General features: G+C 43.3%; 3 protein-coding genes and 1 pseudogene across 5 annotated transcripts; all 4 read left to right on the forward strand.

Moving 5' to 3' along the window:
• Positions 1–11,621: 11,621 nt before the first annotated feature.
• On the forward strand, positions 11,622–32,861 carry ZNF805 (zinc finger protein 805). 3 transcript variants are annotated; one of them, XM_012751403.3, is made up of 4 exons: positions 11,622–11,726; positions 14,960–15,086; positions 24,265–24,360; positions 28,163–32,861. In XM_012751403.3, exons 2-4 carry the CDS (start codon positions 15,053–15,055, stop codon positions 29,791–29,793), a joined length of 1,761 nt encoding a protein of 586 aa, XP_012606857.2. In that variant the 5' UTR covers positions 11,622–11,726; positions 14,960–15,052; the 3' UTR covers positions 29,794–32,861. The 3 variants fall into 3 exon arrangements, with proteins under 3 accessions (XP_012606857.2, XP_012606855.2, XP_012606856.2); XM_012751401.3 differs by having other exon boundaries at positions 11,622–11,933; positions 28,163–32,858; XM_012751402.3 differs by lacking the exon at positions 24,265–24,360 and having other exon boundaries at positions 11,622–11,933; positions 28,163–32,860.
• A 13,073-nt stretch (positions 32,862–45,934) lies between these two features.
• Positions 45,935–77,654, forward strand: ZNF460 (zinc finger protein 460). The gene is made up of 4 exons (XM_012751399.3): positions 45,935–46,370; positions 48,709–48,835; positions 52,954–53,049; positions 61,541–77,654. Exons 1-4 carry the CDS (start codon positions 46,341–46,343, stop codon positions 63,073–63,075), a joined length of 1,788 nt encoding a protein of 595 aa, XP_012606853.1. The 5' UTR covers positions 45,935–46,340; the 3' UTR covers positions 63,076–77,654.
• An 8,058-nt stretch (positions 77,655–85,712) lies between these two features.
• On the forward strand, positions 85,713–100,436 carry LOC109729911 (uncharacterized; annotated as a pseudogene).
• A 2,070-nt stretch (positions 100,437–102,506) lies between these two features.
• ZNF304 (zinc finger protein 304) lies at positions 102,507–111,496 on the forward strand. Its single transcript, XM_012751406.3, has 3 exons — positions 102,507–102,940; positions 105,197–105,323; positions 107,211–111,496. The coding sequence occupies exons 1-3, from the start codon at positions 102,905–102,907 to the stop codon at positions 109,022–109,024; spliced, it is 1,977 nt and encodes a 658-aa protein (XP_012606860.2). The 5' UTR covers positions 102,507–102,904; the 3' UTR covers positions 109,025–111,496.
• Positions 111,497–117,836: the final 6,340 nt, after the last annotated feature.

A 117,836-nucleotide genomic window follows, 5' to 3' on the forward strand; every position in this document is an offset into this window, starting at 1 on the left:
CTCTAGCCTGGGCAACAAAGTAAGACTCTGTCTCAAAAATAATTAAATAAATAAATAAATAAATTTCAATTGTTATAGTTGAGATTCGCAGAGCCATGGGACAGAGAGACAGAGTCACCAAGGCTGTAATTATCAAAAGGAGTTTTATTGTCTAGCTCGAGCTAGGGTCAGAGCCCCCAGGGTGCCAGCGCAGTGGCCTCTTCTTCGGACAGGGACCCCCCCTTTGTGTGCTAGTCCCCTTTTATAACTCAGTTGTTTACACACTGGTCATGCATCCGCTCCCTCAGTGATTCTTACTTCATCCTGCCCCTGATAGGCTCCAAGCTGTTCCGGGTCCTAGCTGAGAGACTCCGGTTTCCGCATTCTTTGTCTTTCTCCTCTGCATCCCATAATGTACTCATAATGCCTTGTGGCTAACAAGCAAGCAGTAAGCAGAAGCTGGAAGGTGTCCATTGTCCTTATAGCCCAGGATCTTACATTCCCCCCTTTCTCTTGGTTCTTACGAGCACTCTTGCTCGTATCCACGATCTTGTATCTCTTCTATTCCTAAGCTGTTTTCTTTAAGACTCACCCTTTGGTATTGCTGCTGCAGTGCCATTAACTGCACAGTATTTATTCGTTCCTTTATGAAAGTGACTAACCTGTTCAGAATACATGGCCCAAAGGTGAGGATGAGCATGAGCACTATTATAGGTCCCAACAAGGTAGGTAGCAGGGTAGTTAGCCACGGGGAACTGTTGAACCACGACTCAAACCATCCTTGTTGCTCGCGCTCTCGTTTTCGCCGGGCAAGTCCCTCCCTGACCTTTGCCATGGACTCTCTGACTACCCCAGTGTGGTCTGCATAGAAGCAGCACTCCTCTCCTAGGGCCGCACATGGCCCCCCTGGTGGAGGAATACTAAGTCCAGCCCCCTCCGGTTCTGCAGCACTACTTCGGACAGCAAAGTTAGGAATTTTTCTAAATGGGAGAAGGATTCCTCTATTCTGGCTATGTCTTCATCTATAGCGGCCCTCACGCTATAGAATCCCCTGTGTTGCACTACCAAGGATGAGAAAGCTGTCTCTAGTCCAACAAGGTTGGACATAGGACATTTTAATGAAAAAAGGTTGTACCTGCCATTTCCACTCCCTGTCATTTGTGGTCACACACCACCATTTGGCACAATAATAACCTCCAATATCCCCACACTGACGGTTTTCCTGAGGGGGCTGGAATCCCGGACAGGCATAAAACCCATTCTGGCTTATGGAGGTCCGTTCCACGTCTTCCCTCCACGGTCCAGTTACCCGAGAACTGGGGATTGGGGCAGCAGCAGGGCCTCCCGAGGATATCGCTACTGTCTGTGCTGGCTTTTCTAGGGGACTGACTTTTTCTAAGTTGAAATATAAATCTGGCCACCAGGTGTTTAGTGGCTCTGCCCTTGAGGTGCTATTGTATACCTCATGGGTTTCTAAGTTCGTTATTTCCTATGTAAGTTTATATGGCAGATGTGGGTTCTCATTATTAATCACAACTGCAAAACTCTGGTCCAAGAGCAGGATATCCATAATGCACTTGCATATGAAACATAGAACAATACCCAACCCCATCTTTGCAGCTTAGTCCCAATCTTTGGGGTAACTAGTCCCAGTCCGAGTCCTAGCAGGGCGATCAGCAGTTCTACCAGCATCTGAGTCAATAGTCTCGTTTACTCCGCAGACGCCACACGGGTCAGCCTGGTCTTAGTGGATGTGTGAGGTCTGCTGTCGCCTCCACTCGTCCTGCCGTCGCTTCTGCTCATCCTCACCAGCCGGTCTCACGTGGGAGTGGCGGGTCCAGGCTGCTACCCCGTCAACCTTAAGAGCAGTGGGGGTAACAAGAATAATTTGAGAGGTTCCTTTCCATTTAGGCTCTAGGGTTTTACTGTTATGCCGTTTTACCCACACCTAATCCCCTGGCTGGTGATGGTGATACAAGTTTTTATTACCCTCGCTCCTTGGCCCAGTTGTCTGGGAGATGGCCAGGAGAGCCGGCCACACTTGGCTGTGAACACATTGCAGAGCTTGCACAGCCTGCAGTACCTCTCTAGGGTGATCTGGAAGAGCCTCAGGACTCACCCTGGGGATTACAGGCGTAGGGGTACCATACACAATCTCAAAGGGGGTTAGGCCCAAATGATAAGGGGCGTTCCAGGCTCGGAACAGGGCGAAGGGAAGGAGGGTCACCCAGTTCCCACCAGTCTCTAGGACCAATTTAGTTAAGGTCTCCTTTAGGGTTCTGTTCATTCTTTCTACCTGCCCTGAGCTCTGGGGATTATATGCACAATGTAACTTCCAATCCGCCCCCAGTGCCTGGGCTAGCCCTTGACTGACCTGACTTGTGAAGGCTGGCCCACTGTCAGACCCTATGCTCTCCGGCAGCCCGTACCTGGGAATTATTTCTTCCAATATTTTCTTCACTACTATTAAGGCAGTCTCTCCTTTAGTAGGAAAAGCTTCCACCCACCCTGAGAAGGTGTCTACCATGACCAACAAATACCTGTACCCATATTTTCCAGGTCTTACCTCTGAGAAGTCTATTTCGCAAAATAATCCTGGTTGCCTTCCCCGCTCCCTGGTACCTGCATGGGTCCCTCTGATCCTCCCCGGCTGCATGACCTGGCAGACATGGCAGCTCCGGACAATGTCTTCTGCTATCTTTCCTTGTGATTTGAATCTGATTTGTGCAGTGTCCAGCAACTGTAGCATCTTCCTTTTTCCTAGATGTGTCGTCTGGTGCAAGTGTCCTAGTAGGTGGTTCCCCAAGGTTTCAGGAACTACTAGGCGGTGCTCTCCATCTTGGAGCCAACCGTCCTTAGTCTGTGTCACCTGCAGTTTTTCTTTGGCCCAGTTTATGTTTGTGCTGGAATAATCTGGTTGGGAGGACATCTTTCCCATCCCAGGAGGTGGCAAGCTCAAATATAGAATGTCTGTTAGTGCTGGTTCCCCCGCAGCCCTTTTTACCTCAGCGTCTGCAGCCCGGTTGCCCCGGGCTTCAAGAGAATCCCCCTTCTGGTGTCCCGGAATGTGGACTACTGCCACTGCTTTTGGCAACAAAATGGCTTCTAGCAGCTGAAGTATTTCAGGCTTATGTTCGATTTCTCTTCCCTCCGCCACGATGAAACCTCTCTCTCTATAGAGGGCCCCATGTATGTGGACGGCCCAGAACGCATAACGACTGTCGGTGTATACTGTCAGCCTCTTTCCTTGGGCCTGGTGGAGGGCTTCCGTCAATGCCACCGGTTCCGCCTTCAGGGCTGATGTCCCCTGTGGGAGGCGTGATACCCAGATAAGCTTGCCTTGCTCATCTACTATGGCCGCCCCTGCACATCTGTGTCCGTCCTGGACGAAGCTGCTCCCATCGGTGAACCAGGTCAGGTTGCTGTTTGGAAGAGGGCGGTCTTTTAGGTCTTTCCGGGCCATCTGGGTCTCGGCCAGGATTTCGAGGCAACTGTGTTCAGGCGTTTCCGGCTCAGGAGACAGGAGTTTGGAACTCAACGCGAGGAGTGTCCAACAGAAGCCCCCGGCAGTGAGTCAGCCTCAAATTCGTAATCCATCGTCCTGGCGGCTGCTTCAGGATCCTCTCTATGGCATGAGGGGTGGTCATCTGCAAATGCTGACCCAGGGTGAGCTTATCGGCGTCTTTGACCAGTAAAGCAGTAGCCGCGATGATTCGCAGGCAAGCCGGCCATCCCGCCGCTACCGGATCTAGCTTTTTTGACAGATGCGCCACTGGGCGCCTCCAAGGTCCTGGCGCCTGCGTGAGCACCCCCTTGACTATTCCCTTCTTGTCTACAAACAGGTGCAATGCTTTTGTGGGATCAGGGAGCGCCAGGGCCGGGGCCTCTAACATAGCTGTTCTCAAGGCTCGAAAGGCACCCTCCATCTGCACTGTCCATTTCCACGCTTGCCCTGCCTTGCACCCTTCATACAAGGGCCGAGCCTCCTCTGCGAACCCCGGAATCCAGAGGCGGCAGTACCCCACTGACCCCAGGAACTCCCGCACTTTCCGACATGAGGTCAGGCTGGGTATCCCAAGCACAGTCTGTTTCATTGCTTCTGTTAGCCACCTTTGGCCTCCCTTAATTTTATATCCTAAAGAGGTGACTTCATCCTTGCAAATCTGGGCCTTCTTGGCACTAGCCCTGTAGCCCATTTCCCCTAACACTCTGAGTAAGTTTTGTGCTCTCCAGGCAGGTCTGAAGGGTTGGAGCAGCTAATAGTAAGTCATCTACATACTGCAGCTGGGTCACCTCTAGGTGGTTGGCACAGTACTCACCCAGGTCTTCGTGAAGGGCCTCTTGAACAAAGTGGGCAAGTTCTTAACCCTCAGTCTTGTCCAAGTCAGCTGCCCCTGGATCCCCTCTCTTCGTCCTGCCACTCAAAGGCAAATATTTATTGGCTGTGCAGGGCCACGGCTAGGCTGAAAAGGGCATCCTTTAAATCTAGGACAGTGTACCAAGTCTGCGTTGGAGGAAGGGAGCTTAGTAGGGTGTAGGGGTTTGGAACCGTAGGATGGATGTCTAGGACACGCGTTTTGACCTCCCTGAGGTCCTGCAAAGGCCAATAATCCTTTCCACCCGGTTTCTTCACTGGCAACAAAGGAGTATCCCAGGCTGACTGGCACCTCCGGAGAATCCCAGCGTCTAGGCGCCTTCAAATGTGGGGCGTTTTTCCCACTCTAGCCTCCTGGGGCATGGGGTACTGTCTAACTCTGGCTGGCTCAGCCCCTGGTTTTAATTCAATGTATAGAGGTGGCCGATGCTTTGCCCACCCTGCACCCCCCGTTTCAGCCCAGGCTTTGGGAAATTCATGGAGCCAGTGCTCTATGTCCTTTTCCTGGCCCCTCACAGGCTGGTATAGTCTATACTCATCCGCCTGTGACAAGGTCAAGATTTGAGTGACCCAGGGGCTGCTAATAAAGTTGCCTTTATCATCAGTTATTATTATTCCTTCTTCTTCAAAGTAAATTTGGGCTCTTAATTTTGTGAGTATGTCTCTCCCTAATAGTGGGGCGGGGCACTCTGGAATGACCATGAAGGTGTGACTCACTTGTCCCGAACTTAAGTCCAACTTTCATCGTGTAGTCCATCGGTAGGGCTTGGTTCCAGTTGCCCCCTGCACCCAGCTAGTCTTGTTAGACAGTTTTCCAGTGGTCTCAGTAATCACCGAATGTTCTGCCCCGTGTCTACTAGGAAATTGACTGGGCTCCCCTCCACTAGTAAAATTACCCTGGGCTCTGGGAGGGGAACCGAACCCCATCCCCCCATTCATCCTCTATTTGCCCCACCACCATAACCTTCTCGGAGGATTCAGCTCTACCTCCCCCCTTCCTCTTGGGGCAGTTCCTAGCCCAGTGTCCATGCTCCTTGCAATTGGCGCACTGATCCTTGCCTAGCCTCTCCCTCCAGGGTCGCTCTTGGCCTCTTGCCCCTAGCTGACCTCCTCCCGTAGCTGCAAGTAGGATCTTGGCCGTCTCTCTCTGTTAGCTTTATGCTTCTCACCTGACTAGAACTTCCTTTCCTCTAGCCTCATCCTTTCTAACTTTTCCTCAAGCATCTCTCTATTGTTGTAAACTTTCTCTGCCACTTCCAGCAAGTCTCATAGAGCTTTCTCACATAACTATTTTCTGCACCTTATGCCTAATGTCTGGGGCTGCCTGGTTAACAAAGGCCATCATAACAGCTGCCTTGCTCTCTTCTGCAGTAGGATCTATGCAAGTGTATTGCCAAAAAGCCTCCGTGATCCTCTCTGGATATGCGGCTGGGCTCTCCTCGGACCCCTGACGAACATCTCCTACCTTAGCCAAATTGGTTGGCTTCCATGCCGCTGCTCGGAGCCCGGCCATCAGAGTCTGGCAGTAGACCCAGAGATGTCCCCTACCTTCAGCCTCACTGTAATCCCAGGGCAGCTGTTCAAGAGGAAAGGTCTGGTCAATGACTCGGTGGTTGATGGTGGGTCTGCTGTCCTCTCCTGGAACCAGCTTCCGTGCTTCCGCTTGGATTCCCTTTCTCTCTTCCGTTGTAAAAAGTACCTTGAGTAACTGTTGGAGTAAAAAGGACCGAATCTAAAAGGTTAATTACATCCCTTGGATTTTCAGAAAAAAATTGCATTTTGGGATTTCCAATTGTAGAGGTGGAGAAGGGCCAGTACTGGCATGTCTGTTCCCCATATGCTCCGGGGGTCCCACCACTCTCAGGGGGAGCGCCCTCACGGGCTCCACATCTGGAGCCCGTCCTGTCCGCTGCCTAGTCCTGCAAGCCGTACCCCGTCAGCAGTTCTATTGCGGCCATGGATGCCGCGGGCACCACCGCCACCACCACAAGGGGGGCATCAAAGGAGCCCTCCTTGGGCCATCCCACCCCAAATGTAGGCCACTCCCCCTCTCAAAGGGTGATAAACTTTCTTTTTCTAACCTCCAAGGACAGGTCCTGTGCCCTCACACTCACATCCTTAAAGTGACTCACGAGGATAGACAAAGGCATCGTGAGGGTTCGCCCCATTCCTGAAAAGAAGAGGTCCTAGACACAGGACGAACTCACTCGCACAGTGGCACAGGTGGCAGGACTAGACAGACAAGGAACAAATAACAAAACAAGTAGACGGACGAATAAATGAGAAACAATGACCCACCTATTCCGGAACCTCTCCCCGGTCCCCCTCTGACCGAGCCTCCAGCTCCAAGGCAGCCGTGGGGATTCCAAGGAGGCCAGCAGACGTCTCCGTCTGGCCTCCACCGGCCACCCACCAGCGTGTCCGCCTAGGTCCTAATGCCGGTCCGCTAGTCCGGGGCTCCAATCTATACACTCCTTCCCCGGCTCTGCGTCTTATCCAGCGGTCTGTGAGAATCCCGGACGAGCCCCCAAATGTTATATTTGAGATTCACAGGGCCGTGGGACAGAGAGACAGAGTCACTGAGGCTGTAATTATCAAAAGGAGTTTTACTGTCTAGCTTGAGCTAGGGTCCAAGCCCCCAGAGTGCCAGCGCAGTGGCCTCTTCTTTGGGTAGGGACCCCCCTTTGTGTGCTAGTGAGCCTTTTACACCTAAGCTGTTTACATACTGATCATGCATCCGCCCCCACAGTGATTCTTACTTCATCCTGCCTCTAATAGGCTCCAAGCTGTTCCAGGTCCTAGCTGAGAGAATCCAGTTTCTGCGTTCTTTGTCTTTCTCCTCTGCATCCCATAATGTACTTATAATGCCTTGCGGTTAGCAAGCAAGCAGTAAACAGAAGCTGAAAGGTGTCCATTGTCCTTATAGCCCAGTGTCTTACACAATGAAATAATCCTCCCAGATTTATTGACACAATTGGAACATTAGTGAACCATAAGAGCTAAATTGACTGCTGCTACACTCATGATTTGAGTTCTAACTTCCTGGCCTGACTGGTGCCACTACAGCATAAGCATGGCTGGGGAGAGTTTATGGGATCGAGTACACCAGTCTGTTATCAGCTTTTGACAACAGTGCACTGTGTTCCTGTTTGAAGTGGAATTTGTGAGTCACTGCACAGCTCAACAGTATCTTTTAATTCTGTCTGCTTAACAGCCCATCACGTCAAAGAAGAACAAGAGAATGCTGAAGAAAACAGGTTTTTTTTGTTTTTTTTTTTGAGACAGAGTCTCGCTTTGTTTCCCAGGCTAGAGTGAGTGCCATGGCGTCAGCCTAGCTCACAGCAACCTCAAACTCCTGGGCTCAAGCAATCCTCCTGCCTCAGCCTCCCGAGTAGCTGGGATTACAGGCATGCGCCACCATGCCCGGCTAATTTTATATATATATTAGTTGGCCAATTAATTTCTTTCTATTTATAGTAGAGATGGGGTCTCGCTCTTGCTCAGGCTGGTTTCGAACTCCTGACCTCGAGCAATCCGCCCGCCTCAGCCTCCCAGAGTGCTAGGATTACAGGCGTGAGCCACCGCGCCCGGCTGAAAACAGGTTTTTTAAAAATGAGGATTGGAAATTGCATTATCTTGCTTCTGATACTTGCTTTGTGATAGTGCAATATCAACATTTACCACTTCGGTACGGCGCTCGTCGGCCACAAAAACTTGCCCACAGCCAGCACTCACAGTCCACATGATAATGTGTGCTGTGCATTGACGACGGATCCGTTTTGCTCTTGTGTGATGAGGAAAACTTTAAAGCACTGAAAGCTCATTTTACTTTACTAAAGGCAGCTTTACTTGTAATGTAAATCATAATGGGTAACATATACATATATGTTTTCATTACATTAGTTTTAAATGTTCACAATTTTATTTTGATAAATGAAAAATTAGAAAAGCCATATCATGGCTGTTGGCTACAGTCGACATGCGCATACATCTGTGGCTGTCAACTATAGTTGATGCTTGTACCAAAGTGGTTAGAAATTCAGTGCTCATTAGCATTATAACACTCATTGAGGACCACAAAAATTTTAAATTAGGTACAAGAGGTTGTATTGCAGAAATTAAAACATGAAAAGCAAAAGCACAGATAATTCTTTCAAACAGCAATAAGAAATAATGCCACTGAATTGACTTATATACTCGGGAGAAAAAACAGAAGCTATTCAGTGATACAGAAATTGTGAAAAAATGCATTGTCAAAGTTGTAGGATGCTTAGACCCTGATAACATTTCAAAGTATAAACAACTGCCTCTTTCATGGAGAGCCATAACTAATCAGCAGCATGAATTAGCCTTCAACTTAACACCTTCATGCAATACTTCAAAAGGAAAATATATTCCATAGAGGTTGTACTAGAAAAAAAAAAAAAAGGAAAATATATATTATTCAATTGCTTTGAATGAATCAACTGATACTAATGACTTGGCACAGGTTTTATACTTCATTCGGGGCCCAGGGTGGTGGCTCATGCCTGTAATCCTAGCACTCTGGGAGGCCGAGGTAAGTGGATCACTCAAGGTAAGGAGTTTGAAACCAGCCTGAGCAAGAGTGAGACCTTGTCTCTACTAAAAATAGAAAGAAATTAATTGGCCATCTAAAAATACATAAAGAAAATTAGTGGGGCATGGTGGTGCATGCCTGTAGTCCCAGCTACTCGGGAGGCTGAGGCAGCAGGATTGCTTGACTCCAGGAGTTTGAGGCTGCTGTGAGCTAGGCTGATGCCATGGCACTCCAGCCCAGGTAACAGAGTGAGACTATGCCTCAAGAAAACAAAATAAAATAAAATATACTTAATTCGGGTCATAACAGAAGATTTTATTTCCTAGGAAGAGTTACTTGCTTTGGGCACTCCTGCAAACAGAACGCAGGGAATAGATATCTTCAACAACTTTCAAGAAAAATGTTGTGAAGTTTGACTGAATTTGGCAAATTTAGTAAGTGTATGTACAGATGGTGCACCTTCCATGACAGGAAAACATGAAGGGTTTATAGCACAGATTTTAAAAAGTATTAACAGATCCAGATATTCTCATTTCTTCTCATTGTATTTTTTTTTTTTTTTGAGACAGTCTCACTTTGTTGCCCAGGCTAGAGTGAGTGCTGTGGCGTCAGCCTAGCTCACAGCAACCTCAAACTCCTGAGCTCAAGTGATCCTCCTGCCTCAGCCTCCTGAGTAACTGGGACTACAGGCATGCGCAACCATGCCCGGCTAATTTTTTCTATATATATTAGTTGGCCAATTAATTTCTTTCTATTTATACTAGAGACGGGGTCTTGCTCTTGCTGAGGCTGGTTTCAAACTCCTGACCTTGATCTATCTGCCCGCCTCGGCCTCCCAGAGTGCTAGGATTACAGGCATGAGCCACAGTGCCTGGCCCTCATTGTATCTTGAATCAGCAAAATCTCTGTGCTAAAGCTAATATTTTAAGTGACACTTGCAACAAATTGTAAGTATTGTTAACTGTGTTCCTGCAAATGCAACATGGCATTGTCAGTTTTGTCAGTGTCGGTGTAGCATGTTAAAGCTGAACAATGAGGTATTCAGTGTGGATTTGCCCTGTCATTTTAAAGTGCATTGGCTATTGCAGGGACAGGTATTAGCCAAAATTTTATCTCTATGAGAACAGATAGTTAAATTTATTAAGAACAAAATCAGCAATGTGAATTCTTGAAAGAAGTTTTCCATAAAATGCAGCATTTCTGTGTGATATCATATGAAATCAAAATAACTTGAATATTTCTTTGCAAGGTAAAACTAAATCTATACATGATATGTGGCCAAAAAAAAAAGTATATCTAATTGAAGTTTCTTGAATGTAGCCTTATTTGACTACAGCTAAATTAATGCAGCCTTACAACATGAAAAGGTACCCTACATCTGAGCTAGACCACAACAGAATTGAAGATTAACCCCAGGGGTGGGTTGGGTAGGGGAACTGAAATCTTTGGTTTCAGGGTTAGTTGTTCAAGGCCAGATCCTGGGCATTCTTAAGCAAGAACACAATTAGGCACTGTAAAAGAGAGTTGTTAGACTGGGTGTGGTGGCTCACCCCTGTAATCCTTGCACTCTGGGAGGCCAAGGCGGGTGGATCGTTGGAGCTCATGAGCTTGAGACTAGCCTGAGCTAGAGCAAGACTCTGTTTCTACTAAAAAAAAATAGAAAGAAATTAGCTGGACAACTAAAACTATATATATAAAAAATTTTCCAGGCATGGTGGCTCATGCCTGTAGTCCCGGCAACTCGGGAGGCTGAAGCAGAAAGATTTCTTGAGCCCAGGAGTTTGAGGTTGCTGTGAGCTAGGCTAGTGGGCACTCTAGCCTGGGCAACAGAGTGAGACGCTGTCTCAAAAAAAAAAAAAAAAGAGTTGTTAGTTAGCTTTAAGATGGAGTGACTGTTACCATTACAGTCTCATCCAGTATCATGACTTGAAATGACAGTATATGCTAATAATTTCCAAATTTATACGTCCAGGCATGACCCTTTGCCCAATATTCAGTCGAAGGTTGAATTGCCTATGACATTACAGATATTCAAACTGACTATGCTCGAAGTTAGATTACTGGGTTTCCTTCCAAGACACCGCTACTTGCAGCCTCCCCATCTCACTCTATGGTTGCTCCGGGCCAATACATTACTTAACAGTTCGCTCACCACCTGTAGATGGAGCTGGGCCAAATAAGGCCCAAAAGAAGGAGGCCAAAGAAGGCCCAAAAGAAGGAGGAATGTGCAACGCGTCACAGCCGAACATCCGCTGTCCTCCTTTTGGCGGTTATTCTGACTGCTTATTTACCCCTACGCCCTGTAAGAGTATCCGAAGAGGAGATAATGTAAGCCTTGATGTCAGGGCCAAGCGGGGCGCCGGGTTCCGGGTCTTTGCACTGGCCCTGATCCCAGGCGAATGCCCCTGCCTCCTGGACCTCGATTTCCCCGGGCGAAGAATGGACAGTTTCGCCCTTGCTCCTTGACCCCCGGAGCTGTGCTCAGGGTAGAGAGGCAGGTCTGAGCCCGGGCTCTGGGCTTGGGCGTCTCTCTCTCCCAGAGGAAGACCTGCCCGGACACAAACCTGCTGTTAAGGCGTTTGTGTAAAACAAACTACGTTACCCAGAAGGCACGGCTCCGTGCGACGCCGGCGGGCGCTGGGCCAATGACGGCCGAGGACACGGGCGTTTCCTGCCAGTCGCGGGGTTGGGGGTGGAACTTCCGGGCTCTTGGTGGCATACGTCATTTGGGCGCGACGGTTCCGTCCACGCCGGCTGCAGTGAGGGACCGGTGTTTCGTGGCTGCTGCCTGGGCGGCTCTTGGGAAATGAGCAGGTAGGCAGCTGAGACCGACCTCTGTGTCTTGGAACGGCCCGCGAACCGCCGCGTAACGGGGGAGTGCGACAGTCAGCCAAGGTCACCGCGTCCCAGGCAGGAGGGGACGCGGCTGGGCCCGCGGGACCCGCCCTGCTCTGCGCCTCCGCGGCCCGGCTTGGTCTACAGGGTCCCAGGATGGCGGCGGCGTGGACGGACCCTGCGCAGGTGAGCAGACGAGGGTTTTGGCCTTGCTGCTGCTGCTGCTGCTGGTGGTGGTTAGGAGGGGCCTCCCGGTTAGGATGGCAGCCAAGAAAAACGCGGGATTTCTCTTTGTATCTGCGCCGGTTTGTGAAAAGCGGCGCAGACTCGACAGTTAATGTCCAGTCGTAGTACATGAGAGACCGAATTACAAACGGGCAATAGCCAGGCTATACATTAAAAGTATGACTTTGTTCTGCAGTTTGTAGCAACCTGCCCAGGAAACCAATCCACTTTTCTACAGTGGACTACTCTGGAAGCCATCCTACGTTAAGCTTCACTTGCTAGGAGCAGGATTGCTGTGTCTAAGTGACAATCCAGGAAGCTAAACGATAACTTCTGTGACATTCAGCCCCAAATGCCCAAGATTTGATTAATAACTGACTCCCTAGGCCCGGTGCGTGGCTCACGCCTGTAATCCTGGCATTTTGGGAGGCCGAGGCGGGCGGATAGATCGAGGTCAGGAGTTCAAAACCAGCCTGAGCAAGAGTGAGACCCTGTCTCTACTAAAAATAGAAAGAAATTAATTGGCCAACTAAAAATATATAGAAAAAATTAGCCGGGCATGGTGGCGCATGCCTGTAGTCCCAGCTACTCGGGAGGCTGAGGTAGGAGGATCGCTTGAGCCCAGGAGTTTGAGGTTGCTGTGAGCTAGGCTGACGCTTAGCTCTAGCCTGGACAACAAAGCGAAACTCTGCCTCAAAAAATAAATAAATAAATAACTGACCCCCTAATTTTTGTCCATGATTCCAACATAGGACCAATCTATACATGCACCCTACCCAGGGAAAGCTATATATACACCTTATCCAGTCATATCGGATGACCTGCTTCTAGTTAGCACACCTACAGCTTCCCGTTGCCAACAGTGTCAGTCCTCTGATTGGTGCTGAGTAATTGGTTAGAGAATAAATAAATTAGGCTCCACGCCAGGGATTCCCATCACACACATAATCCAAACTCTCAGCCATGTCCTGCAAGTCCCTACCCTATCTACCCTGGCTGACCACCTCTAACTTTGTTTCCTTCCCTTTCCTTACTTCCTGCTCTTCAGACACACCAGCCTGATCATGCAAAGCTCTTTTCCACCTCCTAGCCTTCACCCATGCAGTTCCCTCTGCCTCAGACACTGTCCTCAGATCTCTGCAAGATTGCCTTTCACATCTTTTTGGCTCTGTTTAAATGTCGCCTCTCTTTGGAGAGGCCTTTCCTGGCAGTTCAGGCTAAAGTAGCTTCTTCTCCATTTGCCTTTGGTTTGCCTTTTTTATATAAGGAATCTGGCAAAATTTTAAAAATTGCTGAATTGAGGTCTCAGATGTTGCGAGGGCAAAGAGTGCGAATAACATAGGAATCATAATATTTGGCACTCATTGAGGCTTGATGTAAACTGAGGGGTGGGTGATATTTATTTCATTTAATCCTGATCTCAGAGTAAGATTCTATTATTAACACTGTTTTACAATGAGAAGACCTCAAGATTCTTACTTTTTTTTTTGCCCTGTGAGGAGCTCTTCATCATCACCACATGTTTAATTACTTGCCCAAAGTCACACAGCACTTAAGTAGCAGAAACTCATAATTAGTATGTGGACCACCAGAGCCTTTGTTTTTATAGCTAGTGGGCAGGGAAGCCCTAGAGGTGACACCTTAAATGAACTTTGCAGTCCTCCTCCAGAAAGTCACAGTGGCCATTGAGGGTGAAGGACAAATATCTAAGGAGAGAGAACTGTGTAGACAAAGACAAGATATATTGATTGTTTAAGAATGTGCAAGAGGGCCCATGAGGTTGGCATGGTATCCCCACCTGCTGTGGTCTTTGGCTAGATGTTCATCCCGCCTTTAACCCATACAACATTGTGGCCACTCATAAGCCTGTGTTCTCATGACCACAGCCTGCATTATCCTAGGCCACTTGAGTTTCCTGGTCCTGATGTACGTTGGCCTTAGAGATACCTGCCCGCAGGACTCAGGGAGGGAAAAGGCTAATGGTTATGCAATCTTCATCTGGGAATCTTTGGGGCCTGGGGAAAGGATGGAGAGGAGTTAGGGTAGTGAGCTAGTCCAGGCCCTGCCACTGCTCACGTGTTTGACACCGATGAGTTTAGTGATGAGTGTTTTTGCCCATGTAATAAAAATATTTTCAGGAGCTGCAGAAATGGATTGAATAACAAAAATATGTGGAAATGCTTCACAGCCTCATTACTGTAGATTCACTTCAGTGATGGAGGCTTGTTGGAGTTACACCATTAAACCCTGGATCAGAGGGACCTGGGTTCAAATTCCATCTCTGCTCCTAAGACATGAGACTCTGGGTGAATTTGTAGAGCTCCCTTAGCCTCAGGTCACTGTGACATGAAGGTGATCAAAGATAGTGTTGACCTCAGAGGCTGTAGGAGGAATGAAAAAATCCCAAAGCTTATCAAACACTGAATATTTTCTCTCTAAATCTCACAACTGTTACTGTAACATGGGAATTACTGTATTGATTTGAAAATTAAGGCTCAGAGATGAAATGAGGTCCCTAAGGTCATACAACTGGCAAATGTCAGTTTCAGGAATTTGTATTCAAATCTAGGAGTCTGACTTCAGGGCTGGGGATTCATAGTCACTTTAACAGAGGCTGCAAAGTTCTGCATGGGGCAGGAACTTAGCTGGACCAGTGAGGCTCAGGGACTGTTCTTGTTACCATTATTGCTATTGTTATCATTATAATTATTTCCTCATTTCAACATTCTATTGCCATTACTGTCTGCATTTCATGGTCCCATGTCACTGCCATTGTCTTCTTTCATTCTCTGATGGCTTCTCCATAGGAGACGTCTCTCTCTTACACCATTGTATTGTGTCCAGGCAATGTTTGTCATTCTCCTTCAGCCCTGTGCAAACTTAGGTCCTCAGGAGATACCTAGTGATGCGGGCCTTGATCTCTTTGCACCTTTTCCAACAATGCATATACAACAGCCCAGGGCTAACTCTGCTATTTGACTTTCCAGGTGTCTGTGACCTTTGATGATGTAGCCGTGACTTTCACCCAGGAGGAGTGGGGGCATCTGGACCCTGCCCAGCGAACCCTGTACCAGGAGGTGATGCTGGAAAACTGTGGGCTCCTGGTGTCTCTGGGTAAGGCCTTCCACTTCTGCCGTGCAGGGGACCTGCCTCCTCCTTTCTACCCTCCACCTCTAGACCTGGCTGGTTAAGAAGGCCTCGAACCTGCCTCGCCTCCTTCCCACAACTCACTTTTCTGGACTGACCGCTTCCTATCTGTTCTCCATGTGTCTCTTTGGGCAAGAAACAGTATTCTTTGGCTTGCAGCCAAAGGAGAAGAAAGTGTTAGAAGGCAGTGGGGTGTTTTGCAGAAGCCAAAGAATGGATTTCCAGCTGCACCTTAATAGCGCAGTGATGGGGGAACTGTTACTAGAATCCCCGCAGTTGTGTCCTGGCTTCTCTCCCTGGGTCTGCTCATGTCACTGTCTATTCAGTACAGCCTTTTCTGCCTTAGTGAGTTTGGGGCAAGAGTGGCCACCACGGGCCTTGTTTTCTGACCCCCAGCTTCCTTGTCTCTATTTCTCTGGTCTTTGTAGGGTATCCTGAGGCAGCAAATGCTGCCATCCCCTCCCAAGCCCATACTTTCCTTGATCTATTACCCAGTGCTCAGCAGAGATGGGCCTCTGTCTGAGGCTCTTTCTTGGAGTTTCAAAGAATCTGACTGAGGGAGCCTGGGTGGCTCAGGTATCCCCTCCACAGCTGAGTTAACAGGGTCAGGCGTGGTGGGATGTTCTCCAAGAAAGGGGTGAGTCAGGCAGACTGCCCCAGGAGGCGTTTGTTTTCTAAACAGCACAGTCTCAACCATGAGGCTTCTTTATTTCCATGTGCCGTCCTCATGATTTCCTCTTTCCTAAGTACAGGACGGAGAGCCTCTGCCGGTGTGAAGAGAGAGGGGTTTAGAGCAATGCTTCTCAGCAGTTGGCTCGTGCCCCCCAGAACACATTGGCAATGTCTGCATTCACTTTGTGTTGTCACACCCGGGGTGCGGGTGGTACTGGCATTGAGTGGGTAGAGTCCAGAGATAGATGTTGCTGAACATTCCACGGCGCACAAGACAGCCCTCTCAACAAATGTCAGGAGCGGCAAAGGTGAGAAACACCAGCATACACGATTCTCTGCTTGAAGATAATCACCAGAAACCATTCAGTTTGGAGAAGAGGAGGGTTTCAATCCAGAGCAATTCTTGAGACTCAGTTTAATGTAAGACATGACTATTGTTAGGGACTGGAATTGTGTTTTGTGCCAATGAGAAGAGATAAAACAAAGTTACAAAAGTTTGATTTGGGTAATTTATTATGAATTTTTTTTTTTTTTTTAAATAAAGTTCTCTATCTAACCCTGCTGACACCTTCACTCCCCTTCGTGTCCTTTCACCCTGAGCTCAGCCTGCTCCAGCCTTGCTGGGCTTCTTGCTATTTCCCCAAGTGCCCACCAGCCTCAGCCCTTGTGCTTGCTGTTCCCTTTGCCTGGAGTATTCTCGGGATAACTCAGCATTTCACATGGCCAACCCTTCATACACAGTCACCGCCACCTCACCCAGCTCTTTCCTGACCGCCAAACCTCAGAGAGGCCCCTCTCCCATCAACCCTCCTTGCCTCACCCCATTTATGTTAAGCCAGTGGTTCTCAAGCAGGGATGATGATGCACCTCAGTGTACACTGGGCAACGCGCGGACATGTTTTTGGTTGTCATATCTGGGATGAGGATGCAACTGGCATCCAGTGACAGAGACGTGAGATGCTGCCAAGCATGCTTGTGGTGCCCAGGACAGATCCTCTCCTTCCTTTTCCCACCAAACAAAATTGTCTGGACCTAAACGTCAGTCATGCCGAGGCTGAGAAACCCTGTTTCGTGGGTGTGTGGACACTTCGCTGGCATTTACAGACACCCTGAGGAAGCCATTTTTTAATTTCTTCTCTCTCCAGCCTCCTGAGGATCGTTGAAGGAAGTCTGAGTTTAGTGCTGAGTCTTTTTTTTTTTTTTTTTTTTTTTTAAGACAGAGTCTTACTCTGTTGCCCAGGCTAGAGTGCCCACCAGCCTGGCTCACAGCAACCTCCAACTCTTGGGTTCAAGCAATCCTCCTGCCTCAGCATCTCAATTAGCTGGGACTACAGGCATGCGCCACCATGCCTGGCTAATTTTTTTCTATGTATATTAGTTGGCCAATTAATTTATTTCTATTTTTAGTAGTGATGGGGTCTTGTTCTTGCTCAGGCTGCTTTTGAACTCCTGACATCAAGGGATTCTCCTGCCTCAGCCTCCCAGGGTGCTAGGATTACAGGCCTGGGCCACTGCACCCGGCCTGGTTACTTTTTAAGATTAAGAGAGTGCAGTTTTTAAATTTAGTGAGATTCCCAGGCATAACTATAATTTGAACTCCAGCATTAATTAAGTCTATGAAGTTTTGTCAGTTGTTGCATTTTAGCAAATTCTAAAGTTAATTTAGAGCCTATATTGTAGAGGCACAAAAGCAAATCAGTACTATCTTTTGATTTTTATAATATAAACTTCTTAGTATGTATTTGTTATATATGTGCTATATATTATCACCATGTAATTTGTTATAAATTTTCAGTATATAATTTTTAGATTTCCAATTCGGTTAAATTACGGACATTTTTAAAATTTACTTATGCTGTATAATTCACTTAATTAAAATTTTTATATATAATTTAACCTTTTTATTTATTTTCTACCTCTGTATTTTGGAAATATTTGTTTTTTTTAATTTTTAAAACTTAATAATCTAGAACTAGTATTATGTTTGCTAAACCTGGCATTTGTGTAGTACATAGATTTAAAGTTTTCTCCTCCCCCCCCCCCCACCGCACTTTAAACTTGTAGCTGCCTAAAGGCACAACATTTCCCCCTTTTACTTCTTTTTTTCTTATTTCTTTTTTCAGGCTTTTAACCTCTTCGAACAGTAGATTTTAGTTTCTGCCTCTGGGTAATAAGAGGAAAGGGGGTGGGGAAGTGGCTTGGTGCCTCTAGACTGCAGGCTGTCCCTGGTACAGCCTCTGTCCCAAGCGTAGTCCTTGCCCCCATCTAAAAGGGCAAGCCAGATGGCCATCCTCTAACAAGATGGGGAGAGAAAATAACTCAGTGGAGCAGCCCACCAGCGCCCTTGGTACTGTGGCACTGACGTCCCAGGACACTCTTAGATGAAGCATTTCCTCACTCTTGTACTGAAGGGTGAGGGGGGCCTCAGCCTTACACGTTAACCAGTTATCCTGACACAACTTGGGTCACCAACCCAGAAACTAGGCATATCTAACTCATAAAAGCAGACCAGTGAGATCAGTCTGTCCCAGAACCGTGCCAAGTAGGGAATTACTGTCCTTGCAGACCTAGACTGTGACACCTTTAAACCAGTGGTCCCCAACCTTTTTGGCTCTAGGAACCGGTTTCACGGAAGATAATTTTTCCACGGACTGGGGTGGGGATGGGTGCAGTGGTTGCGGGATGACTGAAGTGCATTACATTTATTGTGCACTTTACTTCTATTATTACTACATCGTAATGTATAATGAAAGAACGACACAACTCACCATGATGCAGAATTAGTGGGAGCCTGAGCTTGTTTTCCTGCAACTAGATGGTGCCATCTGGGGTTGATGGGAGACAGTGACACCGGAAGCGTGTTGCTTATGTCCAGTCTACTCCGTAATCTCATTTGGCTGCTGCCACGGCAGAAACCCTGCTTCACAAAGATAGGATGTTGGAAACGGAAGCAGCTTCTCAGTGCTTTTGTGACAATCTCAGGATATTCTGCCTGACTGTAATCCGGAATGTAGGGAGATTTGAAGGTGTCTCAGACATACTTTTAAGGCCACTGTCATTTGCGATGTCAAGCAGTTTTGATCCTCTTCTAGCACAGACAAAGTCGATTCACCTGGCTTGTTCAGAAATGGATCACAGACCCATTCCTTCCCAGTTCAGGGGTCTTTTGTGGTTGGGAAGTAATGCTCAAACTCTTGGAAGCTGAGATAGGTGATCGTGCACCAGCTGGGAGAAGTAACGTCCTGGCTCAGTCTTTTTCAAAATCTCTACTAATGTTTGGAACATGTCCAAAATGCCGGTGTTCACTTGTTGCCTCCATAATCCCAGTTTGGCTTTGAATGCAGTCACTTTTATCTGCTGACTTGAACCCAGTTGTCATTCTCCCTTGAGGTGACAGATGGAGTTCATTGAACAGGTTGAATATGTGTCACACAGAAGCAAGTTTTGTGACTCATACTGTGTCACTGAAAGGTGCTACCAGTGGTGATTGTCTACGAGCAATCTTTGGAGCAGCTCTTGTAATCAGAAACTCTGGCCAATGTTCTCCCTTTAGGAAGCCGTCTCACTTCTGTGTGTAAGAGAAGACACGTGTGCTCTGCGTCCATCTCCTCACAGAGCTGCGTGAACAGATGTGAGTTAAGGGCATGCACTTAATGTGGTTGCGAATTTGAATCACATCCTGCACGATGTTGTTTAGTTCAGGTGACATCTTTCGGCTAGCCAGCATTTTTCCGTGGGTGGCACGGTGCGTAGACTCACGTTCAGAAGCAGCCTCCGTGACCCGAGTAGTGAAACCAGAAAGCCGCCCAGTCGTGGCAGCCGCTCTGTCCATGCATGTACCGACACAAAATGACCAATTCAGTTTTCCTGATTTGCCATCATTCAAAGACTCGAATCGTTCTGCAGCTGTGGTGTTGGTTGGCAACAAAAGTGTGCATAACATATCGTCATGCACATTGTCTTAAAAGAATATATCACAGACAAACAAGCATTGTTGCCTTATTGTCAACATCCATAGACTCGTCACCCTGGATTGAGTACCATGGTGGCTCACTAATCCTCGCTAAGAGTTGTGCCTCAGTGTCCTCTGCTGTCCTCTCCTCGTCAGGTAGTCTAGTTATGGTGCTAGCCGAAAGAGGAGCATGTGCCGCCTTTCGAACTGCAGCCTCTGAAAAGCCAGACGCCCTCAGCAGCAGCAGGATCAGCTCTTCACCCAGAGCAAAGGGCTTCTTAGCTTAGCGCTGCGGTTAGCCACTGAGAGTCATGCTCCAGCAGACACATTGGATGAAGTGGTGGCCTTCGATAATTGCTTCTGTTCTTTGTGTTCATGTTATTTTCTTTTGAAAAACTCCAAAGGCTTGTCTTTTAATGAAGGCTGCTTGGTCTCCATGTTATGAAGCAGTTTTTTTTTTTTTTTTTTTTTTTTTTTTTTTTTTTTTTGAGACAGAGTCTCACTTTGTTGTCCAGGCTAGAGTGAGTGCCGTGGCGTCAGCCTAGCTCACAGCAACCTCAAACTCCTGGGCTCGAGTGATCCTTCTGCCTCAGCCTCCCGAGTAGCTGGGATTACAGGCATGTGCCACCATGCCCGGCTAATTTTTTTATATATATATCAGTTGGCCAATTAATTTCTTTCTATTTATAGTAGAGACGGGGTCTCACTCTTGCTCAGGCTGGTTTTGAACTCCTGACCTTGAGCAATCCGCCCGCCTCGGCCTCCCAAGAGCTAGGATTACAGGCGTGAGCCACAGCGCCCGGCCTGAAGCAGTTTTTAGTTGTTGGTTTTTTGTTTTTGTTTTTTTTTCTTGAGACAGAGTCTCACTCTCTTGCCTGGGCTAGAGTGCAGTGGTGTCAGCCTAGCTCACAGCAACCTCAAACTCCTGGGTTCTAGCAATCCTCCTGCCTCAGCCTCAGGTAGCTGGGACTACAGGCACACACCACCATGCCTGCCTAATTTTTTCTATCTTTAGTTGTTTGGCTAATTTCTTTCTATTTTTAGTAGAGATGAGGTCTCGCTCTTGCTCAGGCTGGTCTTGAACTCCTGAGCTCAAGCAGTCCATCCACCTCGGCCTCCCAGAGTGCTAGGATTATAGACGTGAGCCTCCGCGCCTGGCCAGTTTTTCAGTTTTGAAGTTTCCATGGCTTTGTTGGATGGCCAGTTGCCACGTATTATACAAAGCATGCTTGGAGAATGTGAATCATCTGTTGCAATGAACCTGTGATTTAAGTAGGACCCTTGGTATTTTCTTTTAAATGCAGCTTTCATTTTGTTGGCAGTCGTGTAGTCTTGTGCTGTCTCATCATTGGGTCTTTCTCTGTTTTCAAAGAAGCTCTCCAGGTCGGGCTCGGTGGCTCACGCCTGTAATCCTAGCACTCTGGGAGGCCAAGGCGGGTGGATTGCTCAAGGTCAGGAGTTCAAAACCAGCCTGAGCGAGACCCCCCCCCCCCCCCCCCGTCTCTACTAAAAATAGCAAGTAATTGACCAACTAAAAATATATAGAAAAAAATTAGCTGGGCATGGTGGCGCATGCCTGTAGTCCCAGCTTGGGAGGCTGAGGCAGGAGGATTGCTTGAGCCCAGGAGATTGAGGTTGCTGTGAGCTAGGCTGACGCCACGACACTGACTCTAGCCTGAGCAACAAAGTGAGACTCTGTCTCAAAAAAAAAAAAAAAAAAAAATTCAAAGCAGCTCTCCAGCAACATTTATTTTTTACTCATCTTTGCTAGGGTTAGCCTGTGAGCTTACCAAAACTGTGAGATACGTGCCCAGTGCGGGAAAGAGGCGTGGGTGGTAAATAAAATAATGGGCAGGCCATGTGTGGACTAAAATAAGTGTTGGATTGTGACTTAAAGCCTGCCACCAGATGCAGCTGTACAATTGAAGTTCATCAACTCGCTTGCCACTCTAAAGCCTGCCAGCAGATGCAGCTTAACTGTCTCTTGCCACTCAGTGATAGGGTTTGACATGAGTCTGCAAGCAGTTGATTTATTATGGTCTCTGTGCAGTCAGACTTCTCTGCTAACGACGGTCTGTGTTTGCAGCCAGTCCCCAGCGCCAGCGTCACCGCCTCAGCTCCACCTCAGATCATCAGGCGTTGGATCTTCATACAGAGCACAGCCTAATCCCTCCCGCGCGCCATTTACAGTACGATCTGTGCTCCTGCGAATCAGATGCCACCGCTGATCTGACAGGAGGCAGAGCTCAGGCGATGGTGCGAGTGATGGGGGGTGGCTGTGAACACAGACGGGGCTTCACTTGCTCACCTGCACTCACCTCCTGCTGTGCAGCCTGGTTCCTAACAGGCCAGGGACGGTTACTGGTCTGTGGCCCAGGGGTTGGAGACCACAGCTTTAGTCTATGGAGGCACCTGAGGAGCACTCCTTCAGGAGTCCCACAGACTTCAGGTTGGAAACCCATGCTGGCAAACAGCAGGTGTGGAGAAAGCAGCAGCAGGCAAAGGACAAGCCTGCCAGCAGTGAGCAGCGCCTTCCCAAGCAGAGCAGTGTGGCGCCGTCGCCTAGTGAGCTGACAGTTGTCTACAGACATGACCCTCCAGCCAACACTGAGTACCACTGCTTGGGGCACCAGTTGTATTAATTTGTGCCCACAGGGTTTAAATTTATAGCAGTGACTTAGTGACGACACGGAAAAGTCAATAGCATAGAAAGAAGAATTTATGATGTACAGAGAACAGGGCATGGCACCATATTCAGGGCCTCGTGGAGAAGCATCAGGAAGCGGGAGGGAGGGAAAAGCACAGGCCACAGGCATTATCCGGGGTTTCTTCTGGAAAGGCAGGCAGGGCATGGTCAGTGGTTTAGGATTGGCTAGTTTGAATAATTCTAGTGAGCTTTGGGGTGTGGGGGCTGTCCCTAGTTGTCTGGCACCTGGCAGTGGGTTGATTTAGGGCAAATGCTGCGTTGGTATGTGAAAGGTTGATAAAGGAAGTAGTTGTGGGTATGGTTTTGGACTGGGTGGTTTGCACATGAAAGGCATGTGCTTGTTCCCAGGGGAGTTGTTTCTTATCCTGGGGCTCAGCTAGCCTTGAGATGGGCAGTTTCTCCCAAAGTCTGAAAAGCCTTCAAGATGTTAAAACATGAAATACAGAAAATTATTGAAAAACATGATTGATATACCTGTCCTCGGCAAAGTCAGGGAAATAAGACCATTGCGTAGAGTCTGTCGTGAACCTAAACTTAACTCTGTTTAGAAGATGCTTCTTCATTTATGAAGCTACCTGTGTGGGGTTTTTATGTTGTTTTGTTTTTGTGAAGTAAAATCCTCTTTTTGTGAAATGTTGATGAGAATAGATGGTATTTGATGTTTCTGTAAATGTCCTTAAGTAACCACATCACCGTGGGACTGCGCGTTTGTAAATTTTTAATGGTTGATGAAATGCCTTGGTTTGGAGACACTGAGCCTGCTTCCTGCCACTGAGCATGGATCTTCCAGGTCCCGTCCATGCCTCATATCACCTACCACTTGCTCTCTGCGATGCTCGCAGTTTCCTTCTTAGCATAGTGCTTGAGAGGCCAGGATCCGGAGCCAGACCCCCAGTGTCCAATCCCAGCTCTGCTGCTTAAATCTTGTGGCCTTGGGCAATTACTGAAGTATCTGTGCCTTAGTGTGTTCACTGGTCAAATGAGCAATTGTCCAATCTTCCCAGGGCTGTGTCCAGGGTAAATGTGTCGCTGTATGAAAAGGGCTCAGAAGAGTGCCTGGGAGACCAGGGTGTGTGCAGGGGGGAGCCCTTGGGACTCCTGCTGCCCCGATACTGTTGTCATCCTCATCACTATTACCATGGTGGTCAAGCGTGGATGGGGCACGATCTGGGCATTGTTGTGGAGCTTTGTGTTTAAGCAGCACAGAGAGCAGAGATGCCAACACCTGGCTTTCCTCATTGGCTCGGCCACTCACCAGTTCTGTGCTCTTCAGGAATCACTTTAAGCCTGGTTTTCTTCATCTATAAAATAGTATTGATAGTGGTATAGACTTCCTGGGGATGCTTTGAGGGAATCCTCAAGTTGGATCCTCCATTTATTCCACGGTCTAGAGGAAGAGTGCTATAAAACATTGCTTAGGATGTGGAAAAGGATGGGATCAATGAAGACACATACCTTATTTTGAATGAAATGAGTTGATATTTGAAATATGTCAGTTTTTCTCTAAAGTATTCCATAAATATTGTTCAATTTTGAAATGACATAATGCATTATTTATATTGCTTGGCACAGTCCCTTGGCGATGGTTCTATCCTGTAAATACTAGCTTTTGACTTGCTATCGAGAGTAAAGCTTCCATGGCAGCATAGCGTGACATGCTCTTGGTTTCTGGGTCACGTAAGAGTTTTTAGTTTGGGTGGATGGGAGCAACTTCATTCCAAGGTCTGATCCTCACCCTGAAGTCCCAGACTACATGGAGGGTCTTTTTTTCTTTTCATCAAAATCATGTGTCTACTTTCTTTCTCCATGAACAGGTTGTCCCATTCCCAGATCTGAGCTGATCTACCAGCTAGAGTATGGGCAGGAGCCGTGGACAGTAAGAAAAAACCTCTCTCAAGGACTCTGTCCAGGTAGGAACTACAGTCTAGACAACTGGGAGGCCCTGTATGCTTGAGACTGGGAGGAGATCACTGGTCCTGGAATCTCAGGGAAGCTTCTTGTTGTGGCCTCTCTAGGAATTGGCAGCCCTGGAGCCCCTTCAATGTGGTCCCTCTCTTCTCCCAGCCCCATCTCACATGTCTTAGCCCCCTGGGGAGGAGTGAGATTGATGAATTGAGGTCTGTCTTGGGGCTCCAAGTGCTTGGGCCTGAAACCTGGCTTGTCCATCACTGGCCCTGTGGCTCTAGTGAAGTTGCATGATCTCATGTCTTTGTATATATTTTCAGCTAAGTTAACACTAGCTGCGGATGCAGACAAACTCCAAAATCCAAGTATTTCAACATAGGAAAAGGGCCTTTCTTACTCTCCCAATTTGTCTCTCTAGCTATATCCTTCCTACCACCGTTTTTCTCTTTCTCCATCAGCCCATTCTCTGAGTGTCAGTCAGACACTGAAGCAGTTTTTACTCATGTCTTCCTGCATCTCCTGTTTTGTAGAATCTGTTGGTGACATTTGGCCTTCTCTGTCCCACATCTGGACTTCTGAGGGCACTGAGGCTGACTTGTGTTGGTTGGTGCTCCTGCAGAGTCATGATCTCTCTTCTGTGTTGGTCCACTGAGCCAGCCTGTGTTTTTGTGCCATCTCTCTCCAGCTCTTCAGAGTCTGTTCTAAACTTTCTCCCTTCTTCCATTCTACATCCCAACTTTTTTTTTTTTTTTTTTTTTTTTTTTGAGACAGAGTCTCACTTTGTTGCACAGGCTAGAGTGAGTGCCGTGGCGTCAGCCTAGCTCACAGCAACCTCAAACTCCTGGGCTCAAGCAATCCTTCTGCCTCAGCCTCCCGAGTAGCTGGGACTACAGGCATGCGCCACCACACCCGGCTAATTTTATATATATATATTAGTTGGCCAATTAATTTCTTTCTATTTATAGTAGAGACGGGGTCTTGCTCTTGCTCAGGCTGGTTTCGAACTCCTGACCTTGAGCAATCCGCCCGCCTCGGCCTCCCAAGAGCTAGGATTACAGGCGTGAGCCACAGCGCCCGGCCTACATCCCAACTTTTGTATATCAGAAGCACCTAAACTCTCAGGCTGAACAAGAAACTCATGATCTCGCTCACTTCTTTCACCTCACAAGTTATTGAATGGTCCTGCCATCCAAGCAGGGTAGAAGACTGGATCCAGCCTGAGATGACTCATCAACATCTACATTTCCATCAGTCCCCACATCCAGCTATCCTCAAATCCTGTCCATTTTACATCATGCACGTCTTATGAATTCATCCCCTCCACCATACTTTACGCCAAGGCTTCATAATTGCTTTCCTAGGGGATTTTAATAGACTCCAAATTGCTCTGTCTGCATCTGCTTTGTGCCTCTGGTCTGCTCTGTGTCCTGCATGCGGTCTGGCACTCAGGCCTTGTTCCAAACAATTAGCACTTCCCCATCCACCAGTGTCTCAGCACATGTGTATCAGCAAGTTTCCATGTTGAAAACAAAGTCCTTGTATTACAAGTTTGGACATCAGACCTTACATGGTCATCTCAACCTCTCATAATGCATAGCTTCTGTCCCCTGGGGGAAGAGGTGGTGTCCCTCGCTACGGCGAATTCCTTCCCCAGAGTCCAGATTGCACCTTTTCATGGACATTCCTTCTTCACTTATATTCTGCTTGTTTTGTAAATTCTTTCTCGGTACGAAAATATGCTCAAGTTCCTTACACTTGAAGAAAATGAAATAAATAAATACTCATGGCTCACAATGTATTCATATATTTATTCACATTCTGTACACTTAATTGGTTACATACTTCCTTTCTTATATAAACAATGATGCTGTGGACATTCCCGAATATTCATCTTTTACGTATGTAGGAGCATTTTTTTCATAGTATTTCTTGGAGTGAAATTACTGGCTATGCAGAAATTATAGGCTATGCAGATGTTCAAGTTTGCAGGATCATTTTCATTGTTTTGTAAGTGAGCCTCTGCCAGTTTCCATTCCTCCAGGAATGTATGGGAGGTCTCATTGATCCATATCTTATCTAATATTTGATACTGTAAAGCTCCTTAATGTTTGATGATCAAATCGACACAAAATAATATATCTTGTGTTCTTATTTGCGTTTTCCTCATTGCTAATACTTAGCATCTTATAGGATTTTTGGCCAACTTTTATTTTCTTCTGTGAAATGTCATTTCATGAAAATTGCCTGTTTTCTGTTAACTTGTTTGCTTTTCTCTTTTTGGTTTGGTTTTTGTGCATTTCAGATGCCTACCTTTTATCAGTTATATTTGCTGCAAGTATATTCGTTTAGATTTTAAAAATTAAAAAAAAGTATTTATTCTCTGGAGTATCTTTTGTTGAATAGAGGTTTTTATTTTAGTGGTCTGATTTATGACTTTTCTTATAGGGATAGTGATTTGTGTCTTATATAAAAATGTTGCTTTACCCCAATATCGAAAAGATATTCTTATTTATTTTATTCTAAGTGTTAAAACTTGGCATTTTACATTTAAGTCAGTATCAACCTGAACTTGATTTTGTGTATAGAATGTGATGTAGTTATTTTCATTCCCCTTGTGGGTAAACACTTTTTCTTAACTCGTTTTCTTAATAGTCTCCTTTTTACCACTGAGCTGCTGTTCCTCCCCTGCCATCTACCAAACCTCCATTTGTGAGAGTGGATTTCTGAATTCACCATTCATTTTTTATTGCCATTTTGCACTGAATGCAAATACAGATCTCTGTGCCAGTACCGCTCTGCTTTGTGACCCCTGTCCCTCCCGGGAGTGGCACTACTAATCCCCTCTTGTGACCTAAGTCAGAATCTCAGGAATCAGCTCCCTCTACCCTCATCTTTCCCTACATTCTCATCAGCTCCACCCTCAGTTCCTTTGTACTTTCTGTCTCCTAAGGCCATGGTGCTCTTTGTACTTTCTTTTTGAATCAAGTCCTTTGCAGTCAGTAAGTCTCTCTTCATTGCGTACCTCCTACTGGAAAACTCCTCTGATTTCTTTCTACCCAGGGTTAGCCCAACTCAAGGTTAAGGGACACAGTTTTGCAAGACTACTAAGTCTATCCAAATCCTCTAATTCCAACTGCAAGTTCAGGGATTTCCCAAAAGTACCCTCAGTTTTCATAATTTGTTAAACTTCCTAAAACCTATTATGCTCACAGCTATGTTTATTGCAGACAAAGGATACATATTACAAGAGACATGGAATGTGGGGCCGAAGGGGTTCCAAACACAAAGCTTCCATGTCCTCAGGGACTCGTCATCCATCCAGCATCAGTCTATGGTGATATGTGCACAAAGTATTGCTGACCCAGGAAACTCATCGGAGCGCCGGTATTCAGTTTCATTGAGCTTCATTACATAAGCACTATTGATTGAATCATTGCCCATGTGGCTCAGAGCCATAGTCTACTCACTAGTTGATCTTTCTGGTGAGGCTAGCCCTTAACCAGAGTCATCTCTTTAGAACAAACTACCTAGGGGCCTATAATGAGTTACCTTTGTGTAAATATTCCATCTGGCATTGAGGAGGTATCTCCACTCTAGACCCTGTCTCCTTATCCAGCCTCTCTACCTGGTCTCACTTTCAAGGGGTCAAGAATCCAAAGACCAGAAAGAAAGAAATTACAAGAGATAACAAAACAGTAGATATTAAGGCACTATTTATAACTTCATTTTTTTCACTGAATCAGTGATTTTGTTTCTTCTATTTTAACATTACTAACAGACCCTTTCTGTTTGTTGGATTTCTTTCAGATGACAAAGGAAAACCCAAGACTTCAGAACCTACCACTTGTAAGGCAGCCTTACCTGAGGGAGTCTCACTCCAGGGACAACTAGCAGAAGGAGCATCAGGGGAACTCCAGTTGGGGCAAGCCAAGGATCAGAATGGGCCATGTGAAATGCAAGGAGGACACCAGAGATCAGGGGTAGATCCCCAAAAGGAGAACCTTCCTGGGAAAATAAGCTCTGAACATGATAATTTAGGGACAGCTGATGGTATGTGTTCAAGGATTGTACAGGAGCAATCCTCTTTAGGAGGTGCTGTCTATGACCGTGACTCACAAGGATCGGGTAAAGATCCCATGCTTCAGGAAGAGGAAAATATCTTTAAATGCAGTGAATGTGGAAAAGTGTTTAACAAGAAATGCCTTCTTGGTCGGCATGAGAGAATTCACTCTGGAGTGAAGCCCTATGAATGCACAGAATGTGGAAAAACCTTTAGCAAGAGCACATACCTCCTTCAACACCACATGGTCCACACTGGAGAGAAACCCTACAAATGCATGGAGTGTGGAAAGGCCTTCAACCGCAAGTCACATCTTACACAGCACCAACGGATTCACAGTGGAGAAAAACCTTATAAATGCAGTGATTGTGGAAAGGCCTTCACCCACCGCTCTACTTTTGTCTTGCATAACAGAAGCCACACTGGAGAAAAACCCTTTGTGTGCAAAGAGTGTGGTAAAGCCTTTCGAGATAGACCAGGTTTCATTCGACACTATATCATCCATAGCGGTGAGAATCCCTATGAGTGCTTTGAGTGTGGCAAGGTCTTCAAACATAGGTCATACCTCATGTGGCACCAGCAGACTCACACTGGGGAGAAGCCCTATGAGTGCAGTGAATGTGGGAAAGCCTTTTGTGAAAGTGCAGCCCTGATTCACCACTATGTCATCCACACTGGGGAGAAGCCCTTTGAGTGCCTCGAGTGTGGGAAGGCCTTCAACCACAGGTCATACCTCAAGAGGCACCAGCGGATTCACACTGGGGAGAAGCCTTATGTGTGTGGTGAGTGTGGAAAGGCCTTTACCCACTGCTCTACTTTTATCCTGCATAAAAGGGCCCACACTGGAGAAAAACCTTTTGAGTGTAAAGAATGTGGAAAAGCCTTTAGCAATAGGGCAGACCTCATTCGGCACTTTAGCATCCACACAGGAGAGAAGCCCTATGAGTGTATGGAGTGTGGAAAGGCTTTTAACCGCAGGTCAGGCCTTACAAGGCACCAGCGGATTCATAGTGGAGAGAAGCCTTATGAATGCATTGAGTGTGGGAAAACCTTTTGCTGGAGCACAAACCTCATTCGACACTCCATCATCCACACTGGAGAGAAGCCGTATGAATGCAGTGAATGTGGAAAGGCCTTCAGTCGCAGCTCATCCCTCACTCAGCATCAAAGGATGCATACTGGCAGAAACCCTATCAGTGTACCAGATGTGGGAAGACCTTTTACAAGTGGGCAAAACTCAGTTGACATTCAAGAACTTTTAATGGGAAAAAACTTTTTGAATGTAACCACGGAGGAAAATCTTTTGCAGGAAGAAACATCCTACATAGCATCTGATCATGCATACCAAAGAGAAACCCCACAAGTGTCTTCACTGTGAGAAAGCCTGTTACAGAATATCACTTGTCACCTAAGGAGTCATATTAGAAATTCAATCAGTTTAGAGCCTTATTTTCCATCTAAGAATTCACCCAGGAGAAAGATCCAGTGGTTATCTGTGCCCTTAGGAAAATATTTAGCTACATCTTTCTCCTTAGTTTACAGTGCAATGTTATCTCAGGAATTTTTACAAAAAGGAGGTGACAGAAAAAAGAAAAAGAAATACAAGTACTGCTTCTTTCATACTACTCTTGTATATGTATTCATTGCTATCCAGTGTCAGGAAAGTTAGACAGTTGAGGACAATTCTAGAATCTTAGTGAATGTCGTCTTTGTTGCACAATATTGTCTATCCTCTCTATCCTTGAGCATACTTTTTTTGAAAAATATGAAGGCTTGAGTTATGAAATACTTTCATATCACATTTTATTGCACCACTTAAGACTGTTGAGGTCTTTACTTTTTAAAAAACCCTTTTTTTTTTGCTCAAAAAACTGAAATCTGTAAAAAAAAAAACTTTTTAAAATGTGGTTCTTAGCATCTAACACTCAGAATTTTTCTTGATTACCATCTATTGGTTTACTTGAGTGCTATAGCTATATGGCAATCTCAAAATTGGGTAATGTGATTTTTTTCTCTTTATGCTTTTTATTTAAAGTGATTTAGCATTCCTAGTTCTTTTGACTTTCCATATATACTTTGGGATTAGTTTTGCTGTTTTCACAAAAAAATTCTTGCTTGGATTTTGATAGAAATTAAGTTAGATCTGTAGATCAGTATGTCAAGAATTAGCATTTTTACTATGTTGAATCTTACAATTCATGAACATGGCATAACTTTTTATTTATTTAAGTATTCCTTGATATATTTCATTATTGTTTTATAATTATACACTATAACTCCTGTACATTTTTCATTTGATTTACATGTTCATATCTTTAGTGATTGGAAATGGCATTGATAGTTAAACATTCAGTTTCCACATGATGTTTGGTAGTATTCAGAAATATTATTTTTTGGACGTTTCGCTATCTTCTGAACTCAGTTATTATTTCTAGCCATTTCTTTTGGGAAAAGTCTTATGATTTCAAACATAGAGACGTCATCTGCAAACAGAGATAGTTTTATTTCTTGTTTCCCATCTGTATACCTTTCCTTTTGTTTTGTTTTATTTTGTTAATGCAGTAGATAGGATTTCTAGCATGATATTGAATAGAAATAGTGAGAAGTCATCCATGCCTTGTTCCTGATATTAGAGGGGAAATGTTAAATTTCTCATTAGTATAAGTTTTTTACATAAAGTTTCTTTATCAAGTTTAGAAAGTTTCACTCTAGTCCTAATTTGCTGATATTTTTGTTGTTATTAATAAGTGTTGGATTTTGTCAAATGCTCTTTCTCCATCAATTGATGTAATTCTATGATGTTACTTCTATAGTCTGTTGATATGATGTATTGAACCAGCCTCACATCCTTGGGATAAATTCTACTTGGTCATGGAGTATAATTTTGTTTATATATTTTGTTATAGTATTCCATTTGCTTGTATTTTGTTGAGGAAGTTTTCTTCTAATTTCATAACTGATAATCTGTAGTTTTCTTCCATTTTCTTTGAATTGTTATTATCCAGTTTTGATGTCTAAGTGATACCAGCCTCCCAACATGAATTGAAGAGTTCAATTCTATTTTTTGGAAGACAGTGTATAGAATTGGTGTTATTTGTTCTTTTAATGTTTGGCAGCATTCTCCAGTGAACGATTTGGGCCTGGAGATTTTTCTTTTGGATGATTTTTAATTATGTATTTATTTTATTTAATAGAGAACTATTCAGAGTATTTCATATTGGATGACCTTTTATAGTTCTTTTCAAGGAATTATTCCATTTTATGTAAATTTTCTAATTTGTTTGTAGCATTGTTTGAAATATTCCCTTATCCTTTTGATGACAGCAGGATCTGTACTTATGTCTCTTGCTGTATTTTTAATATTGGAAATATATCCATTTTCTTATCTTTTTAAAATTTTTTAGACATTTATCAGTTTTGTTGCTCATTTCAACAGAATTGATATAAAGAACCACCAGCACTTTATATCACTGATTTTTCTCCACATTTCTGTTCTTAATGTCACTGATTTCTGCTCTGATCTGCATGTATTGTATTCTTTCCACTTGCTTTGGTTATTTTTGACTCTTAGTAATTTCTTGAGGCAAGTGTTTAGATTATTGATTTGAGGCTTTTTGCTTTTTTGATGTAAGCTTTAACTTGTATAAATTTACCTCACAACATTAGCTTCATCCTACAAGTTTTAATGTTTTTAATTACATTTTATTCAATTTGAAACTTCTTGATTCCTTTTGCGACATCCTCTCTAACCTATGAATTATTTAGAAATATATTGTTTAATTTTCTAGTGTTTGGAGTATTTCCTGCTATCTGTTTGTTCTATATTTCTAATTTGTTTCACATTTGATCTTACTGTTTAAATTAGTTGACTTTTTTTTTTTTTTTTTTTTGACCCAGGATATGGCCTATCTAGTATAGCTGCTTGGAAAGAATGTGCATTCTGCTGTCACTGGATGATGTTTCTGTAAATGTTTATACAATCCTGTTGGTTGGTGGTGTTATTCAAGTCTGCTATCCTTGCTGATTTGCTGTCTAGTATTTCTGTTAATTGCTGTGAAGGGGTGTTGAAGTCCTGAACTGTAATTGTGGAATTATCTGTTCCTCCTTTAAGTTCCATCAGTTTTTGTTTCACATGATTCAAAGCTCTGTGGTTTGGTGCATATACGGATAGGTTTGCCAAGTCTTCTTGGCATATTGCCCCTTTTATCATTATATAACGTCCTTGTGTGCTCCTGTTAATTCTCTTGGCTCTGAAGTATACTTTATTTGATATTAATATGGTCACTTCTGTATTTTTTGGCTAATGTTTGGATGGTTTATATTTTTTCATCATTTTATTTTAAACGTTATGTCACTACATTTTAAGTAAGTTTCTTATGAACAGGATATACTCAGGTCATGATTTTATATTCATTTTTCATATTTCTGTTCTTTAATTGGTATATATAGACTAAACTTAAAATAATTATTGATAAGTTAGTGCTTAGCCTGCTGTTTCATGATTTGATTTTTTTAAAATTTCCTATTTATTCATTTTTGTTTTGTTTTTGTTTTTTGGTCTTCCTATAAGTTCAATGTTTTTTAGAATTCCATTTGATATATCTGTAGTGTTTTTTAGTATATCTCTTTGTATTATAAATTTTTTAGTGGTTGCTCTAGATATTGCAATGTGCATGTATAACTTGTCACAGTTTAATGATATCAACAATTTAGCACTTTGATATATAGAAACCTTACTTCCATTAGGTCCCTTTACCTTACCTATTAATATAATTGTCCTAAGTAGTTCCTCTTCAAAAAATAAGTATTATGTTAGAAGATGTACCTTTTGCTTCATTTGTCAAACATTTTACAAAAGCATTGTCTGCTTCTTTATCCATTCCATTGTGTTTTCTTTTTACTTGGAATCACAAGTCCTCTTCTGTTAACATTTCCTTTCTATTTGGTGAACTTCCTATAGCTTTTCTCCTAGGGTAGTTCCAGTGACAGATGGTCTTTGTTTTTCTTTCTCTAAAACTGTCTTTATGCTTCATTTATTCCTGAAGAATATTTTTGTGGGATATAAATTTTAAGGTTAGCAGTTTTTTGAGAAACATGCCTGTTTATTCTGTCTGCAATGGTTTCAGATGAGAAATCTGCTACCATTGTTCCCCAAATTGTTGTTTCTGATTTCATAATGCGTTATTTCTCTCAAGCTGTATTCAAAGTTTTTTTTCTTTCTTTTTTTTTTTTTTTTTTTTGAGACAGAGTCTCGCTTTGTTGTCCAGGCTAGAGTGAGTGCCGTGGCGTCAGCCTAGCTCACAGCAACCTCAAACTCCTGGGCTCCAGTGATCCTTCTGCCTCAGCCTCCCGAGTAGCTGGGACTACAGGCATGCGCCACTATGCCCGGCTAATTTTATATATATATATCAGTTGGCCAATTAATTTCTTTCTATTTATACTAGAGACGGGGTCTCGCTCTTGCTCAGGCTGGTTTTGAACTCCTGACCTTGAGCAATCCGCCCGCCTCGGCCTCCCAAGAGCTAGGATTACAGGCGTGAGCCACAGCGCCCGGCCAGTTTTTTTTTTTTATTGTCTATAGTGTTCAGAAGTTTGATTATGATAGATAAGGCATGGAATTTTTTGAGTTTATTCTCTTTGCTCTTTGCTCAGCTTTTTGATCTGTAGGTTTGGCCTTTTGCCAAATTTGGGCAATTTTCAACCATTTCTTCAAATATTTTTTCATCCCCATTCTTTCTTCTCTCTTTCTGGAACTCCAATAATATGAATGGTAGATCCACAGGTCCCTTATGATCCCATTTCTTCTTCCAGTCTATTTTCTCTGTTTTTCATATTGATAAATTTCTATTGGTGTTTATTCAACCTCTATGATTCTTTCCTCTGTCATATCAAATCTACTGTTGAGTTTATCCAGTAAGTTTTCATTTTTGTTTTTGTGTTTAACAGTTCTTTAATTCCCATTTGGTTATTTTGTACATCTTCTGTTTCTTTAGTTTTCTGTTGGTTTGTCGTGATATTTGGATAGAAATCCTAAATTATCTGAAGGAATGGAAAGACCTGTAGTCTTTTCTATTGGCATCCTCAAATATTTTTGTGAACAGGTCTTATATCTGAGGGTGGTAGGCAGATCATTCAGAGTTGTGTTCTCTAGGGCAAGTTTGTGGGTAAAATTCCCAAGCTCTCTAAGCCTTGTTGTGTTCTCTAGGTGAAGGGTCCCTTCTTGTAAGATCACCCCTACCCTTTGTTGTTGGTTATACATACCCCTCCCTGAACCAATTTGTCTAGGCTGTCTTTTGTACTCAATTGTTTAGTCTTTATTTTTTCCTTATTAGTCACCTTCTTTCCCATAACCTATAGCTATGTTCAAATCTCAAGCTTCATCTCCAGCCAGTTTCTACCCTGCTTTCCCATTGGTCTCTGCCCATTCCTTTTCTTTCTTTCCCTCACAGACATGCCCTGTGTAACTGTTCTGTTAACTACCTGTCCCCAGCCCCTCACATCCCTTTTATTCCACAGACACTGCTGAATGGCTCCCACCACTGTCTCCTGACTTGAGCAGGTCTCACAAAGGTCCCTGTTGACCCCCTCATCTTCCTTTTGGGACCTGTGTGCTACCTATGTACTGCTCCTCTCTGTCTTAAAGGTCATTTCCTGGCTTCTGTGAATTCCTTTCTCTTATATAGCATTGGTGTCTTTCTTCCATCTATTAAACAATTTTACTTCTCGGGATCATGACTGTTGCTTTTCTAACTTGTGCACCTCACGGGTAAGTTAATTTCCCTCTGAAGGCATTTTACTCTCAATGATCTATGTAGTTTACCTAAATCCATGTCTCCAGGTTGAATGTTTCTCATGTTCGTTACCCACTAGTCATCCTTCTGCACCTTCTCTGTGTTCATACACACTGAGCCTATATGCATGTAGCCTGTGCCTGTGGCATTGGCCATGGGGATGTACCCCTAGTAGTCATAAGAGCAAACAAACATATAGTATTACTGTGTTTCAGACATCTTTTTTCTTTCTTTTTTTTTAAGAGACAGGGTCTCACTCTGTCACCCAGACTGGAGTGCAGTGGCATGATCATAGCTCACTACAGCCTGGAATTCCTGGGCTCAAGGGATCCTCCTGCCTCAGCCTCCCAAGTAGCTAGGACTACAGATGCACAGCACCTCACCTGGCTAATTTTTTAATATTTTTAGAGATAAGGTCTTGCTATGTTGCCCAGGGTGGTCCAAAACTTTTGGCCTCAAGCGATCCTCTCACCTTGGCCTCCCAAAGTGCTGGGATTAAATGCGTGAGCTTACCATTTCTGGCCTCAGACGTTGTTTTGAATGTTTTACACCATTAGCTCTTGTTAACCTTTATAACAACCTTATGTGGTAGGTAATGTTATTGTCCCTCTTTAGCAGATTAGAAAACTGAGGGACAGGAAGATTAAGGAATTTGTCAAGGTTTTGTGATTATGAAGTTTAGATTTAGGGATTGGAAGCCAGATAGGCTGGCTTCAGAATCCATGTCCTTAACCACTTTATTCCATTTCATAGAATGGGCCTTTGTTCCTGGTCACCATTCATTTTTACTAAAATGGATCAAACAGTGCTCATTTATCTGTAATGTAACATTCTCATTTGACAGTATGTCTTGGCTATCCCTTCAAGCAAGTGAGATAAACCAAACTCACTCATTGATGTCTTCATAATCTGTTGTAACTTTAGAAAATACAAATTATCTGGGTTTGAGGAAATGGGGGTTGGGAAGTGGGTAGGAGTAAAGAAGGGCGCTCAGGCTTGCATTTGGTTTTAGGTTTTGTGTATGAGGTACTGGAAAAACATCTCAGTGAATCCCACTAACTTCTGCCTTGTTACCCAAGCTGTGCACATTGCAACCATCTCTCCTTTTTCTTGCATCATCCCACATCCAGCCACTGCCCCTTTCTGTTCTACATTTTTGTTCCTTAGTAGACCCTAAATATGTGTGTGTTTTGGTGAATGGTGACACACAACAGGATATTTCTGTTATAATTTTTGGTTCTCTCATGGAGTGTTTACTACAAAGCTTTGCATATAGGTGGCACCATATATGATATACCTTGTCTTGAAGAGAATCTATATAAACTTTTATGGACAGATGTACCAGATTTTAGAAATCATGATGAATGACTGTGTTGGAATCCACAAGACCTACCCCCAGGTTCAGTGATTTTCTAGGAAGACACAGGATTCAGCATTTTGTCATACCCAGTGGCTATCATTTATTACACAAAAGGATACAAGGCAAACTCAGTAAAGGGAAAAGGCTGATAGGCTAAACAGAGGGTACCAGGCACAATCTTCTAGAATCCTGTCTCAATGAAGTACATGTACTTAATTTAAGCTCCATCTGGGACTTATGATAACACCTGTGAAATGTCTACTAGGGAATCTCGTTGGGTATTCATTACCCAGAGTTTATATTGGACACATTTTCTAGCACATGTCACAATCCTAGACCTCTAGAAGAAATAGGAGGTGTTCGGCATAAGGCACATTGCACAACAATTTAGGTATCTGGAGCTAGTTCTCTTTTCGGGAAACAGTGGGAAACCTCCTGAAACCGAAAGTCAGGGTTGAACCTTGCAAGATCAAGGGATAGCAATCTCAAGCCTGCTATATTCTTTCTCTTTTTCACAGTAACTTAAGTGGACTCAAATGCTAAGTTCAAATTTCTGTAACAAACATTAAGCAAATACAGTTTTCTACAACAAAAATAAATCATAACTTTGAGATGAAGTCTTATATACTTGTTAAACATAACCAAGAAACAAATTCACAGTGGAATTTTTTTTTTTCCTCCGAGACAGAGTCTTGCTCTGTTGTCCCGACTAGAGTGCCATGGTGCCATTGTAGCTCACTGCAACCTCGAATTCCTGGACTCAAGCAGTCTTCCTGCCTCCCCAATAACTGCGGGCTAATTTTTCTACTTTTTGTAGAGACGGAGTCTTGCTCTTGTTCAGGCTGGTCTTGAACTCCTGAGTTCAGGCAGTCCTCCCAAGTTGGCCTCCCATCATAGTGGAAGTTCTTAAACAAGCCAAGATTCAATTTAGTGATGACAAGGAAGTGTTGTGAGAATGAACCTTGCCTCTGCCTAATATCTTACATAGGTAATGGCTTTAAGTGGTTTGACATGCAAATATTCCCTTTATTAACCTTTATTTCTGCAAAGATGTAATGACCAGGTAAATGCTGTGTATTTCCATAGTACTATGTCAATTTCTCATCTACTTTTTGTTCTTGCTATTGAAAGTTGTAGCCTCTGGCTGCAAGAAAGAGATAATAAGGGGTTCATAATTCCTGCACCATTAAATGTGGATAGCTTGAGAATAAAGAATATGTTGTCACAGGCTTTGTAACTTTCATGGATGTCTGAGTTTCACTTGGAGAGGGAGTGGGAACAGTTTGCCCTACCTGAGAGGGCTCTCTCTACAGCGATATAATGCTAGAGAACTATGGGAATCTGGTCTCTTGGTACATGTGCAGCTACCCTTTGTGCACAGATTGAGGCCCACAGATGTCCTTTCCTCTCTCCATTGTGGGAAGCTGAGGTACCTCTGCAATGCTCAATGACATATTTCAGTCTTGACGATGAGAGATTTTTAATGTTTGCTCTGTGATTATTTTTGCTCATAAGCTAAAGTGTGTGTTACACATCTCACCAATTGAATGGCCCTAGCTAAATTGTAAGTGGACAACTTGTTTTGCCTCTTGGAGCAGTGTCAAGAGTGTGGGCTGGCAGGCAGACTTCCTGCTTATATTTCCTGTTCTTGCTCTTTTCTACCGAGTAACTTTAAGGAAATTCATCTCAACTCTGCCTCCTTTTAATTTGGGGATCTGTGTATTCAGCACGTATTTTTATTCTGCTATTTGACAAATGGGACCTTGCTGATCCTGAAGAGAATGCCCATCTCAGGACTACGTATTAATAATTCCAAGTGGTGGTAAAGGTCTCCCCTGGGTATGCACCTTTCATGTGCAAACCAAACAATCCAGAGCCTATACCTGGCAACTACTTCCTTTATCAAGGTATCACACAAGGAACCACCATCTTACTGCCATAACCATCTCAGAGCAACTACGGACAGTCCCTGCTGAAATTCAAGCTAGCCGATCCTAAGCCCACGTAGCTTGCTTAGCTTGCCTTGACCATGCCTACTGGCAAAAGCAAAATAAAGGCTCTTGCCCATACTTTTCTCTCCTGCTGTTTGACAACCCTCTGTGTCCCCTACACAGCATGGTGTATGCTGCTCTCTTGGGAGCTGCTCACAACAAAGTAGCACTATGATGGCAATATCTCCTGATCTGCTGGCTTCACGATACCTGAATGATAAAGTTGGCATTTCCACCTCAAATACCACCTCAAACCATTAACAAGATGATAAATTTAGAGTTTACAGAGCAAATCAGCCATTACCAAAGAATTAAATGTAATTTCCAAAGAACAAGGTGTTAGTGCACTAAGCAAGACAAGGTGGACAACCATCGATGGAGGAGTCAGTGGCCAGGAGGACTGACCAAGTAAGTTACTATTAACCAAGCACTGAAGGGACTGCTGTGTCAGTGGGATACCAGTTCTGGGTGGTTGGAATGCTAGGAATGTAGTTCCAGATTCCCTTCTTGTTGCCCAACTGTGCTGACAAGGGCCAGGCACAACTACTTGAGGGCCCCAGATAAAGAAACATGCCTTCAGGTATCACTCTCTGTATCATTCCTCCAACTTGTTAACAGGTAAAGGAAGAAAGTGCATGCTGTTTCCCAGTCCTACCTGCATTTGTTTTCTTGATTATCCTCCCATTCACAGGCATCCTCATTACTCTCTCCTGCCTTAAAGCATTTGTAGTTGTGTGACCTTTCAACATACATTTGCTACTCTTGCTCCTTCTAATTCCATTTCATGCCCCTGCTCTCAAGTAAAACTCAGACATCTGAAATATTCCCTTCTTAACCTGTCTCTTGATCCCTGAAATCACATTTAAGCAGTGATGACCCCCTTGGCCCATCGTAGAGTCTCCTTCTGACTTTTGCTTTAGATGTCATCATGGCCACTCACAAGCGTGGGTGATTACCGTGTTTCCCCAAAAATAAGACCTGTCCATAAAATAAGCCCTAGCAGGATTTCTAAGCATTTGTGCAATCGAAGCCCTACCCCAAAAATAAGCCCTAGTGACGGGCATGGCCACGCAGCGCATCTGCACAGCCCATGCGTGTCGTCACAGAGAGGGAAAGCAGCCCTTCTCATCCGCCCCGTGAGAGCTCTATGGCTCCACGTGAGAGATGGGGGCCGATGGTTCTAAAGGAAATAGAGTCACAAGAAATTAAGGATGGAATTTGGGGTTTGGAGAGTTATGATGATGTTCCAGAAGAAGACGACTTAACTATATTTGAATAAATGTAGATTGTTGTACTGTACTTAAAAAAAAAAATAACATATACCCTGAAAATAAGCCCTAGGTGTCTTCTTGAGGAAAATTAAATATAAGACCCTGTTTTATTTTCGGGGAAACACGGTATTGCATTGTGACTGTCTCATCAACTAGATTTCCAGCTCCAAAACAGCATTTCCATCTAATTGTTCCATGCACATACATATTTTCTAGTTCATAAATGTTCAGATATTTGCTAAGTGAACGAATGGATGAATGGCCTTAATAATTTTGACATTTTATTAATAGATTATTATGTGGCATTCACTCTCCAATATCACCTCAGACTTTTAAGATTTGCTAGAAGGACGCAAAAGCCTCAGAAAAGCTGTTATACTCATCATTACTTTATTATGACAAGATACCAAGATCACCAAAGGGAAAAGGCACATAAGTTAAAGTCTACAAGAAACCAGCCACAAGATTCTAGGTGTTACCACCATTACAGTTACATGGAGACTCAATTCTCCCAGCAAAGATGTGTGACAACACGTTCAAAGTATGGCCAGTCAAGAAAACTCACCCAAGCCTTGGTGTCTAGGGTTTCTACTGAGGGTCATTCACATAGGAATGCAGTACCCACATGACTGACTACAGATGCTTAGTCTACAGGGCTTGGAGATAGCAAACGGGGGTTCCCAGGGCCTGTGGCCTACAAAAGCCAGCATTCGCCATGAGTAATTTCGTTAGCATAGATTATTTCATGGAACTGAGACAGCAAGGCCTATAACCTCAGGCATAAAAGTTACTCTTACAGGGCAAGATATTCCACGGACTCAGGTGGTCTTTCTGGAGCTGGTCAAGGGCCAGCTTTCTTTAGAATGTGTGGCATTTGAGGAAATGAAGCATACTGAGTTGACACTTTCCTGCATAATCCATCACAATGTGCTCTCACTTTAGTTCCATTGTCCTAAGTATTCTCTCTGTTTGAGACATGGTTTCCTCAGATATATAGTTGGGGACTCATTAATTCCTCCAAGTCCAAGCTCAAATATAACTGTCTTCTCAGACCTGTTCCATTCTACTTAATATTGCACAACTGCTTTTATCTCACTCTCACTAATTCTTACCTGCTCTAGTTTTTATTTATAACCTATATTGTTTAGGGGTTTTTGCTGTTGTTGCTATTTTTAAATTATTGGTTGTTAGAATGAAAGGTCCTCACAGACACTAATGTATTATTCTTTTTTGCTATATATGTGTGTGTATATATATGTGTGTATGTGTGTATATATATCTTTCCATTGTTTAGAGAAGTGTCTGTCAAAAGATAGCCAAATACTTGTTGAGTTAATTAATGAATAAGTTAAATATATAAAAAGATACTTTGAAATGGTTATGAATATTATAAAGAGAAATAGAATAATGTTGGCCTCTGTAAGGACAGAATGGTGGATGTGAGCTGACACTCATCTCCTGAACCATATGTCTACAATCCAGGTAAGACTGACTCAACACTGTATCTTTTAAATTACGCTGCAAAGTGCATTTCCTCAGCTTCTCTAAGAAGTATTTGTAGAGTGACTGTTATGTGGATTTTACCATGAGGCTACTACATCCCCATGGTCTCTTGGTACCATTGTAGAACTGTTGGGTCAGACGTGGCTGTTGAGGATACTATTTTCTTGTCTCTTTTCTCTGAAGCCAGCCTATGCCTCCAGGAAGAACTTTAATACCAGAGAATCATGGTTTGGGACCAAGTTATATTTTTGCTCCTGGCTCCATGAGAACAAAACATTCTACAGGGATGAAGGGAGAAGCTGACTGGAGCAAACAGCAGATACAGGAGGATTTCCTATGAAATGAGATTAAGATGAATACAAAGTAGCAGATTCCAGAGGAATTTCAGGGTCAGGACCTATTTATTACCTTCCTGATGACAAAGTCTGAGTGTTGTTGATTCTTCCATCTATAGACCATTGACGGCATTTGAAGAGACAGTTCAGAATGACATTGCTTTTGGCCCGGTGCAGTGGCTCATGCCTGTAATCCTAGCACTCTGAGAGGCCGAGGTGGGCGGATTGCTCGTGCTCAGGAGTTCGAAACCAGCCTGAGCAAGAGCAAGACCCCGTCTCTACTATAAAAATAGAAAGAAATTAATTGGCCAACTAATATATATAGAAAAATTAGCCGGGCATGGTGGCACGTGCCTGTAGTCCCAGCTACTCAGGAGGCTGAAGCAGGAGGATTGCTTGAGCCCAGGAGTTTGAGGTTGCTGTGAGCTAGGCTGATGCCACGGCACTCACTCTAGCCTGGGCAACAAAGCGAGACTCTGTCTCAAAAAACAAAAGAAAAGAAAAAGAATTACATTGCTTTCAACAATACCCAGAGACATAAATTCCTTCACAGCCTAAACTAAAAAAAAAAAAAAAAATTGGGCTTTATAGGTCCCAAACTAATTGTTTGCTGTTTGTTCTGCCCCAAGTTGGCTACCTCAAGCTGTTTCTTCCCAGGTTCTCTGCTTTTCCTTTCAGCCAATATCTCTGGGTCTAGGCTTTAGAGCTGAGAGTAGGGACAATGACCCACTTCTGACATTTATGCTTTTAGAGTTAAGTGTTCAGTGGTGGCAGCTGGCTGGTAGCCTCATATTTTTTTCAGCGACCCTCTGCTAGTATAGAACCACTGGCTTTCAGTGTGGCAGGAGTGATGAGCCCCCAGTATTCTCAGTGGCATCATGCTACCCAGGGAAGAACCTCCTCACAAGCAGTTGATGGGTGGAAGGGAACCCCTGCCTCTGGTGCCACATTCACTAGGAATTTAGCCTTAGCAACAAGAATTTGAGGGTAGTATGAGAAATGCTGATATCCTTAAGTTTTTTTGTATGTATAGACATGAGGTTTGTGTGCAAGTTTTTTCAAATTGCCACAAATCTCCAACAATTTTCCAATGTATTTATTGAAAAAAATCTGCATATAAGTGGATCCATACGGTTTAAAACTGTTGTTAAAGGGTCAACTGTACTCTGAAAATTGTGTAGAGGAAACTTAGAAAAAAGTGTGGGTCCTCCATGACATCTTAAGGCATTGAACAAATCCTAAAAGCTTTAAACTTCTATTTATGTGAGATAATTAAAGACAAACAAAAATCTTTTTTTTTCTTTTTGTGTCTAACTAAAGACAAAAATCTTTAGTGTTTAACTTGTAATGGAGCCCCTCTGGTATGTTTTACGACAGGTGTTTTAAAGTCACTACAGTACATACAGTTTCCTTCACCCTCACTGACTCAGGATATTCTTGCCACCATCACACAAGACAAAATAATCTTAACTTTACAGCTGTTCTAAAAGCGAACCCCAAACCATTTAATTTAATCATGAGTCATTCACATGTTAAAAGATGGACAGTGTGTCCCTCCCAATTTTAAAAATTACTGCCAAGGCTGGACATGGTGGCTCACGCCTGTAATCCTAGCACTCTGGGAGGCTGAAGTGGGTGGATTGCTCCAGGTCAGGTGTTCAAAACCAGCCTGAGCAAGAGCGAGACCCCGTCTCTACTATAAATAGAAATTAATTGGCCAACTAATATATATAGAAAAAATTAGCCGGGCATGGTGGTGCATGCCTGTAGTCCCAGCTACTCGGGAGGCTGAGGCAGGAGGATTGCTTGAGCCCAGGAGTTTGAGGTTGCTGTGAGCTAGGCTGACGCCACGGCACTCACTCTAGCCTGGGCAACAAAGTGAGACTCTGTCTCAAAAAAAAAAAAAAAAAAAAATTACTGCCGATGATGAGTAACAGTGCTCCTTGTATCCTTGCATGCTACTTTAGCCACATTTCTCTTTAAGTCTTTTTTTTTTGAGACAGAGTCTCACTCTGTTGCCCGGACTGGAGTGCTGTGGCACCAGCCTAGCTCACAGCAACCTCAAACTCCTGGGCTCAAGCGATTCTCCTGCCTCAGCCTCCCGAGTAGCTGGGACTACAGGCATGTGTCACCATGCCCGGCTAATTTATATATATATATATATATATATATATATATATATATATATATATATATATTTTTTTTTTTTTTTACTTGGCCAATTTCTTTCTATTTATAGTACAGATGGGGTCTCGTTCTTGCTCAGGCTGGTTTCGAACTTCTGACCTTGAGCGATCCGCCCGCCTTGGCCTCCCAGAGTGCTAGGATTACAGACGTGAGCCACCGCAGCCAGCCACTTTAAGTCTTTTATAAACAGAATCTTCTGGGAAATTAATGAATCTCTATTTCTTAACCCAAGGTCTGGTTACAATACTTTCCTTCGCCTCAAAATTAAATCTCTGGAGGACATGTTCCACACATCGTTTCCATTTTCATAACCATATGTATCCTCACCTCATTAAAACCTGGACTATATTCTCTCACCTTCACAGTCATGAGGAGAAAGAAGATAGAAGTTACCAATAAGGACTACTAAGACTTTTCATGATATAATTCTCCATGGGTTGTTAGAATTATTAACATGACTTTGTTGGTTTCTTGTCTGCAGCCAGTTAATATTGAGTTGGTCCAGAGTTTACTTCTTTCCCTTCATTTCTCCATCTATGCTCATCCTTTCTATGGTCTCACCCAATATCATGACTTGAAGTCACATGTAAGCTAACAACTCCCAAATTTACATAGCCAGGTGATCACCTTCTACCAGTGTATTTCCTTGCGTTCCCATAAACATTTCAAACTGACCGTGTTGGAAACTGGACTCCACCGTCTCTCAAGTCACCACTACTTGCAACCTCCCCCTCCTCTGGGATGATTAAATTTCTCAATAGTCTGTGCATCTTGTGGAGAAGGCGCTGGGCCAAAAAAGGCTCAAGAGAGGGTAGTCAATCCCATCCCAACGTTTTGGGGAGGTGTCCAGCATCCATTTTTTTTTTTTTTTTTTTTTTTTTGAGAGAGAGTCTCACTTTGTTTCCTAGGCTAGAGTGAGTGCCATGGCGTCAGCATAGCTCACAGCAACCTCAGACTCCTGGGCTCAAGCAATCCTTTTGTCTCAGCCTCCAGAGTAGCTGGGACTACAGGCATGTGCCACCATGCCTGGCTAATTTTTTCTATATATATTAGATGGCCAATTAATTTCTTTCTATTTTTAGTAGAGATGGGTCTCGCTCTTACTCAGGCTGGTTTTGAACTCCTGAGCTCAAGCAATCCGCCCGCCTTGGCCTACCAGAGGGGTAGGATTACAGGCGTGAGCCACTGCGCCCGGCCTCCAGCATCCTCTTTTTGGAGGTTATTTTAACTGCTCATTTATCTGTTTTCCCTATAAGAGGATCGGAAAGAGGAAACGTGAGCGGGAAGTCCCAGGACCAGTCTAAGACTAAGTGCCTCTGCACTTGCCTGACCCTGGGCGATTGTCCCCGCTCCTGGATCTTGCTCGATCTCCCTGAGTGTGGAAAGCATGGTTTGGTCCCTATGACCTGTGACCTGTGTAAAAAGGAGGCCCTGAAGCAACCCACAGTCCTCCTGCGTGTTAGGTCGAGAGCCGAGAGACAGACACATGAAGCCTCGTGTGTAGAAAATGCTGTTTATTTTGAGCATCTGGGTGCAGATGGGTGGAGGCCGAAAAAAGAGTCCACGAGAGAAAAGGGGAGAGCCTTGAGTTTTATAGAGGGTTTTTTCAGGAGTAAGTGGGCCAGAACAGTTGCTTATAATAAATTCTTCTTCAAACAACCAACTCCTCGGACCCCGTTTGCCCCAGTCACATCCATCCTTCTCCTCTGGCCTTATCCTTATCAGGAGAGCTAAAGAGGAATAGCCTTCCATCTCTATCACGAAGGGAGGGAGAAGAAATGCTGACTGCAGTTGTCTGGTAGTACTAGAGTCCAGGGACTCCCCAGACTCCTGCGGCTATTGTTTATACAGGCCTAAGTTTTGTGTTAACCCCATTCCGTCCTACACATACTTTTCTGGTTCCCACCTGGAACAAACCTAACAGTGCGCACTTACCTGAAGGGAAACAGGCTTAGAAACTTCCCTAAACCTGGCCCCGTGTGGGGGGAAAAACTGCAGTACCCAGAAGGCATTGCCCCGTGCGCCTGCCGCGAGCTCTGGGCCAATCACGGCCCAGGACAGGGGCGCTTCCTGCGGCCCATGGCGGTTGAGGTGGGACTTCCTGTTGCCTAGCTGTGACGTCATCTCCCCACGCCGCCTCTGTCCAGCGAGGCTGTTGGTCCTGGAGGGTGGCCGGGTTTTACCGGGCCCGAACAGGACAGGCAGTGAGGAGGCTCCCTGCCCCCTCCGCGTGTGGACTAGCCTGACACGGCCGTTCTTCGCTAACAGGGTGACCCGTGGGCGCCCGTCGGGGCCTCGACCTCTGCACCCGCCCTCCATCTTCACAGCTCTGACGCGGCGTCCTGGGCTTTGTGTGCATTTTACTCGGGGAAAACTGAGGCTCGGAGTGCGAAAGTCAGCCGAGGTCATCTCCGCAAGACAGAGAAGGGCCGGGGTCGGCCGAGCCCGCGGGATCCCCGGGCCCCGCTCTGTCCACAAGGCCCCAGGATGGCAGCGGGGTGGACGGACCCGGCGCAGGTGAGCGGACGAGGGTTTTGGCCTTGGTGCAGCTCTGCTGATTCGGAGAGGCCTCCTGGGCCGGGTGGGAACCGAGAAAGCCACTGGGTGTCTCTTTGTTGTGGTTTGTTTATGAGAAGTGGTCGTGGCTTGTCACTTATATTGTCCGCAGTGCTCCAACAGCGTCGGGCCTCTGACAGGTGCTCGGTGTGTGGTTCAAGGATGAATGTTTCTGAAGGGTCTCATCACGTTTAGCATCAGTCCGACCTCACGTGTTGCCTGCAGGTCCCTACCCCATCCACCCTGTCTGACCTCTTCTGACCTTGTCCTTCGGTTTCTCCCTGGTCCGTTGCGCTATAGACACCATCCTGACCATGCAGCGTTCTCTTGCACTTCCCAGCCTTTGCCTTGCACTTCCCTTTGCCTGGGACACCGCCCCTGTAACTAACTGAGGGCCTCTGTCTCCCATCTTTCGGGCCTCTGCTCAGATGGCACCTATTAGGAGAGGCCTGTTTTAGCAGTTCATGTGAAAGTGATCTTTTCTACGATTCCGCAGAGTCTGGCTTTTTTGTGCAGGGGATCTGGCAATATTAAAGAAGCCTGCTGTATTGAGTTGTTCCAGGATGTTGTAGGAGCAAAGACAAAAAAATTACAGAGGACCGTAGAAGCTGACCTTCACTGAGTCCTTGCTGTGGGCTGATAGGCAGGCATTATGTATCACCTCATTTAATCCTCAACTCCTTTGACTTAGGTTCTTTTGTCATTATTGTTTTACACAAGAGGCTCACTGAGGTTCAATTAATTGCCCTAGATCACTGCAGCTCTTAAGTATTGGAAACTAGCAACCGGTATGTCGACCAGTGCAGTGTGGGTGTTTACCCTTTTCCTGCCCACAGTGGATACAGAGTCCTGGGGGTGACAACTAAAGAAACCTTTATGCGGTGAGCAGGCCACCTCCTAGCAGGTGAGCTTGGGCATGTGAGGACATGATATTTCAGGTAGGTGGAACTGTATGGACAATAAATGGTATATTGGTTGTCTAAGGATTCCCCAGGGAACCTGTGTGGTTCCTCCTACCCCCTTCCCTGCTAACACAGGTCTTGGGAGGACAAGATCACGTGGTCTTTTGCTGAATGTTCTTTCCTACTCAGCATGGCTGGACATCATGGCCAGACAGGGGCCATGTTCTCCTGGCTATAGTCTGCTGTGTCCTCTGTGACTCCTTTTCCCTTGTTTCTGAAATGTCCTGGCCTTATGGATATTTGCCAGGAGGACTCAGGTAGAAAAAGAAGTGATTCCTCATTGTGGATTCTCTGTGGGTATTGGCAAGGCCCTGAATGAGTGTCAAAGGCAGTGGGAGCTGGTACAGGCCCTGCCACTTTTGAGGTAGATGCCTCTACCTCAAGTGACTTTTCTATGAATCGGGTGATGTTGACTGTGCTCCTCTGTCCATATCCATGGAAATATTTTTAGATTGGTTGAAATGGATGTATGGATTTGAAGAGCTTCACCTTCTTAACTGTTGACTAACTATTAATGGAGGGGTATGAGGGTTATCTGATTATCTGATAATCAGATAAGGAGTATGAGGGTTATCTGGTATCTGACCAGAGAGACTACAGGAGTTGAACTCCTGCCTGTACTCATAAGATGTGTGACTTCAGGTGAACTGATAGAGTTCGTGAGGCTCAGGTCTCTGAGTATAACATGGAGACAATGATGGTGTTGATCTCAGGGGCTGTGGCCCTTCAACCCAGGGTTCCTTTGCAAACATCTTTTTAAAAAAATCTTTTGACTATTCTTGGTGAAGTGGATAACACTGTTGTGTTGATCTGTAAATTGAGACTCAGAGAAATGAAGTAAGATCACACAAGGTCACACAGTAGACAAGTGTTGATTTCAGGATTTTAGTGTTAGACTGCAGAAGTCTGGCTCCTGAGCTGGGGACTTTTAGTCATTTTGTCATGGCCTATAAAGCTCCTCAGCATGAGGCAGACATACAGTGGGGCATAAATCTGGAAAGATTTATGTGCTGGTATTGGTATTTTTTTTTTATCATTCCTATGATATCTCAGAGCACTTATTTTCTTTGCCTCACAATCCACTCACAATGGTCCTAACTTTGTTTCAGTTTCCAGTGGCTTCCTGCATGGGAGGCTTCTCTCTCCTCTACACTCTGATAATCCTTCCAAGGAAGGATCTGCTTCCCCTTTCAGCCCGGCACAGATCTGGGCCCTCTGGGGCTACTGGTGATTTGGCCCTTGATTCTCTATGAATCTTTTATAATGGTGGAGTGACAGGTTCTAATCCTATTCCACAGTCCCAAGGCAAACACTGCTATCTCTGTTTGACTTTGCAGGTATCTGTGACCTTTGAGGATGTGGCTGTGACATTTACCCAGGAGGAGTGGGGACAGCTGGACTTGACCCAGAGGATCTTGTACCAGGAGGTGATGCTGGAGACCTGTGGGCTTCTGGTCTCTTTGGGTAAGGCCTGTCTTCTCCCCTGTGTGGGACACCTGAAGCTTCCTTCTTTCCACCCTCTGGCTTCAGGCCTGGCTGGTTGAAAAGGCGTTAGGAGCCCACTATCCTGCTCTCTATAGCCTCATTCATTTTCTGGACTTATCTTTTTCTTACTCATCTTCTTGTATTTCAGTTACAGAGGTATAGGGAAGAAACATAGTTTGCCTTTGGTCACAGCCAAAGGTGAACAGTGTGCTAGAAGGATATGGGGGTGTTTTGCAGAACCCAAAGGCAGGATTTTCAGCAGAACCCCTTGAGGGACTGAGATAGTACTTGGGAGGAAGCCTAGTTGTGCCCTGACTATTCTATATGCTGTGATTCATGGGAGAAGGTCAAGATATTATATAAACATTAAGAGGAATGTGAAAGAAGTCGATTCTAATCTTCGTGCACGACTCTGAGGGGTTCAAGACTTCAATAGAGGAAGTAACTGCAGATGTGGTAGAAACAGCAAGAGAACTAGAATTAAAAACAGAGCCTGAAGATGTGAAACTTGAATGAATAAGAAGTTGCTTCTTGGGCTGATGCAGTGGCTCATGCCTATAATCCTAGCACTCTGGGAGCCTGACCCAGGTGGATCGCTCAAGGTCAGAAGTTCGAAACCAGCCTAAGCAAGAGTGAGACCCCGTCTCTACTAAAAATAGAAAGAAATTAATTGGCCAACTAAAAATATATAGAAAACATTAGCCGGGCATGGTGGCGCATGCCTGTAGTCCCAGCTGCTTGGGAGGCTGAGGCAGAAGGATTGCTTGAGCCCAGGAGTTTGAGGTTGCTGTGAGCTAGGCTGACGCCACGACACTGTAGCCCAGGCAACAAAGCGAGATTCTGTCTCAAAAAAAAAAAAAAAAAAAAAGTTGCGTCTAATGTTTGAACAAAAAAAGTGGTTTTCTGAGATGAATTCTACCCCTAGTGAAGATACTGTGAATTGTGTTTTGAAAGGCAACAAAGGATTTAAACTATTACATAAACTTAGTTGATAAAGTAGCAGCAGAGTTTGAGAGGGTAACTCCAATTTTGAAGAAGTTTTATTATGGTAAAATGCTATCAAACAGCATCACATACTACAGAGAAAGGAAATTGTGAATTGATGCCACAGATTTATTGTTGTGTTATTTTAAGAAACTGCCGGAGCCACCCCAGCCTTCAACAGCCACCATCCAGATCAGTCAGAAGCCATCAACATTGAAGCAAGAACCTACACCAGCAAAAAGACTATAACTCACTGAAGGCTCAGATGATCATTATAATTTCTCAGCAATAAAGTAATTTTTTTCTTTCTTGAGACAGGGTCAGTCTCTGTTGCTCCTGCTGGGGTGCAATGGCACAATCATAGCTCACTGCTAAAACTCCTGGACTCAATCTAGGAGTTGGAGGTTGCTGTGAGCTAGGCTGACGCCACAGCACTCTAGCCCAGGCAACAGAGTGAGACTCTGTCTCCAAAAAAAAAAAAAAAATTTTTTTGCTGGGCTCAAGCAATTCTTCCCCTTTTGACTCCAGTAACTAGAGCTACTGGTATGAGGCACTGTGCCCACAATAAAGTTTCTTTAATTAAGGTATGTGCATTGTTTTTTTAGACACAATTCTATTACACACTTAATAGACTATAGTATAGTATAAATATACAGTGTAGTACAAATATAACTTTTGTATGTGCTGGTAAAGTAGACAATTTGTGTTTCTCACTTTATTGTATAACATTTGCTTCATTCCACTGGTCTGGAACTGAACTGCAATATCTTTGAGGTATGCCTGTGTCTATTTCAGAGGGCTATTGCAAGGTAAATGGCTCAGAACAATGCCTGGTGATAGGTGGCTGTGTGCAGGTCAGCAACTGTGACGCTGCTCTGTTACTGATGCCATCATCATGGTCATGATCATTATCATCACACTTAGACTCAGCATTTTCTGGGACAACATTGTGTAGCTTTTTGGTTAAATTAGCCAGATGCTAGTGATGACTAGACTCAAGTTTCTATCTTTGCTTGGCCATTACCATTCCCCTGGTTTTGGCAATATACTTTATCTGCCTGAGCTTCAGTTTCTTCCTCTATGCAACAGTGGCGACTGCAGTACATATTTCATGTGGATGCTGTGAGAAAGTCCAAAAGTAGCATTTTATGAGCAAGGCCCACAGGAATAGCAATATAACACTTTGCTTAGGATGTAAAAAAGATTTACATGCCTGGGTGTGGTGGCTTATGCCCATAATTCCAGCACTTTGGGAGGCGAAGAGAGGAGAATCATTTGAGACCATCCTGGGAAATATAGTGAGACCCTGTCTCTACAAAAAATTTAAAAAATTAGCCGAGTGTGGTGCCATCCTCCTGTAGTCCTAGCTACTGCAGAGGTTGAGGCAGGAGGAGTCCTTGAGCCCAAGAGTTTGAGGCTGCAGTGAGCTATGATTGCACTACTGTACTCCAGCCTGGATGACAGTAAGTCCTCATCTCTTAAAACACACACAAAAAAGGACTTAAATCAGTGAAGACACCTCTTCTTTCCAAATAAAAGATATTTTAAAATATCATTTCTTTTCTAAATTAATGCTTGTTTTTCACTTTTTACAAAATGCAGTTCATTTAAATCACAGTCCCAGGATTGTGGTTGCATTGCATAAATACAGTCATGTATTGCTTAGCAGTGGGGATATGTTCTGAGAGATGCTTTGTTAGGCAGTTTCATCGTTGTATGAACATCATGGAGTGTACTTATGTAAAACTAGATGATATAGCCTACTACATACCTAGGATATATGGTATAACCTATTGCTCCTAGGCTACAAACATGTTACTGCACTGAATACTCTAGAACACTGTAACACAAGGGTAAATATTTGTCTTCCTAAACCTAGAAATGCCAAAATGTTGTTATGTGGTACATGATTGCGTTAGTCTTTGACTTACCATTAGGAGTGAAAATCCCATGGCAGGTAGCAGATTTGTTAAGCACCTGCATTCCAGAGCTGCACCAGCAGTGTCTTCTCAGGAAGTGACATTTGAGCTGAGGTTCAAAGCTTGACTGGAAGGATTAAGGGAGAAGAGCAAGCAGCATTCCAGGTAGAAGGGCCAGCATGTGCCAAGGCCTTGAGGTGGTGGGATGCGTGATCCTGACAAAGATGAAAGGAGGGCAGATTCACCTAGTGTGCTGCGCTGTCATAGAGCCTGATGCTAGGCACGTAGTAGAAGTGAGCGAACGTTTGCTTCAAGGTGATGGATGGTTCAGGATCTGACAGACAAGGCTTCTGTGGATCCTGATGCCTGTTCCACTAACTTCTCTACAGAGTCCTCATGTCTTTTACCATTTCATATGTGTTCAGCTGCACATGACAGATCATCTCATACGATCTTCACCCTGAGGGATAGTATTATCTCACGTACTAAGAAGCTCATTGGTGAGGCTGGCTCCCGGGTTGGTGGGTGCCAACCCAGATGTCTGTTTCTTTGCTTCCCTGGTCCAGGTGTCTAGGCAGGTTCCCTCACTGAAGTCCCAGGATGCTGCATGTCAACACAAGTGGCAGAAACCCTCATTCAGCCGTTCCTGGAATAAAGGCTTTGTCTCTCCTCAGAGTGGCTGGTTTAAGTCACCTGTCAGCCTCAGTCTCCTGGTGATCAGGGATGCCATTTGCAAGATGAAGCAGACCAAGGCTTTTCTACCTGCCATGGGGGATGTAGTCACCTGGGGAATGATTAGAATCTGATGTCCAGGCCTCACACTCAGATTTTGTTTCAGTTGGTCTGCAGTTGCAACGAGGCATTCCCAGGTGTTGCTGATTCACAGGTTAAGGCTCTGTGACTTGTATTAATTATCAAATCCCTTCAGGAAAGATGTCCGAACAGTGTTTAGATTCTATAAGAAGGAGTTCAAAGGGAATTGATGCCATCTACACAGGCAGCACTACTATCGACTGTCTTTGGGGCCCAATGATGGCTTTTTCACAGTTGGTTTCCAGGTTGTAGTTGAGGCATTTGTTTACTTAGATGAGAATAGCTTCATTTCAAGGTCTTCCCCATGTTGAAGTGCCAGACTAGATTGAAAGGTTTCTTCCAACCAAACACCCTGTGTCCTCTTTTGTTCTCCATGCACAGGTTGTTCTTTGTCTAAACCAGAGCCGATCTACCAGTTGGAGCCCAACCAGGACTTCTGGGCGGTGGAGGAAGATCTCTTCCAAAACTCCTGTCCAGGTAGGAGCCAGCAGCTGGGAAGGTTGGGGTGATGCCAGATGGAAAGGTGAACACTGCCTCTGAAGTTTGTGGGAATCTTCTTGTTGTGGCCTCTCTGGGGGTCTGGGGTCCATGGAGCCATTTAACCTGTGGTCTCTGTGCCCTCCACCCTGCTCAGCCCCCTCACACTCTTCACTGCTCGTGGGGAGGTGTGGAGTACATTGCATACGTTCAGGCTCTTGGCCCTAACTGCTTGGGCTTTAAAACTAGCTTTGACATGAAACAGCCATGTGATCCCAGGGAAGCTGCATGATCTTGTGCCTTTGCAGTAAGTTTGGCTACATTAAATCTAGCTGCTCTAACAGGTATACTCCAAGATGTTGGTGGCTCACAATATGAAAATAATTTTTCTCACACCAGGGGCCTGTGGGTCATTGAGGAGCTCTGTACCACACAGTTATTCACAGAGCGAGGTGCCTTCTGTCGTCAGCGTGAGGTATTAAGGCTTCCCTGGCATCCTCCAGCTGGTAGCAGGGAAATGAGAAGAGAAGGGAAGGTGGTACACCCACTTCCACACACATTACTTCCCCTCACATTCCAGTGACAAGACTTTTGGCCACACTTGGGTACCCTGGGAGAAGAGCAAATGGTTTGATATACATCTAGTCAGTCCACTGTGCTCAGTTAGTTTTTTTTCCTTGCCTTTCATCATTATTCCCAAGCTGCTCAGTTAGTTTTTAAAGAATTGTAGTAGTGTAGGGCATGATGGCCTGTGGCTGTAGTCCCACCCACTTTAGAGTCTGAGGTGGGAGGATCACTTGAGCCCAGGACTTCCAGATTATGGAGTGTTATGATTGGGCTTGTGAATAGCCACTGCACTCCAGCCTGGGCAACATAGCAAGACCCCATCTCTAAAAATAAATAAAGAAATAAAAAGAATTCTATTCCTAATAGCTTTATGTCATTGGATTGTTTGAGGATGTGATAGATTATGCATGAAAGTGCTTGACACTGTGCCTGAATCATAGTGACTGGCTCTGTGAAAGTATGGTATTAACATTCATACCACGTTACTAGTTTTAATGAAAAGTGATAATATCATATTTTCATCTGAACTGTGAGGAAACAAGGTCTTTCCTACTCTGCTATACATACCCCTTTCCCACCTTCTCCCTCCACCCATCATCTGAGGGTCGATGAGATACTTAGAAGTAGTGACTTTTCTAGAACCTAAAGGTGCCATTTGGCCTTCTCTGCCCCACATCTGGGCAGCTGAGGGCGCTGGGACCATCACATGTGGTGATTAGCACCACCCCAAAGTTATGGTCTCTCCCCTCTGTTAGTCCCGTGGGCAGCTTACCCAGCCCAGGAATGTGTCTTTTCAGCCCTTCTGAGTCTGTTCTTGTCCTTCATTCTTCAGTCCCACATCTCCTGTGAATGTGGACAAGGCACCTCAAGCTGAACATGCCTGAAAAGGAGCTCTTGATGTTGCCCACTTCTCCCATATACCAAGTATCAGTGAATGGTCATGCCCTGTAAGCAAATCAGAAGACTGGGTACAGTCACAGACAACTCCTATACACCTCCAAATCCATCAATCCCTACGTCCAGACATTTCTAAATCCTGTCCATTTTGTATCATGCATGTCTCTTGAATCCATCCCCCTCACTGCCTGCATTAGACTGTGTGTATACCTACCCCTAGTCTCATCATCTTTTTTCTGGGTGATGCCAAACCACTCCGTTCTGTTCTCACATCTCTGCTTCTGCTCTGCTCTGTCTCCTGCATCAGCTCCCCCAGCCTCTCAGATCTGTTCCCAACATCTGCCACTCCCCTAGTCACTGATGTCTCAGCATATTTTTATGTGGAAAATAAGAGTCTGTGTTCATATGTTGCCTGATTCTCAACCCTTACACATTCATCTAAATCTCTCATATGTGTTATCCTCCATTATCACCTCCCTAGAGGTCTTGCCCTGGACCTTGGCCAATTCCTGCCCCAGAATCTAGATCATACCTCTTCAGGGAACTTGTTTCTTTACTTCTTTTCTGCTTCTTCTCCAACTTTATTCTCTACTCAGCTTAAAACATGCTCAATTTCCTTACATTAGGGGAAAACAAAACAAATAAATTCCTCTCTAATGGCTTCACACTAGTGTGTATTCTACTTTCCCTGTGCAATCAATCTTCTTGGTGAAATTATCTCATACTTGTAAGAGATGTATACACTTGTGTTCAATATCTTCCATTTGCTCATATAGTCTTTTCCTTTTTGAATGAGATATAACTCATGTTGTGCAAAAATCTTAAGAAGTCTACTTGATGAACTTTTGTTTATATGTAAACGCAAGTAACCACCACCTACATCAATACGTATACAGGCTATGTACAGCACCTCATTAGGGTCTTAGGCCCTCAGTAGCCTCTTTTGTTCTGCCATCCCATATTTTAGACTCTGTCTGCATAGATTAGTTCTGGCTGTTCTTGAACCCCCCAGAATGCTGTCCGTTGTCTCTGTTGTCTTTTTTTTTTTTTTGAGACAGAGTCTCACTTTGTTGCCCAGACTAGAGTGAGTGCCGTGGCATCAGCCTAGCTCACAGCAACCTCAATCTCCTGGGCTGAAGCGTTCCTCCTGCCTCCGCCTCCCAAGTAGCTGGGACTACAGGCATGCGCCACCATGCCCAGCCAATTTTTTGTATATATATTTTTAGTTGGTCAATTAATTTCTTTCTATTTTTGGTAGAGACAGGGTCTTGCTCAGGCTGGTTTTGAACTCCTGACCTGGAGCGATCCGCCCGCCTCAACCTCCTAGAGTGCTAGGATTCTGTTGTCTTTTGATCATCATGTCTATGAGATTCATTTCACATAGTTGTATACAGTTATAGTTGGTTCATTCTCAGTATGTTGTAGTATCTCTTTGTGTGAAAACTGCTATTCATTTCTTTCCTCTCAATGGAAATTCCTGTTGTTTTTAGTTTTGGGATACTGTGAAGAATGCTGCTGAGAATATTATTGTTCATGTTTTCTGTGGATGTAAGCACTGATTTCTGTTAGGAATATACTCTAGTGTGTGTACAGGGCAGATCATGGAGTAGGTGTATGTTCAGCTTTAATAGAAACTGCCCAGCCATTCTGCAGAGTGGCTGCACCATCATACATTCCCACCATTGGCCTGTGAAAGCTTCCCTTCCTTGCTCCATATCCTCATCAGCACTTGGTAACTTTCCCTTAACTCTTTGAGTACTTGTGATCCTGTTTCTCTGTACCACAGCAGTGAAACCATCGCAAGGTCACTGCTTTCATCCTGATTTTAAACACAACAGTGAGAATAATGATAAATCATGATGGCCTCTAATTTATTGAACTCTCATGAGATATCTAGCATTGTGCCAAGTCCTTCATGGGAATTTTCCTATTTAACTCTCAGCTCAGCCTATGAGGTAGAAACTGAGAGTCTCTTAGTTTTTTCACATGAGGAAATTGAGACTGAGAGCAGCTAAATGAATTTGTTTAACACCAACTGTCTTGGTATAGGCAGGATTTGAACTGAGGGGTTCTCGCTTCAGAGACACACTCTTAACCTTGCAGCAGTATCACCTCATGGTACAGCACAAACTTTTCAGATTTTTCTGTGCTTGAGCATCTGGCCGTTTTGAATTCTCTTTCCTTTTTCTCATGGATTTTCATTCTTTTCTTACTCTGATCTCCACTTTAATATTGGCTTTATCAGGCATCTCAGAGCCCATCCTTTTTACCCTTAAATACTTTCCAAGATTAATCCCTGTGTTTTTACATTTTCAATTTACATACTTCCATGTTAGGTCCCAGATGTATATTCTTTAACTAACTCATAATAAAATATGATAGCTAGTATGCACTGGTTTCTTTCTTGGTGCCCTGCTCCATGCTGCACGTGGATACACAGTGTTTTACTTCATCTTCCCTATAGTCCTATAAGGCAGGCCCTATCTTTAGCCCTATTTTTTTGAAGATTAAATGTAGGCTTATGGAATTTGAGTGGCTTGCTAAGTGCCACAATAAAAACTAATATTGAGTTCGCTGGAGCTGGGCCTAGAATTTTTCTGGGTTTTTTGGTTGTTGTTTTTTTTTTGACAGAGTCTTCCTTGGGCAGCCTCAAACTCATGGCCTCCAGTGATCCTTCTGCCTCATCCTCCCGAGTAGCTGGCACTACAGATACATGCCACCACACCTGGCTAATTTTTTCTATTTTTAGTCACCTGGCTAATTTTTTCTATTTTTAGTAGAGATAGGGTCTCACTCTTGCTCAGGCTCATCTTGAACTACTAATCTCAAGTGATCTGCCTGCCTTGGCCTCCCTGAGTGCTAGGATTACAGGCTTGAATCACCACACCTGGCCATGAGATCTTAAACTATAATATACAAATAGCCTCTCTTTATTAGTGGACCTCAGGTGTTCATATTTTGATTAATAATGAACATTGGCTCGTGACACACTCTGATCATTAATCCATGAATAACCCTGATTAATTAATATGCTAATTTAATTATTTGCTTATTAATTTCATAACATCACCCAACTCAAGAATGAGAACATTACTCATATACCCTATTGTTAGCAAGTTTGAGTTGCTATGACAAGAATGCCATAACCTATGTGTCTTGAGCAACAAACATTTATTTCCTATAGTTCTAGAAGCTGAGAAGTCCAGGATGAAAGTACTGGCACATCTGGTGTCTGGTGAGGGCCTACTGCCCGATTTGCACATGGCCATCTTGTATCCTCAGCATGGTGAGAAGCGGAGACAGGAAACAAGCTCTGGTGTTTCTTCTTATAAAGGCATTAATCCCATCATGGGGGCTCCACCTTCATGGCCTAATTGCCTCCTAATGGCCCCATCATCAAATAGCATCACATTGCACATTAGGGTTTTAACATATGAACTCTGTGGGACACAAATATTCAGTCTCTAGCACCAGCCTGCCTACCTCTATCTATGGGTTTCTTCCCTTTTCCATTTTGTAACTCCTTCACAGAGACAACTTATGGCCTGAATTATGGTTTTATTATCCCATCTTTTTTGTGGGAAAGCTTTTACATATAAATTCAATTTGTTCAGTAGATCTAGGACTATTCAGATGTTCTGTTTCTTTTTATGTCAGTTTTGGTAATTTATGTCTTTCAAGAAGTTTGTCTGTTTCTTTAACTCAGGCATCCTCAAACTATGGCCCGCGGGCCACATGCGGTTGTTTTTGCCCATTTGTTTTTTTACTTCAGAATAAGATATGTGCAGTGTGCACAGGAATTTGTTCATAGTTTTTTTTAAAACTATAGTCCGGCCCTCCAACGGTCTGAGGGACAGTGAACTGGCCCCTGTTTAAAAAGTTTGAGGACCCTTGCTTTAACTTGTCACTCCAGTATTTTTCAGGATTGTCTTACAGTATGTCTGTGCATGCATGTGTGTATGTGCATCTAAACAGTGTATTGCACACTTTTAATATTTTTTTAAATTTTTTAAAACTTGGTGTTGTGGTTGATGTAGTTTTCTGGTATATGCTTCTTTAATTTGTGTTATCTAACTTACATTCATGATGCCTGATGCTATAGGCATCACTTATTCCATTGGTTGACTATATCACAGTGTACTCATCTATTTCCTGGGACATTTAATTGTCTATGTTTTTTTTTCCCTCACAAAAGTGCTGCCATGAGCTTTTATGTACATGTATTCCTTATGGACATGTGCAGAGGTTTCTCATGATAATGTTCCTAAAAGTGGAGTTATTGGATTATAGTTTATACTAATGTTCAGCTTTTCAAGGTAATATCCATTGTTTCCTAACGAGGTGATGCCAATGTACACTTCCTTCAGGAAAGTGTGAGAGATCCATTTATCTATAACCTAACAACTGATATAAGCCTCTTTTGCCATTTTTTTAGTAAAATGGGTACATAATCGTATCTTTATGTTGTGATTTGCAGTTTTCTCATTGCATGCATTTAAGATGCTCCTGTGAGCATCTTATCACATGATTTTTGACCATTCTCTATTTTCTTCTGAGAAATGTCATTTCAGATAAATGCCTGTTTTTTTATTAACTTATTTGCCTTTCTCTTTTGGATTTGTGCATTCTTTGTACATTCCTAGTAAAACTAATACAATGCATTTTATTATACTGTGATATATTCTTCTAGATTTTAAATTTTGTCTTTCTAATCTCTTTAAAGTATCTTTTGTTGAATAGAGTTTCTTATTTTACTATAATTTTTAATCCCTTTTATGAGCACTACTTTTGTGTCTTGATTAGGAAATCTTGCTTTAACCACAATATCAGTAAGATATTCTTGTTTATTTTATACAAAAGTTCGAAGAGACCAGGAGTTTGAGACAAGCCTGGGCAATATAGTGGGAACCTGTCTCTACAAAAAAATTTAAAAATTAGCAAGACATGGTGGTATGTGCTTGTAGTCTCAGCTAATAGGGAAGCTGAGAGAGGAGGGGTTCAGGGCTGCAGTGAGATGTGATCGTACCACTGCACTCCAGCCTGGGCGACAGTGAGACCTGTCTGTAAAAACAAAACAAAACATAAAAAACTCTCAAAATAACAACAAAAATCTTCATGCTTGATATTGAGTCTTTATCAAACTGAGCTTGATTTTGAGCAAGATGGAATGATATAGCAATGGAATTTTATTTATTCCACATGTCAGTACCCAGTTTTTCTGTGCCTTTTACTAAATATTTCCTTTTACTACTGAGGTGCTTGCTGTACCTCCTCTGCTATCTATCAAAGTTCCATCTGCGTAAATGGATTTATGAGCTCTCTACTCTTTTTTCATTGTCAGTTTCTCTTATTCCTGTGCAAGTACCACACTATCTTAGAGTCTATAATTTCAAAATAATTCTCTAGCCTAATGTGGTGGGTCCCCCTTTTTATTTTCCTGCAGGGATATTTTGGACATAGCTTTTTCATATACATTCTAGAATCAGTTTTAAAGTAACCTGATAAAACGTGTTGTGATTATATATGTATTTATACATTGATTTGGGTAGAATTGATGATTTTATATATTAAGTCCATATAGATATTATTGTTTTGAAGTAAAGTTTTATTTTTCTCTATCAGATTGTGTCTTTTTCTAATCTTTTTAGGTTGCTGTTTTAGGGTTGTATTGAGTTTATAGATCAGTTTTGGGAGAATTGATAACTTTATGTTATTAATTTCTTCATACATATTTTTATTATCTTTAAATACAGTTTTTAATTTTTTTTTCCAAGATTCAGTCTGTTTTGTTAGCCACTTCGCTTATCTCTTCCTCTCTGACACAGTGGACTCAACATGTCTGTTCAGATCCTGTTCACCTTGTGTCTTAGGATCCCTGTCTTGGGAGTGTCCGTAGCTATCGCCAGCTGTCCCCAAGGCAGAATCTTGAGCATTAGCTTCTTCTCTGCCCCCACATGTTTCTGTGTCCTCACCAACCCACCTGTCATGGGGCTGCATCCTCTTGCTGCAGTTCCCTGCCTTTTTATGTCCGTTTCCTAAGGCTGAAGGGTCCTTTCCATCTTCTTTCTATGACAACTGCACCTCTCCTTTAGGACTCAACTCATGAGGTACCACCTCTGGGAAGCCTCCCTGGCTTCTTCATGTCTCCCATCTAGGCTGCATTGAGTCCCCCTTCCCAGGCCTCTGTAGCACCTTGACATGTTCTTGCTTTGAGTAAATTCACTACACACAGCATTATCTTTACTCTGTCCACCCAGCCCAGTCTTGACTGTGAGCAGGGCTCTCTATTCCAGACACTCTGTCCCTAGTCCCAGCTTCTTCCTGTGGGTTTCCCTTTAAAAGTGTCAAGAGTTCAAGCACCAAAGAGAAAGAAATTGCAAACCTGGATTTCAGGAATTTCAAATCATAGCTTGCTGGGAGTTCCCCAGCTGACAGGGCCGAAAACAGGGTGTCGCGCAGGAATAAGAAAAGAGACAGTAGAAGAGAAAGAAAGTGGAGTCAGGGGACTCAAGGTTTTCCATACCAAGAGCCCCGAGAGTAATTCCTCACTCGTGTTTATTCATCCCAGGAATAAAAGATTATCGAAATCAGACAAACAGACATATTCTAAAGACATCCCCAGCCAATGTTCTTTAGATTTCCGTTACATCTCAAAGCTATTTCTAGCCTAAAGCTAAACAAGAACATCAATTTGGGATTGCGGACAGGCAAGTTTTCCAGCAGGTTGAGGTTCCTGATAGCAGTCCTGGAGCAGTTTTCTGCCCCAGGAGAGAAACCGTTTTTAGTTCTTGCCCTTGGAATGTCCTTACCATTTGGAAGACAGCCACACCTATGCAGACTGTTACATCCGCAGAGGTTCTTATGCCAACAATATCCCTAGGTCACCCTACCATTTCTAAGCTATCCCAACAATAGCTATTTTCAAATCATCACTATTTTTATCTTCTCGTTCTCACTGAAATAGGGATTTTGTTTCTTCCATGTGGCCATGCCTAATAAGCCCTTTTGTCTATTGAATTCCCTTCAGGTGACAGCACACAACCCAGGACAACAGAGCCTACCTTTCCTTACCTGACCTTGCCTGAGGAAGTCTCACTCGAGGAGCAACTGACACAGGGATCCTCAGGGGACTCCCAACTGGAGCAAGCCAAGGATCAGGATGGGCCATCAGAGATGCAGGAAGGCCACTGGAGACCAGGGATGGACCTGCAGGAGACGCTCCCTTGGAAAATGAGCCCTGAACATGATGGTTTGGGGACAGATGATGGTTTATGTTCAGTGATTATACAGGAACAAGTCTCTCCAGAAGATGATCTTTGTGTATGCAACTCATGTGGAGCAGTTTCGTATCCCTTGATCCAGGAAGGTGAAAATTCCTATAAATGTGAGGAATGTGGGAACGTGTTTAACAAGAATTGCCTCCTTGTTCAACATGAGCAGATTCACATTCAGGTGAAGCCCTATGATTGCACAGAATGCGGGAAAGCCTTTAGCAAGAGCAAACACCTCCTTCAGCACCACATCATCCATACAGGGGAGAAGCCCTACAGGTGCCTGGAGTGTGGGAAAAACTTCAACCGCAGGTCACACCTTACACGGCACCAGCAGATTCACACTGGAGAGAAGCCTTATGAATGCAGTGAATGTGCAAAGGCCTTCAACCGCAGATCACACCTTACACGGCACCAGCGGATTCACAGTGGAGAGAAGCCTTATAAATGCAGTGAATGTGGAAAGGCCTTTACCTACCGCTCCAATTTTGTCTTGCATAGCAGAAGCCACACTGGAAAAAAACCCTTTGAGTGCAACGAATGTGGGAAAGCCTTTTGTGAGAGCACAGACCTCATTCAGCACTACATCATCCACACTGGGGAGAAGCCCTATAAATGCATGGAGTGTGGGAAGGCCTTCAACTGCAGGTCACACCTCAAGCAGCACCAGCGTATTCACACTGGGGAGAAGCCTTATGTGTGCAGTGAATGTGAAAAGGCTTTCACCCACTACTCTACTTATATCCTGCATAAAAGGGCCCACACTGGAGAAAAACCCTTTGAGTGCAAAGTATGTGGAAAATCCTTTAGCATTGGGAAAGATCTCATACGGCACTTTAGCATCCACACTGGAGAGAAGCCCTATGAGTGCCTAGAGTGTGGAAAGGCCTTCACCCGCATGTCGGGCCTCAGGAGGCACCAGCGGGTTCATACTGGAGAGAAGCCCTATGAATGCATCGAGTGTGGGAAAGCCTTTTGCCGGAGCACAAACCTTATTCGACACTTTAGCATCCACACCGGAGAGAAACCATATGAGTGTGTAGACTGTGGGAAGGCCTTCAACCGTAGGTCACCCCTCACAAGGCACCAGCGGGTTCACGCTGGAGAAAAGCCCTATCAGCGCATCAAGCGTAAGAAAGTTTCTTGCCAGAGTGAAAACCTCATTCAGCACTCCATCATTCAAACTGAGAGTAGCCCTATGCATGCAGTGAATGTGGAACAGCCTTCAGACGCAGCTCATCCCTCGCTCAGCATCGAAGGATGCATACTGGAAGAAACCCTACCAGTGTAACAAATGTGGGAAGACCTTTTATAGGTGTGCAAACTTGAGTCAACATCCAAGAACTTCTATTAGGGAAAGATTTTTTCATATAACTACTGAAGAAAATCTGTGGTCAGAGGAAACATCTTACTCAGCATCTGGCCATTCATACTGAAGAGAAACTCCTAAGTGCTATTTGTATGGAAAAACTTGTGATAGATCCTCATTTGCCATCTAAAGAATCATGTTAGAAATTGACCCAGCCTGGACTCTCATTCTGTGTCTGAGAATTCACCCACTGGTTGCTGTGCACATACGAAAACATTCAGCCACTTCTTCTTAGTTTACAGTGAAATGTTTTCTCAGTTATATTAAAAGAAAGGAGGAGGAGACATAGAAATGAGAAAGAAATGGGAGCACAGCTTCTTTCAGACTTCCCTGACAAACTCATGGCCATTTGTCATTCCTTGTTTTATTCGAGGAGAGGTAAATGTTTCAGAAACAGAAGGGCTTTGCCCTCATTATTTTTCCCTGTGTATACATTCACTGCTATCTAGTGTCGGTACAGTTAGACAAATGAGGTTATTTTTAAAAACATGCTGTGAAAGCCTGCTTTGTTCCACAGCATTGTCTCTACCCTTGAGAAGCAGGAGCATAAGTTTGTATGAGAAATAATAGAGGCTTGAGTTATGAAATAATTTTATCTTTAAGGAGCTAGGATGTACATGTGAATGGACATATTTTACTGTACACTCGAGACTGATTTTTCAAAAATCAAATTGCTTCTGCATGTGGTTTTAGCCACTGAGTACCCATTTTCTTGATCTTGATTTACTTGTTTATTTCTTTTTCCTTTTTTTTCTTATTTTTCTGTGGGATTGGAATGATAGTATAACTGTTTGTACATAGTTATAGCCCAGTGGAGCCCTAATTCTTCCCTGTGATTGTGATTTCTCAAATCTTTACTCCTTTTTGGACTGACTCTTCCAATTCCACCTAAACAATTTTCTAGAGATCTCTTATAGCCAAAACAAAATATAACATACAGCTAAATTAAGTTAAAGGATTATGATAAACTCAGAAAAACAAAAGTGAAGGAATCTCATTTTTCATTTTATAAAAGATTGTGTGATGATTCTAAAGTGACTGGAATTTTAACAGGTGGACACATATGTGTATATGCAAGTAGGTGTGAGTTTCACAATTACCACCATGGACTGAGTCCCCATTGTAATAATTAATATCTTTAGTCAGGATAATTTGGAATTCCTTCTTTGGTATTTTTTTTTTTGCTTTTAATTATTTTTAATTGACACATAATTGTACACATTTATGGGGTATCGTGTAATATTTTGATACATACATACAATGAGCAGTGATTAAATCAAGGTAATTAGCATATCAGTCACCTCAAATATCATTTCTTTTTGTTGGAAACATTCAAAATCTGTTGTAGTTCTTTGAAAATATATATAATGTTATTACTAATTATACTCAACCTGCAATGCCAGAGAACACTAGAACTTTTTCCTTCTATCTAGCTGTAATTTTTTTCTATTCTACCTACTGCAGTTAGTTGTAATTTTGTATCCATTAACAAACCCCTTCCTATCCCTTCTCCCTACTATCCTTCTCAGATTGTATTAACCACTGTTTTACTCTCTACTTCATTAGATGAGCTTTTTTGGCTTCCAAATATGAGAGGGAACATGTGGTATTTATTTTTCCATGCCTGGCTTATTTCATTTAACATAATGTCCTCCAAGCTTATCCATATTGCTGTGAATGATGAGATGTCATTCTTTTTCATGGCTGCATAGTACTCAATTATCTGTATATACTACTTTTTTTGCCCATTCATCTGTTGATGGACACTTAGGTTGATACCATATCTAGGCTATTGTGCATAGTACTACAATAAACATGGGATTACAGATATTTCTTTGATACACTGATTTCCTTTCCTTTGGCTATATACCCAGTAGTGAGATTGCTGGGTCATATGGTATTTCTATTTTTAGTTGTTTTTTGTTTGTTTTGTTTTTTGAGATGGAGTCTCATTGTGCTGCTCAGGCTGTTCTCATAGGCTCAAGTGATCCTTCCACCTCAGCCTCCTGAGTAGCTAGGACTACAGCACATCCTGTGCCCAGTTCGGTATTTAGGTTTTTGGGAAACATCCATACTGTTTTCCATGATGGCTTTACTAATTTACACTCCTACCAACAGTGTATAAGAGTTCCTTTCTCCACATCCTCACCTGTTTATTTTTTGTCTTTTTGATAATAGCCATTGTAACCGGGGTGATATGGTATTTCACTGTCTTTTTGATTTATATTTCCTTGATGATTAGTGATGTTTAGCATTTTTCAAATCTGATGGCCATTTGTATGTTTTTGTTTTTGTTTTTGTTTTTTTTCTCTGTCACCTGGGCTGGAGTGCACTGACATGATCATAGCTCACTGCAGCCTCCACTTGCTGGGCTTAGGCGATCTTCCTGTGTCAGTCTCCTGAGTAGCTAGGACTTACAGGTGTGTGCCACTGTACCTGGCTAATTTTTTTTTTTAATAGATGGGGTCTCACTATGTTGCTCAAGCTGGTGTCTAACTCCTGGGCTCAAGTGATCCACCTGTCTTGGCCTCCCAAAGTGCTGGGATTACAGGCGTGAGCCACCACTTCTGGCCTGTATGTCTTGTTTTAAGAGATGTCTCTTTAGCCCATTTTAAAATCAAATTGGTAGAATTTTTTTTTGTTGTGGTTTTTGAGTTGTATATTCTGGAGATTAATCCCTTGTCAGATGAATAGTTTGCAAATATTTTCTCCCATTATGCTGGCTTTCTCTTTATTGTTTCCTTTGCTATGCAGAAGATTTTTAGTTTGATATAATTTTGTTTATTTTTGCTTTTATTGCCTGTGCTTTTGAGGTCTTAGCCATAAAATCTTTGCCCAGACTGATGTCCTGATGCATTTCTCTTATGTTTTCTTAGATATAAGTCTTTAATGCACTTCGAGATTATTTTTGTATATGGTGAGAGATAGGGTCCTAGTTTCATTCTGCATATGGATATACATTTTCTTAGCACCATTTATTGAAGAGACTATCTTTTCCTCAGTGAGTGGTCTTTGTGCCATTGTCAACACTCACTTGGCTGTAAGTAATGCAGATTTATTTATTGGTTCTCTGTTTTGTTCCATTGGTCTATGTGTCTCTTTTTATGCCAGTGTTTTCTGTTTTGGTAACTATAGCTTCATAGTATATTTTGAGGTCAAGTAGTGTGATACCTCCCATTTTGTTCTTTTTTGCTCTGGATTGCTTTGGCTATTCAAAGTCTTTTGTGATGCCCTATGAATTTTAGGATTACTTTTTCTGTGAAGAATTTCATTGGTATTTTAATAGGGATTGCATTGAATCTGTAGATCACTTTGGAAGTATGTTAATTTTTACAATATTCTAATTTATGAACATAGGGTGTCTTTCCATTTTTTTTGTGTCCTCTTCAATTTCTTTCATCAATGGTTTGTAATTTTCATCATAGAGGTCTTTCACTTGGTTAAGTTTATCCTTAGGTATTTTATGTCTGTTATAACTATTGTAAATGGGACTGCTTTCTTGATTTCTTTTTTAGCTACTTTGTTGTTAGTATATAGAAATGGTACTGATTTTTGTATATTGATTGTATATCCTGCATCTTCACTGAATTTGTTTATCAATTCTAAGAGTTTTTTGGTGCAGATTTTAGGGCTTTACATTTATGTCTACATACAAGAAAAATTTTGACAACCTCCTTTTAAATTTGGATACCCTTTATTTCTTTCTCTTACCTAATTCCTCTGGCTATGACATCCAGTACTATGTTTAATAAAAGGGGTAAAAGTGGGCATCTTTGTTTTGTTCCAGATGTTAGAATACATTCAGCTCTTTGTTGTTTAGTATGATATTAGTTATGGCTTTGTTATTTATGGACTTAATTATGTTGAGACACATTCCTTCTATTCATAATTTGTTGAGAGTTTTTATCATAAAAGGATGTTGAATGTTATCAAATGTTTTTAATGCATCTATGGAGTTGATCGTATGGCTTTTATCTTTCATTCTGTTGATGTGATATATCATGTTTATTGTTTTGTATATGCTGAACCATCCTCATATCCCTGGGATGAATTCCACTTGGTTATGATGAGCAATCTTTTTGATGTGTTGTTAGATTCAGCTTGTTCAGTATTGTTTGAGGAGTTTTGTATCTGTGTTCATCAGGAATATTGGCCTATAGTTTTTATGTTCTTGTTTGGTTTTGGTGGCAGGGATGTGGGCTTGTAGAATGAGTTTGTAAGAATTCCCTGCTCTTCAGTATTCTTAAAGAGTTTGAGAAGAATTAGTATTTACTTCTTAAATGTTTGGTAGAATTCAGCAGTGAAACCATCAGGTTATGTACTTTTCACTGATGGGAGACTTTTTATTACTGATTCAGTCTTGTTGCTCATAATTGGCCTGTTGAGTTTTCTATTTCTTTTTTTCTTTTCTTTCAGGTTTTCTATCTTCTTGTTCAAACCTAGTAGATTGTACTGTCCATGAATTTATTCATTTCCTCTAAATTTTCCAATATTTAGTGTGGTGTTTTTCATAATAGCATCTACTAACTTTGTATATTTCTGGTGTCAGTTGTAATGTCTCATTTTTCATTTCTGATTTTGTTTATGTGGATCTTTTTATTGGTTTAGTGGCTTGTCGACTAATGGCTTGTTGACTTTATCTTTTTTTAAAAATCCAGCTTTTTGTGTCATTGATCTTTTGGCTTGTTAGGTCTCAGTTCTATTTATTTCTGCTCTGATATTTATTATTTGTTTTCTTCTAATTTGGGGTTTGATTTGTTCTTTTCTAGTTCCTTGAGAAGCATTGTTAGGTTGTTTACATGAACTCTTTATATTTTTTGATGTAGACATTATTGTTATAGACCTCCCTCTTAAAACTGGTTTTGCTGCATTCTGTTGGTTTTGATATGTTCTGTTTCTATTTTCATTTATTTAAAGAAGTTTTTGGGTTTCCTTCTTAATTTCTTCATTGACCAATTGGGCATTCAAAAGCATGTTGTTTAATTTCCATATTTGTACAGTTTCAGAAATTCCTCTTAATGATTTCCAGTTTTATTCCAGTGTCGTCACAAAAGATACTTTCTGTGATTTTATTTCTTTTAAATTTGTGGAGATTTGCTTTGTGGCTTAACATGTAGCCTATCCTGGAGAATGTTCCATTTGCTTATCAAAAGAATGTGATTCTGCAGCTACTGGATGAAAAGATCTGTAAATGTCTGTTAGGCCCCTTCAATCTACAGTGTCATTTAAATTCAAGTTTCTCTGTTGATTTTCTATCTATATGATCTGTCCATTGCTGGAAGTGGAGTATCGAAGTCCTCAACTAGTATTGAATTAGAGACTATCTCACCAATTAGATCTAATATTATTTGCCTTTTATATCTTGGTGCTCTGGTGTTGGGTACATATATATAATATTTATAATTGTTATATCCTCTCGCTGATTTCATCTCCTTACTGGTTTACCTTTTTTTTTTTTTTTTTTTGAGACAGAGTCTCGCTTTGTTGCCCAGGCTAGAGCGAGTGCCATGGCATCAGCCTAGCTCACAGCAACCTCAAACTCCTGGGCTCAAGCAATCCTGCTGACTCAGCCTCCCGAGTAGCTCTGAGCTACTTGGCATGCACCACCATGCCCAGCTAATTTTTTCTATATATATTACTTGGCCAATTAATTTCTTTCTATTTATAGTAGAGATGGGGTCTCGCTCTTGCTCAGGCTGGTTTCAAACTCCTGATCTCGAGCAATCCACCCGCCTTGGCCTCCCAGAGTGCTAGGATTACACGCATGAGCCACCGCGCCCGGCCACTAGTTTAACTTAAAGTCTCTTTTATCTGATGTAAATATAGCTACTCCTGCTTTTGGTTTCTGTTTGTGTGAAATACCTTCTTCCATCCCTTCACTTTTAGTTTATGTGTGTCTTTACAGGTGAAGTGTGTTTATTGTATGCAGCATAGAGTTGGATCATTTTCACAATCCATTCAAATAGTTTATATCTTTTAAGTAGAGGATTTAATCTGTTTACCACGGTTACTATTGATAGATAAGGACTTACTCCTGTCATTTTGTTAATTGTGTTCTGGTTGTTTTGTATATCCTTTGTTCCTTTCTTCCTCTCATTGTTTAATCATTGTGTTTTGGTAGTTTTCTATAGTGATAAGATTTGATTCTTTTCTCTTCTTGTGTACCTGCTTTGCTAGTGAGTTTTGTAATTTTTCATGGTTTCATAATGGTGATTATCTTTTCATTTCCAGATATAAGACTGCCTTGAGCATTTCTTGTAAGGCTGGTCTAGTAGTGACTAATTCCCTTAATTTGTGTTTGTCTGGGAAAGACTATTTTTCCATCATTTTAAAATGACAGGAATTCTTGACTGCCATTTTTTTTTTGTTTTGTTTTTGTTGTTCTTTTAGCTCTTTTGGATATATTAATATCATCTCATCTCTCCTGGTCTGTAAGGTTTCTGCTGAGAAATTTGCTATTAGTATAATGGGACCCTTATTTGTGACTAGATGCTTTTCTCTTGCTGTTTTTAGTATTCTTTTTTTGTCTTTGACTTTTGTCAGTGACTGTAATGTGTCTTAGAGAGGATCTTTTTGGGTTGAATCTATTTGGGGACTTTTGAGCTTCCTGTATCTAGATCTTCAAATTTGTCCTAAGACTTAGGGAGTTTTCAGCTATTATTTCATTAAATAGTATTTCTATGCCTTTTCCTATCTCTTCACCTTCTGGAACTCTGAGAATATAAAAAAATTTCCCATTTCCCTTTAATGGTATCTCATAGGTCTTTTAGGCTTATTTCACCTTTGTCATTCTTATTTCTTTTTAAATTTTCTGAATGTGTAATTCGAAACAACTTCCTTAAGTTTAGAGATTCATTCTTCTGCTTGAGCAAGTCTGCACTGAAGTTCTCTATTGTATTTTGTATTTCATTCATTGAATTCTTCAGCTGCAGAATGTATGTGAGTTTTGTTGTTGTTTTGTTTTTTGTTTTTTTTTTTTTTTAGACAGGGTCTCACTCTTGTCACCCTGGGTAGAGTGCAGGGGCATCATCATAGCTCACTGCAACCTCAAACTCCTGGGCTCAAGCTATCCTCCTGCCTCAGTATCCTGAGTAGCTGGGACTACATGTGTGCACTACCACAACTGGCTAATTTCTCTAGTTTTTGTAGAGACAGAGTCTTGCTCTTGCTTGGGCTGGTCTTGAACTCCTGACCGCAAGTGATCCTCCTGCCTTGGCGTACTAGGATTACAGGTGTGAACACCTGGCCTCTATTTGGTAATTTTTATAATATCTATCTCTTTGTTAGATTTTTCATTCATATTTTGAATAATTTTGTTGACTTAGCTTTCTATAATTTCTTGTATCTTACTGAGTTTCCTTAAGATCATTATTTTGAATTCATTTTCACGCAATTTGTAGATTTCCTTTTCATTGTGGTCTGTAAATAGAGAGTTATTGTTGCTTTGGTGGTGTCATATTTCCTTGCTTTTTCATATGTCTTGTGTTCTTGCATTGATGTCTATACATCTTGTAGAACAATAGCCTCTTCCAACCTTTCTAGTTGGAAAGTTGCTTTCATAGAGAAAGACTTTCACTAGCAGTTGGGTTTTAGTGTGCTGGTTGAGAAGGGTGTGGTGACTGTTTCTGGATTGGTGCAGTGCTAAGATCTGTGTTCAGCTTCTTCAGCTGCATTCAATGTTGGCAATAGCTGTGGGTTCCTCAATGGCCTAGGTTGTAAATGTTTGCAGCAATGGTGACATAGGTTGTTAGGGTCTTTGGTGGCAAGGGCATTTTGGTGTCCTTTTATTCTCATTTTCCTCACAATGGGGATATTTACCAAGAGGGTACTTTTTGGTGTCAGATTTGACATGGCATACAAGTGGCTGCAGTGGCTCTGGGTTCCAGGTGCAGGTGCTCAGGGCAGGGTCTTAGGCTCAGTACCTTGTGCACCTCTGTGGCATCTGGGTCTTGGGATGTAAGTTTCCTCTCTGTGGCAGAGATCGTAGATGTAAGTTGCCCACAGAGCCAGCATCTGTGACTGGGATACAACCACTAGCAGCTTGGGCCCAAGTGGCTGGGTTGTAGCTTTGATTCTACCTCTGGGGAGCAGGACACAGCACTGGCCCATGTCTGGGGGAAAAGGGTGCTTTGGGGTTTTGGTCCCAGGGATAGGGTATGGCTGCAATTTAGGAATCTGAGCAATAGGTCTCATTGGAAACTTGGGTCCCAGGGGATGAGGCACTGCATAGTGGTGACTCTAGACCATGGGATGTTGGGACTCTGCTGTATCCCAGATGCTGTGAGGCCAGGTGCATCAGCAGAAAATAAGCATGGTGGAACACAGGTGTTTGGGTTTTGGGGGGTTGGGAGCAGCACTGTGATAACTCCCTAGGGAGAGGAGTGTTTCAGCTGCTCAGACTCTAGGGGTCTAGTTCAGCTCCAGGGAAGAGGGTACTAGAGTTGTTTGGCTGTCTCAGCTCTGGAATGCACAGCTGCTCAGCTCTGCCAAGGCACTGCTTCCCCAAAGGCAATGTGCCTCTTCAGCTCAGGCCTATGGTGCATGCTTCTTCTGGTTGGCCCAGGCACCATCTCCCTGGGATGCAGGGTGCTGCTTCAGATAGGTATTGGGGTGCATGACTGCTTGGACTGCCAAGACATTGTTACCTAGGAGGCAGGGTACTGCATCATCTTAGGCAAAGGAGAAACATGACGGCTCTGGGTGTCCAAGGATATGACTTCTGCTCAGGTACAGAGGGGTTTGACTGCTCTATGGGTCAGTGCACCATTTCCCTGGGATGCCTAGCATTGCTTCATCTCTGGCTTGGGGGGGCAGGATGCAACACCAAATGCGAGAGGCTTTTGGAGCAGTTCTGCCAAGGCACTGATTCCTCAGGAGTCAGTGTGTGCAGTTTCAGCTCAGGCCGCTGGGAGCATGGCACGGCAGTGACTGAGGTAGGTGGCCTTCTGTCAGCGCAGCATTTCCCCAGGAGGCAGGGCACAGCATTGACTCCGAACCCCCGAGAGCAGGCATAGCCATGACTGCGAGAGGTAAATGGTGCAGTTCTGCCAAAGCACTGCTTCCCCAGGAGGGAGTGGACAGCTTCAGTTCCAGTGTGAAGTGGTGGGGCACAATGTCGGATAGTTCTTGAGTAGGTGGTGTGGCTCTACAACAGCATGGCCCCACAGGAAAAGGTGGAACAGCTGCTTGCAATGTGGCTTGGGGAATTAGGCCACCAGGTGAACGTGGTTCCTTCACGGGCGTAGGCTCAGGGATGAAGGAAGGAGTGCCAGGGGCACTTGCCCCTGGAGCAAGACACACCCCAGCAGTAGTTCCAGCTCCAAGATAGCATAGCACAGTAGCTCTGTGGGCTGCAGGTGGCAGAGCATAGTGTCAGCTCCTTTTCTAGGGGGAGTACAGCGGTGTGGGCTTCAAGGCGGCTCAGCTGGGCTTAGTGCCAGTGAGAAGTAGAGAGGCCCCCAGTGGTGAGGACTTTAGGTGTCCAAGGTGTTGATGGGGGCTGCTGGGATCCTGTTGTTTATCTTTTCTCAGTAGGGAGAAATTCCTCCTGGTTTCCATCTGATCCTGGCTAGGGGATGGAGTTGTCTGGGCCAGGTATTTTCTCTATGTGGCTATCCTGAGTTTCTTTGCTCACCAGAGTTTCTGTTACTCCTTTGATGTACACCAGTGTTATCCTGTAGTTATTTTCATTAAAATGTAATTATCTGTTGTTTTGGCTGGCTTTTTGTGTGTAGGGGCACATCTAGGGGCTACTAATTGGCTTTCTTCCTGACTTCTTGCTATAGATATTTGGTTGGAAACATTTTAACTTGTCATCTGTAAATAACTAGGAGTACATTTGCTGTGTCATATGGTGTGTGTATGTTTACCTGATGTATCCATATAGGAAATTCCCAAATTGTTTTCCAAAAGGGCTGTACCAATTTGTTTTCTCACCCACATTGCATGGGAGCTCCAGTTGTTCTCCATCTTTATCAGCACGTATTGTCACTCTTTCATTTTTCCAATTTAACAGGTGTAGCTACTGTCTCATTGTGGATTTAAGTTGCATTGCTAAAATGACTAGTGATATTGATCATCTTTTCATGTGTTCATTGTTCATCAACATCTTTGTCCAATTTTAAATTGTTTCCTTAACATTGAATTGTAATAATTCATTTTATTTTTTAAATATTCATAATGCTAGTCCTTTGTCAGATATATGTTTTGCAAATTGTCTTTGGTTTATTTTCTTAGCAGTGTCTTCTGAAGAGTAGATGTTCTTAGTTTTGATGTAATCCAAAACATTTTGTCCTTTATGTGTTATTTTGTGTCCTGTCTATCTAACTAGACTTTGCCTCAATGTTGCAAAGCTTTGACTTATGTTTTATTTTTTTGAACTTAACACAGATGCATGACTTATGTTTTAATATAGGTGTTTTATATTTCTAATTCTTTAATGTGGTGTAAGACTCATTTTGAGTTCATGTTTTTATATGGTCTGAGGTAAAGGTTTCATATTAAAATTATACTTATTTTTCATGACCAAACAAGTCAATTTGGGGTCAAACCCGTTAGTACTGAGTGCTTTCTGACACCAAAATACATGTACACAAAGGTTTAAAGCAATTTTATAATAACCAAGAACTTTAAATAATTCAAATGACAGCTATTTCTAAGATGCTTAAGTAAATTGTGAAAGTCATTAAATGGAAGAAAACATAGCAATTAAAACTGCTCTCATGAAACTAGATGGATGAATTTCCTATGAAAAAATACGTGAATTTGGACCTTCACAATCCCCGACCTGTTGCTTGTTTGGGGTTACTGTGTGCATCATAGAGCAAAGTGAAGGGAAGACAAATTTGCCGTATCCTCTGAAAAGTCCTCCTACATAGTTGGCTTTGGCATTTGACAGGAATAGAATAGGAGGAATTGAGGTCTCATGAGTCTGGGTGTTGTTGATGTCATCAGAGAAAATTGTGATAGTAACCAGAAAATCCATAGTGGGTGAAGTTACCTCTAGAACTCATCACTATCAACTCAGTCTAGGATGCATGGCAGTCATGGAAGTGGATTCATTAAAAAAATAATAATAAATACAGCCCTCCCCCCCCAAAAAAAAAAACTTGAGTGGCAGGGACATGTTGGACACCAAGTAGTAAATACTGTAGAAGTCTATTGATAAGTTAATAACCAGACAAATCATATACATGGTGGTAAATGACATTTGTGAGTATTAACTGAGGGAAGGCAAGTTTGTACCTGAGAAGCTATTGGGGATGTTCTCTCTTTGCACTGCTAGGATTTACACAGGAAACATGCAGGGAGACATCAAGCTGTAACTTAAAATTTGTCCACTTCATCTCATTGACTTATACATGTATGAAAAAGGACAAAAAAAATATAAATGTAATAAATTAATGCACTGAATTCCCCACAATCCCTTATTTAAAAATGGAACAAAATGTCAGCATGCCTGATATGAGGCTGCCAGATTGCAAATTCCATCCTACTCTTCTGAGAACACCATATGCAGAATTTTACTTTATTCATTTCTTTCCTTCACAGTTTGACACTTTAGATGGGTATTAATAATAGTACCAGCTGGGAGCCATGGCTGACGCCTGTAATCCTAGCACTCTGGGAGGCCAAGTCAGGAGGATCGCTCAAGGTCAGGAGTTCAAAACCAGCCTGAGGGCCGGGCGCTGTGGCTCACGCCTGTAATCCTAGCTCTTGGGAGGCCGAGGCGGGCGGATTGCTCAAGGTCAGGAGTTCAAAACCAGCCTGAGCGAGACCCCGTCTCTACTATAAATAGAAATTAATTGGCCAACTGATATATATATATAAAAAATTAGCCGGGCATGGTGGCGCATGCCTGTAGTCCCAGCTACCCGGGAGGCTGAGGCAGAAGGATCACTCGAGCCCAGGAGTTTGAGGTTGCTGTGAGCTAGGCTGACGCCACGGCACTCACTCTAGCCCGGGCAACAAAGTGAGACTCTGTCTCAAAAAAAAAAAAAAAAAACCAGCCTGAGCAAGAGCAAGACCCCGTCTCTACTAAAAATAGAAAGAAATTAATTGGCCAACTAAAAATATGTAGAAAAAATTAGCCAGACATGGTGGCACATGCCTGTAGTCCCAGCTACTCGGGAGGCTGACGCAGAAGGATTGCTTGAGCCCAGAAGTTTGAGGTTGCTGTGAGCTAGGCTGATGCCACGGCACTCACTCTAGCCTGGGCAACAAAGTGAGACTTTGTCTCAAAACATAATAATAATAATAGTACCTATTATATTTTTGTCTGATTTTAGATTTTATATGAATGCAGTAATGCTGTAAAGATGCTTTTCTGTATTTCCTGTATATATTCTGATATTTTAAAATATTTGAAAGGATTGTATGCCTTTCTAATTATCATCCTTTCTTTATAGCATATACATTAAATAAGACTGCTTTAGAGTTCATTAGCTGCATCTCATGAGAATATGTAGAGATGACTTTATTTTAGGTACATTATAAAGCAAACATTAAAGTGGAATATCCTATGATAATTTTTTTTTTTTTTTTTTTTTTTTAGACAGAGTCTCACTTTATTGCCCAGGCTAGAGTGAGTGCTGTGGCATCAGTCTAGCTCACAGCAACCTCAAACTCCTGGCTCAAGCAATCCTCCTGCCTCAGCCTCCCAAGTAGCTGGGACTACAGGCATTCGCCACCATGCCCGGCTAATTTTTTGTATATATATATTAGTTGGCCAATTAATTTCTTTCTATTTATAATAGAGACGGGGTCTCACTCTTGCTCAGGCTGGTTTCGAACTCCTGACCTCGAGCAATCCGCCCGCCTCGGCCTCCCAGAGAGCTAGGATTACAGGCGTGAGCCACCGCGCCTGGCCTTATCCTATGATAATTTAAAGACAGCCAAATTATACTTTGAATAATAGACCTTGAGCACTTTAAGGGACCGTAGCACCCCTTCAATGTAATGATGGGAATACCGAGGTACAGAGGAGTCAGGTGACTAGCCTAAGCCCATACCCTAGGATAAAGGAAAACCCTATCTATTTCTCCTAATTGGTCAGAATACTGCTCATGATACTGCTTATAAAAAGCCTATCAGCAGGCCGGGCGCGGTGGCTCACGCCTGTAATCCTAGCACTCTGGGAGGCCGAGGTGGGCGGATTGCTCAAGGTCAGGAGTTCAAAACCAGCCTGAGTGAGACCCCATTTCTACGAAAAATATAAAAAGAAATTAATTGACCAAGTAAAAATACAAAAAATTAGCTGGGCATGGTGGCGCATGCCTGTAGTCCCAGCTACTCAGGAGGCTGAGGCAGCAGGATCACTGGAGCTCAGGAGATTGAGGTTGCTGTTAGTGAGGCTGATGCCACAGCACTCACTCTAGCCTGGGCAGCAAAGTGAGACTCTGTCTCAAAAAAAAGCCTATCAGGGCCAGGCAGAGTGGCTCACTCCTGTAATCCTAGCACTCTGGGAGGCCAACTCGGGGGACTGCTTGAAGCCAGGAATTTGAGACCAGCCTGAGCAAGAGCAAGACCTCATCTCTACCAAGAATAGAAAAAAATTAGCTATGCATGGTAGCATATGCCTGTAGTCCCAGCTACTCAGGACGCTGAGGCAGGAGGATTCTTGGAGCCCAGGAGTTTGAAGTTGCTGTGAGCCATGATAACACCACTGCACTCCAGCCTGGGTGACAGAGCAAGAATCAATCAAAAACAAACAAACAAACAACCTATTAAATTGGCATTGGGGATATCATTTTGGGAAGAAAATATCCTCCAATTTTTATTATCTTTGTTTCCCTTTTGCATGGGTTATTTAGGATTTTGTGACTTGATTTCCAACCACATCTTAAAAACATTTTAGGTGTCTTCTGTCATTGATCTCTACGCTGATGTATTGTTTTATTCTATACAAATTAAAGAAGTTTTATTATGATCCTACATCTTGTCAGTTTTGTCCATATTCAGTTTGTGTTAAAAGCATATATCCTGGCTGGGTGCAGTGGCTCACGCCTGTAATCCTAGCACTCTGGGAGGCCAAGGCAGGTGGGGATTGCTCGAGGTCAGGAGTTTGAAACCAGCCTGAGCAAGAGCGAGACCCCCGTCTCTACTATAAATAGAAAGAAATTGGCCAACTAATATATGTATGCCTGTAGTCCCAGCTGCTTGGGAGGCTGAGGCGGAAGGATTGCTTGAGCCCAGGGGTTTGCTGTGAGCTAGGCTGATGCCACGGCACTCACTCTAGCCTGGGCAACAAAGTGAGACTCCGTCTCAAAAAAAAAAAAAAAAGCACATATCCTGCAATTGGTATCTGCTGTTGTATCTACCAGGCCATAATTATCCATCATGGTGTGTGAATCCAACAGAACCTTACCAATATTACGCCTGCCTTTTAAAAATCTAGTGAGATAGCTAATATTAAAATAGCCTGGCTTATTTATATAATTAACTCTTTATTATTATTATACTAAAATTGTTTTAGGTAATTTGAATTGATGTCAAAAATATATAAAGTTTATGTTTTCCTGCTGTTTTCTCCCTTATTTCTATTTGTCAGATACAAATACACATTTTTGTGTGCTTGTGTTTAGTAATTACAAGATATATATTTTCTAGACTTCTGTTTTATATATTTCTACATGTCTTATAGTTTATTTAATGACACTGTATCTTAGATGTGTAATCTATAAACTGTTACTGTATATATTTTTTTGTTGAGGTGGGTTCTTGCTTTGTTGCCCAAGTTGATCTCCAACTCCTGGGCTTAAGCAACCCTACCTGAGCCTCCTGAATAGCTGTGACTACAGGCAAGCACCACTGCACCGGACCTGGATGTTTTCAACCCATCAAAAATTACTGCTACCAGGCTGGGCACCGTGCTCACACTGATAATCCTAGCACTTTGGAAGGCCAAGGTGGGAAGATCACTTGAGGTATGGAGTTTGAGGATGCAGTGAGCTGCGATCATGCTATTGCCCTAATGCCCAGGCAACAAAGCTTTTATGCTGTGACAAGGAGCCAATGCCATGCTGAGAAGCCATTGTCAGAGGAGTGATTTTGACTGCATGCCTCTTTTCCTTACTTTATACCCCATCCTTATACCTTCTCCACTGTTAGGTCTCCTCCATTCTCTGACATTTAAAGGCTTCCACACGCACAGCATGTCCTTCCTTTTCCTCATTCCATCTCCTGTGTTCTGCCATTAGTCCCATGGACTAATTCCTGGTTGTATAAGGCACATTTTTGTTATGAGATGCCACTTGCCACATTTAAATATGCTCTTCAGCATGTTTTCTATCCTTTTAGGCTGTCCATGGAGTGCAGGATGAGGATGCATCTTCTGAGTAGGATGTTTCTTAAAAAATGTCACAAAAGAAAATTCCCAGTGCAAGTCATTATACCCCAATGTCCCACTCCTGTGACATGTGTGGCCCAGTCCTGAAACACATGTTTGCACCTGGCTGAGCAATAGGAACAACCTATGGGCAGAAACCATACATGTATGAGTCATGTATGAGAGACTTCTGGTTGACTGTAACTTGGCCATATCTAGAGACAGCAATTTTCCTCTAGGAGGGAAAAAGCCAAGTGTTGGTGAATATCTGCAGATTCTACATGTCAGATTCAGAGAAGGTCTTCACTTGCAGGGAAGGTGGGAAATACTTCTTGGTCAGCTCTGGACTTGTGCAGCATCAGGCACCTCACAATGGACAAGTAGCCAAAAAGGAACAGAGTGGGGAGGCTTTTCATACTGGACAAAGGGATTGCAGGTACACTGAATGTGTCTCTAGCTCCAAACTCAGTATACGGGAGCGTTCACACAGGATCGAGTCCTCACGAGTATGTGAACGTGAGAAAGCCTCCATCAGAAGATCTCATCTTGTTCAGCACCAGAGAATTCATAGTGGAGAAATGACTTAGAAGTGCAGATTATGTGGCAAGTCCTTTTTCCTTAATGACACAACTGTTGAGCATTGGAAAGTCTGCACTGGGAAAAAAAAGTCTTCTCAATGTAGTGAATGTCAGCAACTCTTTAGCCACAGTTTGTAGCAGCAGCTTTTCACTCTGGTGCTCAGTAGTGAAGGAATAATTACTCAAAACACCATCCATCAGGTCAGCTGTCTTCAGCTGACCTTCACACACTGCAAACAAGCAGCTTCGGGCAGGCATTTTCGCCTGTCCCTTCATTCACCTTGCTCACGTTCTTTGTATCCATCAATCCATCCATCCATCCATCTTTTCTTCTAGGCCCAGCCCCCATAACAGTTTCTATGTTATAGCATATAAGAGAATTCACAGTGAAACAAGGCCTTATGTGTTTACGAAATTGAACTCCTGGGCTCAAGCAATCCTCCTGTCCAGCCTCCTTAGTAGTTGGGACTCCAGGCGTACACCACCATGCCCAGATAATTTAAAAAAATGATTTTTGTAGGAGACAAGGTCTTGATATGTTTCCCAGGCTAGTCTTTTCCTGGCCTCAAGCTACCCTCCCACCTCAGCCTCCCAGAGTGCTGGAAATATAGGTGTGATGTACTACACCCAGCCTTTTATAAAGATTTAGAAACTTTTCACTTCAATAATAATGTGAGGCAGGGCTAACCCAAGATATGAGAACAGAAAGATTGTTCCCAACGTTCCAGTAGTCAGTTGTGCCAGATGTCTCTACCAAAATAAAAGACATTGCTGCATCTTTAATCCCCTAAGGAAAAAAAAAAAATCACAGTGACGATTAAGCCTTTTAGGTTCCAAAGTCAATTCCGTATCTAGTAGTACTTCTCTAGCTCACAGCATATTATTTCAAATATGGGAGGCTGCCCATATCTGAAATAATATTTGAGAAGCCCTAGAGCTTGAAAGAGGACTATTTAGGTCCACACTGTGGTACAAGAATCTCTATCATTTGTTTGATAGGATTGGGTAGACACTATGAAGTTGGAGGTGTCACTGGTGGTAAAAGTGATAGTGTGGAATTTTTGGCAAGCTCTGGCATGTAAATTACAGGACAGGCCCTGAGTTTTAAAAGCAAGGCCATGCTATTTGCCCCAGAACACTGTACACTATTTAGAAACAGTTCCTGGTATGTTTTTTTTTTTTTTTTTTGACCTGACAGATATGGAATGCTTGACTTTGAGGCAAAAAGATGCTTTTAAACCCCTCCATTATGAGCTAGGTTTGTTGGACTTAACAAATTATAAAGTTGGATGGACTCAGCAGCAGTCCCATCATGTGAGGACATTTGGTGAAATGGTACAACCAGGATGGAGTATGAGCAGGACCAGAGGATACAAGTAATCTGAATGAAAAGATAACCCAAGACCAATATGTGATCCACCACAGTTGTGGCAATGACCTGCCCCAGATTATTCCGAGTGGAAAAAGCCCAAGCTTGTTTTATGGATGGGAACTGCATTATATCCACAAGAAGTTGCCCCAAAAAGAGAATTTTCCCAGTAGTTGAGCTGTGAGCAGTGCACCTGGTCATCCACTCTCTGTGGAAGCAGAAGTGGCCTGAAGTGAGAATACAGTCAGGTCAGTGGCCAATGGCCTGACCCTGGAAGGAGGATTATATGATGGGAAACAAGAAAGTCAGAGGGAGAGGTGTATGGATGGACACATATGTAGATTTTCATAGCACTCGTTTATTCCCATCAGGAGGATCCACTATGAAAGGGTCAATGAACATAGACAAAATGACTTAGATAATGTTTGCCAGGCTTTGTTGTCAAACACCCTGGCACAGTGAACACCTGAATGAAGTGGCCATGACAGCAAAGTTAGAAGCCAATATGGATCCTACAGCATTGGCTCACTTACCAAGAATCATTTAGCTACTGCTACTTCTATTACAAACATCCAACTTAACAACAGAAACCAACGCTTGCTCACTAGCCCCCAATACAAGAGTTCAGCTGGCTACTTGGTGACAGGTTAATTACATTGGCCCCTTCCTTTTCAAGGGACTGCATTTTGTCCTCAAAGGGATAACCTACTCTGGGACTGGTGTTTCCTACCTTGAGCTGTCTCTTCCTAGGTTCTCTGCTTTCTCCTCAGGCAATACCCCTGGGCCTAGCCTCTAGAGCTAGGAGCAGAGAGGGACAACAGCCCACCTCTGCCATCCCCTTTTGAGAGCTGAGTACTCAGTGGAGAAGGGTGTCCAGTAGCTTCAAGTCTTTTCAGCTGCCCTATTCTGACATAGAACCACTGTCTTTCAGTAGTGCCAAGTACAATGAGTCCCCCATATTTTCAACAGCATTGTGCTTAAAGAAAAAATCTCCACCTTGCAAGTGGTGTGTGGGTGCAGGAAGGGAGCCTCTACTTTAGGGGCTGTACACACCAGGAACTTAGCCCCAGCAACAAGTATCTGAGGGCAGAATGAGAAATACTGACATCCTGCCCCTTCCGGGAAAACAGTCCTCCGACTGGGAGCTGGGAGCGAGGGAGCCTGTGTTGTCTGCACCACTGTGGAGCTTAATTTCCATCTTACTAAAATGGGATGGTTGAGGGAGAGAGAGAATATCTATTCAAATACCAGACTCGTGGTTCCTACAGAATGACAGATTTTCTTGAATACATGTTTCTTTATTTGATATATATCTTTAGGACCATTTCCAGAGACACTAAATGTTGTGAGTTTTTAAAATAGTTTTCAGTTGTGCGTTTTTTAAAAAAACAATTTTTACCAGTTTTGCTGGAGAGCAGGTCAGCAGAGCTCCTTGTGTTCTCATACTAGAAACCTCTCCTTGCTTTTTTTGTTTTAGCCTAACAAACATTTTTTTTGTTTGTTTTTGTTTTTGAGGCAGAGTCTTACTCTGCTGCCTGGGCTAGAGTGCCGTGGCATCAGCCTAGCTCACAGCAACCTCAAACTCCTGGGCTCAAGCAATCCTCCTGACTCAGCCTCCCGAGTAGCTGGGACTACAGGCGTGCGCCACCATGCCCAGCTAATTTTTTTTCTATATATTTTTAGTTGGCCAATTAATTTCTTTCTATTTTTAGTAGAGACAGCATCTCACGATTGCTCAGGCTGGTTTCGAACTCCTGACCTTGAGCAATCCACCCGCCTCGGCCTCCCAGAGTGCTAGGATTACAGGCATGAGCCACCGCACCTGGCCTAACAAACTTTTAATTAATTAATTTTTTAACGATTTTAGGTTTAATGTAAAGTGGCAACGGTAGTATAGAGTTCCCATATAACCTCCACCTAGCTTCACCTCATGTTAATTAACCTTGTAAATCTATGGCATATTTGTCAAAGCTAAGAAATTAAAATTGCTAAAATACTATTGACTAAACTACACACTGGATTTCACAGTTTTTTTCCCCCTACTAACGTCCTCTGTTGCAGGATCTAATTCAGGACACCATATTTAATTAATCATCCTAGCTCTTTAGTCGTCTCCCATCTGTAACAGTTGCTCTATTCTTGTTTTGTTTTTTTCATCATCCAGACACTTCTGGAGTATTCATCATGCAATATCTCTTAATTTGCATTTGTCTGATATTTTTTCATGATTATACTAGAATTGTGGGTTTAGGGGAAGAACATCAGAGTGGAAAAGTGTCCTTCTTGTATCATAGTGGTACTTGATGTCAACATCACTTATCACTAATGATGCTAACATTGATCATTTGGTTAGGGTGTTGTCTGGCAGGTTTCTCCCATCAAGTTACTGTTTTTCCTCTTTCTTTATGTAGTCACTAAGTCTAGCTAACTCGAGGGGAAAGGAATTAAGCTCCACCATCTGAAGTGGGATTAACTAGACAACCAGGGATGCAATTCTTCTTTAGGAAGATTGGCTTCTTCTGCCTATATACTTATTTATGGAAGGTCCTATTGATTACTGGTTTTAATTTTTGAAAAATCAAATGAATTGCTTCTTATAAGAACAATGTGTGTTTGAAAATTTCCATTTTATACATGCAGTGGCATTAGAAGGAGAGGTGAAACCTTGTATAATGTAGGTAGTGATTGTCTGTGACAGAGCAGGAAGGTCAAATGCCTCCAGGGACTGGAGATAATGAACATGAGTGAAGCCCAAAAGGTGTACAAAAAGACAGACTGATGGACATTAGGGAATTGGGAAGCACTCATCCCAAATGCCTCCAGGGACTGGAGATAATGAACATGAGTGAAGCCCAAAAGGTGTACAAAAAGACAGACTGATGGACATTAGGGAATTGGGAAGCACTCATCCTGTCTGAGGCCTACACAGCTAATGGCCTACCCAGGAACCATTTTCTGTGTCTTTCTTGCTCCTGGAACAACTGCCTCTTTCCCCTTATAGAGGTTAAAAAGGCCAGACATCTTGGTGAGGACACTATCACAGTCTTGCACAAAGTGACTAGACAGAACATCTGCTATAGAGTTTCTGGAAAAAGTTTCCTTCAAGACAAAAAGTCCCCCAGCACAATGCAAATTACTCTTAGCCTTCCTTCCTGACTTTAGAGATATTTGAACAATGATGTGAAGTCTAGAGCTTTTCCTGCCATCTTGTGACCAGAAAATTAAAGCCAATGCTCTGAAGATAGTGCAGCAGAAGATTAGAAAATGCCAGGATCCTTCATGACATCTTAAGGCATTGAACAAATTGGAAATTTCAGATTTCTATTTCTGTAGGATAATTCAACAAAAATACTTGGTGTTTAAGTGACTTGTAATGAAGCCCCTCTGACATGCTTTACGGTAGGGATTTCCAAAATTTCTAAAATATCTACATAGCTTTCCTTGCCTGCACTGATGCTGGACACTCTGGCCCTCCATGACACAGAATATAAAAATCTTAACTATAATGTCTGTTCTACGTTCTAACCCCAAATCATTTACTTTTGCCTTAAGAGTCATCCACAGGTGAAAAGGAGAATTATGTCTCTAATTTGAGCAAAGTAATATTGCCAATGATCAATTAACAGTGTTCCTCTAATGCTAATTAAGCCACATTTCTCTACAATTCTTCTCTATAGGAATCTTCTAGGAAATTAACTCCATCTCCATTCCTTGACTCAAGGTCTTGTCATGCTTTTCTCCACTTCAAAATTTAATCTCTGGAGTACATGGTCTGCATACCCTATTTCCATTTTCATAACCACACGTAATGACATGTATCCTCACCTCATTGAAAGCTGGACTTTATTCTCACCTTCATAGTCATGGGAAAAAGAAGAAAGAAGTCACTGAAAAGGAATATTAAGACTATGCATAGGCGGGGTGTGGTGGCTCACGCCTGTAATCCTAGCACTCTGGGAGACCAAGGTGGGAGGATCCCTCAAGGTCAGGAGTTCAAAACCTACCTGAGCAAGAGCGAGACCCCATCTCTACTAAAAATAGAAAGAAATCAATTGGCCAACTAAAAATATATACAAAAAATTAGCCAGGCATGGTGGCACAAGCCTGTAGTCCCAGCTACTCGGGAGGCTGAGGCAGAAGGATTGCTTGAGCCCAGGAGTTTGAGGCTGCTGTGAGCTAGGCTGATACCACGGCACTCACTCTAGCCTGGGCAACAAAGTGAGACTCAGTCTCAAAAAAAGAAAAAAAAAAAAAGACTTTGCATAATATAAATATTTATGATATTAGTTCTTGTCCTTTTGGCTGAGATCAAGTGTAGTATAATTCCCCATAGCTTGGAATTCCTCACATAACTTTCTTGGTTTCTCGTCTGCAGTTAATGTTGGGTTGGTCCAGGATTCACCTTTTCCCCCCTTCATTTATCCATCTTTGCTCATTCTTTTCATGGTCTCACCCAATATCGTGACTTGAAGTAAAGTGTTAAGCTAACAGCTCCCAAATTTACACATCCAGGTGGTAACCTTCTGCCAATGTTCAATCACAGGTTGTGTTACCTATGTGACACGGACACTTTGTGGTCTTATGGGCACTTCAAACTGACCATGGTCGAAACTGGAGTCCTGAGCTTCCTTCTAAGCCACCGCTTACTTGCTGCCTCCTCCCCTCAGGGGTTGGCAAATCTACTCTTCGCATCCAGTAGGCCCACTAAATTTCTCAAAAGTCCCTAAATCCTGTGGAGGGCGTGCTGGGCCAAAGGCAACCCAGCCCAAGAAAGGCCAGTCGGTCCAATCGCAATGTTTCCGGTGACATCCGGGATACTTTCTTCAGTGATTATTTTAACTGCTCATTTATCTGTTTTCCCTATAAGAGAATCTGGAAATGAGGCGATGTAAACGGGAAGTCTCGGGCCCAGTCCACCCCCACACTAAGCGCCTTTGCACTTGGCCTGACCCAGGGTGACTGTCCCCGCTTTCTGTGCCTCGAACTTCCTGAGCATATAAAGCAGGGTTTGGTTCGTCCGACCTCTGCCCTCTGAAAAAAGGCGGCCCTAAGGCGACTCTTGGTTCTCGTACGCACTTACCTGAAGGAAAACAGGCTTAGAAACTTCCCTAAACCTGGCCCCGTGTGGGGGGAAAAACTGCAGTACCCAGAAGGCATTGCCCCGTGCGCCTGCCGCGAGCTCTGGGCCAATCACGGCCCAGGACAGGGGCGCTTCCTGCGGCCCATGGCCGTTGAGGCGGGACTTCCTGTTGTCTAGCTGTGACGTCATCTCCCCACGCCGCCTCTGTTCAGCGAGGCTGTTGGTCCTGGAGGGTGGCCGGGTTTTACCGGGCCCGAGCAGGGAAGGCAGTGAGGAGGCTCCCTGCCCCCTCCGCGTGTGGACTAGCCTGACACGGCCGTTCTTCGCTAACAGGGTGACCCGTGGGCGCCCGTCGGGGCCTCGACCTCTGCACCCGCCCTCCATCTTCACAGCTCTGACGCGGCGTCCTGGGCTTTGTGTGCATTTTACTCGGGGAAAACTGAGGCTCGGAGTGCGAAAGTCAGCCGAGGTCATCTCCGCAAGACAGAGAAGGGCCGGGGTCGGCCGAGCCCGCGGGATCCCCGGGCCCCGCTCTGTCCACAAGGCCCCAGGATGGCAGCGGGGTGGACGGACCCGGCGCAGGTGAGCGGACGAGGGTTTTGGCCTTGGTGCAGCTCTGCTGGTTTGGAGAGGCCTCCTGGGCCGGGTGGGAACCGAGAAAGCCACTGGGTGTCTCTTTGTTGTGGTTTGTTTATGAGAAGTGGTCGTGGCTTGTCACTTATATTGTCCGCAGTGCTCCAACAACGTCGGGCTTCTGACAGGTGCTCGGTGTGTGGTTCAAGGATGAATGATGTTTCTGAGGGGTCTCATCACGTTTAGCATCAGTCCGACCTCACGTGTTGCCTGCAGGTCCCTACCCCATCCACCCTGTCTGACCTCTTCTGACCTTGTCCTTCGGTTTCTCCCTGGTCCGTTGCGCTATAGACACCATCCTGACCATGCAGCGTTCTCTTGCACTTCCCAGCCTTTGCCTTGCACTTCCCTTTGCCTGGGACACCGCCCCTGTAACTAACTGAGGGCCTCCGTCTCCCATCTTTCGGGCCTCTGCTCAGATGGCACCTATTAGGAGAGGCCTGTTTTAGCAGTTCATGTGAAAGTGATCTTTTCTACGATTCCGCAGAGTCTGGCTTTTTTGTGCAGGTGATCTGGCAATATTAAAGAAGCCTGCTGTATTGAGTTGTTCCAGGATGTTGTAGGAGCAAAGACAAAAAAATTACAGAGGACCGTAGAAGCTGACCTTCACCGAGTCCTTGCTGTGGGCTGATAGGCAGGCATTATGTATCACCTCATTTAATCCTCAACTCCTTTGACTTAGGTTCTTTTGTCATTATTGTTTTACACAAGAGGCTCACTGAGGTTCAATTAATTGCCCTAGATCACTGCAGCTCTTAAGTATCGGAAACTGGCAACTTGTATGTCAGACATCACAGCCTGTGTTTTTACTTTCCACAGTGGATACAGAGTCCTGGGAGTGACAACTAAAGATACATTTGCAAAGTGAGCAGGCCTCCTTACAGCTGACTTGTCCGTGGAGGGTGAATTTTGTGGTCTTTTGTTGGATATTTTTTCCTGCTCTGCCAGGACAAACATCATGGCCAGTCAAGGGTTTATGTTCTCATTGTTGCAGCCTTATATGTCCTTTCTGACTCCTCCTCCCGCTCTTGAAGTGTCTTGGCCTCAGGCGTACATGCTGGTAGGATTCAAGTAGGGTAAAGAAGCAATGGCTTGGCCAGGTGTGGTGGGTCACGCCTGTAATCCTAGCACTCTGGGAGGCCGAGGCGGGTGGATTGCTAAGGTCAGGAGTTCAAAGCCGGCCTGAGTGAGACCCCGTCTCTACTAAAAATAGAAAGAAATTAACTGACCAACTAAAAATATATGTACAAAAAATTAGCCGGGCATGGTGGTGCATGCCTGTAGTCCCAGCTACTTGGGAGGCTGAGGCAGGAGGATCACATGAGCCCAGGAGTTTGAGGTTGCTGTGAGCTAGGCTGACACCAGGGCACTCACTCTAGCCTGGGCAACAAAGTGAGACTCTGTCTCAAAAAAAAAAAAAGAAGCAATAGCTTATTGTGTATTCTCCCTGGGATGTATGAGGCCCAGAAGGCGTGTCCATGACAATGGAAGCAGGTTCGGGTCCTGTCACTTCTGAGGCAGGTGCTACCACCTCAGGTAAGTCTTCTATGAGATGGGTGATGATGACTATGATTCTCTGCCTATGTCCATGAAAGTGTTTTCAGGGTAGCTAAGCCAGATGTTAGTTCATGCATCTTTAGTTCCAGCTACTCTGGGGACTGAAGTGGGAGGATTGTGAATTCAAACCCAGCCTGTGCAAAATAGCAAGACCCCATCTCCAAAAAAGAAAGAAAGAAGAAAACAACAAAGTGCTGAAAATGTTTCCATGGTGGCTGAAATGGAGTTATAGATTTAAAGTGTTTCACATCCTCATTAAATCTGGATCATCTTTGCTAATGAAGGAACATCAGGTTACATGATTAGAACATAGACCAAAGGGACTTGGTTTCAAATTGTGCTTCTGCTGATAACACATGTGACTTTGGGTGAACTGGTTCAACTCCTGGGCCTCAGGTCTCTGAGTGTAACATGGAGATGATGATGATGTTGACCTCAGGGTCTGCAGCCCTTTGTCCCAGTGTTTCCTTTACAAACATTTTCTTTTAAGACTTTTGACTATTCTTGATGATGGATAACAGGTTTATATTGATCTGGAAATTGAAGCTCACAAAAATGGAGTCAGGGCCCCAAGGTCAAGTAGCAGGCATGTGTTGATTTTAGGATTTTGCTTTTTTTGTTGTTGTTTTTTGAGACAGCATTTCACTCTTTTGCCTACACTGGAGTGCAGTGTTGTCATCATAGCTCAGTGTAACCTCAAACTCCTGGGCTCAAGCAATCCTTCCGCCTCAGCCTTCCAAGTAGTTGGGACTACAGGCTTAACACCACGTACAGCTAATTTTTCTATTTTTGTAGAGATGCGGTCTTGCTCTTGCCCAGACTGGTCTCAAACTCTGGACCTCAAGTGATCCTCTCACCCTGGCCTCCCAGAGTGCTAGGATTACAGGCGTGAGCCACTATCCCTAGCTAGGATGTTGCTTTTAAATCTCAGGAGTATGGCTCTAGAGCTGTAGACTTTTCATTCACTCTTCTGTGGCCTGTAAAGCCCTCAGCATGAGTCAGGCACACAGTAAGGACTGGGAATACTCTAGTGCTATTTTTATCATTACTGGTATTATTGTTATTTTTATTCCCCCATTTCTCCAATATCTCAGAGTACTTATTACCTGTGCCTCAGAGTCCACTCAGGATGGTCCTAACCTTGTTTCAGTCCCCGATGCCTTCCTGCATGGAAGTCTTCTCTCTCTACACTGTAGTAATCCATCCAAGGAAGTATCTGCCTTCCCTTGAGCCTTGCCTATCGCTTAGCCCTCTGGAGGGGCTTAGTGATTTGGCCCTTGGTTCTCTGTGCATCTTTTACAATACTGGCATGACAGGTTCTAATCCTATTTCACAGTCCCAAGGCAAACACTGCTACCTCTGTTTGACTTTGCAGGTGTCCATGACCTTTGAGGATGTGGCTGTGATGTTTGCCCAGGAGGAGTGGGGGCAGCTGGACTTGACCCAGAGGACCTTGTACCAGGAGGTGATGCTGGAGACCTGAGGGCTTCTGGTCTCTCTGGGTAAGGCCTGTCTTCTCCCCTATGTGAGGCTCCTTCATTCCAGCCTTTGGCTGCAGGCCTGACTGATTGAAAAGGCCTTGGGAGCCCACTCTCCTGCTCCCCACAGCTTTGCTTATTTTCTGGACTCAGCTCTTCCTACCTGATCTCCTTGTGTCTCAGTCAGGCAGGGTTGTCCAAGAAACAGTTTGCCTTTGGTTATGGCCAAAGGAGAGGGATGTGTTGAAAGGAAATGGGGGTGTTTTGTAAAACCCAAAGGCAGAATTTCCATCTGGGTGCCTTGAGGAACTAGTATTGCATTTGGGAGGAAGCTTGATTGTCGCTTCCTGGCTCTTGTGTCTCTTGTCCTGCCTTCTCTCTGTGGGTCTGCTCTTGTCACTGTCTTTTCATAGTGGCTTTTTCTGGCTCAGCTATTTTGTAGAAGGAAGTAGTCATCCATTCTTTGCCCTCTGAGGTGCACATATTCCTTGTCACACTACTTTCTGCACTTTTACATTACTTCCATGTTGACATTCTTCTCTTTTAATTCTCCCAGCATCCCTGTCCTTGGCAAGTAAGGAAAATAGGGCAATTGCAGTGAGTCCCTCATAAAGCTTAGTTCATTCAGTTTAAAAATACACCTTTGTTGTGAGATGCTATCCTTTCCTTTTTGGTAGGTAAAGTTCTTTCTTTTGTGAAATACTGATTTTGAAGTTTGTGCAAATGTCTGTATGTGGCCAAATTACTGTGTCGAAATTCCCTCCCAATTTTTAATTTTTTATTCATGTAATGTTGACATCTGCAGTCCCCAAGTCTGCCCTTCACTCTGACCCCTGTTCCCTGAGGATGTTTTTTTTTGAGACATAGTCTCACTCTGTTGCCCAGGCTAGAGTGTTGTGGCAGTCACCCTAGCTCACAGCAACCTCAAACTCCTCGGCTCAAGCAATCCTTCTGCCTCAGCCTACCTAGTAGCTGGGACTACAGGCGCACGCCACCATGCCCGTCTTAATTTTTTTCTATATATTTTTAGTTGACCAAATTAATTTCTTTTCTATTTTTAGTAGAGATGGTCCCTGAGGATTTAATCATCCCACTTATGGCTCGCTCTCCTCTCCACAGCCTACATGGTCCAAGGCTGCTGGCCCCACACAGGGGTGTTCACTGTTTCATCCTTAGTGTAGCACTTCGGAGACCAGGGTCTGGTACCCAGTTCTCCTATGTATGAGCTATGTGTTTCTGGGCAAGTTAGTGAACCCTTCTATGCTTCAATTTTCTTATTGGTAAAATGGGGCAATCTCGTGTCTATTTCCTAGGGCTATTTGGGGGTAAATGATTCAGAGCAGTGCCAGGTGATACCTGGCTGAGTGCAGGTTAATAAGCATCAGCCCTGCTGCTGGTGTCACTGTTGTTACTGGTATCTTCGTGATTGTGGGCATGATTATCATCATCATGGCTGGATTTGGCATTTTGGGGGACAACGTTGTGTAACTTTGCAGTTAAATTGGGCAAATGCTAGAGATGAACAGACTCAGGTTTCCATCTTGGCTCAGCCATTTGTTCTCCATTTTCCTGGTTTTGGAAAATTACTTTATCTGCCTGAGCCTCAGTTTTTTTCATGTATAAAATGGTGCTGATTATAGTACATTCCTCATGTATTAAATAGATGCTGTGAGGAAGTTTTAAAAAATAAACTTATGTGCAGGGCCCACAGGAATCACACTTGGCTTAGGAACTAAGAAAGACTTAGAACAGTGAAAACACTTACCTTCTTCCTGAATGAGAAGACTCAATATTTTAAATATTTTATTTCTTTTTAAAATTAATGCCTGAATTCAGTGTTTACAAAACGCAATGCATTTAAGTCGTGTGTCATATTCCCTAGGTTATGGTAACATTTGAAGCTATTCTCATCTAAGTAAACAAAAGCCTCAACTACAACCTGGAAACCAACTGTGAAAAAGCCATCATTGGGCCCCAAAGACAGGGTGGCCAGGCGCGGTGGCTCGTCCCTGTAATCCTACCACTCTGGGAAGCCAAGGTGGGCAGATTGCTCGAGGTCACGAGTTCGAAACCAGCCTGAGCAAGAGTGATACCCCGTCTCTACTATAAATAGAAAGAAATTAATTGGCCAACTAATACATATAGAAAAAATTAGCCGGGCATGGTGGCACATGCCTGTAGTCCCAGCTACTCAGGAGGCTGAGGCAGGAGAATTGCTTGAGCCCAGGAGTTTGAGGTTGCTGTGAGCTAGGCTGACGCCACAGCACTCACTCTAGCCTGGGCAACAAAGTGAGACTCTGTCTCAAAAAAAAACCCACAAAAAACACTGTTCGGACATCTTTCCTGAAGGGATTTGATAGGGTTAAGGTTAGGGAAGTCATAGGACCTTAACCTGTGAATCAGCAACACCTGGGAATGCCTCGTTGCAACTGCAGACCAACTGAAACAAAATCTGAGTGTGAGGCCTGGACATCAGATTTTAATCATTCCCCAGGTGACTACATCCCCCATGGCAGGTAGAAAAGCCTTGGTCTGCTTCATCTTGCAAATGGCATCCCTGATCACCAGGAGACTGAGGCTGACAGGTGACTTAAACCAGCCACTCTGTGGAGAGACAAAGCCTTTATTCCAGGAACGGCTGAATGAGGGTTTCTGCCACTTGTGTTGACATGCAGCATCCTGGGACTTCAGTGAGGGAACCTGCCTAGACACCTGGACCAGGGAAGCAAAGAAACAGACATCTGGGTTGGCACCCACCAACCCGGGAGCCAGCCTCACCAATGAGCATAATGAGATAATATATTTCCTTCAGGGTGAAGACTATTTCAGCTGGTCTCTCACATGCAGCCAAACACTTATCAACATATAAGGATGTAGAAGACTGCAGAGAAGTTAATGGCACAACCACTAGGACCTACAGACTCATCTGGCACATCCTGAACCACAGTATAGGACTCATTAGTTATCCCTTAGCAAATGTTCTCATTTGTCACTCATTTCTGCTTTGTGCCTGGTAGTAAGCTCAAAGACAGGGCAGTGAAAATGTGACTTTCCTTTTGCTTTGTTGGGATCATGTCCATACCACCTCAGAGCTTTTGCACGTGCTAGCCTGTACACATGGAATGATGTTTGCTCCTCTACTTTGTTCCTTCTTGCTAACTCACTCTTTGGGCCTCAGCTCAAATGTCACTCCCAAAGAAGACTTTGCTGGGGTTGGCTCTGGAGACCAGGTGCTTAATCGACCTGCTACCCTGCCATAGAATTTTTACTCCTAATAAGTCAGAATGCTTGAACTTCAGCATGCTTGCTTCAGAATGCTTGAACTTCAGCATGCTTGCTTCAGCAGTGCTTGAACTTCAGCATGCTTGCTTTAGAATGCTTGAACTTCAGCATGCTTGCTTCAGCAGTGCTTGAACTTCAGCATGCTTGCTTCAGAATGCTTGAACTTCAGCATGCTTGCTTCAGCAGTGCTTGAACTTCAGCATGCTTGCTTCAGAATGCTTGAACTTCAGCATGCTTGCTTCAGAATGCTTGAACTTCAGCATGCTTGCTTCAGAATGCTTGAACTTCAGCGTGCTTGCTTCAGCAATGCTTGAACTTCAGCATGCTTGCTTCAGCAATGCTTGCTTCAGCTTCCCCATGCTGAAGTGCCAGACTAGATTGAGAGGTTTCTTTCTTCCAACCAAACACCCTGTGTCCTCTTTTGTTCTCCATGCACAGGTTGTTCTTTGTCTAAACCAGAGCCGATCTACCAGTTGGAGCCCAACCAGGACTTCTGGGCGGTGGAGGAAGATCTCTTCCAAAACTCCTGTCCAGGTAGGAGCCAGCAGCTGGGAAGGTTGGGGTGATGCCAGATGGAAAGGTGAACACTGCCTCTGAAGTTTGTGGGAATCTTCTTGTTGTGGCCTCTCTGGGGGTCTGGGGTCCATGGAGCCATTTAACCTGTGGTCTCTGTGCCCTCCACCCTGCTCAGCCCCCTCACACTCTTCACTGCTCGTGGGGAGGTGTGGAGTACATTGCATACGTTCAGGCTCTTGGCCCTAACTGCTTGGGCTTTAAAACTAGCTTTGACATGAAACAGCCATGTGATCCCAGGGAAGCTGCATGATCTTGTGCCTTTGCAGTAAGTTTGGCTACATTAAATCTAGCTGCTCTAACAGGTATACTCCAAGATGTTGGTGGCTCACAATATGAAAATAATTTTTCTCACACCAGGGGCCTGTGGGTCATTGAGGAGCTCTGTACCACACAGTTATTCACAGAGCGAGGTGCCTTCTGTCGTCAGCGTGAGGTATTAAGGCTTCCCTGGCATCCTCCAGCTGGTAGCAGGGAAATGAGAAGAGAAGGGAAGGTGGTACACCCACTTCCACACACATTACTTCCCCTCACATTCCAGTGACAAGACTTTTGGTCACACTTAGGTGCATGAGACTGGAAATGTGGGTGCCCAAGGAGAAGACCAAATGGTGAACATGTGAATAGATGGCGAACATCTACTTAGTCCACTACACTCAGTCTGTTCCTAAAGAATTGTAGCAGTAATAGTTTATGTATCATTTGGTGGTTTGAAGATGCAATAGATTATACATGAAACTGTTCTTAACCCATTGTGAATGGCTCAGTAAAAGTGATCTATTAGCATTGTTCATGCCATGTTATTAGCCGTAATGATGATCACGTATCTGGTATTTCCTCTGAACTGTGAGGAACAAGGCCTAAGTACACTTCACCCTGTTCAACATGGGTTTGTATTGCACAGGTTTACTTACAAGTGTATTTTTTTCAATAAATATATTGGAAAATTTTTGGAGATTTACAACAATTTGAAAAACTTGCAGACCTGTGTAGCCTAGAAATACTGAAAAATTAAGAAAAAGGTATGTCCTTAATGTATAGACTACATGTAGATACTAGTTTATTTTATCACTTACTACCATAAAATATATAAAAAGTATTATAAAAAGTTAAAATTTAACAAAACTTAATTACACAAATACAATTTGTACATGATTACTTTTGCAGTTGAGAGAAATGCAAACATAAAGATGCTGTGTTAGATCATAGCTGCGTAAAATTATCTGTAGTACATATTGTATTACTGTAATAATTAGCATTGAACTTAGGATGCAGCACAAACTTTTCTGATTGTACTGTGCTTGAGAATCTGGCTCTTTGGATTCTCTTTCCTTATTGTCCCTAGACTTTACGGTTCTTTTCTTATTCTGATCTTTAATTTAATGTTGGCTTTATTAGGAATCTCACAGCCCATCATTATTACTTTGAAATACTCTCTAAGGTTAATTCACATGTTCTTACATCTCACATTTGTGGACTTTCAAGTTTGTTGCCAGATGTGTATTCTTTGACTAACCTATAATAAATAGCTATTATGTATTGATTTTTTTACTTGGTGCTTGGCTCCATGCTGAACATGCATGCAAAGTGTTTCGCTTAATCTTCACTGTAGTCTTATATGACAGGCACTATGTTTAGACTTGTTTTTTGGAGATTAAATGGAGGCTTATGGCATCTGAGTGGCTTGCTAAGTGCCACAAAAAGAGCTAATATTGAATTCTGCTGGGACTACAATTTTTGTTGTCTTAAACCATTGTACTCAAGTGGCATCTAACTTTTTATTAGTGGACCTCAGGTGTACAGACTTTGATTAATTGTAAACCTTGGTTCATGATGCACTCTCATTGAATCATGAATGGCTCTGATTAATATATTTGTTAAATTATTTTCTCATTTCTTAACACCATCACGCAACCCAAGAAGAGAACATTACCCATACCCTACTGTCTTAGTTGGGTTTGGTTGCTATAGCAACAGTAATATAACCCAGATGACTTAACAACAAATATTTATTTCTTACAGTTCTGGAGACTGGGAAGTCTAAGATAAAGGTACTAGCAGATCTGGTGTCTATTGAGGTCTGCTTCTTGTTTGTAGATGGCTATTTTTTGGTTGTATCCTAACATGAATATCACTGATACGGCCTGTTGGGATTATATTTGAATTTATATATATAAATTTTTTTTTTTTTGAGACAGAGTCTTGCTTTGTTGCCCAAGCTAGTGTGAGTACCGTGGGGTCAGCCTAGCTCACAGAAACCTCAAACTCCTGGGCTCAAGCAATCCTACTGCTTCTGCCTCCCAAATAGCTGGGACTAGAGGCATGCACCACCATGCCCGGCTAATTTTTTCTATATAAGTTGGCCAATTCATTTCTTTCTATTTATAGTAGAGACGGGGTCTCGCTCTTGCTCAGGCTGGTTTTGAACTCCTGACCTCGAGCAGTCTGCCTGCCTTGGCCTCCCAGAGTGCTAGGATTATAGGCGTGAGCCACTGCGCCTAGCCTGAATTTATATATTGATTTGTGTAGAGTTGATGATTTAATATTAAGTCTATATAGATCTTCTTGTAGTTTAAAGTTTTATAATTTTCCCCATCAAACTGGATCTTTTCCCAGTCTTTCTCAGGTTACTGTTTCTCGAGGTTGTACTGAATTTATAGATTGGTTTTGGGAGAATTGATGAGTTTATATTATTAATTTCTTCATTCATGTACATCTTTATTGTCTTTAAATTTTATAGTTTTCTTCTTTAAGATCTGATCTGTATTGTTAGCCACTTCACTTATCTGTTCCTATGACACAGTGGACTCAACATGTCTATTCAGATCCTGTTAACCTTGTGTCTTAGGAACCCTGTCTTGGGAGTAACTGTGGCCATTGCCAGTTGTCCCCAAGGCAGAATCTTGGGCATCACCTTCCTCTCTGTCCTCACATGTCTCTGTATCCTCACCAACCACCTGTCATGGGGCTGCATCCTCTTGCTGCAGTTCCCTGCCTTTTTATGTCCGATTCCTAAGGCTGAAGGGTCCTTTCCATCTTCTCTATATGGCAACTGCACCTCTCCCTTAGGACTCAGCTCATGAGGCACCACCTCTGGGAAGCCTCCCTGGCCTCTTCATGTCTCCCATCTAGGTTGCATTGGGTCCCCCTTCCCGGGCCGCTGTAGCACCTTGACATGTTCTTGCTTTGGGTAAATTCACCACACACAGCATTATCTTTACTCTGTCCACCCAGCCCAGTCTTGACTGTGAGCAGGGCTCTCTATTCCAGACACTCTGCCCCTACTCCCAGCCTCTTCCTCTGAGTTCAAGCACCAAAGAGAAAGAAATTGCAAACTTGGATTTCAAATCATCGCTATTTTCATCTTCCTGTTCTCACTGAAATGGGGATTTTGTTTTTTCCATGTGGTCATGCCTAATAAGCCCTTTTGTCTATTGTATTCCCTTCAGGTGACAGCATACAACCCAAAACAACAGTTAACCCTTCCTCACCTGGCCTTGCCTGAGGAAGTCTCACTCGAGGAGCAACTGACACAGGGATCCTCAGGGGACTCCCAACTAGAGCAAGCCAAGGATCAGGATGGGCCATCAGAGATGCAGGAAGGCCACTGGAGACCAGGGATGGACCCGTAGAAGGAAATGCTGCCTTGGAAAATGAGCCCTGAACATGATGGTTTGGGGACAGATGATGGTTTGTGTTCAATAGTTGTACAGGAACAAGTCTCTCCAGAAGATGGTCTCTATGAATGTGACTCATTTGGAACAGTTATGGATCCCTTGATTCATAAAGGAAAAAATTCCTATAAAAGCAAGGAATGTGGGAACCTATTTAAAAAGGATTGCCTCCTTGTTCAACATGTGCAGATTCACAATCAAGTGAAGCCCTATGAATGCACAGAGTGTGGGAAAACCTTTAGCAAGAGCATACATCTCCTTCAGCACCACATCATCCACACAGGGGAGAAGCCTTACAAGTGCAAGGAGTGTGGGAAGGCCTTTAAACGCAGGTCACACCTCACACGGCAGATTCACACTGGAGAGAAGCCTTATAAATGCAGTGATTGTGGAAAGGCTTACACCCACTGCTCCACTTTTGTCTTGCATAACAGGAGCCACACTGGAGAAAAACCTTTTCTGTGTAAAGAGTATGGCAAAGCCTTTCGAGATAGGTCAGGTTTCATTCGACACTATCATCCATACAGGAGAGAAGCCCTATGAGGACATTGAGTGTAGGAAAGTCTTCAACCGCTGGTCATACCTCACATGGCACCAGCAGATTCACACTGGAGTAAGACCCTTTCAGTGCAATGAGTGTGGTAAAGCCTTTTGTGAGAGTGCAGAGCTCATTCAACACTACATCATCCACACTAGGGAGAAGCCCTATAAGTGCATGGAGTGTGCAAAGGCCTTCAACCACAGATCACACCTCAAGCAGCACCAGCTGATTCACACTGGAGAGAAGCCTTATGTGTGCAGTGAATGTGGAAAGGCCTTCACCCACTACTTTTGTTTTGCATAAAAGGACCCACACTGGAGAAAAACCCTATGAATGCAAAGAACATGGAAAAGGCTTTAGCAATAGGGCAGACCTCATTCAACACTACAGCATCCACTGTTAGGGACCGACCTTCCACAGCCCCACCGGACAGAAAAGCAGAGACATCGAGAATGCAATCACACAAGAGGAGGTTTATTTTCTGGCTAGCCAGGGTCCAAGCCCCAGAGCACCAACACAGTGGCCACTCTTGCAGGCAAGGACCCCGACTGGAACAACGGCACGCCTTTTATCCCCATGGTGCACAAGCTACGCACAGGTTGACTACGCATGGATCATGTGTTGACCTTTAAAATGATTGGTTGCCCACTATTGCCTTTTGAAATAATTGGCGGGTTGGTTGCCCTCTATTGCCTGGTGGGCCAGTCGCCCGTGCTTTAATGACCTCATCTCATAATCCCCCCTGCAGCAGTGTAGCAAGCAAGCAATGACCAGAAGCAAAGGTTTGCAATTAGCTCATTGCCCCACCCAAGTAAATTCCCGACAATTGGAAAAACTCTCCCCTTCCTCTGTCCTATAAATTCCTCTGCCCTTCTGCTCTACACCACATGGGAGAGAAGCCCTATGAGTGCATGGAGTCTGGGAAGGCCTTCAGCCGCAGCTCAAACTTCATGAGGCACCGGCAGACTCACTGGAGAGAAGGCATATGAATGCATGCAGTGTGGGAAGGCCTTTTGCCGGAGTGCAAACCTAATTCAACATTCCATTATTCACACTGGAGAGAAACCCCGTGAGGGCAGTAAATGTGGAAAGGCCTTTAATCGCAGCTCATCACTCACTCAGCATCAAGGAATTTATACTGGGAGAAACCCTACCATTGTGACAGATGTGAGAAAACCTTTTACTTACTTTACTTTAACTGAAGTGTCGACTTCAGTTAAAATCCAAGAACTCATACTAAGGAAAGATTTTTTGAATGTGACCACTGAAGAAAATCTGTGGTGACAGGAAGCATCTGGCCATTCATGCCAAAGAGAAACTCCATAAGCACTATTTCTATGGAAAAATGTGTTGTAGATCCTCCCTCATTTGCCATCTAAAGAATCATGTTAGAAATTGACCCAGCCTAGAGTCTTTTTGTGTGTCTGAGAATTCATCCATGAGAGAGATCCACTAGTTATTGTGCACGTAGGAAAACATTTAGCCACATCTTTCTTCTTAATTTACAGTGAAATGTTATCTCAGGTATTTTTTTAAAAAGAAGAAAGAGACATAAAGAAATGGGAGCATAGCTTCTTTTAGACTTCCCTGACATGCTTATTGCAATTTGTCATTTCTTCCTTACTTTATTTGGGGCAAGGGACATACTGTTTCAGAAACAAAAGGCCCTCTTTTCCTTTATTTTTCCCTGTGTATACATTTACTGTTAGTATCAGTACAATTAGACAAATGAACTTATGCTTGAAAACATTTTGTGGAAGCCTACTTTTTCCCATAACATTGTCTCTACCCTTGGGGAGCAGGAGCATACGACTTTATGAGCAACATGGAGGCTTCAGTTGTGAAATAATTTTATATTTAAGGAGATAGGATGTACATATGAATGGGCACTTTTTGCTACACACTTAAGACTCTTTAATTTTCTTAAAAGAACGAACCATTTCTTCATGTGTTTTTTGTTTTGTTTTGAGACAGAGTCTCGCTTTGTTGCCCAGGCTAGAGTGAGTGCTGTGGCGTCAGCCTAGCTCACAGCAACTTCCAACTCCTGGGCTCAAGCAATCCTGCTGCCTCAGCCTCCCGAGTAGCTGAGACTAGAGGCATGTACCACCATGCCCAGCTAATTTTTTCTTTTTTTTTTTTTTTTTTTTTTTTTTTGAGACAGAGTCTCACTTTGTTGCCTAGGCTAGAGTGAGTGCCATGGCGTCAACCTAGCTCACAGCAACCTCAGACTCCTGGGCTCAAGCGATCCTTCTGTCTCAGCCTCCCAAGTAGCTGGGACTACAGGCATGCGCCACCATGCCCGGCTAATTTTTTCTATATATATTAGTTGGCCAATTAGTTTCTTTCTATTTATAGTAGAGACGGGGTCTCGCTCTTGCTCAGGCTGGTTTTGAACTCCCGACCTCGAGCAATCCGCCCGCCTCGGCCTCCCAGAGAGCTAGGATTACAGGCGTGAGCCACCGCGCCCGGCCCTAATTTTTTCTATATATATTAGTTGGCCAATTAATTTCTTTCTATTTATAGTAGAGATGGGGTCTCGCTCTTGCTCAGGCTGGTTTCGAACTCCTGACCTCGAGCAATCCACCCACCTAAGCCTCCCAGAGTGCTAGGATTACAGGCATGAGCCACCACACCCGGCCTCTTCATGTTTCTTTAACAACCCAATACATTTCTTTATTGATCTCTAGTTACTTGTTTATTTCTTTTTCATTTTTGTATGGGATGGAGATGATAGTGTAACTGTACATAATATAACCCAGGGAAGCTCTAGTTCTCTCCCATTTCTCAACTTCTGTACCTCTCCTTAGGGAGAATTCTCCAAGTCCACCTCAACAATTTTCTTGAGGTCAAATTAGAGCCAAAACAAAACACATAGCTAAGGTAAGATTTTATGATAAACTTCAACAGACACATAGAAGGAATCTCATATTTCATCTTTTAAAAGATTGTGAGAAGATTAACTGTTACTAGAATTTTAACAGGTGAACCTGTGTGTGTATAGGTAGGCATGTGTGAGTTTCACAATTGTTACCATAGACTTAGTCCCAATTATAATGACTAATGCATTTAGTCTGAATATTTTGGAATTCCACCTTTGGTAGTCTTTTTTGAGCCTAGTTTTTCAGCTACATGTGATAGTGTTATCATACATTAAAAATTATACAGAAATATAAAAATAATTGTGTTTTGCAAATAGCTTCTCTCAGTTTTTGTCTTGCCTTTTTATTTTCTTAGCAGTGTCTTCTGAAGATTAGATGTTTTTAATTTTGATGTAAACCAAAATATTTTGTCTTTCATGTGTTCCTTGGTGACCTATCCAAGACTTTGATTTCCCCAAAATTGCAAAGCTTTGACTTATGTTTTCTTCTAGGAATTTTATATTTCTAATAGTCTAAGACCCATTTTGAGTTCATGTTTATATATGGTCTGAGGTAAGGGTTTCATATTAAAATTAAACATACTTTTATTTATTTATTTTGAGACAGTCTCACTGTGTTGCCCTGGTTAGAGTGCCGTGGTGTCAGACTAGCTCATGGCAACCTCACACTCCTGGGCTCAAGCGATCTTTCTGCCTCAGCCTCCCAAGTAGCTTGGGCTACAGGCATGTACCACAATGCCCCTCCCCCCCCCCCAAATTTTTTTTTCTATGTATTTTTAGTTGGCCAGTTAATTTGTTTCTATTTATACTAGAGACGGAGTCTCGCTCTTGCTCAGGCTGATTTTGAACTCCTGACCTTGAGCTATCCACCCGCCTCAGCCTCCCAGAGTGCTAGGATTATAGGTGCGAGCCACCGCGCCCGGCCATACTTATGTTTTATAAACAAACAAGTCACTTTGGGAGCATATACCTTAGGAATGAGGGCTTTCTTATACCAAAATACATGTACACAAAGATTTATAGCAATTTTATAATAACCAAGAACTGTAAATAATTTAAATGACAGTCATCTATAAGATGTTTAAACAGTGAAACAGTCATTAAGTGGAAGAAAACACAGCAATTAAACTGCAACTGCTGCTTTCATACTACAAGGTGGATGATTTTCCCAGAATAAATGCTTGAATTGAGGCCTGCACAAGCCCCAACCTGTTTGGGATTGCTGTCTGCCTCATAGACCAAAGTTGTCTTCCTTTGAAAAAGCCTTCTAGGTAGTTGGCTTTGGCTATTTCCAGGAATAGAAGGTCAGGGATTGAAGCCTCATGTTTCTGAAGTTTCAGTTGAGTTAGAGAAGTTTATGATTGTATCCAGAAAACCCACAGTGGGTGTAGTTACCTCCAGAACTTCTTACTGTTAACTCAGCCTGGGTTTCATGGCAGTCATGGAAATGGATTCATTAAAAATAATTAAAAAAAAAAAATACAGCCCCCGCCCAAAGAAACAAAAAAACAAACTTCAGTGTCAGTGAAGTGTTGGACACCAAGCAGTAAATACTGGAAAACTCCACTGATAAGTTCATAACCAGACATATCACATACAAGGTGATAAATGACATTTGTATTAACTGAGGGAAGGCAAATTTGTGCCTCAGAAACTATTGGGGATATCTTTACTTCATGGGAACGTTTACATGGGACACAAGTGTACACAGTTTTCAAGCCATCTACCCATGAGCGAGATACACTCATTGTTCAATTTAAGACATAGCCACACTAGGATAAAAATTTTTCCTTGGAGCCACTGTATTCTATTATGAAAATATAATAATAATAATAAAGCTACCCTTCCTAATGAAAATTTTGTTTTTTGTTTTCTGTGTTATGAGTTATATGCAACTTGAAAAATAGTTCACGGGCTCTGCTCGTGTGAGTTACACATGCTTCACGAGGCCCCGGGCTCAAAACTAGCGTGAGTTAAATACAACTTACATGGCAGTTAATGTGTTCAATCTCAGTCCTTAAAGCTGAGAGGTGAAGCAGCTCTCCCAGGGCATCAGAAGCAAAGGGTTAAAGAGTGAGTCACCTGCTGACGGTTTCTGAGGCGCGGCACTGCCCCAGGCGACCACGGAAATCTGGGTACGTTCCATACATGAGGCTATGGAACGGCTCTCCAAGATACTGTTCCCCGCATCTTCCTCCGCGCTCCGTGAGCCGCACCTCTGGCAGCGCCCATCCTGGCCGGATGCAGGGCGCAAACTACAACACCCAGAAGTCTGTGTCCGGCGCACCAGTGGTCGAAGCTGGGCCAACGGCCGCCGGAAACTTGGCCCTTCCCGGCGCCAGTGGCGGCAAAGGCGGGACTTCCGGCGTCACGGTCGTTACGTCGTTTTGCTGCGCCCAGGCTGTCCGCTCTGGCTGGGAAGGCTGAGAGTCCTAGGTGGGGTCGGCTTCCCACCCAGCTCTTCCGAACCCAGCAAGGAAAGGCAGTCAAAAGGACAGGCAGGATCTTCCCCGCGCCTTCGGGACGACCTACGGGTCCTGTCTTGGGCTGGGCGGCCTCGCGCGGAGCTGTCGCCGGGGCTGCGCTCTCGCCGAGGCCTCGCACCCGCCCCCTGTCCTCGTCGCCCGGGAGGTGGCACCTGAGCCTTGCGCGCGTTTCTACTCGGGGAGACAGGCTCGAGTGCCGCAGTCAGCACGAGGTCGTCCAGCCCGGCGGAGCGGTGTGGGTTCGGCTGAGCCCCCAGGGCACTCCCTGTTCGCGGCTCTCACGACCCGGTTCTGCTCATGGCGGCGGCGGCGGCGCTGGTGGGCCGGGTTCAGGTGAGTGGAGCGTCCCTCAAGCCCACAGCGACCCGGTTGGTGTGTCCCGCGACGCTGCGCCTTCTTCATTCACTCCCTTCTCTTGACTGTGGAGGGCCGTCCCTCTGGCGGATATGTGGGAAGGTTCCCATTCCCGGTGTCAGCGGGATGAGGTGTGGAAGAGTTTCCAAGGCACAGGAGCCAACTTGTACAAACGCTTGGGGATAACAATCAGTTTCGGAAACCGCAAGTTTCTGTTATGCCTGGTGAGACTGGGGGAGCGGGTGGTCAGGGGTCAGGCCTGGAATGGCAGCCTGAGAAGCTGGGCCTCTCTTCTGAGCGTGGTGGGAGCCATGGAAGGTTTGGTACGAGGAAGGGAGAGGCTCTGACTCAGGTCTTAAAAGACTCCTTCTGGCTGCCGAGCGGAGAGATTGGGGGGCACCGGGGTAGACAGGGAGATCAGGGTGGAGTCTACTATTCAAGTAAGTTTTGATGGTGGGTGGGCCGGTGTGGTGGCAATGGAGATTAGAGAATGTGTAGGTTTTGTATATGTTTTATAAGTATAGCTGAGCCTGTTTTCTGATGACACGTAGTGATATCCTGGGACTCTTCACCTGTCTCTGTCTCTGCACTTGAGTTTGGGGGCCCTGAAAGGGCATCACTTCTGGCTCAGCATCCTGAATCCAGGCCAGGAATCACATGGAGTTATGTAGAGAAGTTCCAACTATGGCAACCAATGGGATGAGGACTGGAAAGGTATATTAGGAGGAACAGATGGGTGCAACTACTTGGAGGTGAGATTGAGTTGGGAATGCTCAGGAAACCTCAGGTCTTAATTATGTGTGTTGGGAACAGAGCAGGGGTAGGAGTCAGGCAGGAATGGCTGGCTGAGGAGCTGGACCTCTATCTTGAGTGGTAAAAGCCATGGAAGATGTGTAGCAGAGGAGAGAGATGATCTGACTCAGATCTTAACAAGCTCCCTCTGGCTCTCAGGATGAGAACAGACTGTGAGCATGAGGGAGGAGCCTACTGTAGTAGTGTTGATGGTGTGGCTGTGGAGGTGAGAGAAGTTGGCAAATTTTTAAAATCTGTTTTTTTATAATTAGTAGGATGATTGGATTTTTTTATGTGAAGGGCGAATGAGAGAAAAAGAAGAGTTGTGGATGACCTCCCTCCAAGGGTTTTTATTTTTTAGCTTTAACTGGTACAATGTTGGAAGTGCCATCAACTGAGATGGAGAAGTTGGTGGCAGGGGTAGTTTTTAGTTGTTATATCAGGAGTTAAGCTTTGGTCATGTTTAGTTTAAGAAGTCCTAGTGACCCCTTTTAGTTTAAGAAGTCCCAGTGACCCCTTAGTTGAGGCATTAAGGGGACACACAGGTTTTTTAGTTTTGGGGAAGGGTTCTGTTGAAGAAGTTCAAAAGGTAGCAGCAATGTGTGGAGTGGGATGGAGTGTCTTTAAGTTATGGTGGTAATGCTGTTAGGAAGAAAGGTGAAACTGAGGACTGAGAACTGAGCCTGTAGCTTAGGCACTTGAGTCACTGTGGTACATGTTATAAAGACAGATGAGCACTTCTTGGATGTTGTATGTAGAGTGGTATGGGGTCTGGGGGATACCATGGAGTTGCATATGGTGTGGGCTAGGAGCTTGTCAGTGGTGGTTGGGGTCCCAAATGTGAGGAAGGCATGGTCCAAAGTGTGATGTGCATATTGGGAGGAGTGTGACCTAATGGCCCTAGTATTGGCAGCTTATGGAAGAAGGCTGACCCAAGTTTGGCTGTGACTGGGAGAAATGGTCTGGATGATACCAGGAGAACTGGTTGGTAGGAGAGTATTTGGGGTCCTTCATACCAGACACAGAGTTTAGACAGCATCTGTCTGCACACTTGTCTGGTTCTGCTCTGGACTGGACACAGTGATCAGAGAGACATGAGGAGAGAACAGGCACTAGTGGCTCCAAGGCCTGGTATCTCCTCTGAGTTGGGAGGCTAGGGACAAGAGGGGCCAGGCAGTGGTGGGGAACCTGTGGTCTTCTGGATCCTTGAGTGTAGTGTTTTAACTGAATCTAAATTTTACAGAACAAATTAAAGGATTTTTTTTCTGTGAAGTTTGGATTCAGTCGAGGGGCCACACTTGGGGATCTGGAGGGCCACATGTGGCCTTGAGGCTATAGATTCCCCACCCCTAAAGGGGGTGGGTGTGTCAGTGAATAGACTGGAGGGAAGAGGGCACTGGGGTGAGATGTTGCCCATGGGCTCAACTGTCCCCATAATGGCAGGATTGTGTGACCTTCGAGGATGTGTTCGTGTACTTCTCCCGGGAGGAGTGGGAACTCCTTGAGGAGGCTCAGAGATTCCTATACCGTGATGTGATGCTGGAGAACTTTGCACTTGTGGCCACTCTGGGTAAGTCCCTGTTTTAGTTATCTATTGCAACATGACAGATAACCCTAAAATTTAGTGACTTGAAACAATAAAGATTCATTATCTCTCAGTTTTAGTGCATTATGCATTTGTTGACGGCTTATGTGGGTGCTTTTGGCTCTCATGAATCAAGCTCTTAGCCAGAATTTGGTCTCATCTGAAGGCCCATCTCAAGAAGAATCCACTTACAGGCTCACTCATGGTTGTTTCCAGATTTAGTATCTTGTGGCTTGTTGGACTGTGAGCATTAATTCCTTGCTGGCTGTTTCCCAGAGTCCTCCCTCACTTCCTTCATCAGTTGGCCTTTTTGTAGTAGATTTCATAACATGGCAGCTGACTTCTCTTTGAGCAAGTGATAGTGTTCAAGATGGAAGCTCAGGATTTATAACCTAATTTGAAAGTGACATTCTATAATTTTTGTCATCTTCTGTTCCATAGAAATGAGTCTGTCTGTCCAGCCTACAATCCAAGGGAAAGGACTCTCACAAAAGCAAGAGTACCCAGATGTAGAAATCACTGGGGGCCGTCTTAGAGCTGGCTTCCACATCCCTTTCTACTGCCTCTGGTGCCCTTGGTGAGGTGTGGTTCTTCCCCTGTTCTCCAGGAGCAGCTTTTTCTGTACAGTCAGATCAGTGACTCTTCTCTCTCCCTTGATAGTTTCCTGGAATAAGTGCTGTGGGTGTCAGAGCTGGGCTATGTGCAGTGTCCCCTCCTTCACTGAGTACTCCCAACATTTGTTGCCCCAAAGCCTTGCAGGAAAAGATTAGGGGTTCAGGGATTTTTCAATCTGTTAAACAGATTCCACGTAGCTTGGGCACTCACTAGCTAGGTGAGTGTCCTGATATTTGGCACCTCTATGTCCCAGGTTCTGCCCCTATTCTGTAACATTTGCTGGGGCCTGACTGTGTCAGGAATTGCAGGTACTGACATGGTCACTTATGGCAATCACAGGACTGTTTTGCCAAGTCTTTCTTGGAGGCTCCTTTTTAACATTTTTTCTTTTCTTTTCTGTGGGTGGGTCTGCCTGCACTACTCACTTGCCCTTTGTTTTCTTTACAACATTGATTTTCCAGATCCTATGCAGTTGTCCAGTTGGAGAGGGGCAGAAAGCCTTGGGTGTCTGACAGGGCAGATACTACTCCACCCACAGTTAGTGAGGTCAAGAGAGGGTCTGCTGAATGGGGTCTGGGGGAGGGTGTCATGTTAGGGCTATGTTTAGATCAAACCTTCAGCCTTTTTTGTGTTCACAAGTGTTTTTTGCCAAGGCCCATGGCAATACCTTCTTTCTACTTTTCTTTCCCCATTCTTGGCACTTTGCCCACTTTTCATTTCTCTCCTGTCTTCTATTATGTGGATATTTCCCTGTTTCTCTAATCTCCATGTTTTCCTTGTTCTCCTCTGCTCACTCTGCAATACATCATGACCCTGGCCTACTTTAACATGTCATGAATTGTGTATATCAAGTAATACTGAAGAATTAGCTGCTTACTTGGAGTCAGATTTTCCTGGGCATAGACACACCCTTCTGCTTAGAGCTCACCTGACACCAGCAGCCAAGCCTCTGCTGAAACACTTTTGCAGAGGAATGAGTTAGAGACCTCACCTCTATGCCCTATCCATTACTCCATCATTGTCATTAGGTCTTTACCCATCATTAGGGTTCCTCCATTCTGTAAACTTTTGGAGGCCTCTGTGACTTTTGGAGGCCTTGAATGCCCCCAGCCCTTTCTTAACTGATCTTGGCTCCCTTGTCCTGCCAACAAGACAGTAGACTCTTATTGACATGTCACATGCACATTTGTGATGGGGCTGCTGCTTGCCACCATAGTCAATATGTATTTCATCAGGATTTCTCTGCTTTCCTTTCAGGTTGCTGGTGTGAAGCATATGATGAGGAGGGACCTTCGGAGCAGAGCGTTTCTGTAGAAAGAGTGTCACAGGTCAGGACTCCTGAATCAGGTGGATTCATCCAGGAAGCCCACCCATGTGAGATGTGTGACCCACTCTCGAAAGACATTTTGCACTTGGCTGACCACCAGGGATCACACCTTATGCAGAAACTGTATACGTGTGGGAGAGGATTCTCATTCAGTGCAAAATTTTACCAGCACCAGAAGCAGCATAGTAGAGAAAGTGGCTTCAGAGGAGATAATGGAGGGGCTTCATTTGCGAGGAGCTGTGCAGTCCACATGTTTGGGAGATCCTTTACATGCAGGGAGGAAGGGATGGACTTGTCAGACAGCTCTGGCCTCTTCCACCACCAGACCACTCATGATTGGGGGAGTCCATATGAAAGGACAGCATGCATGGAATCTTTCCCACGCTGTTCTAGTCTCAGGCAACATCAGGGAGACTGTGATGGACAGATGGTTTTCAGTTGTGATAATGAGAAAGCCTTCCTGAACACCTTTACTCTCCTTGACAACCAGATAACTCATACTGTGATGAGACCCTTCAGATCCCTACCATGTGGAAATGTGTTCAAGGAGAAATCAGCTCTTATTAATCACAGAAAAATTCACAGTGGAGAAACATCTCATGTGTGTAAGGAGTGTGGAAAGGCATTTATTCATCTGTCCCACTTAAAAATGCATCAGAAATTTCACACTGGAAAAAGACATTACACGTGTGGTGAATGTGGGAAGGCCTTCAGCCGCAAAGACACACTTGTTCAGCACCAGAGAGTTCACACTGGTGAAAGGTCTTATGACTGCAGTGAATGTGGAAAAGCCTACAGCAGAAGCTCCCACCTTGTTCAGCACCAGAGAATTCACACTGGAGAAAGGCCTTATAAGTGCAGTGAATGTGGGAAAGCCTTTAGCCGTAAAGACACACTTGTTCAACACCAGAGATTTCATACTGGAGAAAGGCCTTATGAATGCAGTGAATGTGGGAAATTCTTTAGTCAAAGCTCCCATCTTATTGAGCACTGGAGAATTCACACTGGGGCAAGGCCTTATGAGTGCATTGAATGTGGGAAATTCTTTAGCCATAACTCCAGCCTCATTAAACACAGGAGAGTCCACACAGGAGCAAGGTCTTATGTGTGCAGTAAATGTGGGAAAGCCTTCAGCTGCAAAGACACACTTGTTCAGCACCAGATAATTCACACTGGGATAAGACCTTATGAGTGTAGTAAATGTGGGAAGTCCTTTAGCCGTAAAGACACACTTGTGCAGCATCAGAAAATTCACACTGGAGAAAGGCCTTATGAGTGTGGTGAATGTGGAAAATTCTTTAGTCATAGCTCCAACCTTATTGTACACCAGAGAATTCACACTGGAGCAAAGCCTTATGAGTGCAATGAGTGTGGAAAATGCTTTAGCCACAACTCCAGCCTCATTCTACACCAGAGAGTTCACACTGGAGCAAGGCCTTATGTGTGCAGTGAATGTGGTAAAGCTTATATTAGTAGTTCCCATCTTGTTCAGCACAAGAAAGTTCACACTGGAGCAAGACCTTATGAGTGCAGTGAGTGTGGGAAATTCTTTAGCCGCAATTCTAGCCTCATTCTACACCAGAGGGTTCACACTGGAGAAAAGCCTTATGTTTGCAGTAATTGTGGGAAAGCCTATAGCAGAAGCTCCCATCTTGTTCGGCACCAGAAAATTCACACTGGAGAAAGGACTCATGAGTGCAACAGTTTTGGTGACTCTTTAGCTGCATCTCTTAAACTTGTTTAGCACCAGAAAATTCACACTAGAGAAAGTCCTTATGCATGCAGAAAATGTGCTATTTCCTTGTTCAACCTATGTGACTCACACCAGAGAAAACCTCTGTGAGTACCTTTTGTGAGAGAAACAGCAGGTAAACCTGGTACGTGCATACATCCACACTGGGGAGATTCTCCATAAACACCGTATACATGGGGATGCTTTCATGAGGTGTTTTGCACTTTCTAAACTGCCTAGGGCTTTTCACAGTTATATCACTGCCGGGGCCTATGGCGGAAGCCATCTTATTGCTACCAGCTGTATGTCAATCACTCACATTTTGCTCAGGGAAGGCAGACCTCTGTGCTCGCTCTGCTGTTCCCTGCCGGGCATCATGAGTGTTCTAAGCCCATTGAAGGTCCTTATTTTTTTCCTTCATGATTAGGTTCTGAGTGGACTAGCTCTGTCCAAAAGGATCTGAGCTAAAGTCTGCTAGGTATTTTCCAACAAGGTTTCCCTTCATAGAAAATGTTGACTGTAAAGATGATGGTTGTGATTTACTTGTCCTACTGCCAAATTGCCCAACTTTGGACCTGGCCTGTACAGTGTTGTTCTGATTACTACAGTGACAAAGGCCTATTGTGACAGCCTTTTTACTCTTGGGAGTACTGTTTACTCTGTAGAGTGGATTGAGAGAAGAATTGGGCTCTGTCAGCATGAAGGGAGGAATACCTTTTGTGGGCACCATCTTTATGTGCCTTAGAGGGGACCACAGGATGACAGAGAATGGTTCTCAGTCTAGTTCAACCTAATTTGTACTGTTGTCCTAAGCCTGCTAGGAAAGACTGAAGAACATTGTGTGCCTAATTCTGTGGCCTGGATGTCAGGATTTCCTGTGGGCCCAGTGTTCATCCTGAGGGCATGGTTGGTGAGAAAATCTCTAGTGTTTATGTAAATAATAGTTGAGTCCCTTGACTCACATATTCCCCAGCATTGTTGAAGGATTGATATCTTCTGGTCCTGTATGGGAACCAGTCTGTGATATCGAGAATCCCATAGGCAAGTGCCATTCACTGTGCCATTCACTGTAAGATATACAGTGAATGAGAATCATGATTGGTACAGAAACACAGAGATTCTGGAGTGCGGATGACTGTGGCAAACAAGATTTTTACATTGTAAATGGACATCCAAAAATGTCCATGCAATTATAACTGTGTGGAATGAGGTACAGAAATTTTCAGGACGTCCAGACATCTGTATTTCCTGTGGCCAAGGCCACTGTCAGAGTAAATAATCTAAAGATTTCTGGATTTCCGTACCTCCCTGGGCAGTTGACCTTATGGCCATCACTGCACAGGCAGGAACCCCAGCACTGACAGAAGAGAAATCCAGGATGGGGATTCTCTGACCTAGCCAGCATTCCTAGTGACTGAGGTAGAAATGGACTTCATTGCTGTCCAGTTTTTGCTGACGTTGAGGCAGGGCTCACTCTCCTAAAATGTAAAGAGAAGGATATTATACAGCCAAAATAGTTGGCAGATCTAACTTTCTAAGAGGAATGGTAGATATGGATGGGGAGCATTTAGTTCTTAACAGCTTTATTTTATTTTTTTTTTTTTGAGACAGAATCTTGCTTTGTTGCCTGGGCTAGAGTGCCATGGCATCAGCCCAGCTCACAACAACCTCAAACTCCTGGGCTCAAGCAATCCTGCTGCCTCAGCTTCCAGAGCAGCTGGGACTATAGGCATGTGCCACCATGCCTGGCTAATTTCTTTCTAATTTTTTTAGTAGAGATGGGGTCTCACTTTTGCTTAGGCTGGTTTTGAACTCCTGACCTTGAGTGATCCTCCCGCCTTGGCCTCCCAGAGTGCTAAGATTACAGGCATGAGCCAGCATGCCCGGCCTTAACAGCTTTATTGAGGTAAAATCGACACACAATAAACCACAAATATGTAAAGTAAAATGTACTGTGTTTCAGCATGTGTATACACCTATGAAACCACCACAATCAATGAACATACCCAACATAACAAAAGATTCCTTGTGTCCCTTTATAATCCTTATATCCTAATACTTCCTTTTTTTTTTTCTCAGTTTGCAAACAATCATTTTCTAGAATTTTATAAATGAAGTTATATAGTATGTATATTTTAGGGGGTGAGGGCTCTGGCTTTTTTTTTTTTACTACACATAACTATTTTGAGATTAATCAATCATCTTTTTGCATGAATCAATAGCTTGTTCATTTGTATTAGTAGCATTCCATTATATACTACAAGTTTTCTTTTTTATTCATTTGGTTGCTAATAGATGTTTGGATTGTTTTCAGTTTTTGGCTAACACAAATAAAGCTCCTGTTAATATTTGTGTGCAAGTTATAGCTAAATAATATTCCATTGTATGGATGTACCAGTTTGTTTTTCCATTTACCTATTGGAGGACATAGTAGTTGCTTTCAAGTTTTGGCAATTCTGAATAAACCTGCTACATTTGTGTACAGTTTTTTGTGTGGATGTATATTTTCAGCTCATGCAGGTACAAGTCAAAGAGCACAATCTGCTGGATAATATATTAAGTGTTGTATGTTGAGGCTTGTAAGAAAATGTTAAACTGTCTTCCAAGGGAACTATACCATTTTTTTTTCATTCCACCTAACAATAAATATTTCTGTTGCTTCATATCCTCATGAGCATTTAGCATTGTCAAATGACATTCAAACAGGTGTGCAGTGGTATGCCAATGTTGCTTTAATTTGAAATTCTCTAATGGCACATGGTGAACATCTTTTCATATTCTTTTAACAGTGTCTTTTGTAGAGCTGAAGTTTTAAATTTTAATCACATTCAATTTACTCAGTTTTTCTTTCATGGATTGTGTTTTTTTAATTTTCTTTTTATTTTTGAGACAGAGTCTCACTTTGTTGCCCAGGCTAGAGTGAGTGCCAAGGCATCAGCCTAGCTCACAGCAACCTCAATTTCCTGGGCTCAAGCAATCCTGCTGCCTCAACCTCCCGAGTAGCTGGGACTACAGGCATACACCACCATGCCTGGCTATTTTTTTCTATATATATTAGTTGACCAATTAATTTATTTCTATTTATAGTAGAGACAGGGCAAGTAGAGCAAGAGACGCTCTTGCTCAGGCTGGTTTCAAACTCCTGACCTTGAGCAATCCACCTGCCTCGGCCTCCCAGAGTGCTTGGATTATAGGCGTGAGCCACTGCACCCGGCTCATGGATTGTGTTCTTGATATTGTGTCTAAAAAATCAGTGCCAACACAAGGTCACCTACATTATCTCCAATGTTATCTTTTAAACTTTTCTAGTTTTGTGTTTTATATGTAGGTCTCTAATCTATTTTGTGTAAATATTTATGAAACATGTAGGGTCTAGATTGATTTTTCAAAACATGAAGCTGTCTTGTTTTCCCGGCACCATTTGTTAAAAAGACTGTCCTTTTTCCATTGAATTGCCTTTGCTCCTATGTCAAAGATCAGTTGACTATATTTGTGTGGATGTACTTCTGGGCTCTCTGTTCCTATTAATACTTGTTTTTCATTTGTTGAGATAATCATGTGTGGGTATTTGGAGTACTTTTTCTTTCTTTCTTTTTTTTTTTTTTTTTTTTTTTTGTCTTTGTATGCTGTACTAATTTCAGATGTTCAACCAACCATGCAGTCTTAGGAGAAATTCTACTTTGTTTTGTCTTGATATATAATTATTTGCATGTTATTGAATCAGTTTTTCTGATAGTGCATTGATGTATTTTGCTTCTATATTGATGAGACATAATTGGTTTGTGCTTTTCTTGTGATGTCTCTGACTTTGGTATCAAAGCAATTCTGATCTCATAGAATAAGTTAAGAAGTGTTTCCTTCTCTTATTTTCTGGAAGACTTTATGAAGGATTAGTGATAGTTCTTTAAATGTTTGATAGAATTCTCTAGTGAAGTCATTTGAGCTTGGGATTTTCTTATGAGAAGATTTTCATAAAACGTTTTGGGGAGGATTCCTTCCTGCTCAATATTGTGAAATAATTTCTGCAGGATAGGCACCAGTTCTTTGTAGGTCCAGCAAAATTCGGGTATGAAACCATCTGGTCTGGGACTTTTCTTTTTAGGAAGGTTTTTTATTGCTGCTTCAATTTCAGTACTTGATATTGGTCTGTTCAGGAATTCTATTTCTTCCTGATTGAGCCTAGGGAGGCTGTGTGTTTCTAAGAATTTTTCCATTTCCTCCACATTTTCAAGTTATGTACATAGAGGTTTTTATAGTATTCATAGATGATATTATGTATTTCATGGTATCAGTTGTCATTTCTCCTTTTTCATTCCTAATTGAGCTTATTAGAGTCCTTTTCTGCTTCTCTGTAATCTAGCAAGAGGCATCTCAGTGTTGTTTATTTTTTCAAAGAACCAATTTTTGTTGTATTGATCCTCTATAGTTGTTTTGTTATAGATTTCATTTAGTTCTGCTCTGTTCTTGGGTATTTCTTTTCTTCTCCTGAGTTTAGGGTTGGGTTACTCATCCTTTTCCAGTTCTTTGAGATGATTCATTAGATTGTTGATTTGTGATCTTTCTGTCTTTTGGATGTAAGCATTTATGAATATGAATTTTCCTCTCAGGACTGCTTTAGCTGTGTCCCACAGATTTTTTTTCTTTTTGAGACAGAGTCTCACTTTGTTGCCCAAGCTAGAGTGAGTGCCATGGCATCAGCCTAGCTCACAGCAACCTCAATCTCCTGGGCTCAAGCAATCCTGCTGCCTCAGCCTCCCAAGTAGCTGGGATTACAGGCGTGTGCCACCATGCCCAGCTAATTTTTTGTATAAATATTTTTGAGTTGGTCAATTAATTTCTTTCTATTTTTAGTAGACACAGGGTCTTGCTCAGGCTGGTTTCAAACTCCTGACCTTGAGCAATCCGCCCACAGATTATGGTAACTTGTGTCTCCTTTATAATTTAAAGAATGTTCTGATTTCTTTCTTTTCTCCTTAACCCAATAATTGTTGAGCAAAAGGTTGTTTAGTTTCCATGACTTTGTGTAGAGATGAGAGTTTTTGTTGAAGCCAACATCACCCTGATACCAAAACCAGAAAAGGAGGCAACAACAACAAAAAAACTACAGACCAATATCCCTTATGAATACAGATGCAAAAATTCTCAAAATCCTAGCAAACTGAACTTAGGTGCTTATCAAAAAATAATCCATCATGACCAAGTGGGCTTCATCCCAGCAATGCAGGGATGGTTCAACATACACAAATGTATAAATGCAATTCAACACATAAGTAGAAGTAAAAATAAAGACCATATGATCCTCTCAATAGATGCAGAAAAAGCATTTGACAAAATTCAGCACCCTTTTATAAGAACACTTAACAAAATAGGCATAGATCGGTCTTACCTAAAAATGATAAACGCTATATATGACAAACCCACAGCCAATGTCATGCTGAATGGGGAAGAATTGGAAGCATTCCTGCTTAGAACTGGAACCAGACAAGGTTGCCCTCTATCACCACTTCTATTTAACATAGTGCTGGAAGTCCTAGCCACATAATTAGACAAGAGAAGAAAATAAAGTACATCCAAATTGGGACAGAAGAGGTCAAACTATTGCTCTTTGCTGATGATATGATCTTATATTTAGAAAACCTGAACATTCTGCCATGAAACTACTAGAATTGATAAATTCAGCAAAGTCTCAGGTTACAAAATCCATGTACAGAAATCAGTAGCATTTCATATGCCAGCAACAGTCAAACTGAAAACCAAATCAAAGGCTCAATACCCTTCACAATAACAACAAAGAAAATAAAATACCTAGGAATATATTTAACCAAAGAGGTGAAAGACTTCTATAGGGAGAACTACGAAACACTGAGTAAGGAAATAGCAGAGAACATAAACAGGTGGAAAACCATACCATGCTCATGGGTTGGCAGAATCAACATGTTAAAATGTCTATACTACCCAAAGTGATCTACAGATTCAATGCAATTCCCATTAAAATACCAACATCATTTTTTGCAGCTGTAGAAAAAATAATTCTATGCTTTGTATGAAACCAGAGAAAACCCTGTATAGCAAAAGCAATCTTAAGGAAAAGGAACAAATTAGGAGGCATCAATTTTCGAGACTTCAAGCTATACTACAAGGCTATAGTAACTAAAATAGCATGGTACTGACACAAGAACAGAGACATAGACCAATGAAATAGAACTTGAGAACCCAGATATAAAACCCTCATATAGCCATCTGATCTTTGACAAAGCAGACAAAAACATACACTGGGGAAAAGAATTCTTATTCAATAAATGGTTCTGGGAAAATTGGATAGCCACATGTGGAAGACTCAAACAGGATCCACACTTCTAACCTCTCACAAAATCAACTCACAAAACAACTGGTGGATAACAGAGTTAAATGTAAGTCATGAAACCCTAAGAATTCTAGAAGACAATGTTGGAAAAACACTTATAGACATTGGCCTAGGGAAAGAATTTATGAAGACCCCAAAAGCAATCACAGCAACAAGAATAAATGGGACCTGATCAAATTATAAAACCTTCTGCATAGCTAAGGAAACTCATGAGAGCAAACAGAGAATCTACAGAATGGGAGAAAATAGTCGTATGCTAAACATCCAATAAAGTACTGTTAACTAGAATCTATATAGAACTCAGGAAAATCAGCAAGATAAAATCAAACAACTCCATTTAAACGTGATCAAAGGACATGAACAAACTCTTCAAAAAAAGGCAGAGTAATAGCCAAGAAACATGAAAAATGCTCAACATCTCTAATCAAAAGGGAAATGCAAATCAAAATCACAATGAGATATCACTTATCTCCAGTGAGGATGGCTTTTATCAAAATGTTCCCAGACAAAAAAATGTTGCCATGGATGCAGAGAGATAGGAACACTCGTACACTGCTAGTGGGACTGCAAAATAGTACAACCTCTGTGGAAAGCAATATGGAGATACCTCAAAGAACTAAAAGAACTACCATTTGATCCAGCAATCCCATTACTGGGCATCTACCCAAAAGAAAAAAAAATTCTATAAAAAAGACATCTGGGCTGGGCGCAATGGTTCATGCCTGTGATCTTAGCAGTCTGGGATGCCGAGGCAGGCAGATTGCTCGAGGTCAGAGTTAGAAACCAGCCGAGCAAGAGCGAGACCCCATCTCTACTATAAATAGAAAGAAATTAATTGGCCAACCAATATATATAGAAAAAATTAGCCAGGCATAGTAGCACATGCCTGTAGTCCCAGCTACTCAGGAGGCTGAGGCAGCAGGATTGCTTGAGCCCAGGAGATTGAGGTTGCTGTGAGCTAGGCTGACGCCAGGGCACTCACTCTAGCCTGGGCAACAAAGCAAGACTCTGTCTCAAATTAAATAAATAAATAAATAAATAAATAAATAAATAAATAAATAAATAAATAAAGGTGTTCCCCCTAAATTCATAAGTTGAAACTTAATCACCATTGTGATAATATTAGGAGGTGATTATTGTGAGGGCAGAGGCTTAATGAATGGGATTAATGCTTTTAAATGTTCAAGGGAGCTGTTTGCCCCTTCCCCCATGTGAGGACAGAGAGAAGGGCTGTCTTTGAAGCAGACATAAAGCCCTGATAAGACACTATCAGTTATTTCCCCCAAACCACAAAATATTAGATAAAAATTAATTACAATTGCATGTAAATTTAAGGCTGTCTTCCATAAAGCATATCATGTCAAAATTTAGAGAGTTGAGGGATCGAGAGAAGACATAAAATATATATAAATCTGCCTAGTTTTAGACAGTTTTAAGAATATAACTTTTATGTTCTTATTTAAAAATAAGAAGTCAGAGTCCCTACAAATAAACTAAAATATAAGCAATGAACTGGATAAGAAAATCAATTCCCTATCAAGGCTCTGAATGGATGATTAAACCCTTGGTATAGGATGAAGGCAAATTAAATATAAATGATTATTACTTGAAATTCAAACTACTAAACTTTGGAGGGCAGGGAAAGAATTCTGTAGAAGCAATTATGTATACCTCATAGGAGGGTCAAGAACTCAGCAGTTTTAAAACCAATCTGGACAGGGACTTTAGCAAATGCTTTTCTGGAATATCTTGTAATGCGACAGTCTGCTTCCTTAATGTCTCTAAAGCAGTTCCACAATTACTCCCAGGGGAAAGCTTGCTCATAATACTATTCCAGGCAGCAGGACATGGAGGAACTATGTTGTGGCAATAGGTAATGAGAAGATCCAGGAGCATCCATGAGTAGAGAAGTGGAAATATGAATATGTACACAAAAATATCATGATTGGGGTAATTAGTAACAATTGAGAGAGGAATACCCAGTAATATGTGCATATCTTTTTTTTTTTTTTTCTAAGACAGAGTCTTGCTTTGTTGCCCAGGCTAGAGTGAGTGCCCTGGCGTCAGCCTAGCTCACAGCAAGCTCAAACTCCTGGGCTCAAGCAATCCTTCTGCCTCAGCCTCCCGAGTAGCTGGGACTACAGGCATGCGCCACCATGCCTGGCTAATTTTTTTTCTATGTATATTAGTTGGCCAATTAATTTCTTTCTATTTATAGAAGAGACAGGGTCTCGCTCTTGCTCAGGCTGGTTTCGAACTCCTGACCTTCAGCAATCTGCCTGCCTTGGCCTCCCAGAGTGCTTGGATTACAGGCGTGAGCCACCGCGCCCAGCCAATATGTGCATATCTTAAACACACTTTTTGAGTAACAAGGAAGGAAAAGTGTGAAGTGTAGAACATAATATTACTATGCTACATGTAAAAGAACAAATCTCTTCTTACTAGGGCATGTGAATACAA

This window comes from Microcebus murinus, chromosome 16, assembly GCF_040939455.1.
Source record: "Microcebus murinus isolate Inina chromosome 16, M.murinus_Inina_mat1.0, whole genome shotgun sequence".
NCBI classification, from domain to species: Eukaryota; Metazoa; Chordata; class Mammalia; order Primates; family Cheirogaleidae; genus Microcebus; species Microcebus murinus.

Coding starts and splice junctions, on each gene's coding strand:
- ZNF805 (XM_012751401.3), top strand. CDS start 11,904: ATGGCGGCGGCGTGGACGGACCCTGCGCAG. Junction 15,087..24,264: donor TGGGCTCCTGGTGTCTCTGG/GTAAGGCCTTCC, acceptor CTCCATGAACAG/GTTGTCCCATTCCCAGATCT. Junction 24,361..28,162: donor CTCTCAAGGACTCTGTCCAG/GTAGGAACTACA, acceptor GATTTCTTTCAG/ATGACAAAGGAAAACCCAAG.
- ZNF460 (XM_012751399.3), top strand. CDS start 46,341: ATGGCAGCGGGGTGGACGGACCCGGCGCAG. Junction 48,836..52,953: donor TGGGCTTCTGGTCTCTTTGG/GTAAGGCCTGTC, acceptor CTCCATGCACAG/GTTGTTCTTTGTCTAAACCA. Junction 53,050..61,540: donor CTTCCAAAACTCCTGTCCAG/GTAGGAGCCAGC, acceptor AATTCCCTTCAG/GTGACAGCACACAACCCAGG.
- ZNF304 (XM_012751406.3), top strand. CDS start 102,905: ATGGCGGCGGCGGCGGCGCTGGTGGGCCGGGTTCAG. Junction 102,941..105,196: donor CGCTGGTGGGCCGGGTTCAG/GTGAGTGGAGCG, acceptor CCATAATGGCAG/GATTGTGTGACCTTCGAGGA. Junction 105,324..107,210: donor TGCACTTGTGGCCACTCTGG/GTAAGTCCCTGT, acceptor CTTTCCTTTCAG/GTTGCTGGTGTGAAGCATAT.